At 33.4% G+C, this 144,179-nt stretch overlaps 8 protein-coding genes across 8 annotated transcripts in view; 6 read left to right on the plus strand and 2 right to left on the minus strand.

Moving 5' to 3' along the window:
• Positions 1-12,756: 12,756 nt before the first annotated feature.
• Positions 12,757-14,772, plus strand: LOC132726649 (complement C1q tumor necrosis factor-related protein 3-like). The gene is made up of 2 exons (XM_060711992.1): positions 12,757-13,198; positions 14,314-14,772. The coding sequence occupies exons 1-2, from the start codon at positions 12,805-12,807 to the stop codon at positions 14,754-14,756; spliced, it is 837 nt and encodes a 278-aa protein (XP_060567975.1). The 5' UTR covers positions 12,757-12,804; the 3' UTR covers positions 14,757-14,772.
• A 12,232-nt stretch (positions 14,773-27,004) lies between these two features.
• LOC132726647 (complement C1q tumor necrosis factor-related protein 3-like) lies at positions 27,005-28,283 on the plus strand. The gene is made up of 2 exons (XM_060711991.1): positions 27,005-27,435; positions 27,763-28,283. The coding sequence occupies exons 1-2, from the start codon at positions 27,033-27,035 to the stop codon at positions 28,191-28,193; spliced, it is 834 nt and encodes a 277-aa protein (XP_060567974.1). The 5' UTR covers positions 27,005-27,032; the 3' UTR covers positions 28,194-28,283.
• A 938-nt stretch (positions 28,284-29,221) lies between these two features.
• Positions 29,222-35,281, minus strand: LOC132726657 (monocarboxylate transporter 12-like). Its single transcript, XM_060712000.1, has 6 exons — positions 34,758-35,281; positions 33,551-33,694; positions 32,533-32,679; positions 30,992-32,146; positions 30,566-30,703; positions 29,222-30,008 (listed from the first exon to the last, which is right to left on the minus strand). Exons 1-6 carry the CDS (start codon positions 34,948-34,950, stop codon positions 29,860-29,862), a joined length of 1,926 nt encoding a protein of 641 aa, XP_060567983.1. The 5' UTR covers positions 34,951-35,281; the 3' UTR covers positions 29,222-29,859.
• A 2,279-nt stretch (positions 35,282-37,560) lies between these two features.
• Positions 37,561-71,716, minus strand: LOC132726651 (uncharacterized). Its single transcript, XM_060711994.1, has 15 exons — positions 71,363-71,716; positions 57,800-57,943; positions 56,643-56,789; positions 54,418-55,584; positions 53,749-53,886; positions 52,598-52,740; positions 50,335-50,368; positions 48,569-49,471; positions 47,973-48,086; positions 43,224-43,433; positions 42,181-42,324; positions 40,942-41,088; positions 39,171-40,328; positions 38,399-38,536; positions 37,561-37,778 (listed from the first exon to the last, which is right to left on the minus strand). The coding sequence occupies exons 1-15, from the start codon at positions 71,589-71,591 to the stop codon at positions 37,615-37,617; spliced, it is 4,980 nt and encodes a 1,659-aa protein (XP_060567977.1). The 5' UTR covers positions 71,592-71,716; the 3' UTR covers positions 37,561-37,614.
• Positions 71,717-85,414: 13,698 nt separating this feature from the next.
• Positions 85,415-90,155, plus strand: LOC132726658 (galectin-4-like). Its single transcript, XM_060712001.1, has 3 exons — positions 85,415-85,731; positions 88,469-88,664; positions 89,174-90,155. The coding sequence occupies exons 1-3, from the start codon at positions 85,529-85,531 to the stop codon at positions 89,303-89,305; spliced, it is 531 nt and encodes a 176-aa protein (XP_060567984.1). The 5' UTR covers positions 85,415-85,528; the 3' UTR covers positions 89,306-90,155.
• Positions 90,156-104,113: 13,958 nt separating this feature from the next.
• On the plus strand, positions 104,114-106,064 carry LOC132726646 (b(0,+)-type amino acid transporter 1-like). Its single transcript, XM_060711990.1, has one exon. It carries the CDS (start codon positions 104,393-104,395, stop codon positions 105,893-105,895), a length of 1,503 nt encoding a protein of 500 aa, XP_060567973.1. The 5' UTR covers positions 104,114-104,392; the 3' UTR covers positions 105,896-106,064.
• A 9,607-nt stretch (positions 106,065-115,671) lies between these two features.
• Positions 115,672-117,168, plus strand: LOC132726652 (b(0,+)-type amino acid transporter 1-like). Its single transcript, XM_060711996.1, has one exon. The coding sequence runs from the start codon at positions 115,672-115,674 to the stop codon at positions 117,166-117,168; it is 1,497 nt and encodes a 498-aa protein (XP_060567979.1).
• A 14,530-nt stretch (positions 117,169-131,698) lies between these two features.
• The window catches only part of LOC132726654 (translationally-controlled tumor protein homolog), an 18,758-nt gene continuing 6,277 nt past the window's right edge, over positions 131,699-144,179 (plus strand). Inside the window, exons 1-2 of the mRNA XM_060711998.1 lie at positions 131,699-131,852; positions 135,774-135,850. Coding sequence (XP_060567981.1) covers positions 131,825-131,852; positions 135,774-135,850 — 105 coding nt within the window. The 5' untranslated portion in view covers positions 131,699-131,824. The remainder of the gene's footprint in view (positions 131,853-135,773; positions 135,851-144,179) is intronic.

Below are 144,179 nucleotides of genomic sequence, written 5' to 3' on the forward strand. Positions count from 1 at the left end.
AATAAAAAATTACGATACGTTATTGTAATAATTCCTTCTGTTCGATAAGTCATCATACATGTGTTATATTAAAAATGTAAACTGATGTGAAATGAAAATATGTGAAATATAAGCTCACCGCACAAATGTCGTAGAGAGTAAGGAACCAGATTCAAAGCACTGAAATAAACGCTCTATTTTATCTATATGACATTGACATAAATAGAAAACTAGGCTAAATTGATCGGATTGGGTCCAATAATGATTTATATTTGGACATGACGTGGTGCAATTGCTGAAAGTGCATTGGTTACATTTTAGAAGGTATGAAATAATTGTTGCCAGTGAAGTCACTCTAGTTTTTTCCCCAGACTAATGAGTAAGATGACAATGACGACGCCAGCCGCGATGTATTAATAATCAATATTATAAAATTGACGGTAATTATGATGGTGATGAAAATGACGATGACAAACAGTAATGATGACGGTGATGATTATTTGAAGCTGACGATGACAACGATGTTGATATGTCTCTTCTATTGCTGTTTTTGATGATTTAATACTTTAATGGCTTATCTTATTCTAATTATTATTATTTTACTGATGATGACAGAAAAACAAAACAAATAAGGAAACGATAGAATGCTTCTATTAAACTCTAAGTGAGTACCTTTACAAGATTTCTTATCTAACTACAACGTTCTTCATATATATTGATTAAGTAATGTACTAAAATCAGTTGAATTGCAGACAGAATTCTTTGTCTGACAATGGCATTTTCTTCACTGGTGATAATACCATTGTTTTATCTTGTGACGTCATCGGTTGCTGACAATTCAGACAAGCCAGTAACAGAAAATCGTGACATTGCTAAAGAGTTTGACGATTTTAAAAAATATATTTCAACAAAACTTGAAGCTATGGCCGAAACCCATGCACGAGACATGCACAGACTCGATGCTATTATAAATGCGCAAGGAATGCAAATTCAACAGCTTGAATCTGACAATGCTATAAAGGATTCTGAAATACACAATCTGCAAGGAAAAATAGAAAAAATGACTGCAAAGAAAAAAGATGGCTTTAAAAGTGCTGGGAATTCACAAAGCGACGAAACTGTTAAAAAACGTTTTCCAAATCACAAGGATTCCTGCAGAAGAGAGGTAGACCTAAAATTTATGTTTCAATGAAATTATCTATTAGAAAATTTACTTTTTATTCATTTAAAAAGTAAATTACATGATTTTAAATAAAGCAACCATTAGAGTACAAAAGTCTATAAAAAGTGCATAATTGAATCGATGTAACACAGTTAAACCTGTGTTAAAGACCACTTTTAAATAAAGGCCACCAACCTTCAATTAAATAGAACATTATAACCCAAAATAAAGGCCACTTTACAGGTCATGTTTGGTTTTTCCTTTGGGTGGCAGGTGTGAGACACAAGTTCCCATATTGCATATTTTATATAGCAGATAATATATGGTTCTTGAACAGAATAATAGTATACGTACATGTTCATACTGTTTCATTTAGAACTTTATCAACATTCTTTTAAGCAATATTTTATAAGAAAATTAATTTGATACATTTCTATTGTTTATCAATATTTCAAAAACTTATGGAAAAAGTACCCATTGTAGACCTACATATTTTTATTTATAAAATGACTAAAATCTGGAGAAAAAAATCATAAGAGAATTCAAAAGTTCTACATTTCTTAGTTCATACAAATTCCTAGTGATAGAAAAAAATGCTTTATCTTTAAGGTCTAAATAAGATGGTCAGAACAAGAAGCGCCGAAAGCAAGGTTGCATTTTTTGCCTCAGTTACACCCACCCTTGAACATTTGGGTCAAGACCAAGATATCATATTTGACCACGCTGTTACAAATATTGGCAAAGGGTACATTCCACATCATGGAACATTTGTGGCTCCAGTCTCTGGAACGTATGTTTTCTTTATCACAGTAGATAAACTAGATAAACTAGACACAGCGTATACCTGGGGTCATTTTGTTGTTAATGGGTCAATTGTTGCGAAACTAGATTTGAATTACGGACAATCCTCTCAGACGGTAATTGTAAATCTGAGACGAGGAGAAGACGTTTCAGTGCAAAACACAGAGACAGACAGGACCATAAGAGGGGACCGCTACAGCACGTTTAGTGGATTTTTGTTGTATGAAGATTTCTCTGTTAACAGCTTTGTTGGCTAAATACAATTTGACTGGACATCCTAAATCAACTGATAATTTTTAAAACAGTTTCAAATTTTTGTAGTTTGTAATATACTTCTAACTTTTTTTGTTGTTGAAAGTAATATTTCTAAAGGCATAGAGTAATGAATGCCAAAAAGTTTGGTTAGATAAACTAAATTTTGTTGCATGTCAACTTATTTTCATTGCCAAAAATTCCCTATTAAACGTAATCCGTTTATTTGTTTAAATACCGGGGATAAAATAGGAATTGAAGGAAATTTCGGATTGGATACAATTCTATTTTTTGTTTTAGACCAAGATAGGACCAACTTATAGAAACTGCTAAATAAATTCAGTTTAAAATTTAATCTTCCTTTTGAAACAAAATCCTTCAGAAAATTTGGTTTGTAGCCACTCTTTTAACATGTTTTCTTTCCATTTAAACAACATTTCAAGTACCTTTAAAAAAAGTCCTTATCAATAACAAGACAATGGAATATGACATAAATAGATACATGAATATGTATCTCCTAACTGATAAATGTAGAGCCATTAATTCAATTATTTAAATTTTATTTTTTTTAAATGCATTCCACCAATGCCAAAACTCCTAAAAACATTAAATTCAAATTTCTTAAATATATCAAGTGAAAGCATTTAAAATGATAAATATGCAAAGGATTATTGAGAAATATTGTCAGAAGTAAACTGAAAATAAATATTCTTTGCGATTCGTAGCCCCTTTGAGCGCAAAGCGTTGCAAAGTCTTGTCATTTTTTAAAGATATTTTGCACAAAGTTCATGGTCTACAGATACATCAAATTGTACACACATTTTGAACAATATTTTCAGTCCGTCATAGAATCTCGAGCTCAATGGAGTCACTTTAAGATAAATGCTGCCGATTTCGTGCTAATGTATGTTAAGAGTATGTCTGTTGTCAATTTCTTCTGCTATTCAACGATTTTTCGATTGTACTGTTTGACAAAATTAGTATAAGAATAACATGAGATTTACTTGCATTTTTTTTTCAAACGATACGTGCGATAGAATACATACTCTGTTTTGTTTTGTACGAAATTTAACTTTAATTATTAAAGGACAATCCTTTCAATGCATTGATATTGAATTTTACATTTTAATGCATTGAAACCATTCATTGTAACTCTTAAAAGGATAGTGGTTATCAGTAAAATTCACAAGGACAAGGTCAAAATCAAAGGAAATGGTCTAATTCAAATTGCAAAATATAACCTTTTCTTTGATGTATGAAGTCTATGGCTTATAGAATAAAGACGTTATATGACCAAAATTAAAAATAAATGTCCACAGAGAGACAAACAGACACATTATTAATGCTTATATTTTATTTCTTAAAACATTTTTATTGTTGGGGTCCTGTTATAGTTAAACAAATACTCATTGACCATGTGCTTCTTCTGTTACTTTTGACTATTAGTATAGTTAAAGTAATTTAGTATTTTGTATGGAAATCGAAATACTACTTTGTTTACATTTTACTACTTTTATGACAAATATTGTCAAATACAGCACTCTTTTTTTAAGATGAAAAGTAACTAACATGCTTTGAAACCATTTAAAGCTCATGTTTCCCCTTTTCTGAGGACATATATGTTTTATATATATTTGCTTTTAAGCGGGGCGGTATTTAGTAATTCAATCTTAGCATGAAAAATTACCAAACTTGTATGGAAGGGAGATTAATGAATTTGATTATGTTTGAAAAATGGTTTAAATAAATGTCAGATCCTGAAGAAAGTAGTGGTAAATGTGAAATAATTTATCAGAAAAGTAGCAAAATGGTAACAAAGTAGTATTTTAACTAATACACAGAATACATATTCGCTATTACTGTACTAATTGCAAAAAGTAACAGATAAAAAAAAGATGGTTCAGATTATTGGCCATTTAATAAATGTTTGGATAATATAAAAGACATCAACATTAAAAAGCTTTTGAACATATAAAAATAAGTTTTTGTAATGGCTTAGGGCCTTTAATTGTTTTCTAAACTAAACTTAAAGAGAAATCTTTCAAATTGATACACGTACCTGAAAATGGCATTTACTGTACTTCCAACAATATTGTTTTATCTTGTGACTTCCTCGGTTGCTTACAATGCTGACAAGTCCCTTCCTTACAGTTTCTTGCGACATTGCTAAAGAATTTGAGGATTTTAAGATATACATTTCATCTATAATGGAAGCTATGGCCGAAAACTATGCGCGAGAAATAGGAAGGCTTGCGAATATCATACATTCTCAAGGGAAGCAAATTCAAAAACTTGAATCTGACGATGCATTGAAGACTTCCGAGATTAAGGTTCTACTTGGAAAATTAGAAGGAGCAGCGATGGCATTAAAAGTACCGAGAAATCAGAAAGCAAAATTACACTACGAAAACTTAAGGGAAAGTTGACAAAGCCACATACTTTTTTGAAGAAAAGGGTAGATATGACCAGTTATAATTCAGTAAACCTTTTGCTTTTAGAATGCCTAACGCATATTGTTGTATACTTATTAAGAAGCATTAATTTGTAATACCGTGATAAAGAATGGAATACAAAATAGTTATAAAATTTATATTTTACAGATATGCTGTTTTAGTTGTACAGACAAAAATGATTTTGTTTCCATGAAGCTATCTTTTAGAAAATTACTTTTATTCACATTCAAAAAGTGAATAAGTCTATTATGAAAGGGATATAATACAGTTTAACCTTTGTTAAAAACCACTTTCAAATAAAGGCCGTAATGCAAAAAAAGCAACTCTTCAGCAACCCTTCATTGATTAAATAGAACATGATAACGGCCGAATAAAGGCCAATTGTCTATAAAGGTCACGTTTGATCACTGATTTTGGTGGCAGGTATTTGATACTAGATCCCATGTTACATATGCTATAAACAGATAAAATATTGTTCTTGAACAGAATATTATAATAATTATACATCATGCATAAAAGTTCCTACTGATTCATTTATAACTTTATCATCATTTTAAGCAATATTTTATAAGAATTATAATTTTATATAATTCTATTGTTTTATCAATATTTGAAATACTGATGTAAAATGTCCCATTTTAGACTTACAGATTTTCATTTTATAAAATCTGAAGAAAAATCTTAAGAGAGTTCAAGTGTTTTACATTTCTTAATTAATACCAATGGCTAGTGCTAGAAAAATTGCTTTATGTTTAAGGTCAACATAATATGGTGAAAAGAACAAGCGCCGAAACCAAAGTTGCATTTTTTGCCTCAGTTACAACCGACCTTGAACATTTGGGTCAAGACCAAGATATCATATTTGACCACGCTGTTACAAATATTGGTAATGGTTATCTACCACACCACGGAACATTTGTGGCTCCAGTCCCTGGAACGTATGTTTTCTCTGTAACATTACATCACTGGGAAGCAGTGGATACCTGGGGTCATTTTGTTGTTAATGGGTCAATTGTTGCAAAATTATATTTGCATAACGGACAATCGTCTCAGACGGTAATTGTCTATCTGAGACGAGGAGAAAACGTTTCAGTACAAAACATACATACAGACATGACCATGGGAGGGGACCGCTACAGCACATTTAGTGGATTTCTTTTGTATGAAGATTTCTCTGTAAACAATTTTGTTGGCTAAATAAAAAAGATTGGACAGTCTTTTCTAAATTTTGAACATGATACCGTAATTATTATATTATCATATTTTCCTTGACTTTCAAATGTCGAATAAAATTTGTTCGTAGTTCTATAGTTTTCCACATATTTATATTTCCATATATATCATACTATATTTAATTTGATTATGAATATTGTTAAAGGTATCTTACTTTCATTTTAGACTGCAGACTGCTAAGAATAACTTATAGAAATGTCTTAGTATATCCAGCTTTGACCTTTTTTTGAAAGAAAACTACTTCAGTAAATTAAATTTTGCGACCACTCTTTTACATATTTTTTTCTACCAAACCTTAAAGTAAGAACTTCAAATAATGTTTTTATAAGTAACAAGATAATGTCATATGACATAGAAACCTACATGTAACTTTTCATCCAACCTAAATCATTGAAATATGCTATCTTTTAAGATAAATACAGCTGATGTCATGGTACATATATAAAGGTTTGTGGTCTATTTCTTAAGCTATTGTCTCGTTTTTACAATTGTATGGGGTGAAAAATGAGTTTACTTCATTCCGCCCTTAATGCTAAGAACAAACAAGTAGCAAATACTTAAATCATTGTATTGAGGTGGAAGACGGAATGGGAGTTTCATGCGAAGTTAAAACCCGAATACAAAAACTGAGACAATTTTTCGAAATAATCAAGCGACAATAAGTCATATAAGCCTGTAGGGAAAAATGATCAATTCACTTTTTTCTTATAAAATTTCTCCAATGCGAATTGAATGAAATATGATTTGAATAAAAGGTCGTGGAGTGTTGTCGAAAGGTGAAAACAAAACTTGTACAATTGAAATGCTCCTTTTTCCTGTTGTTATTGTTCATTATGAATGCATACTTTTCAAAATTTGACGATATGTGCGATAAAATACAGATTCTGATTTGTTTTGTGCTTGGAAGTTAACACTGAATCACTTGAAATCAACTGCATTTAAAGCCTGATTAATGCATTGATTTTTACTGTATTGAAACCAACCTTCGTGTATAAAAAGCCAATAGTAATCGGTAAAAATCACATTGACAATGTCAAAAACAAGTTTAACAAAACAAGGTCAAATTTTAGCTCAAAATATAAACGTTTCCTTGATGTATAAAATCTATAGCTTATAGAATTAAAACGTTATATGTTAACAGAAAGACAAGCTGGCAAATACTTCAATAATTTATCCCATACCCAATTGTTTAATCTTTTAAAGGAAGGGAGTCCAGTAATTTAATTCTTAGGAAAAAATATCACTATACTTGTGAGTCATATAGTCCAGTAATGACCATTTATTTTTAAATATAAAATAAATATTGGGTAGGTAGAGAATAGCACTTTATTCCTAAACACAATACAGTCATGACATTTAAATATTAAGGTTGACATAACATATATTTCTAACTATGAGTGACGTTTACTTTTTGTTTACTTTGGGTTTAAATTAATTTAAATTAAAAGATTTATTCATTTATTCATTTTCTCCGTTTGTTTTAAATAAAATTAATCAAATAAACGTCAAAAGGACAAGAGCAGCAGTCCTATTTATCATCCACGTCATCCTTTAAACATGTTAAATATTTATATGCAATCAGCGGAGTAAGTCAAATCTACAAGATATTTTTATGATTATACAATATCTTTATACTTGAAAGTCTGTGGCCAAGTTTGTCTTAACTATTGTAAAGACAGTGTCTATGTATTGTTGTATATATTATCTGAAGTGGGTGTTTAAGTCTTTGTGAGTCTACTAGCAGATGAAAATTATGATGATTTGTCTTGCAAAGATGCTATGGCGAACTATATACAGCATAAAAAATCTAAAGAGAGAAAACGAAATTTTGACAAACGTAAGTGATGATGCATATGACGACGATTAAACGATGATGATGACGCTGAAAATAGTATCGAAATGATATTTATGACAAAGATATTGAAATGAAGAGTCAACAATGTCAACGATGTTACGAAAATTATTATGGTCACGGCGGAGACGTCGAGCATGATCATAATAATGATCATGACGATAACGATGATGATGTGTATGCCTTATAAGAATAGTATTCTTATTTTTTAACATATTTCTATACGCAAGTAGTACCTTAGTAATGACCGTAGTGAAGTCCTTATCTAAAAAACCGCCAGGTTAATAAATACATGCTATGTTGTCAACATAAACCACTTACAACTGGACATTCTTTTAAAATTGGTAAACGTGTCGGAAAATGGCATTTACTTTACTGACAACACTTGTTTTACCTTGTGAGTTCATCGGTTGCTGACAATACTTACAAGTCGGTAACAGACACTTGCGATATAGCTAAAGAATTTGAGGATTTTGAGATATACGTCTCAACAAGAATGGAAGACACGAGAATATCATCAATTATCAAAGAAATGTTAAAGAATATTAAAGATATTAAAATATGTGTACCATATTTATTAGATAGAGGAATTAAGTTTTTATAGGTAACTTGGAATTATGTTGAAAAGAAAAAGAATTAATTTAAAATCATCGTAACTAGATTTATATTTTACTTTAATCGAAATTTATTTACATTAACTGTAATTGTGTTAATATTTAAATTAATATTTAAAATAAAGTCGAAGACAAACTAATATGATTTCATATGTCCTATATTGCTAAATTTATAAATATTCGTAGAAAATTGATTCATATTCAAGGTCAACAGAGTCAAGTTGAAAGAGCAAGCGCCGAAAACGAGGTTGACTTTTATTGCCTCAGCTACAACCAACCTTGTGCATTTGGGAAAAGACAAAGATATCATATTTGACAACGCTATAACAAATATTGTTCTCTGCTACTCTACATCATTAGTGAACATCATATTCATATGGACACTTGTTGTAAATGGGTCAATCGTTGCGGAATTGAATATCTCAAATATTGCACGGTCTCTTGTTTTCCCGATTACCGAACAGGCATTTTTATTTTGGGACCATGTAACGCTTTTCCTGGAATGACACTAATGTGTTTCAAAATTTTAACCAGTTTTGTTTAATGTTGAATTCTGCTTAAGCCGTTGCTAGGGGGCGTGGACGGTAACTTGCACTTTCTATTACCATCCATAAACAGGCTCAATCAAGCTAAGCCTGCAACATTTTCTATTTTGCCGTGTCGGGCTTTCTTTAGGTATTCTGTTTTTTCTCTATTTAAGGTTTTGAGATATAGAAGCTGTATTTGGAAACCTATGTAACACAGTTTAAATTCATGTAAAAAAACCTGAATCAAATACTTGGCTGATTTATAATTTTTCAAATATTTCTTAAGGGCATTAACCTTGATTGGAGTAACTAAAAAGTACCCACTTTGACGATTTGGGGTTGAAAGAATCACCTGATTGGGAGCGTGCATCACCCTACTTGCTTTGTGTCCGAGCTTTCATCTACCATTTCAATCGGGAGATTATTGTCCCTGGTATTCAACATTTTTTTTGTGTTTGACATAGCTACCTTAGTTCGTTTTTGTAAAATTATTCAGACCCGTTTGAGCAACAGGAACAGGTAAAATTTGTTTCTATCTCTTTCCTGATTGGTTTCACCTGGAAGAGATGTATTCTCTGTAAATATGTGTTACTTAATCCAGAAAACATGACCGAAATGTGTTTTAATACGAAATGTGTTATAAAAAAAGAGATTTTCTCAGAATGAAATAGAATTATAAATGTAATCCAGTAGACTTGACTTTAAACTAAAACGTGTATTCCGACTAAGCATTAAGTGAAAATAAATCATGTAAATATATACTGTTAGCTTATAAATGTTTTCAGCCAGAGGGACATGCGTTATCTAAATCACACTGACATGAACTGAAAACTAAGACATGAAGCTGTCAAAGTATGATATTTAAACTATAACATGCAATCATGTACTGTAAAACAGTCAAAGTATGATGTGTAAAATAAATTTCAAAAACATACATCCACGAGGTATGATCAAAAAGTGCTCGGCCCGATATACCTCTAGCCACTACACTGACATTTACTCACGATACCGATATCTTATTCAGGATTACTGTACGAGTTATACGCGGTTTTACACAGATTAAGTAACATAAAACACACTTTGATCAGTGGGGGGGGGGTCATTTAGACAAAATGGAGAAAGTTGAAATCAGAGCCGTCAACAAGTAAGGGATGTCCCCCAAGGACATCTATGATGACTTCATGGATACACTTAAGAAGAAGTCCCCTTCCTATAGCACTGTGAAAAAACGGACTGCTGAATTTAAAAGGGGCAGGGGAAGCAGTGGAGATGATGAGCAGTCTGGGCGGTCAAAAGAGGCAACCAACGATGAAACTGCCGAAGCTGTGCACGATCTGGTCATGTGCGACAGAAGGCGACACATTCGAAGCATTGCTAGGGAAGTGGGTATAAGCTTTGGTTCAGTTCAGGCAATCCTGGCTGAAGCCTATGACATTACAAAGGTTTCCGCTAGATGGGTCCCCAGACAGTTGACTGACGACCAGAAACGGACCAGGCTTGTCATTTCAAGATATATTTTGTCTCGCTGAGGATGAACCTGATTTTATCTACCGAATCGTAACTCAGGATGAAACATGGGTCCATCACTTCGATTCAGAATTCAACAAACAGAGCATGCAGTGGAAGCACCCTGGCTCACCCCCTCCGAAGAAATTCAAGAGGGTGTCATCAGCAGGGAAGATGATGGCTTCAATTTTTTGGGATAGTCAGGGGATAATCATGAATCACTAACTTGAGCAAGGTCGTACCATAAACGGTTCGTACTATGAAGACGAATTAAGAAATCTGCGTCAAGTTGCGATGGCTGCTGCAACTGACTGCGGCTTTGAAATTCTTCCACATCCCCTTTTTCTCCGGACTTGGCCCTCTCTGACTTCTACCTGTTTCCGAAACTGAAAACCAAGCTTCATGGTAGACGTTTTGGAAACAATGAAGGTGTCATGGAGGCGATCAATGAGTTCTATTTTGAAGGGTTAAACAAGTTGGAGCACAGGTGGGCCAAGTGCATTGATGTAAAGGGCGATTATATTGAAAAGTAAGACCATTAGTTGGGTTCTCTGACTACCGGATTACATCGGGCCAAGAACTTTTTTGATCAATCCTCGTACTGCAAACTAAGGCATGTTTTCAGACTGAGCATGGCGTGTTAACTAAATCACGCAAACGTGTACTTTATATATAAGACACATCATCAGACTGAACGTTACATGTTACTAAATCGCGTACACATGTATGTAAGTGCCATGATTTCAGCCTGTATGTGACATGCAAACTAAGTCATAAATTAACCAAGTAATCAGCATGAAAGTCAATATATTTTAGAGTGGGTCAATATTGTTCGCTTCCAATACTGATTTGATATATAATAATGGTCCAATCATAGCTGTGTAAAGATACAATTGCAATTGAATTTACCAAACTATTTGTTGATACATATTTGAGCAAATATCTAAACTATTGTCAATTGTAGATGGCTTTCCTTTCTGTTTTGTAAGATTTTGCGTACTCAAAATAGAGAAAAACAGAATCCCTTAAGAAAGTCCAACACGACAACAGGCTCGGTTTGATTGAGTCTGTTCATGGATGGTACTGGAAAGTGCAAGTTACCGTCCTCGCCCCTAGCACCGTCTGAAGCAGAATTCAACATTTAACTCACACATTTGGTCATACATTACTTATAATATAATTAAAATGACGCTGGACACATACAGGCACAAAACTTGTGCATTCTTGCACGCACGCACGTGAATTTACAACCTCTCCAGCTCAAGTGTTATAGCCAGGGCTACGCACCAGATTATTAGTGAGAAGAAAGTTTAAAATGTCCTCACCAAATAATAATCGCTTACATATAGAGAAGTGAATCCATAGGTTAAACATGAACAGCGATAAAGCGACAGTGAGTTAAGAGATAAAAGGAGGGTGCAAAATTTAGTACTTAACCTTCTCAATTAAATTACGAACTACAAATTACAACTGAATTTATTTATTTCATTACACACAATTGCACGCGCACGCTTGCGTGCATGAAAACTGTGCTAGTTTTGGCAAACAATAAACAATATGTAAGTCAAATCACCTTTATATTACCTCCTTTTACAACGTACTTTAGCACGCACATGCGCATTATTTCGCAAAGTGTTTAATAAAACCTGACGAAACATTATTTTAAAAATCACATTTGTTCGATAAGTCATTATACATGTGTTATATCTAAAAGGTAAACGTTTGTGAACTCCTCGCACCAATGCTGTAAGAGAGTAAGAAACTAGCTGCAAAAGTTCTGAAATGAACGCTCAATTTAATAAATATGTCTTTCACATTAATTGAAAACGAGACTGCATTGATCAAACTGGATCCTATAATGATTAATATTTGAACACTACATAGTGCAAATGATGGAAGACCATTGTTCACATTTAAAAAGGTGTGAACTAATTGAATATAAGGGTAAAATCCTTGACTATTAAGTTAGAGATTTTGGGGAGCTAACAGGATGATGAAATTGATTATGATTAAAATGAGTTAATGAGATAACAAACTTATGAAAAATTGCCCGAAATTATGATGATGACGACAAAACAAAAAATGATACGGTGATATTTTTGAAGCTGATATGAAAAGATTCGATATTTTTAAAAAGTACTATTTTTTTTTCGAAAAATTCAAAATTTTAATGGCATGTTTTTGACTTTCTTTAGGGATTCTTATTTTTCCTATATATCCTATTTTTAATAATTAATATTTTATTGATAATGACAGAAAAACAAACTAAATAAGTGGGACATAGAATGCTTCTTCTAATCTCTTAGTAAGTACCTTTACAATACTCCTTATCTTATATTCACGTTCTTCATATATATATTAAATTACTTATTTACCAAAATCAGTTTAATTTGGACCTTCTTGCTGACAGAAGACTTGTCTGAAAATGGCATTTACACCACCGGTGATAATAATATTGTTTTATCTTGTGACGTCATCAGTGGCTGACAATACTGACAAGCCAGTAACAGAAACTCGTGACATAGCTAAAGAATTTGACGATTTCAAAAAATATGTTTCAACAAAACTTGAAGCTATGGCCGAAACCCATGCACGAGACATGCACAAGCTCGAGGAAATTATAAATGCTCAAGGAATGCAAATTCAAAAGCTTGAATCTGACAATGCTATGAAGGATTCTGCAATACAGGATCTGCAAGGAAAAATAGAAAAATTGACTGCGAAGAAAAACAATGGTTTTCAAAGTGCTGGGAAATCACAAAGCGATGAATCTTTTAAAGAAACGTCTACCAAATCACAAGTCTCCCCCAAAAAGAGAGGTAGGCCTTAAATTTCTGTTTCAATGAAGCTATCTTTTACAATATTTACTCTTTATTCATATTCAGAATGTCACTTACATGATTTTAAATAAAGTAATCCTTAAAGTGGATAAATCTATAATGGAAGGGATATAATACATTTAAACCTGTGTTAAAGACCACCTTCAAATAAAGGCTTTAATGTAAAAAAGGCCAGTCTTCAGCAACCCTTCATTGATTAAATAGAACATTATAACCTCCAAATAAAGGCAACTTATCTATAAAGGTCAACTTTGGTCTCTCCTTTTGGTGGCCGGTGTGAAATATAAGATCCAATATTACATATTTTATATTATACAATTATTGACTAGTGAGCCATTGAATATGATGTGATATTCACCGGCAGATGACATATTGACCGAGGCGATAGTTTTATTATATGAATAGGCTAAGAAATTTAAAAAATCACAAAAGTGCAACCTTATAATTATACATGTACAAATTTTGCCTCGTTGAAGCGCGGGAAGAAAGATGCACGTGTTAGGTGTGCAACGACTACGCGAACGCTGCGCATACAAAAATAATTCAAGTTTAGACTCATTATTGTGGTGTAACCCTTAAGTATGATAGTAAAGTATTGATATTTAATCGAGAAATATGCCATAAAGAAAAAAAGCAACAATTATTTTTTGAATAACACTCGTAATTAACAGTCTACGGTGTATGATCATTGAATATGAGTCTCAATCTATTTTTAGACTGGGAAAATCCAATTCAGCCAGTGAATATGATACTAAACCCAGTAAATATGATTTTATAAAAAGTTCTGTTGACTACTGATTGGACCAATGAGATTGCAGCTATATTTAGATCATATAATAAAGCTGAATATATCTTGTTCTTGAACAGAATATTATTATTCGTTCATAATGATTACATTATCAAATTTTTTGACAAGCAGTATTTTTAAGAATATTCATATGATACATCATCAATATTTGCCATACTTATGGAAAATTTACCCATTGTATACATATCCACTTTAAGTCCAGATTTTTATTTTATAAAATATAGGGAAAAACAGAGATTTTAAATGCGTTACATTTCTTTGTTAGAAAAAGTGCTTTATCTTTAAGGTCAACAACATAAGATGGTGGGAAGAGCAAGCGTGGAAAGCAAGGTTGCATTTTTTGCCACAGTTACAACACAACTTGAACATTTGGGAAAAGACCAAGATATCATATTTGACCACGCTGTTACAAATGTTGGTAATGGTTACCTACCACATCATGGAACGTTTGTGGCTCCAGTCTCTGGTACGTATGTGTTCTCTGTCACACTTCTGCATGGGGAGGAAGAAACCACATATGGTCATTTTGTTGTAAATGGATCAATTGTTGCGAAATTATATTTGTATAGCCAACAAACCTCTCAGCTTATCATTGTTAATCTAAGAAAAGGAGATGATGTTTCTGTTCAAAACGCAGATCTTGATCGGACCTTTATCTGTAGTCAATACTGCACATTCAGTGGATTTTTGTTATATGAAGTTTCCTCTGTAGATCAAATTGTTGGCTAAATAAAATTTGTCTTTACTTATAGTTATTTATGTATTTGACCGTTTCTATTTTTGTAACATATTCTTGTTGTTTTATAGGGTGTCGGCCTAGTGAATTTTCGTACTCTTTGTTCTATAGTATATCAGTCACATTTGAGGCTTAACTCTCGACGAATTATATACTGTCTTCAACATTAAACATCAACACTATCTAAGTCAAATGAGGCCCAAAATATAATATGTTAGCCATATACTTTTTCAGAAATCTTCATTTTGTTGTAACATTGTTTAAATTCACCACTTTAAAAACTCCTGAATGCAGATTTTAATGGAGTGATATTTTTAACGAAATATCGGTAAGGTTCTTGTTTATAAATTTCGTTTTCTTAAAGTGTTTTTTTATTATTTCATACGAACAATGGATTAATCAAAATATTCTTTAAAAATCTGGAAACAAAGTGATCCCTTGGAAGCATTAATCACAATTAACTCGGTTTGTAGAGACGTACATGAACACTTTATTGTGCTGGCATCAATGATCCTGAAGGACCAGAAAAATTGAACAACACTGAAGTGAAGTACGAGGCAACTTTTTACAGCTGCCACACGGCACTTGAAACCTGCTGGTGTGAAGGATAAAAATCTGGAAACAAAGTGATCCCTCTAATATATTAAATAAATGATATTATTTTGGCATAATCATACGATATATCATTCTTAATCAAATTTGATTATAAAAAATATTTGATGTAGTCTTCCTTTAATATAATAAATCTTACAGTTTTTTTTGTGTTCATTTCAAGACACTTTTTAAAAAACTATGGCAAAGTTTGGTAAACTTAGTTAAGTATTTCTGTTTTAGATGATAAGACTAAAATCACTAGATCTAAAGGCAATTCCTTATAATCATTTTTGACCGTCCATTTGAAACTAAACTTTTAATAACCTTACTTAACCTTTTACAACGTCTGAGAATAATTCATTTACTTGCTAGCAATATTAACATCAAACCAAGTACTTTTAAAGCAATGCCCTTATCATTTCTAATTATTACCCCTCACTTTTTTCGTAATGCTAATTTCCCATAGGCCTCTGGGAGTTATTCTTACTGTTAATGCAAGTGTACCACGTGACTACGAATTTTGTACTGTTACATAGGTAACAGTATTTTTTAACAGTATAAAATCTGGTCACGTGGTCTATTTTCTAAATAAAATGAAATAAAATGGCCGCCATTTTTTCTCGATTCATTCTTATTTTCGACGATAGGGCATCGCCGAAGTAACTATTACTCTGATAAAATTTAGTTCTTTGCAACCTAGAGTCCCTTTCGCGTATTAAATATCTTTTTGTTGAATAGTCAACAGGAAACATCCGTTTTCAACGGAAATAATTGTTATGTAAATAATTTTGTGTGAAACTGGAACATGCAGACAATTAAAGCATGCAACAAAGGATAATTTAACATTTTAACCAGTGAAACGTTACAGATACAGTAGAGTTGGTGGACAGACATCTGTAGGATATCATCGTTATTTTCTAAATGCACTTTGTCAAAAACTATGCGAAGAATATTCTGGATGCAGAAGGATCAGATTTCACAGATCATGACCTTATAAATGGGTTAGTGTTTTGTTTTCTGAACAAAACACAGCTTATTTTATGTTTATGACTGGTAGATATCATCACTTGCCTAAGGAATAAAAGAAAAAAATCTTCTCAAGTAGGCCTACAGTGCACTTAAACTTGCAAGGTAAGGACAGTTTAGTTATTGCTTCTCTTGGCTTATTTTTGTTACAGTTAGATTTAGTTGAGAAATTCAGATTATCACAGTATTTGTTCGGGGTAATAAAATAAATAACACATGGGTTTGTGGGTAACAGTAAAAATATCATCCCTCGTATAAATACTGTTACCCTCGGCTACGCCTCGGGTAACAGTATTTTCCTCGGGATGATATTTTTACTGTTACCCACAAACCCATGTGTTATTTATATAATAGTATGCTACATGACATAGAAACCTGTCAACAACTATCACCTTTTTATACCTGTAGGCAAAGTAAGTCAAAAAATTGTGAAGACAGTGGTATTTTTCTGCTAAAAGTCCTGAATGCTAGATTATTAAATTGAAAATGTTGCAAGCTCGGTTTGATCTCGTATGTTCATTGACGGTACAGTCAAGTGCAAACTACTGTCAATGCGCCTCCCTCTCACCGGCTTAAGTAGAATTCAACATTTAAACATGAAAATGGTGAAACATTGAATTTAGAAGTGTTCATACGGCGGTCATCATGGAACCTTCAATGTGAAATATTCGTGCCATTTTATGAAAAGCGATGTATGACCCATGGCCCCCAAGTTAATGAAAGTGTGTGCCTTGATTGATGCCAACACTATAAAGCGTTGCGAATTGAGAACCGCTCAAGCCGGTGCTAGGAGGCGTGAGGGATGTTGCACTTATACATTATCCCTCATGTACAGTCTCAATCAAACCGAGTCTGCAATTCTTATGTTATTTTGTTGTGATTAATGCTTCCGAGGGATCACTTTGTTTCCAGAATTTTAAAAAAAACGTAGCCCCCGACACACCCCAGCTACCATAGCAGGGTACCTAGAAGGCACCATACCGGACCGGGAGAGGACAAAACTTTGTGACAAAGGGACGGACGCGCGGATGAAGATTAACAATGGTGTTCTTACATTTGTTTTAGGTGTTTTCCCCATTGTGCCTTTTATCCACATGCAACTGTTTGTTTCTTATGGCTGAGTGGTTGCCTTTACTGGTTGAAGCACCAGAATTGCAACCTCGGTTTAACACTGATTGACCGTACAAGGCGACTAAATGAGTTCAAATAAATTAAGTCTCTGCGTCTCTTAGCTCCAGCAGCTGTGGTGGTTTTGACCCTTGGTGTTTCTTTAGGTATGTAACATTTGACGACAGCAAAAGACATCATTTCTATTTCGGCGCCTCAGTAACTAAATGATGTTGGTGTGCCGTTAAACCAAAACAAACTAATAAATCCATATGAAACCCTTACATAATGAAAAACATCAATTAATTCAACTGTTATCTTATTTTGCCATAAACAAATAAGCTCTGATTTACGTAAACCAGGAGACATTCATCTATGGAACGTCGTGACTGTCTTATGTGATCAATTTTTTTGCTATCTTGTTTAAGCATGTGCAATTTACATAATGTCTTGTCAAACGATCATGATGACTTGTTCAAACAGCATTTTAATTTCTCAAATTATTCTGATGACATGTGCCGACAACTTGTTAACTTGTCAAAGTATCGTGATGACTTGTGCTAGTTATCAAGATACTTTGACAAGTTAACATGTTGTTTGAACAAGTCATCATAATACTTCTACAAGTAAACATGTTGTTTGCACATGTTATCACGATAATTCGAAAAGATAACATGCTACTTGCACATGTCATTACGATAATTTGACAAGTAAGCATGTCCTTTGCACATATCATCACGATAATTTGACAAGTTAGCATGTCCTTTGCACATATCATCACGATATTTTGACAAGTTAACATGTTATATGCACATGTCATCAAGATAATTTGACATATTAACATGTTATCTGCACATGTCACCATGATAATTTTACAAGGTAACATGCTATTTGAACAAATCAGCATAGTCCTTTGACAATACATGGTGAAAATTGCACGTGTTAACATGCTGCTTGAACTCCAAAATAATATCATGTCACAAGATGGCAAAAACATTGATCACATAAGACTACGGAAGCTTGTATGTACCCCGCTATGAAGACATGAAGTCATCTCCCTCGACTTATAGAACACAACAAGTCGTCATAATTACGACGACAAGTTTATATATACCATGTCATTTTGACAAAATATATGTCATCATGTCGCGATACGGTATCCCGACTTTCATACGTTAATATATTTGTCGACTAGAAATAGCATGGATGTCGACATACATGTTACTTCAAGTCGACAAATTTATTTATGCAAGAAAGTCGGGATGCCGTATCTCGACATGATGACATATATTTTGTCAAAATGACATGGTATATATAAATTTGTCGTCGTAATGTTGACGACTTGTTGTGTTCTATAAGTCGAGGGAGACGACTTCATGTCTTCATAGCGGGGGTACATACAAGCTTCCGTATGAGACAGTAATGGTGTTCCATATTCATCCTTTCCATGCGGCGTTTTCGCCGGGGTTGATAAGATAAAGCATGCAAAAATCTTGGTCGTTAGAGATTATACTATCTCCCTTAGGGGCAGATCAAACGAAATAACGACGAAGATGCATACTTATGTTTCTAGGACATATCTGTGTATAACCATTGAAATATCAACTCTATGTTGCACACTACTGTATACAGACACCAAATTGTATAATAGAAAAATTAAAACAATGAGAAACAAAACCTGAAAAAAAAACCATCTCGACGACACATATGAGTATATAATGTAAATGCGCAAAAAAGTATACCTGATACCAAAACGATAAAGATTTGATTGTGGTATCCCTAAAATGTACATTAGATTCTGCATTACACATACAGCCTGACTTGAACCTCGACTATGTTATAGTTTTCTATCCTTGCAATTTTAAACAGAGAAAAACGGAATCCCTAAAGAACGTCCAAAACGACAAAATTGTAACAATTTGCAGTCTCGGTCTGATTGAGCCTGTTCATGGAGTTCATGGGGTATTAGAAAGTACAAGTTAACTTCCACGCCTCCTCACACCGACTAAAGAGGAATTCAACATTTAAACACGAACTCTTACCTTTTTATTCCTTCAGCTTAATGATCTGATCATGCTTTTGAGTGAATTAAATTGAAAGGCATCTTCCAGCCTTAAACGATTCAGATATATTTGAGATAATGTCCACCATAGTTTAATATGTATAACACATCTTTAATTTCACAAATAAAGATGGAAGGTTTCTTAAGTAAATGTTTTATAGCTTGTTGTTTCGTGCTACTGGGCGTTAAATGCGATAAAACTTTGGCCCAAAATGTGAATGAAAAGAAAACAATTTCAACAAGCGAGGTCAAGGAATATGTCAAGAGTATTGTTTCTGATTTAATCCAAAAGCAGAATCGAGATATTGATCAACTTAAGAAGATGGTTGTCTCGCAGGAAATGAAAATAGCAAAACTAGAAAAGGAAACGCTTGCATATCAAACTGTTGTTTCAGAGTTAGAAACGACTTGCATTTCTAGAGTCGAACAGTGACGCAACGCGTTCCGAAAATGGAAATGTAACTAACAAAGATGGATCTGAAAAGGATGTTAAAACAAGTCAAATAAGAGATATAGCGACAGGTCAAAATGTAAAACCCGGTAGGCTATTAAAGCTTCTTCAACCATCGGCATTATTTCTATATTTTATCTGATCTGATCATATAAATAAAACAGCCTATAAAAATCGATGATGCCCGACTTATACTAATCAATGATTAAATAATTTCAATTAATGTAGTTCAATTCAATTTTAAAGTTGAAACGGCAATGGAATGTTCCATTAATTTGTTTAAATACAAATTAAAGATATGTACATGTAATATTTTATACCCCCGACAAACGAAATTTGTGGGTGTATACTGGAGTCAGCTATTGGTCGATCTGTCGGTTCGTTGCAGATTTCTTGTCCTGGACATAACTTAGAATCAACTTCAAATTTTGTAGGTATAAAGATCTCATTGAGAAGAAGGAAAATGCAAAAGAACCATAACTCTGCTTTCTAATTTTAAGGGTATTGTACTTTGTTTCTATTACACTTTGAACTTTGTCCGGAACATAAGCGGTATTGACAAGAAACTTTGTAGGTAGATAGATCTTATTGAGTTAAAGTGCAGTGCAAAAGAATTGTGACTCTATCTTGCTTAATTTTGGAGTAATTGCCCTTTGTTTATTTTTACACTTTGAACATTGTTCGGAACAAAACTTTAAAACCACATAGGATATAAAGAGGAAACTTTTTAGGTAGTTGAGTAGAAGTGCAGAGCAAACGAATCGTAACTATTATTTCCATAATTTGGATTTGTTGCCCTTTGTTCATTTTTTACACATAACATAACTCTGAAACCACAAGGTTATTAACAAGAAACTATGTAGGTAAGTAGATATCATAGAGTAGAAGTAAACTGAAAAGGAACCGTAACTCTGCCTTGCCTAATTCAAGAGTTATTTCACTTTGTTCATTTTGAACCTTGAACATTTTCCGAGGCATAACTCTGAAATCACAAGAGATATCAACTTCAAATGTATAGGTTGATTGATCTCATTAGATTACAGTGCAATGTAAAATAACCATCAATCTGCCTTCACTTATTTTGGAGTTCTTGCCCATTGTACATTTTTACACTTTTAACTTTGTCCGGGACATAAATTTGGAACTATTAAAGGTATCAACTTGAAACTTTATAGGTAGATACGTCTTAATGAGTAGAAGGGAAGAGCAGAAGAACCATAACCCCTTTCCCATTTGGAAAGTTTTGCCCCTTGTTCATTTTTTTCAATTTGTATTTGTCCTGGACATAACTTTAGAACTATACAAAAGGTATCAAATTGAAAGATTATAGATAGATAGATCTCACTGATTAAAAGTGCAGTGTAGAATAACAGTAATCTTACCAACCCTAATTTAAGAGTAATTGCCCTTTGTTGATTGTTACATATTGCACTTTGTCCAGAACATAACTCTGAAACTATAAGAGATATCAACAAGAAACTTTATAAGTAGATAGATCTCATTGGGTAGAGGTGCAGAAATCTCTGGCAGAAAGTATGTTTTTCCCTTGAAAGAAGTAATGAAAACTTCAATTCCAAACTTTAATTTCTCTTATTGATGTAGGACAAATAATTCAAAAACATTTTTTTTAAAAACTATAAACTACTGCATTCCCCCTATTTGCAAACTCATTTAATTTACTAAAACAATCGCGTGTCGGGGATATTTGGCATTTGTGACCATTTCTGCTTGTACATGCATCAGGCTACAATATGTAATCATAATTATGTTTACAACAATTGATTTTCTGATTCTGGAATTAAACCGCATCGGCAAACTTTATTTTAGAATTCCTATATCGAATAAGGAGGGCAACCGTTGAACCTGGAGTAGCGTTTTCCGCATCTATGAACGTAAGTTCGCTTGTTGTTGGTACAAAGCAAGATATAGTGGTCGACCATGTGATAACCAACGTCGGAAATGGATACAACAATCACCATGGTACTTTTTTAGCACCAGTGACTGGAACCTACGTATTTTATTTCTCCTTGCATAGCCCAGGTGCAAGAGCCGACCTAGTATGGAACGGATCTGTTGTAGCTAATATGTTTATCAAAGATGATCAGGCATCCCAATTGGTGATTCTGAATATTAAAAAATAGATAAATACAGAATTCCTAAAGAAAGCCCAACACGGCAAAATTGAAAATTTTGCAGGCTCGGTTTGATTGAGCCTGTTCATGGACGGTACTGGAAAGTGCAAGTTACCGTCCACGCCCCCTAGCACCGGCTTGAGCAGAATTCAACATTTAAACATGAAATAGTAAAATTTTGAATTTAGAAACATCCGCAGATGTGTTCATACGGTGGTTATCATGGAACCTTCAATGTGACACTTCCGTGCCATTCCACGAAAAGCGGCGTATGGTCCCCAAGTAATAAAAAGCGTGTGCCCTAAACGAAAAAGCCGGCGACGAAGTTTCAGTTCAAAATATGGTATCAGGTTACCAATACTGGGGAAGTGGTTACAGTAGATTTAGTGGCTTCCTTTTGTACGAAGGAACGGCTTCGACCCAGATAGTTGGTTAAGTTATATCAAAACCTGAACGTACTTCTTGTCGATTTATGTGCTGACCAGAACATGAATGTTTACATCAAAATTAAAGCAATACACAAAAATAGATGTCATTTCAAATATTTCCCCCACGAACGAGTGGATGTTCAATACTGAAATTATTCAACGTGTTTAATAAGTTAAGTAATGAAGCTATACGGATAAAATATTGTATTCATTACATAGTGTAACCAAAATAGTAACAGTAAAAAAGAATCATGCTTAACTGATGCGCTTATACTGTTACGGGAAAATTTTGTATGATTACTTTATGTCAGCATAACGTATCTGACGTCTCGTCTAAATATCATTCGTATCGGTTTTATGGAGCCGATATGCGGCATAAGTATGTGATAAACGCTTTGTGATGACATGTAATAAAAAAATGTGCATGTATGTCAACTATTCAAACGGACTATGTTAATAATAAATATATTTATATTTGTTATCTGCAATCATGTTTGTCACTTTTATAATCATACAAGGATCTTGCTTCAATAGTTGAACTTTTCAAATTACATGTTTATCACATACCAGTGCGCTTTTGCGACTCCGTAAAACTGGTATTGCATCGCCATGCATATTTTTTTTTACGTGACGTCCTTTGCGTTATGCAAACATAGTGTAAAACATGCTGAATGTTAGCGTTTCACTTTAATAGCGTCGATGATTCCTTTTACACTTTAAACGGTCTTTATTTTGGGTATGCGATAAACAGAAAATCATATCCTTGTAAGCTCATTCCTGAATTTTATTGAACATGTTGAATAAAATAAAATAATATCAAATTCGTTCAGTAATTCAGTATTGAACATACACTCATTTAATTTCCTATATATTACATATTTCGTTGAAAAAAATGCCTGTTAAGCGTATGTCATATTAGTAGTGTAGACATACCATAGATTTTTTAAATGAGTAAACATGTGAATTCATTTTATTTTAGTAATATAAACATACTTCAGATTCAATGATAAACCGTATGCATTCATACAATTTTTAACAAGGTTTACATACGATAAATAAAAGGACTTGTGACTTAGTGATGTAACATGCTTGCCGTTTGTACCAGTACCAATTTGATGATTTTATTCTTAATGAAAATGTAAAGAAATGCAATATTTCTAGTTATAATACAATTTTATTATTGTACCTTTATTAAAAAAAGAGTTGACCATGGGATGAGAAATTACGCATGTAAAACATCGGAACCTAACATGGTCAGTCCTTACTAACAGTCAACTCAATACAATTTGATATAAGGGACATCACTACATCATAATTGCTTCTTAGGTTATCTCAGCGTTTTGTTTTTTATAAAGTTGAATATATAGAAATGAAAATGATTAATAAATAAATAAATAAATAAATAATAAACAGGGAAAAGCCGGATCACTCGCTATGAATTAAACAATATGATGTTATTCAGTTACGACCGTCACTGATTTTTCCTTTACATGAGATTATTAGTTACAGCAAGAACATGTTCATAGTTTTATATAAACGTCAAAGTTCAACAACGTTTTTTGTGTTTTGTGTGTTGTTGTTGTTGTCGTTGTTGTTGTTGTTTTTTTAATTTGATAATGTGGTTTCATTGACAACAGAACAGCAGAAGACCTGCTTGGAAGATTTGTAATGATCGCGCCTTTAGTTTATGTGAGGGAACTGCATAAAATGCTTACTTGAGCTCGGCGTTTCGATTAAGCCTTAAAATGCTAGGATCAGTGCATCAAGGCTTATCCCACCATTATATATGGAAAGCCATTGTGCAAAATTAGCAGTCTAGTGTTGAACATAATGATACAATAAAGGGAACAGGTATTACTTCAATGAAATAAAACAAAATAATACGCAAACAATTTAGACCCGATCCTAAATTGAACTGTTTTAGTGAAAACATTGCTGATAATGTCTAATTATATCCCGTATAAAACATTTATTTGACTCTGTAACAAGCAATACTGTTATGACTTAATAATATTCCTGAAAGAAGCTTGCATTGGGCAGCACGTTATTGCCTAAAATACTTATAAAATAATAGAGGCAACGTTTTTAAAAGTCACTCCTAAAACTTATGTTTTTACAAAAATATTCACAGGAACCTTTAAAAGATAGTACGGAAAATTAAAACTATACAGATGCATGATAAGACAAAATAAGAACGTAATATTTCCAGTTTCAGAAATGAATGTAGATGATGAAAAAAAAAGAAACATAATCGGATTCAATAAATATTATAGCAAAAAGTGTTATATTCAATACTTGTAGAACTATACTTTCAGTCACACCTTTGACAAATTATTCGGCAATCTGATAACCAGCTGCCCAGATTTTCATTGCGTTTCCTTTTTTCCATTTATTCACAATTGGAATAATAAATGCAAGTACATCTGCAAGATATGCCAGTCCTTCTAATAGATGAAGAGAAGCTATGTAAGAGCCAGTTACATCACGAAGACCACCTGGAAATATATATATTTGAAAGTAATTGAGATGTTAAAGCAGCACATGACTTCAGATTCATGATTATCCTTTATGAAAATTATAATTTATTGAAAAATATAGTAAATTTTGTTTTGTTTTTCTGAAAAATAAGATATATCTTGTCAAAGGTACCAATTTCCCACAAAGACACCGATGAATAATTTGTCAGGCAATGTAGAAATGATTCTTACTCTGTTTGCAAAAGGGTAAAAATAGTGTTATTTATATACTTTAAAAACTAGTTTTCCATAATTTTGTTTTAAATTTGTATTAGCATCTTTAAAAAGGCAGCATTTACACCGACACAAATACGGACGTTTCACATGTATTTTACAGGTGATTACTTATAAAAAATGATTATGAAAACTTTTAAATGATTCACATAAATCTGTATCAGTAAAATCATAATAAAAAACTTCAGTTTTACTTGCTTTTTGTTTTGTACTAGAACTATAGTTAGCTGTCTCTTTGACGGCGCCATCTATATTTCCAGTTTTCTATATCATGTTGTGAGCATTGTTCATGACCTCATTTCTTTTCTCTCATATTTGCAACCCACTTTTACAAAATTCCAAATGTTGAGGTTAAAAACAACTTCAATGTTAAGTTTCTCCTCTTAGTGATCAGTAACAACCACCAAACACACCTAACAAACATATCAAAACTTTTTTCTAAGCACAAAAAATCCCCCCTTATCTGATTTCAGACAAAAGGTCATCTCAATATAGTAGATGCAAAACATGTTAGGTACGCGGAAGGTACGCATGTTCATATAGTCACATATATTATTAAATATCATCAAGTTAGTAACTAAATGGTATCAACTTTGAAATAAGAAAACACTTTCTCATATTATTTGTCTCAGAAACTCTGCACTTATTAGATAGTGTATTAGAAACAAGACCTTACAAACCGTGTCACCCCTTATGTTTCGTAGTGTTGTATGCCAATTAAACACAGAAATGTGTTATTTTGTTTTATTTCTGCTAATAGCAGAATAGCAATTCACCTTCTAAGTAAACTATTCCTGAGGTATAAAATTATATATCAGAAATCATACTTATGGAAATTTTACATGTACTGAATAATGGATGAAGAGTCAAAACAGGAAATATAACAATAATAGATATATCTGACCTTTTAGCGTCAATGTGAAAAGTTGAAACTTAAGTCCAACAGAAAAAAAAACCTATAACTGATGGTCAGAAATTTGGCTAACTTCTGTTGTCTCTCTGAGAGAAATCAGTTCATTACAAGGAATTTTTTTGAAAAATTGGATTGAAAAGCTGTACAATGCATAACATGGTGAGTACATGTTATCGTGTGCTATGGTGTTTGTTAAATAAGCTTAATTTAACACAGGTACAGCGTCCTTAATGAGTAATGGTAAGTTTATCTGATAAACATGCCTACAAAATATTCACTTACAGGGCAGGGTTATTTGCGGCTTCAAGATTAAGGAAATTACTAGGTAGATAGCATACCTTTGTTTCTAGGTAGGATATATCTATGTTTAACCAATTAATAGTCAAATTTATGTTACAAAATTTTGTATATAGACACCAACTTGTTAAATTTTGAAATAAAAATCAAAAGAATTAGAGCAGTTAGAAACGTAAACTGAAAGAAAAATATAAGTATATTATGTAAATGCGCATTTAATTTAGAAAATCCTTGATAATAATACTAAAAAACATATTGTGTCATCCCAAAAATGTACATTAGATATTACACTACACACACATATTGACAAGACACTTTACTGTGATAGTTTTCTACCATTGCAATTCAAAACTTTTACCTTTTTATTGCTTTGGCTTAATGATCTGATCACGGCTTTTGAGTAAATTATAATGAACGGCATCTTACAACCTTAAATGATTCAGATATATTTGAGATAATGTCCAATATAGCTTTAATATATATATATAACTAACTGTTATAACACAAAGATGGAAAGTTTCTTAAGTATATGTTTTACAGCTTGTTGCCTCGTGATACATGGCGTTAAATGTGGAGAAACTTTGGCACAAAATGTGAATGGAAAGGAAACAATTTTAACAAGCGAGGTCAAGGTATATATCAACAGTATTGTTTCTGATTACGTTCACAAGCAGAATGAAGACATTGACCAACTGAAAGCGATTGTTTTCTCACAAGGAATAAAAATAGCTGAACTAGAAAAGGAAACGCTTGCATATCAAAATGTTGTTTCAAAGTTAGAAACCAGGCTTGCATTTCTAGAAGCGAACAGTGACAATACGCAATCCGAAAACGAAAATGAGTTTTACGAAGACGGATCTGAAAAGGATGTTAAAATAAGAGATAAAGGGACAGATCGAAACGGAAAACCCAGTAGGTTATAATTACACTTATTCACGTATCGTCATGACTCTTAGATTTTACAGTAACTGTTCAGTTTCTTTAAATACAACGGCATATATTGGTCAATGACATTGCCATTTTTGTGCCCTTTGCTGCAATGATTTTTATAGATATTTCAATTTTAAAGCTTTAATGGAAATGATATCTTTCTATTACTTGTTTAAATACAAACAGGAAAATATTCAGGGTTTTTGTACATGCATCAGAATATAGTGTATAATCATACAAATTATTATGTTTCCAACATATAGTTAAGATATTCAATTATCAATACGTATATGCTAAACTTTATTTTAGAATTCCTTCGTCGAATAAGAAGAGCAACCGTTGAATCTGGGGTAGCGTTTTCCGCATCTATGACCGTAGATGAAAACAATGTTGGTGAAAAACAAGATATAGTATTCAATCATGTGATAACCAACGTCGGGAATGCATACAACAATCACCATGGTACTTTTATAGCACCAGTGACCGGAACCTACGTATTTTATTTCTCCTTGCATAGCCCAGGTGCAAGAGCAGATCTAGTATTGAACGGGTCTGCTGTAGCTAATCTTTATATAGGAAATGATCAGGCATCCCAGCTGGCAATTCTGAACGTTAACGCCGGCGACGATGTTTCAGTTCAAAATCTGGTAGCAGGTAAACAATATTGGGGAAGTGGCTACAGTACATTTAGCGGCTTCCTCTTGTACGAAGGAACGACTTCGACCCAGATAGTTGGTTAATCTGTATAAATACCTGATCGTACTTTCTGTAGAGTTGTGTGTTGACAAGAACATGTATGTTTACATCAAAATTAAAGAAATACAAACAAATGGATGTCTCGTTTCAAATATTTCCCCCACCGTATTGAACGAGTGCAGGTTCAATACTGAAATTTTTAAACTCGTTCAATAAGTTTAGTAATGAAGCTATACTGAAAAATATTGTATTAATTACATACCTATAGAGTTTAGAAATCCTGTTTTGCTGACGCGCTTATACTGCCATGTATGTTCACTTTATGTTTGCATAAAATATATAACGTCACGTCAAAATATTATTCCTATCGGTTTAACGGAGTCGATATGCGGCACTTGTATGTGATAAATAATGTGTGATGACATTTTATAAACAATTTGTTATTCAAATAATTTAATAGATAAACTTTTTAACAAAATGTACATGTATATCAGTTTTTTAAGTCAACTTTGTTCGATAAAAGAAAAACATTCTTGTTTGACACTTTTATAATCATACAAGGATCTTGCTTCATTAGTGGAACTCTTTGAACTACAGGTTAATCAAACACCCGTGCCGCTTTTGCGACTCCGTAAAAATGGTATTGCACCGCCGTGACCGCCGTGACCGCCGTGCATATATTTTGACGTGACGTCATTTGCATTATACAAACATAGTTTAAAAACATGCTAAATGTTAGCGATTCACTATAATCGCGTCAATGATTCCTTTTTTATTTTAAACCGTCTTTATTTTGGGTTTGTGATAAATAGAATATAATATATGTGTGAGCTCATTTAATGAATGATCGGTCAACTGAATATGATTTTTCTATCGCTTTCCCTTTTTCTGTCGTCACAATAAAAAATCCTCACAAAAAATTAGCCAATCAGTGGGCATGCCCAGGAGTGCGGGTAACGCATACCTTTCTCCAGGTAATGCACTCACTGTGCATGTATATTTTTTATCTTTAAAAAGTAAGATTTAGGTGTTAAATTAAACTTTAATGATTAAGATTGCCTTACATTTTGTATTATGTGTCAACAACTAATTCATAGGTCATTTTTCATCGCCTCTTGCTTAAAATCTGGTAGTTTTGAGTAAATTTTTGGAATAAAATGGAATAAAAAACAAGATGATGGTGAGGTTAGGTTGACGGACTTTTTCCGGCGAACATTTTTATCATGTGCATTATTATGAAATACGATTTCATTTCAAAACAGCTTATATTTAGTTTTTTTGACATATATGATAAGCATATGTGCTGTGATTGACAAATATACACTTAAGTTAGTTTTTAAGGCGTTCGGAGCTCCACAACTCAAGTGTCTGTGTTTTTACTAAAAACAATGCTAATAATGTCCCATTACATGTATTCCAATATAAAATATTTATTTTATTCTGTAACAAACAATAGTGTCATGAGTTAATGATTACAGAGGTATAATATTACAGAAAGAAGCTTTCATTGGGCAGCATGTTATTGGCTTAAATACTTATAAAAATAATAGAGGAAACGTTGTTAATAGCCACTCGATTTTCACACAAAAATAAGTATGTATTTTACAAAAAAAAATAAAAAAAATAATAATAACAGAAACCATTAAAAGATAAAAACCATACAAATATACATGTATGATAAGACAAATCTGATAAATGGCTGCTCATGTTTCAGGTTTTCTTTTCGACATCCGTCTCTTTACTCTTTTTCCATTTATTCACAATTGGAATAATAAACGCAAGCCCACCAGCAAAGTAGGCCAGTCCTCCTAATAGATGAAAAGAAGCCACATAAGACCCCGTTACATCACGGAGACCACCTGGAAATATACGAGTATATGTATTTGAAAGTTTCAAAGATGTTAAAGCAGCATATAATTTCAGAGTCATGATTGTCCTTTATGAAAATTATAATTTATTAAAAAAGAATGTAAATTTTGTTTGGCAGAAAAAACGTGAACCGCTTTCCATAAAGTCGACAAAGAATAATTTGTCACGCAATGTAGAAATGATACTGACTCTGTTTACAAAAAGGGTAAAAATAATGTGATAGTACGGTATATTCTGTCGAGTATTGTGAAAATGTATACCTTTAAAAACAAGTTTTCTATATTAGTTTAAATTTTATAAGCATTAAAAATACAAAATTTACAACAAAACAAATACGGACGTTTCACGTGTATTTTACATGTGATTTCTTATAAGAAATGACTATGAAAATTTTGAAATTATTTGACTATTTGAAATAGTTTTAAATTAAAGTAATGCCAAATGCTAAACTAAACCCCATGCAACACACTGCAGTCCGAAAAATCTTACTCTAATTCTAATTATCTGAAGCATAATAATAATTCAATGTATTGTAATTTTCGGCTACCTGCGACTGGGAAAAACACTGCTATAGATGTCCCATGTACCAGTGTTCCGAACCCTAGAGAACTTTTGAACTTCTCTGGACCTATCACTTCCATTAGAAGAACTGCATACATTGATAAATACTGTCCGCAACAAATACCTGTGTAATAATTTATAGACTGTAAATCTGGTTTATGAATTGAAAATCAAAATGTATATTGACTCAGAATTATGCTCTAAATATAGTTGATGAGAAATGAAATTTAAATATCGTCTTAAGAAGGATAAAGTAATACTTAGATGATTATCAGTATTTCCAAAATACATAAATAGGTTCATAGAACGAAGCCTCCGATATCGAACAAATGGACTATAAGAAAATCAAAACAAAACAGGTTTCGTCCCAGTTTCCCATTATAGATTTATTTAGAAACCTTTAGTTACCTACCGGCTATAACAACGAATACAACCATTGTGGTAAATGAATTCACAAAACGCATCAGATGTGACATCGTTCCTAGCGTGAACGCCACAATTACGAGAATTGTCGACCTTTTTATCCACTTTCTGTCTGCGATTACTCCCATTGTCAATTTTGACACTAGATCAATGGCGGCCATTATAGAAATTAAAAAACCTATCTTCTCATTACTAACACCAATATCTTTAGCATGGGTCGGCATATAAATTGGGACAAGTGCTACACCTGACATCATGGAAAATGCCATGAAGAGAAATGCTATAAATGCAGGATTTCGTAATAATCCTAAATCCAACACTGAGCTTACTATTGTAATAATACATGATTTCATATTTAAGCAACACGTAGCTTTGCCATCGCTGACATCTTTTTCCTTAATTTCTATTTCGTCTATTTCTGCATTATGTTTGAAATTTTCTTTTGATGATGGAATATTGACATCAACAAAGGAACCGCAAACTCCTTCAACGCTTGTGTATAGAGACATTTGAGAATGTGATATTGCATCAATTACTCCTTTTAACAGGTGTCTGTTATGGTGAATATTGTTTTCACTTCTATACTCTTTGTATCCTTCAGACAAAGTTCTCTGTCTAAGACCAAAAGACGGAGTCCTAACTCTCTGAAGCAAAGGTGAACCCAGCGATTGGTGATCAGCAATACTAGGGTCATGTGATTGCATTCGAGTAAAATTATCTGCATTTATGCGTGATCTATAAGACCGTGCTATCTCTGCTTCCCCCGGATTCACAACATTTGTATTTATACCGTTTTTCTCACTTTGTTTATGTTCCGTGTCGACATAATCGTCATTTCTGCCTAGCATCTTATCATTCAGAGAATGTTCAGCAATATTTACAATTTCTATTTTGCGCGGAGAGTAACTTTCTATTGGCCGCATTAATAAAGCACCGACCCAAATATTCATTAACAGTCCTGCCACTATCAGCAACGCTCCAGTATACCCGTACTCTTCAAATAATTTCACTACTACTGGTGCAAAGATAAGGCCACCAACGGAGCCCCCACCTGTGAAAATACTGTTTGCAAGGCCTCGGTGTTTGTTGAAGTATACACCGATAATTGCAAGCATTGGTGGAACAATCATGGCCATTCCTATACCTACAAAGTAAAGGTTATCAATAATTTGTGTAGCATAATAAAATCAGGAACAGTTACGATGTTCGAATAGCGTGCATGTTTGATGTGATCAACTTTAAAATTCACTTATTCATTATCGTTATGCAAAGGCTGTTCTTTTCGCAAATTACCGGACCATGTTCTTTATAATTCAGCAATTCAAGGAATCCTAAAAAGTTTTGATTATGTTCAATCAAACTGAGCCTGCAACCTCTTTTTCAATTTTGTTGTGTTGGGCTTTCTTTGGGGATTCTGTTTATTTTTCTTTTTTTCATTTGAATGATGAGTTTGACTCAATTAAACAAGAACGGAAAAAATCCATGTGAATTAAACGTATTCAAGTGAATTACAAGGATAACGGAACTTACCGCCAAGCACACCTTGTGCAAAGTAAAACACCCGTATATCCGTGCTATAAGCAGTGATAATGTATGAAATAACTGTTAATGTACCACCTGTTAGAACAGATGTACGACTGCTAAACCTCTTCAATCCAATAGTCATTACAAACAGAGCTGAAAAAAAACCCGCACAAATCAGAAAAGTTACTGCATCACAATTACTTTCAATATTTGAGCCGCGCCATGACAAAACCAAAGTAGTGCGTTTGCGACCAGCATGGATCCAGACCAGCCTGCGCATCCGCGCAGTCTGATCAGGATCCATGCTGTTCGCTTACAAACCCTATAACATATAAAGAAACTGATATCGAACAGCATTGATCCTGATCAGACTGCGCGGATGCGCAGGCTGGTCTGGATCCATGCTGGTCGCAAACGCATTTTGTTGGTTTTGTCATGACGCGGCTCATTTACTTTGCTTTACTTACAAAACAATTGAACGCTAACATGCATACATAGAATGTTACGTTATATATCGAATTAAACGCAAAAGTAATTTAGAAATAAGAAATACTTTGCACTCAGCAATATATTTCACATCAAATCAATCTATACAGCGTTAACGTGTAACGGCAAAATCTCGCTAAAATATGAGAGTACTCTACATTCGGCAATATGACTTATTTAAAGGCATGTTTGAAATTCGATCATATTGGATGTTTTCAAAGCAACTTTAAAGTGGAATAATCATTGTACTTCTTTCAAATACTCTTTTATTTCTTAAAAGTTGATATTTTACTTGAACAATCATTTGTTTTTCTCACACCGCTGTAAGTTCGAGTCGCGCCAGTTTCTCCGGATTCTTCATGTGAAAAGCTATCCAGCTAGCTAACGGAACGTCGGTGATTCTACCCATGTTCCCGTTTGTGCCTAAAATAATGTACGGAGGGACACCACCAGTAAAGTTGTAAAGTCGTCAAATGATCTTTACAGTGTTGGTGCGACGTCAAACCCAATAAAAAAATCAATCATCTTTAAAGCTTACCCGTTATGCTGAGGACAATATTCTGGATGAAACTCATAAACGCAGTATCTGCTGCATTGGACTTAAATCGCATTTGATACTGCAGGAAGAACACACCAAACGACTTCATAAGACCGCCATGAATAATGAACTCGAAGACACAACCTGTTAAAATAGATAGTATCCGAAACTCGACAAATAGAGGTTTTCCCCAGCTAATCCGAAGGTTCAAACACACTTTTACCGTTATAGCTTAACGATGCACTACCAGTCACAATAGATAAGTGAACATGTTGCGCTTAGTTTCGAAAATTTAACATTAAAAGTGTATTTGTCCTACGGATTAGCTGGAAAACACAAATATTCTTAATTCCAGAGTTAGTTTTCCTTTATAAACTTTACTCTGAAAGCACTATGCGCTTCTGATTAAGACATAATCACACTTACTTGAACTTGCAATTGCAATATATGAATTTCATTATTACTTTTATATAGCTCATGAATGACTTTAAAAATTCTGTTTGTTACCAGGTTTTCATTTTTGTCTTCGGGTTGATGTATGTACATTTCTCCTTAAAATAATTTCTCATAAATAGACATTTCAAATTTTTACGAAACAATTTGTGCATAACATAAACTTTTTACCATAACGAATTAATAGAATGGGATTTCCATTTATATAAAACCAATCATGTATATACTTCACCTCTTTACCTGTATCAGTAACAAGTCAAGTATTAGGACTATTATCGTCACTGAAGTGCAATTTAACTCCTATTAAATTTAATAGGAGATCACCAGTTACTGCACCAAGATGGTGGTATCAATCTAACGAAAGAGGAATTTAACGGTAACAATGTCTTAAGCGGTTATAGCAAATTATTCATCACAGTACATCTTCAAATGAATCATGCATATGTGTTTTTTTATTGCAACCGTATGAGTTGATTCAGGCAATTTCCTTTGAAACTATGATATTCATATCTTAATTTAATTGCTACTTGATATAAATTGTGTAAAGCTAACACTCATACCATTTATAAATCTTTGGATATTACACATTTATTATTTTTTTGCCCACAGATATATTGCAATTTACTAAATAATTCATACACATGTAGAGCGATTTGAAAACAACTTTTCGTTTTCGACAAAAGTCTAATCGGATTTAAATCTAAGTAAATTAACAAAATTATTATTGCGAAATAAATCGCAGAAAAAAAAACACCTGCTAAGACTACCCATGCCCATCCTCTGTCTATTGGTGGTCCTTCTGGGTCATCTATATAATCCTGTATTGCACCGTCGGTTTCGATTACTTCTAAATCAGTCTCGTCATCAACTGATTCTTGTTCGACTTCTCTCTCCATTTCAAATGTTTCCCCATCCACACCAAGATTAACCGACTCTAGCTTTGCCATTTAACTAGTGTCGGTATCATTTGAATTTTTGTAAACCTATTTCAAAACAATATGGTCTGCAATTTACGCGGTAAAGACGTTCCATACTTTATAATAATGAAAACAATAGTACACTGACACATTTCTCGTTCTTTACAAGTCATTTAACATTTAATTTTAACATTTCTCTGCCATTTTTTTCAATAATTATGACATTATGAGATCGTACACTATCCGGGTATTGTACCATAATTTAACATTATATATTATCTAGTTTTATCTTTAAGGGTATATGTGTAAGACAAATATGTACATATAAAGATAAACGCTCACGGACTGAGTTTAATATATAGCATATCCTATTAATAATTTCTGATTCTTTTTTTTTTTATAGAAACCCGGTTGTTTTATAACGATACATAAGGCACATAATGTCTCAGGAATCTTTTTTTTTTAATTCTGTAGAAAGGTGAGATATGTGTTAAATAATTTTTTAATAATTAAATTTACAGCATCTTAGATGTTAAACAACTACAAGAAGTGAAAATGGTGTTGAATGTGCTATAATTTGTTATAAGGTAGCAAAAGGTAAACAAAGAAGTATTTTGACTTCCATACAAAATACTTATCACTATAATTATACCAATTTCCAAAGAGCAAAGTAATCGAAAAATAGTTCATTCATAGAGCCAATGAGGTTTTATGTTTTTAGAATTTGTAATAAGATACAAAGAGTAAAAAGGTTTTAAAAAATAAAAATGATAGAAAATCGGAGGCTTATTGGGCTTAATTGGCCTTTAAACGGACATCAACTGTTAATTGTCTTCAGTATCAAATGTTTTACTAAGATGGAATCTGTTTTTATCTGCTGTTTATTGCCGAAATTCATATACAATGTTTTCATATTATACTTTATAATATTGCATGATGGCGGATTATTGCAGTGAAGATGTATCGAGTATTTGACCTTTGACCTTATATTTGCCCGGAAAAGAGGTAATAAAACAACAACATGCAACTTATCTTTAAAACAGCATGCCTACAGATTCATGCTAGTTTTTATGAAAATATATACATTTATATAAAATAAAACATAGGAAAGTTTTAAACTCATTGCATATGACACTTACAATGGCGTAAAATACCATAAAGATGTCAATACCCTGAAAAAAGAAGCCTTTCCTGCGTTAGTCACGCAGTATAAAAATGGTGACAGATACTGCAAAATCAATCATTTATCGCCCATAGCATATACATTTTAACTTGAATCTTTTCTTAAAATCTTAAGTCATTTTTTACAAGTTTGATTATTTTTTAATATATTTTGGCTCATCTAGAATCATGCAGCTTTAACACTTTAAAACAAAACAAAGGTCATTATATACATTGTTGCGCCACGAGACACTTGAATATCTCGAGTATGACATATTTTAAAATAGAAAAGAAATCTTCAAAGCTGTTATTAGGTTGCTTTAAGTTATAGGAAAATAGATAACCCAAATAAACATTAGATAATAAACTTCCTTATTTTGAAGTTATAAAAGAAAAGTGGGTTAACTAGTTTTAAAAGTCCTCATAATTTTGTTTTAAAAGCGATGTGACCAATATGATGTATATTAGTGTTATATACAGTATGTCAATTTGCATCGTGAATTTTTAGCACAGTTGGTTACACTGGAATTTTTTATCTGTCTTATACAAATGTACGAGTATTTGATTTAATGTTTTGAGAGGGTTATATGTAAGTTTTAGCTTTACTTCTTTCTCCAGCAATAGTTTGCCCTACACTCAGCACTAAGAACTAAATAGGTTTTACTCATTCATAGAAGATATTATTTTTTTGTGGGGATGGTGTGTGTGACAAAGTTCGACGTTAAAATGGCTAATGTCATTAAACGTAAAATCAAGTGTTTCACATACAGATTTCTGTGAGAAAAATTAGACGTTGTTTAATGTAAAGATAAAGCTTCAAAATTAGCATATCACTCATGGAGCTCTGACATCCATAGTTTAAACTTCAACGGCAACTGTTTTATATTGCAATAAAAAGGGAGCCTCGCTGACAACTGAATTTGGTTTACTCCTGTAATTACAGTAATGTGGATCTTTCAACCTTTAAGATAGCCCACCCCGAACAGGCTGGGTGGCAACGGCACGAAAATGCGTACATCAAAGTTCTTAAAGTACTTTTGGAAGGCACAATTCATTTTGCAAGATTGTCTTTTCACTACACAAATGCATATGTTTCAGTTCTCATTCGTAAAAAAGATCATTTAGATGGAAACGGGTTGTTTTTATCTTCTTGAATGACACCATACTATAAATTTGCGAGCAGGTAACTAGACTTTTGTCCTGCAGCTCATACAAGAGGGATGGGGGACGTCATTAAATTCGCCTTGTGAGATTGGGTCTATACTGTACGAGGCAGAAATTCATTTACTACCAGTATAAAACCAGACAAGGGTGCCCCTCAATATAGATTGATTTGTCTCTTTCAGTTGACTGAAGAACTCTGAATATTCACTATGGATAATATTCATAAAGTTATTGATCTACCAATTCTACATAGACGTTTGACAATTCAATTTAGAAAGTTTGGGTAAGGGCTCAAGAATGTCCGAATGACAACAATAAATCTTCTACAATATTTTTTCTATGTATAAATAATTAACAATATTTTACAATCTATGTTTTATTAGCTGGATCCTCTGTTAAAACTTTTTCTTTTTTACCATTCATCCATTTATTTACTATTGGAATAAGAAAAGCAAGGACGCCGCCAACATATGCAAGTCCACCAAGCAGATGGAATGAAGCGACGTAACTTCCGGTGACGTCACGAAGGAGACCTGGGGAAATAATAATAGAAATAGTTATAACCACTTTTAAATAATGCTGAAAGAAGAATTCCATTGATATAATAATGTCAATGAAGTATCAATGAAAGAAAATGATTGACCAATACATTTAATCATTCTAACACTGCCATACTGGAAATATTTTCCTATAAATAATTTAACTCTTTAAGTGATGATATATGTTATTAATAACAATCATCTTTGACTTAGGCACACAGAAATGATAGTACCTGTTGAACAATCAGAATTCATCAATGATTCATTGCATTAAACAAGTTATCAAAATGTTGTTAAGTTAAATAATCACGTACTAGTATGATCGTTAACATTTATAAAAAAAGAAGTTCTTCGGAAACGTAGAGAAACCAAATAAAATAATCCAGCCTAACCAATTGCGATATCGACAGACTAAGTTTACTTCCTGTCCGGCTATCTTACGTATTACTTTTGGAAGAAATTACATTGTATACTGTTGTTCTAATAAGGTTATTGCTCAGTAGAGGACCGCACTACAGAGGTTGCAATTTAATAACCATTCTTTTATCTAATTTAGTTTATGAGCTAATCAAAACCATTCGAAATTATTGGGATTTTATTGATCAGGCACATACCTGCAATTGGAAAGAACACTGCAATAGACGTGCCGTGTACAACAGTTACAAATCCTAAACAACTCTTGAACTTTTCTGGTCCAATAACTTCAATAAGTATCACAGAAAATACTGACATGTACTGGCCACAACAAATACCTGCAATTAAATTGATGATAAAAATAAATATTTATAAGAAACAATACAGAATATGTGAATAGATCTAATGAAGGATGATGTAGTTTCGCAAATAAATACAAGGTACATGAAGTATTTCAAAATCGAGTATGAACGCATATGCCAAATCAAAAAGAACAAACGTTTTATGCTATTTCTATAACTCAATTAGATATCACATTTTCTTGTCAGATACTTTTAATATTATGTCGTACAGGCAGATCTCTTTAATTTTCAAACGGGTAAAAGAAAACTGGAAAATAAATGAACTCGATAGATTGATCATGAAAATAATAATGTATTTTGAAATGTAATGTTGCAATACTGTTTATAAAGGTATAAGTTGAGAATTGCAGTCTCGGTTCTACTGTTTGTAAAAGTATAAGTTGACATTTGCAGTCTCGGTTTTACTAAGCCTGATTATGAAATACTCAGTCTTATTGAGGCTGGTCATGACAGATAATATAATGTACAACATCTCTCACCACCAACCCTAGCACCGGCTTAATTAATCCGTGACATTAAGATGATATAATATGAGAAATGACATTTAACATAGCAAACAATTTCAAAAAAAAATAAGTACAATGTATATCAGATTGATAAGACAATTTACCTGCTATAACAACAAATATAACCATGGTTTCGAATGAATTCACAAAACGCATCAGATGGATTGTCGTTCCTAAGATAAATGACAGAACGAGCATCATCGTCGACCTCCGGAACCACTTCCTGTCTGCTGCCACACCAAGAATAAGTTTTGAGACTAGGTCAATAACAGCCATTAGAGAAATCAACAGCCCAATCTTTTCATTACTGATGCCAATATCCTTTGAATGGGTTGGCATATAAACCGGTATTAACGCAACCCCTGATATCAAGGAAAATGACATGAACATAAATGTTATGAAAACAGGATCTTTTAGTAGCCCTACGTCAAATACAGTTCGCAAAACGTTTAAAACTAATGTGCAACATTTACTACTATCGTCGTTCTTTTCGTTAATTTCATCTGAATCACTTTTCGCTTCAACACCGTCAATCTTCGAAATCTCCTGCACTGAAGGAACGTTTAAACTTATAAATGAACCACAAATTCCCTCTCCGCTTGCATAAACATTAATTTGCGAGTGAGAAATTGCGTCAATAACTCCTTTCAAAGCATGTTTACTATGATGAACATCATTTTCACTCTTGTATCGTTGGCTATTTTCAGATATTGTCCTCTGACGAAGTCTTTGAGAATTCGTGCGCATGCGTTGTAGCAAAGGTGATGCTTGGTATTTCCTGTCAAGAATGCTTGGATCATATGATTGCATTCGAGTAAATTCGGTCGATTTTACGGCAGGGTGTTCTAGAAAATGTTCTTTTTCTTCATGTTCAGATTTTATAACCACAGTCTCCTCATTTATTTCCTCAAATGCCAACTTGTCTACTTTATTAGGATCTTCGTTACATGCTGACTGTACTGAAGGAGATTGCTCTTCAGGTTGTTCCGGGGTTTCAGCAGATTTTGTTTGCTTCTTTGTGTAGCTATCGATCGGGCGTAATAGGAGGGCGGACACCCAGATATTCATCAGAAGAGCGGATATTATTAAGAACGCCCCCGTATACTGGAATTCATCAAATAGTTTAACAGTGACAGGAGCAAATATAAGACCACCTACAGACGATCCTCCCATTAATATGCCGTTTGCTAGACCTCGATGCTTTTCAAAGTAAACACCTATTGTTGCCAGTATCGGAGGTACAATCAAAGCCATTCCAGCACCTGTGAATGGATGTATTGATAATCGCATCTGTTAATTGCCGTTTATTTTATTTGAGATAATTAATTTTCTCATTAATGATAACACTTATTATATAACAATAAAAGCGATAAGATTCGTCGATTATAGACAGATAATTGAATACTATTATCATAACAGTTATCATCATCAACATCGTCGTCGTCGTCGTCGTCTTCGGTGTTGTCGCCTTAGTCATCGCCATCATCATCATTATCATTATCATCGTTGTTGTTGTCGTCATCGTCATCATCACAATCATCATCAATATTGTTGTCGTCTGCGTTATTGTCGTCATAGTCATCGTCGTCATCATCACCATTATCATCGTCGTCGTCGTCGTCATCATCACCATTATCATCGTCGTCGTCGTCGTCATCATCATCATCATCAATAACAAAAACATCATCATTATCATCAATTCTGATTGTCGTCGTCGTCACCATCATCATCAACATCATCATTTCTGATTAAATCATTAAATATATAGTTTGAAATTACTTATACTGTACATTTTTATATACTAATTATTATAATTTTTATCTTTATATGTAAATTGCTTCAAAGTGAAATGATAAATAAATAAGAAAGTAATACCTCCAAGGCCACCTTGAGCAAAATAAAACACTCTGATATCGCTAGTGAAGGCAGTGATGAGATAGGCAGCTACCGTGAGAGTACCACCAATAAATACAGCTACACGTGTACTGAACTTCTTTAAACCTATGGTCATTACGAGTAGAGCTGGACAAAATAAAAGTAAGATTTTAATATATCAAATATCATTGAGTTCAGGAATAAGGAATCTGGATCCAAATATTGACGGACGATTTTAATTCACATTTCATAATGTTGATATTTTTCAAACAAGAATATGTTACAGCCTGAAATGAATTTGCACCACCACATTATATGATTTTAGTGTCTATTCTAGGATTCGAAAAACAGGGGGAGGGGTTATGGAACAGTCAGAATTTATTAAATTTGTTGATCTTTTTTCTTCTTTCTCTGTATTAAATTCCCCCCCCCCTGCGTCTTTAAAACATAGGGGGGGGTCTCAAAAATATGAGTGACCCCCCCCCCCCATAGAATCTTTCCTAGAATAGACACTGTGATTATAATTATGTCAAACATTACATTGTCATAGATAAGTTGTTTTTTAAAGTTTCATGCTATCATCATCTTATGATGATCATAAACAAGCTTATGGTTTGGTTTAAACATATTTATTTAAGCTCGATTGCGAAACAAGTTCTTACAACTTATATTAATCACTTTCGAGTCCGTTTCCTGGAACCAACTAGTACTGGTGTCGTATAAGGAAACATTCACAATCTTATGATGATCATTAACAAGCTTATGATGATCTTTAACAAGCTTTTGATATGATCATTTATGATCTTCTGATGATCATTAACAAGCTTTAACAATCTTATGATGATCATTAACAATCTCATGATGATCATTAACAATCTAATGATAATCATTAACAAGCTTATGGTGTGATCATTCACGATCTTATGATGGTCATTAAAAAGCTTTAACAATCTTATGATGATCATTAACAATCTTATGATGATCATTAACAATCTAATGATTATCATTAACAAGCTTATGGTATGATCATTCACGATCTTATGATGGTCATTAAAAAGCTTAAACAATCTTATGATGATCATTAACACTCTTATGATGATCATTAACAAGCTTCACAATCTTATGATGCTATTCATAAAAATTGTTTTATGTATTTAAATGATGCTTTCTCTTGTCGTTTAGAATTGGTAGTCTGTTTGTTCTTTTTTTTGTTAATAATCTTGCATTTGTACCACATACCTGTTATGCTAATTACAACGTTTTGAACGAGGCTCATCAGTGCTGTCTCTGAAGCATTAGAATTGAACCTCATCTGGTATTGCAGGAAAAATACGCCAAATGACTTGTTGAGACCACCGTAAATGAAAGTTTCAAGTACACAACCTGAAGCAAGAGAAATCACATAAATACTGTCGAACTTCGACAAAAGTTGAATGAATATTACGTTATATATAACGCATATCGAAAACATGTCATCTTTGAATTTAACCGCATATCGACAATAGTTGCAAATATAAGTGATTATCGAAAACAAGTGTATGCTTGTAAATAAGCACATATCGAAAATATGTGTAGATATAAACGACTACAAGAAACAGGTGTATGCACGTGTTTGCTATTGAAAGGTTACACCTCATTGGCCAACCGTATAAGATGACAAGACGACATAAGTCTACTTTTATATTATAATAATATTTAAACATATAAACAAAATAGATTAATTTATTAATTTCAAATGACCAATTTGAAAATCATCATTTAATTTACCATTTTCCTTCATGAATTGATGTTATAGTAGAGTAACTTTGAGTGTTTATCATATCAAATTTTTAATTTATTTTAGTAAGATTTTATCCTTTTTATCCATTTATATATTTTATATGTACCAGTGTACAACGCCATAGAAATTTTTTTATTGAAATAGGCGTTTAATCAAATAAAATGTTTCATGATTAATGTTTCACGTTTCATATCAAAAAGGTGTATCATTTAATTGTAAAATTCTACTTCAGTTGCGCAACAATTGAAATTGTAAAATATATTTTTTTCAGTAATTTTGTCTCAATTGCGATTAGTTTTTTTACTGGTGTATTGCATTATTAGAATGACGGTGTTTTCATCATCATCGTCATCATCCTCATCATTTCAACTTTTAATTATTTAATTATTAGATTATATTATTTCATTCATGTACCGAGTATTATTTTATGTATATAGACCTGATAAGAAATCTTAAACTCATGCACACACATATGTAACATTATTTCTTGTAAAAAATATACCTGCAAGTACGACCCATGCATATCCTCTGTCAATAGGAGGTCCACTTTGCCGAACTTTTACGTCAACTTTTGTTTCTTCTTTTTCAGCCCCGTCAACTTCATCTTCATCTTCATCCTTTGTTTTCATTTCCATTGTCTGTCCATCAGGTCCATTTACCTCACTTAAATTTGGTTTTGTCATGGCTTTTTCTATATCTAATTTGTTAAAAACTTAACCACTTCTCATTTCAGAGAAACATATATTTAAAATGAAAATTTTCCTTTTTAATACGAACTCTTTCCATTTATTGCGCAATCATTTAACAATTAAAAAAGTGTTTCCAAGTGTTACATCATCATTGACAAGTTATTTAGTAGACAGTGTATAAAATTGCACCATATTTACTTCAATTGCATAAAAGATGAACATTTAGACTCTATCTTAATTTATTTGTTTAAGTTATCGTTCATTTATCTTACGAAGATACGCCACATCCTTAAACCTTGGCCCAAAATCATTAAACGCACAAAATCAAACAAAACTTAGCTATCTGTTACAGCTAGCTGCATAAAGTGGCTATTTTTGTAACAAATCTAATGTACATGAAACATTAAAGGCTCTTTATGACTCAGAAATGAACATTTTTTCCTTCTCCAGAAAAGGCAAAAATGAGCTTCATTACATTTAAAAATTGGGTTTAGTAAATGTTAAATGTTTATCACCTGAGCAATGTAGTGCTGAAAGTGAACATATTTGTCATACATATAGCACAATGTAAACAAAGAAGTGTTTTGAATTCCATACAAAATACTAAATCACTATAACTATACTCATTGCTTAAACGCAAAAGAGGCGAATGATGTCTCAGTCATTTTGCCAATGGGTTACAATTTAGAAACTATATAACAGGCCTCCTAAAATAAGAAGCTTTTGATAAAAAACTATATCATTTCTCAGGCTTAATGGACCTTTGAGTATCAAAGAAATAATATGAAAACATTATAATACGGTATATATAATTAAAAGGAGTCGGAATCTTGCGCATGCTTAGCTTATGCGCATATCAAGATATATAAGTAAAATCATATTATTTTGAGAAGAAGTTCTTCCATATTTTAGACTTTTACTTATGGTTTATTTGTCATGAATTAAAAAGTAGCGTGTTAAAAGTGTAAATGATTTATCCTTCATGTGTGCTGTGTCCGATACCTGATCTTTAAAGGCAGATTTAGACCAACAACTTCATATTTTTGGTCCTTACAGTTTGCGTTTCAACTCAATTTAGCTGTAAGTTTAGTTAAAATGATGAAGTATTTTATATGGAACACAAAATACCACTTTGTTTACGTTTTGTTATGACTGCAAATACTTTTATATTTATTGGGGATGTCTTCAAGTTTAAGCATCCAACAGCTTTAAATCTACAACAAAATCATTATAAAACATACAATTGCCTTATTTCTGAATCATCAAATATATTTCAGAGGCTTCATAGGCCTTTAAGCATTACTGATTGTCATACAGTTTTTTTTTTTTCAGTTTTATTTATTTGCATAATCAGGCCTCCGGCCCATACACATATATATATATACAACATTATAATTTACATCTAAATATGAAGCATGAAGTCAAGGATTAACAATGACAAATTTCAGTTTATAATACCAATCTAACATAATATATATTGATATAAAAACACATAAATTCCTCTCAATAGGCTTACAATATCATCTGTTATTTAATAATGCTTGATACTTAAACAGAATCGAACTTTGCTTATAATGTATAATATCTAATGAACATTTGTACGCCTCCATAGAATATAAGAAATACATAAGCCTTCATTCTCAAAAAAAAAAAAAAAAAAAAAAAAAACAAAAAACAACCTGCAATGAGAGAACATGATAAACCAAATGGAAAATCAAAACACTGACAGAAAGTCTTCTCTTTTTTTAAAAGAGTAATTAATAAACATGGCTAAATTTCTTATAACATTTGTACTGTCACATGACATCAGCCTGTAATATGTATCCAAAGTAGGATTATTAATAAACATTGATGGTATGAATTTTCCCCTGATTTCAGAATAAAGAGGACATATAAGAACAAAATGAAACTCATCCTCGATAACAGTTTCACACTAAGGACAGAAACGGAAGTCTCTTGGAATATTCTTATGTCTACACTGTTCAATCATTAAATTATGACATGAACTACGAAATTTAGCCATACTAGATCTAAACTTTTCAACATCAAGTATTGCAATATATTTTTCTAGATTATAATTTTTGTTTAAAATGTATATAACTATATAATTTACTACTAGATCGGCACCGAGCAGTCCAATTTTGAATATACTGATCTTTCAACCTTTGTACATATTGCTTTTCAAAAAGCTTTTTGTTTATTACTTTTTGTTGTTCCCATGCATATCCAAACCCATTTGAATAAAGATTGTTTTTTACATCTGTTGCCCAATTTGTGTGCCCTACACTATCATAATGAACAAGCATTTCATAGCAAAGTTTTACATACCTATTTCTTGGTAAATCAAGCAAACGTAACCAATACTTAATACATCGTTTTGCTGAATAAATATGCATTGGGAATCTGCCTAAATCACCTAATATTGCATCATTAAATGCATTTGTTTGTACTTTTAAGACTCTTTTACAGGCATAATTTTGTACAATTTCTATACACTGTGGTTGTTTCATTCCCATAATTCTGCCCCATATAGCAGCACAGATGAAACCTTAGAGTCAAATATTTTGAAAAATGTATTTGTAGATAGACATGAAAAACTTTGAAATGAACTAAAATATATACATAAGGACTTTTTTGGCCTTAACTGACATAGCTTCAGCCATCTTAAACAAAGATAGCCTATTTGTAAAATAAATTCCAACATAATTAAAGCCATTAACTATCTCTAAATTATTGTTTGCATATGACCATCTCTCTCTTCTTGCCACACATCCACCCTTTTTGAATACAAGAACTTTTGTTTTTGATATATTAACAACTAACTTGCTTTCAATGCAAAATTCATGTAATAAATTTAATTGTCTTTGAAGACCTACAATAGTGTCCGAAAGGAGAGCGATGTCATCTGCAAACATTAGAAGAAATATTTCCATAGTATTTGGAAACAGTTGCAAACCTTTTACATTGTTATTACATAAAAGTGTATACAATTCATTGATAAACATGTCAAAAAGAATCGGACTTAAATTACAGCCTTGCCTTAATCCTATAGGACAGGAGAATACATCAGTACAACCATCATTAGTTCTAACACATGCTTTTACAGAGGTGTAAATAGCCTTTATTGACTTATATAAATGTCCTTTAACTCCATGATCCCTTAAAATATCAAATAACTTCCAACGATCCACAGAATCAAAGGCCTTTTGAAAATCAACAAAAGCAACATATACAGTTCTGCCCTTCATATTTAGATACTTATTTACAACTGAATATAAAACGAAAGCATTATCTATTGTTGAATAGCCAGCGCGAAAGCCTGCCTGAGATTCAGTTATTTTATTGAAAGCTTCTACATAAAAAGTAATACGCTTAGTAATAATTGAAATATATATTTTACTAAATACATCTAGCAAGGCTATACCTCTATAATTATTTGGGTCATTTAAACTTCCTTTCTTATGTATTGGAATAATTATAGATTTGGCCCATAAATCTGGAAATTCACCTTTTGAGAACAATCTGTTAAACAATTTACATATAAATGGTAGTAAAACATTTAAACCATAAACAAAGTGTTGTGGAACAAGAGTGCACCTGTTGCTTTATGTAAATTTAAAGCTTTTACGCTTTCAATGATTTCATCATATGTAATACAGGAGTTAAAAATAATATTTTCAATTTCATCAAAATTTTCATTTATGACAGTATCACTTCCTGGACTAATTTCACTGGAACTGGAAGAAGAGAACAATTGGTTAAAATGCTCATACCAGTCATGTAATGATACATTTGGAACTGATTTCGGCCTTTTAGACAAATTTTGCAACTCCCGCCAGAAGATTTTTGATTATTAATTGAATTTTCCATTTTTGTCAAAATATTTTTATTATAACACAATCTTTTGTTTTTACATAATGATTTGTAGTTCTGTTTACTAAGTAGATAATTGTTTAAGCTGTTAGCACATCGTTTTAATCTGAAATCATTCAATTTCTTTCTACAATATTTCTTGGCCTCTTTACAGTCTTGATCAAACCACTTTTTATCTTTATTAGCAAATTTCCTTTTAATATTATAAAATGATTGACTACTAAGACAAATTGCATTTTGTAATTCAAATAAAATATCATTTACATTAGACTCTTTATCATCTATCAATTTATCAGCTGTATCAAGGCACCCATTTAATACATTTTCAGTTATACATTGCAAATATTCATTACAGTTGTTTTCATTTAGTGAATAATAATAATGAATATAATCATTTCCTTCTTTATCATTTGATATATAATTATCTGTCAGTAGCCAAAGGCTTAACGGTAAATGACTACTTTCTACATTTGTCAAAATTTCAAATTTCTGTACTTTTTCTAAAATATTTTTAGAGACAATAAAATAATCAATTGTGCTACACCCATTTTGATTGACAAATGTGAAATCATCACCCCAAATCGCCCATTTACAATATAGCATGAATATACTTTGCAAAATTCAATCAACTCTTTTTCCAAGTCTATTAATTTTTGTGTCTTGAGAAAGCCTTTGCATGCCAATGTCACCATCAAGAATATCATTATATTCATTCAATTCTGGAATATTTGTATCCCCTAATGTATAATCAGCTATACAGCCTGTTCTGGCATTAAAATCTCCATTTATCAGTAACTCATAGTCTAAATAATGATATGTTACTATAAATTTCTTTCAAGTTGTTGCAAACCAGAGCTAAATATACAGAATAAAAAGGTGAATTCTCTGGGGGAACATACATACATACATATAAAACATCTTTACTAAGAGAAAAAAGAGACTTTTCAATCAATAGCACCACACCAAACTCAAAAAGTTCACATACACGTTTTATATAAGGTAATAAGTCATTTTTGAATGAATACTGAAACACGCCCATAGGTCTTCCTCCAGCACTTGATCTTTTTGCATTGCAACAAAATAAGGTATAGTCTTGAAATTCAGTTTTTTGATAGTCAGAATCTTGGTCCATGTTTTCTTGTAGTCCAAAAATATCAAAAGATGATAACATATCTTTTATTGTATAGTTACACATTTTAGATTTTAAAACTTTCTATGTTCCATGTTAGTAATTTAAGTGATTTACATGAATGTGCTGGGCTTTGACCTCCATCCTATCTCCTACTAAGATTAGGATCATTGCTGCTGATTTGCTGACTTTCAATAACACTAGGTCCTGTCTCCATGATATCTTGATCAGTTGGGCCTATGTCATTTTGATGGTCGACTTGACGAGAAGCTCGCTTGAAAACTCGAGTATTACCAGTGTATTCAGTACAAGATTGAGGCTTGTATGTATGCAATTTCCCATTTCTAAAATAACCTTGCAAACCACCCTGCTTTATCTCCTTCAATTGTTGGCGTTGTATGAATGACAAGTCATTGGAGATGCGAATTCCTCTACTACGCAGGACATCTCTATACTTTAATAACCTGAATTTATCTTCACTATTCGCAAAAGTCGTTATTACCATCCTGGCACTTTCATCCGATTTTTCCCCTATTCGTCTGGCAAACAATATTGTTTCAGAAGTTAGATTAACTTCATCACTTCTAAATACACTAAGAACTTCATCAACTATCAAACCTTTGAGTGATGTGTTATCTTCCTCAATCTCTTTCAGTCCAAAAATTCTCAGCGAACACTTCAGCCTTTCCGATTCAGTTATCATCAGCTGCTTTTCAATATTACTAAGCCTTTCCTCACGTTTTTCTTCCGCCATTGATAAGGAACTTATATCAGAATTCACTACATCTTGACTATATTTCAACATTTCATATCCATTTTCAATTTCTCTGACTTTTTCCTCTAGATATTGCTGATTTTCCTCAATTGTAGTAACTTTTGACCTGATCATGCTCATTTCAGTTTTCAAATATACTAATTCTGATTTCATACTTTTTAGCTCAAACTTAACATCTCGTATTTCATCTTTTGTTTCAGATATAGCTCTTAAAATTTTAAGTGTATTTTCATCTGTCATAGATTCTTGTCCATTTCCAGGTCCTGGATTTTCCTCAACATCGGCTGATAAAATTAATAAGCGTTCAGAATAACCTATGTATTTATTGTCATAATTATTGGTAAAGCAGTAGTATGTATGCCCGTTCGATGTGGCTAGGGAAGTACTTGTGAGGCCTATATATGTCTTCTCACAGGACACTTTATTATTAATATGTGGCAAAGCATATTTTTCTATCAAATAGCAGAATCCTTGTGATAAAAGACACCACATTGCCACAGTGCATAGCAGAACTGTACAGCATGCAACAGCTCGTAGATGGATGTCACTACCCATGGTGATTACCTTGTACTTTCTAGCTTTTATCCTTTTCTTTGTGTGTCTCAAGTTAATATTAAAAAGTCCAATTCTGGCTCTATATGAATTAATGTCAATCCCCATTGTTCCTATGTGTTCTGATGTGTGAAAATATCAAAGGCTTTTCCTAGTAATGACCATTCACAACCTACAAAAAGTCTTCAAAACATTTTCCCATTTTGAAATGTATTGTTATATATACTTTTACAGTTAGTTTTACAGTTTTACAGTTAGTGAATACTTGTCCACTTGATAAGATTAACCTGATTATGTAACTACACAGGTATACTGGTATACAGGTATACAGGTTATAACTCCACTATTGTTATGTCTGAATAAACTTGATGGTATTTATACTCTTCTATATGTTTATCCTGAACTTTTATCAATAAATTACAAAAAACCTATATAACACTCACTATCTTTTTATAGTCCATCACAAAGTCCATTTTATAAGTAACATCCACATATAAATTTCAACCACAAAAATGTCCAAATAGATTAATTACAAGTATTATTTGGCAGAGCCAACAAAGCATGTGTTATCACCTTGACTTCACACTTCATCTACAGGACTTGGTTAATCTAACAGTCATGTTGTTGTTCTGTTTTAAAGAAAAATGAAATACATATACATAGCATAGCAATTGTACTTTCTCCGGAAGTTACACAGCGATTGTATTTTTTTTCCGGAAGTTACATGTAAACTTTCTTGATTTACTTGAATATTGACCTTTCAGGAATAATTGATTTATATCTAATGTTATTTCATTGGTTATGGTTTGAAAATAATATCAAATCTGAATTTTAAGAGATGTCTGTTCACAATGATATAGACCGAATAAATTTGATCATTCCCGATCCTTTACAATGATTGGAAAGTTCGGAAATATCCGAAAGTTAGGACGTATAAATGCTATACTTATGTATTTAAGATTACCTAACGCCATTTTAGTAAATTGTGCCAGCTAACAAGCATGGCGTTAGTAAAATATATCGGTAAAATGAATTTCCTAAAACATAGTTTACATAACAAAAAAAGAAAAGAAAAAAAATGCATGCAATTATAATTATTAAATATACTGGAATCGCAAATCTGGACAAGCCAGGAAGGCTTGTTAGATATTGTGTTTTTTTCCCAAAATTGTGTAGAGTTTACATCGAGAAGAAACAAGAAGTATCTTTAAAAAAAAGTTACTCCGCCTGATTTAACTCGCATATGTTCTAAGTTTTCCAATCATATATAAATGTTAGCATAGCTTGCATAACAATGACATAATAATTTCTTGTAGGGTTATTAATCTTGAAAACTGGAATACTGTTAGATGTATTATGTTTCTAAATGAACTTGTCGTGCTTAGGTAAGTGAACACCAACATCTGCGCAGTCGGTAGGCAATTGTTGTTATAAATACTTGATTAATATGTAAAGATATATGAAAATTCTAAACATATAAAAATATATGAATTGAACACACCAATAATCATATAATATATTAGAAACTTATTGAGCATCATAAACCGAATGTACCTGATAAGTTTTGATATGATTCTCGTTATTTTGTGACGAAAATTTATTAATAAGAAAGGTCTTGTGTACAATAAATAAACTCTGTACATTCTCATGTAACAGTCGAAAATGTAATGAGATCTAAACGCATATATATGTACTGTGCTTTAAAAAAAAATGAAATTTGCTCGAGTATATATATATAAAGAGAAAGAAAGAAATCGCCGAAGCGGCAATGCCAATGACCAAAAGGCATATAGCTGCCAGGATTTTATGGGCTAGCACCATGTGTTTTATATAGCCGTAAAAAACCATTTCAAGTCCTTGCATGGATAACTTGCATTGCAATAAGAATAATGAGTAAGTCAGAGTGAATCGCGGAAAATGGTGCTTTAAAAGAAATTTTGTAGAGTTGATAGAACACTATCTCAATTTTAAGTGGCAAAGCCAATGCAATGCGGTCATCTGTCGGTCATGATTATTTTGCTAGCGCTTTGTCCTTTATATAGCAAAACTGTAGATATTCCATGCTTCTGCACTAATTAATTGTATTGAAATCTAATCACGGTGTGCTCATGGATAGTCGACTATTTTCATATTTAATGGACATTGTATAGATAAAGAACAAAACCACTTCAACCATAGAACACTATGTTTTTTTTGTAGATTTTAATCGCCAAAAAATCGATTGGAAGTGGCACTTTTAAGTTGTTGTTAAATACATACTCAAATGGTACTTTTATGTTTCTTTTCAAGGAGTTACACCAACATTACGTGTATATGTCTACTTCCCAGCCTTTTCTTTTTCAGACTTTTTACCGGCTGTTTGTTCCAATCCCGACAGGGACTTTGGATTCTTTTAAATGTGAGGATATTATCCAGCTAGCTTACAGAACATTGGTGGTTCTACTCAGGTGTCCGTTCATGCCTGAAATAATTCAAGGAAGGGCACCTGAGGTCTTCCTCTACCAGTTAAGCTACAACGTCACCATATGACCCATATGTGTCGGTGTGACTTCAAACCCAACCAAACAAAATTTTTTTTCAGACACACCATCTCGTTTGAGTAGAACCACCAACAGTATTCATGTTAAAAAAGAATCCAAAGAGACTGATGCCATTCTAAAATTGTATCTGCTAACATTTGATAAATATCGGTAGAAAAAAATGTTCTAAAACTAGGGTAACTATACATGTATATATTTTATTATCACAATCTATCTTTTTTAAATATCTGATCAACACATAATTTTCCAGTGTAAAAATATTTTGGAATTTCAGAGATTTATATTACGCATTTTTATATTATGAGACACATTTCAAACATCAACATGTTTAGTAATACTGTCCCTGCCTTTCCTTTTATTTACAATTGGAATAATGAAAGCCATTGCACCGGCTAGATACGTCAACGAACCTAATAAATGGTAAGACGCAACATATGATCCGGTGACGTCACGTAACAAACCTGAAATAAAATTTAAAAAAAAAATAAACTGAAATAGCTTCCAGTGGCCAAGGTTATAAAGAAATTCTCCAAGCTCAAACTCATGTCTAATGTATTTGATTGGTTAGAAAATGTCACATAATGTACATTGACCAATGAAAATCCTGAGATTTGAGACTGAACTCAGAAAAATGTTTTATAACCGCAAGGCCAGGATCTATGTCGATGTGGCAGGGGATGCGACAAAGGGTATTTAAGCTTAACGTGATCATTGCAAAAATGCAGCTTATATCTTCAAAAAGAAAGAAAACAAACACAAAATCAAACAAAAAAAAGAAAATAAATAGCAAACAAACCTGTCTGTACGGAAAGATACCAATTACCAGAAAAGAATATAATTATGATTAGAGCTACACAGGTTTTATTCCAGAAAGTCCTTAAATCTTAAGAATGACTTATATTGTTACTATCAGTAAAAAAAGTTAAGCATTTCTTGGAAATAAACAGTAATGACGCCATATGAGGACACATGGTCGTAACTCTAGTGCTATGAATGTGAGCCTTTAATACCTAACAGCAGTGTCAAACACCTTACAACAACTAAGAATGTGTTCCCTCACATTATTCCCCTCAGTTGACTTGCTAACCTTCTTATATTGAAAATGAGGAGAGGAAACATTTACAGTTAAAGGAACTCCACTAAGGTCAAAAAGCCTAAAACATAGAGATTGAAATTCTTGCATTCATCAATGCCTCACTTAAAACGAAAAAAAAACTTCATCAGATAATAAAAGATATAGCCAGATTTAAATGAAAAATCGATTTTTTTGCACGATTTTAAGCCTATTTTGCACAGTTAAAATGAGGATTATGGGAAATTGGAATTAGGGAATGACTTGAAATGTTGCGCACAAGTTATTAGACAAGACCAACATCAAATGGTGCTTAAGTCCTAAAAAAATGTCCTTTCATGTAAAAATACGCAGTGGAGTTCCTTTAATTCGACGCCAACGCCATTTGCATTGATACCTGTAACGGGAAAGAATATTGCAATAGTTGCTCCGTGTACGAGTTGCCCAAAGCCTAGAGAGCTTTTGAATTTTTCTGGTCCTATCACCTCCATTAATACCACCCCAAAAAGAGACATGTACTGGCCACAGCAAATACCTGCGGTTCAAATAAGAACTTGTTTTATAAAAAAAATATGAAATTAGTCAAATTATAACGACAATTAGAATTAATGTACGGAAATCGATTCATGTTAACCAGCGGCGACAACTCCTATAATGAAATCTTAAATACTATAAGCATTTAATTTATATATTTACTTGTGTTAAAAGGAAACTTTAGCATTTCAATGATATTTTAAATGTATCAGCATTGACTTTAACCACTGTAACTATTTATGTGTGACAACCACTGTAACTATTTATGTCTGACAATTTTTAAATTTATATGACATTTTAATACTTAAATACACTAAAATGCATATATAGGACGGCATACTAATACAACATGAATGTCTGTGATTTTTGTGTGTGTGTGTGTGTTTTGTTGTTATTGTTGTTGTGTTTATAGTTTTTGTTTAATGTTGTTGCTGTTATGTGCGTGCGTGCTTACGCGCGCGCCTGGCCTGTGTGTGTATTAAAAACTCTTGGTCTAGTGTCTTTTTATATATAAATGTATGAGATTTCTTACCTACAACAACAACAAATACCAGCAATGAAGAGAACGAATTAACGAAACGTAATAGATGTGACGTTGTCCCCATTACTATAGATACTATTACTAATATAGTCGGCGTTCTAACCAGTTTTCTATCCGCTATGACACCAACCAATATTTTTGATATCAAGTCAATTACCATCGTGAGAGATATCAAAAGTCCAATCTTTTCATTACTGATGCCAATGTCTTTTGCATGAGCCGGCATAAAGATCGGGACCAGGTGTAATCCTGCGTGTATGGAAAATGCCATTAAGAGATAAGTTATGAAAACTGGATTTCGTAATAATCCTAAATCAAACACAGTACACAAGACAGATATAAAACATGACTTTATATTTGAGCCGCAACCGACCGCTGCTTCAGTTGGTTCAATAATTTCTTTTTCTCCTTTATTATCATGATCTTTTGGATGATTACTTATATTTCCTGGTTGCATATCAACATCAATCACTGAGCCGTACATGCCGTTGCTGCTGGCGTATAGTGCCACCTGAGATCTTGATATAGCGTCAATCACTCCTTTGATTGGATTCTTTCTATGATGTAAATTATTTTCGCTATCATATCTTTGATTATGCTCGGAAAACGTCCTTTGTCTAATCCCGACAGAATAAGCTCGCACGCGTTGAAGCAAAGGTGACTCTTTAGACTGATGATCAATGAATTTTGGCTCGAGGGTCTGCAAATGGTTAGAATCATTTGATTTGGCTAAAGGATGATGTTTTTGGTTTAGTTTATTATCTGAAAGAAAGAGGCCTGCTTCTAACTTTATTCCATTTAGCTTTAATGCTTGCTTGTCAAAATTGTTTTTAGATTTATTACTGTCTTTTTGAAGAAGAAGTTTGTCCTGTTCGGTAATTTCTGTTGCTTCGTCGATAAATCTCTTCTTTTTGTGGTAAGTTTCTATGGGTCGCAGGACAAGAGCCGAAACGCAAATATTCATAAGTAGACCAGAAAATATTAGCATGGCACCGGTGAATTGATATTCCTCAAATATTTTCACAATGATAGGTGCAAATATAAGGCCTCCAACTGATCCACCTCCATTGAACACACTATTCGCAAGGCCCCTGTGTTTATAAAAGTAAACCCCAATAACTGCAAGCATGGGTGAGTGGATCATTGCCAAACCAATACCTTAAATAGAAAAAATATCATTTTTACTAACATTTTCAAAACGTAAGATTTTAAACAAATTTTAATGTATGTCTTCTCCCGAATATGTGAGACATTGTTGTGTAAACTTACATAGATTTCAATACATCAATTCTTAATGAAAATACTGTGATAATGTATATCTTTTTATATAGTCCTAAGATGAATTGGAGAATCTTTTCGCAGTTTTCAGATTTTTTGACACTTTTATTACGATAATGATATTATAACGATACTCCTTCTATAAGAGCAAAAAGCCAATTCAACAAAACCCTTGCACCTTGTAAGGTTTGAATAGCTGCCTAAAAACTTGTTATGTTAAATATGTTCACATCATATGATTATTGCTGTCCGTTAGAAAACATCTACTATTTAAATTGCGACTCTTCAGCTTTTAAAAGTTTTTAGCTTCTCACCTCCGTGCATTATTTCAGGCAGGAGCAGAAACCCGAGTAAAACCATCGCATTTTACTTAGTATATTTCACATTTTTTCACACATACACGTATAGTACACATATATAACATATTTTGGCAAGATCGCTTTTGAAAAGTGAATGTGGAATTACTCCATCCGACCTGATTTCGAAACAATAGAGCAAAACTATTTACAAATATACTATTAGTAATATAATAGCCTGATTCAGGCATTGATAGTTAGTGCCTATTCATACTCGTTCTATTTAATTTTCGAAAGAGCAACAATTGATAGACTGGGACCCAGGCTAGTATATCAAGTGATAATTACCAAATTTTATAAAATTTATTTCCTTTTCCAAAAGTAGCAGCCATTTTTTGGGGGGGAGGGGGGGGGGCTCTCAAAATCCTATATGATATAATTGATAAAATATGCAAAATAATCAATAAAAACAGCTGATTAAATTCTTTTTTTATACATATGAATTACCATAGCACCATTATGTTAAAGATTTTTTATCACTTTTCATGCAGATATTGGAAATGACCGAAAAGCCAGGGGAGGTAAAAATTGCTATGTGAAAAACATCTATACCATATTCTTAAAACGTATATAATCACTTACCACCGAGTACTCCTTGAGCAAAATAGAACACTCTGATGTCGGTAGCAAAGCCTGTTACCATGTAAGCAGCAACCGTAAAGCAGCCACCAATAAACACTGCAACACGGCTACTGAATTTCTTCAGTCCGACGGTCATTACGAAGATTACTAACAAAGATTAAAAAAAAGTAAATAAATACCATTGTTTTAACAAAACTTAAAAAGAGTTATCATATGTCTAAGAAAATGCAAAAATTTGTACATGAAATTGCAAACACATACCGGTATATAAAAAGGAGATGGTGTACACTGGAAGCATCAAGCTAGAGACAGGTTAGCCTGCGCATCCAGAAAGCAGGTTTTGTATTCGTATTGAAATGCCTTAAACGTAAAATGGTCCGTTCCAAATGTAATGCATGGCAAATCCGGCATGTAAAGAGTTAAATTAAAATTCAATTTAATGTTGCACAAACGGATGCAAATCGTAGAAAGTTTAAAGAAACTTCACTGAGGATTTACACATGACTGGACTAGAAATAATTGTTCGCAATTAATATTCAATTTGAGGTAAGTCTAGAAAACTTACTTGTATGCAAAATATTTATCTTTTTAATTGTGAAAAATGACCCAACACTGAAAGTGTTGCCAAGCTTTTTACTCAAATCGGACAAATACGATGTTCAATTCATTTCCGAGTTATTTCATAGTGGTGGTGATATTGGTAGTAATCACTCCGGATCACAGCAGTAAGCCACCTTGAATTTACCAGAGCACAGTTCAGCTGGGCAGGCTGTCAGGCAGTTTACCAGTACTAGTAGACTTCACTCTCGCACGAAACTGTTACTTCTGTACATGCCAGAGCAGTGGTACAGTGCGAATAACCGTAGAAAGGATTTCATGATCAATCACAACGGAAGTGACCGGCATCGTTCAGGAATCGAACCCGGGCAGTCCGATTCACAGTAAAACGTTCTACCTATTGAGTTAAGCGGACGGCGATAATATATTACTTAATTATCGTTTGCATATTTTATTGCTTTAAGTGTTCCAGCTGGTCTACATAAGAAATTCATTTTTTTTTGTTTTCAGGCTTTCGGACCTCAGTGGAGTTCCTTTAAACGATACAACTATATCGCATCAAGTCATGGAAGTACTTTTTATATCATAAGAGCTCGAACCTGTAACACTGAGGACGACATTCTGTATGAGACTCATTAGTGCTGTTTCCGAGGCATTGGAGTTGAACCTGGTCTGGTACTGAAGGAAGAAGACACCCAGAGATCGCAGTAGACCGCCGTATATTATAATCTCAAACACACATGCTGTAAGTAAAAGGGTATAAATAATTAAATAATTTTATCATGTTAAAGATCGTAATCTCAAACACGCATGTTCCTGTTTAAAAACAACACATGGTTATAAAACATATCTATAATACTTCAAAATATAAAGAAAAACGGTAATCTAAATTAAAACAAAAATTGTTTTAAAACTAAATCGAAATAATCAAAATTTTCTTTCTTTTATTTTCAATACATATAGTAAATAGGCCACAGACTAATACTTATATATGGCTCTTGTGGAGGTGTTGTATGAATGACCATAGAAAGGATTTCATGATCAATCACAACGAAAGTGACCTGCACATTCTGGGAGTCGAACCCGGATCGCCAGATTTACAGTCCAACGCTCTACCTATTGAGCTAACCGGACGGACTCATAAAATTAATTATTTAAATGGCTGATATGTAATATGTTGTTAAAAATCTTCGACTGCATGAATTTTCAGTGAAATTGTTATCTGTTAATATAAATATTTTAAAACTATTGCCTTTTTTTTTAAAAAATTTAGACTCCAGAGTATATGTAAATATAATTATAAGTATATATTATTATGTTATTATTAATATTATTTAGTATTATCTCTAATATACATGTAAAATACTTGTAATTATAATCTAGACAACATGCCATACAAATATGATATTTAAATTATTATTCATTTTACGGGATATACGGAATAATATAGCCTGATTGAGATAATATGTCTCAAGGCAGTTCCTGACGGTATATACGGCATCGTATACAAAGTTTTTAAGGCAATCAAATTCCGAGACATTTATTTACATTATTATAGATATTACTATATATTAAACTAGATTTAAGATAAGTCAATGATCTGATCGCAAACGAATAAAAATATTGACAGTAATGTTCTAAAATGATTTAACTGATTTCAACGAATACTGCAAAACAATAAAACTTCAACTTCATTCAGCAGACGACTTTTAAATTAATATCACGTGACCATAGAATCGGCACATGACTGCAAAACAGGGGCTACTAAAACTACGCCGTCTGAAACTGTTTTAAGTTGAGCAGAAACAAACGTTCGGGAAGAAATCGAATGAAACCAAACTTATTCAAACTGAATAAAATTTTTAAGGCAAAGGTTGCAAGCTTCCCTTAAAAAAATACTGTTACCTAGAGGCATAATAATATGCATATATTTTTAAGTTTCTTTGTCCAATTTAAGCAATTTATTAGCGAAAAGTAATCATTCAATAGCATATACAAGAGAATACATATCACAATCAAAATAATGATTCTGTATTACATTAAAAAATATATAAAAAAATACTTTAAGCAGCGAAGCAAAGGGGGCAACTGTTTAGGAGGTCGTCTGTAAAGGGGAAGAACTCTAAAGAGCTATAAAACGAATTGAATTAGGGGGAGTATTCGCGTGCACACTTGTAAAATGTTTTGATGTTTACTGAATATAAAAATAAATGGGAAATATATTCGTCATAAAGCATCAATTTATCTTGCTTTACTTTGTGTTGCAACAATGTATTATACATTATTTATGGAAAATAACACAGACACTTGGGATGTGGCGCTCGAAACGCATTTAAAATCCAAATAAAATGTATATTTGTCAATCCCATCAAATGTACTTATCGTAAAACATTAAAACTTAATATAAACTGTATTTAAATATGATTTTTTTTTTCAAAACAGCTTATATTAAGTTTTAATGTTATATAATAAATTATGATAAGTACATGTGCTGAGATTGACAAATATACATTTTATTGGGATTTTAAATGCGTTTTGAGCTCCTCACCCCAGGTGTCTCTGGAAACAAACTCGCCATTAATCGTGTTTTAGAACGCCGGGCATTGTTTTTATCATAAATCAATAAATGATAGTATATTTATATTTACACAGAAATAATCATTTTAAGCTATGATATTTATTGAGAGTTTTTTCTTCATTTCATTTTTAATGTTTGCTTTTTCATATATCTACATAATGTGATTACGCAATAAATGTTCATCTTATTAATAACATAGAAAATGGTGTGTTTTTCGTGCAAACTCTTTATCAAAACCTTATGTTAAACTCAAATATTTAAAACATAGGGTCAAGTGTATTCCAAATCAGTTTCAGCTGAACATTTTGTCATATTGCAAGCCCTGTCAATGTACGCGTTCATGGTGGCTGTAAACAAGGAAAAACATTTCCCCATGCTTTCAAAAATTAAGCTAGCATATTTCTACAGAATATATCATGTTAATTATTCCCTCAAAGCTATTATCATTAATGATTTGGAAATTTTCCAATATTTTACACTATCGTACGGTAGAACCTCAAAAATATAGACCACCTCAGGACCGGCCACATTTTTTTTTTTTTTTTTTTTTGGAATGTTGGTTATGCAGAGTTTCCATGATCACTTATGTTTATGGCCGATATTTCATGGATTTTTATGTTGACAGTCAGTAAATGGTGTTCATGGTATTTTTGTATCTTTGACTTTACATCTCTGACGTTGGTTTATATACACGTTATGGTGGATTATAGTCTTTCAACGTGGTCTACCAAATGCGTTTTATTTATTTAAATGTTTAATATCTGTAGAAAAGTTAATATCTGTAGAGAAGTTAAAACGACTAACTGCATCCCGACCAGGATGATTCTTGCTGCTGTGTTCGAAGTCGTTACCGAAGTTGAATAGAAAGAGCTGGAATATGCGGTTTTCCCTAAAATTTACTTCCTGTATTTCTATATAGATTGACAATGATAAAATTTGCCAAGTAAATAAGTGACAATGATCGTTGCAATGTTTCGTGATTGAACGGTTTTATGAAAGTTTTATAATACAATGTAATCAAGGCAATTTAGATCTGTCGCTTTATGCATCACTCACTATATGACGTAATGGATTCTATTCTTTTTTCTTTCTTTTTTAAATGTCGTCAGACTTATCATAATGCTGCACTGTTGCAAAGAAGTCAAAGGGGACTTGGGAAAATATTGTGAATTTAGAATGAGTACGACTATTTAAATGGCAAATGTCATAACTTCATATAAATATATTTTACGTTAAAAAAGCTGAAATACTTTAGAAGAGGCACAAATTACCTTTTTTCTTAATGTCAATGAACTATTTAAGTATGTAATATAAAGGAATAATACATGATTTCCTGATTTCCAATTGCGAAAGTATCACTGGCAAAATGTTGATAGTATGCGCAGTAGTTATGTCAAAAGTACTAAGCAGTCCTATTGAAATATTTGTAAATGCATATAATGACACGGATGATCTTAGGTTTCTGGCCGATTGCCTTGATAAAAAATCAAACAGAGTGGACTGCACGATTGGAAAAGTATGGTCACAATGATCAGGCGATGAATCGCCAACCCATTGGCAGATTGTGGAAAATTTGGGGTTTCATTTTCCCAGGGTTTAACAGTACATGTCATTTATGATTAACATTTACAATTTATTTAGACGATTACGGTCTATGCCTGTGCTATGATTATTTTCCTTCAGCCTCCTTTCAACATCAACTATTTTAATTGTCAAGATAAAGATAGTTTACAAAGCATTCTTAGATTGTTATCTTAATTAGCATTACGTTTCTGTACATCGTTCCAGTCTTTCAACTCACATCATAGGGTTTTATCTATACAACGAACGTCATGTCACATTTCTATGGTGGATGATTTGTGCTATGTCGTATTTTCGGCCCGCGAGGCGCCAGACAAAAACAAGAAAATACGACAAATTCAACACTTTTTCGTACTTTCGCTCCGCAGGTCGCCAGATAAAAACGCGAAAATTTGACAATAACAAAGTCACTAGATTGCTGTATCTTCACCCCGCTGGGGGCAAAGTGAAAACACAATGTTCGACAATGTCATCCTGTCTTCGCCTGGCACCCCGCGGAGCAAAAGTACGACGCAAAGCCATCACTTTGCCGTATTAACGCCTCGTGGAACAAAATATTACATGGCACAAATCAGACACCATAGATTTCAGATAAACGAACGATTTGATTACATACATTAACTAAATCTATAAGATGATAACAATAGTGGTTCGAAACAGCGTTTTGTGTTTGTGTAATTTTTAAATGTCTCATACATCAAACTGATTCTGCGATGACTTTTTTGTGGGCAAGCCTGTGGAGATGTTAAATACTTGATGCACATATTAAACTGAGTCGAGAAACATCAGTGAACAAATTGATATTTTTGAAGAAAACAGCATGTTTAATGATATCGTGGCGGTTAAGTAAAATGAATTAGTTTAATTATGATAATCATTCATAAAAAAATGTAACCATTTGAAGTGGCTCATTAGATATTTATCATATTTTTTTGGAGCATTCTTAATTTTTTTTGTAACTAATGGAAAAAAGATATATGTATAACTCGTACAATGTGCACTAAACCCTGTGACACTTTTGTCATATTTGATCCTTATTTCAGTTATGTGTGTAATTCTTGTACGTAAGTTTTTTAGTGGAAAATATTTAACTGCCCTCTAGTTATCAATGAAATCTTTTGGGTAGAAATTTATTTTGCTTTAACGAAAATAAATCAAAAGTAGTGTATATTCTTTTTTAAATTTTATTTCACATCTTTTAAAATATAAACAAAAAACTTTAAGCGTATAAACCGCGTGATGCCCCACTAGAATTTAACAATAATCAGATCGAAACCTATCAATTTAGCCTCGTTTCCATTTCCAGAGTAAAGAAATCCGTATCAAATGCATATCATACCCCATATAGCCTCGTTTTAATTTGCAGAGTCCAACATATCTATATCAAACCCACACACATCGTACTCTATGTACTTTATCTAGACCCATTTTTCAGCGTCCAATTTTTTTGTTTTCAATTCCTAAATATACTTGAACGAAAAAGTAAACAAACACTGAAATAAAGTGGTTATTAATTCTGTTTAAAACAAAATTGATTCTATTGAACTCGTACATAGCTGCAAAGCCTATTTATGACCTATATCAACTTTCGCCTCGTTCAATATAGGTGTCAAAATTCAGTATTGTACTCAACTATGTGTAATAACCTCATAATAGCATTTGTTCTTACACAAAGGATACTACTGTATATTAATATATGCCATTGACCTGACATCTATGCATTGCTCATTATTTTGTGTTTTTATGGTAGAACATAAAAAAGTACTTATATTTTAATTATACTTGATTCCAGTCAAAAGCAAAAGTTCCGTGTACATGTCTTTAAAAAAAACTAGGACGTAAAATTTTTAAGATAATAGTCAAACAATGACACTTCAATACTTGAAAGACAATGACCAACCTAGACTATTAAATGTCTATTTGCCAACCTATGAAAGTCCATGTTAGTAACGCGCGTGGCCTCTTAAGAAAATGTTTGCGAAATTAGGCCTATATAATTATAAGAACTATTAATTTCATAGATGCGTATACTGACACGGTTTCTGGTTTTAATACATTTAATTAAATATTCTTTTTTTAAATACATGGTATTCATTCAACAAGAAAATCGATATTTTAACGTCCTTTGTAATTCATTTACCATACACTATAAAATTAACATCATGAATAAATAATCCTAAAAACATTCTATAATTAATGCGGGTATATAAATATCAAAATACCTATTTTCGTTTGATTTAATCACGCTGGTGTAACATCTACAACAACAACAACAACAACAACAACAAAACATCAAATAAAAAGTCTGACTGGACGTCAAAAGTTATAATATTTTATATCTATATTTGTTTTATGGCATTTGATGTTCATTAAACATTTACAAAAACTCCTATTAAATCAACGCGTAACTGAAGGTCACAAAATACATTGTAAATCAGTGATGAATCCATTTCGTACGTATTAAACAGTGACCAAGTATTAATTAAAGTTTATACAAACAATATCATTTAATCAAACATATTCAAATTAGTTTACCCGCTAGAATGACCCAGGCCCAGCCCCCGTCTACTGGAGCCCCGCCTTTCACCTCTCCTGTTTCATTATTTATTTCCTGATTTGTTCCACCCTTTTCGAGCGACCCGGATTTTCTATTCCTCTTTTCTTTTTCCGCTTCCTTCTTTATACGAATGGTTTCATCGTTTAATCCATTCCCTATCATAGAATCCTTTCCGGTCATTTGTGATTTTTACTTGTTTATAATAAATGTGCATAATATATCAGACGATTTTCTCCCGTTTAACAAGCTCCGTATTTATAAATATACCACTTATCCTGAACATTCAATCAAACACAAATGGATGAGTGTATGTTGTGAAACACTGTATATACATGTAGATCTCACTTTGTAAGAGAGTTTACTATTGAAAATAACAACTGTTGTATTTGCCTATAGCCATTTTCCATACTTTTTTAATTACGATAAAAGCATATAATTCAGTGATGTATTATAATAAAAAGAAAATTACAATAGAAAAATATATGACCACGTGTTCTTGATATTAAAGTATACACAGTTGCCTAGGACATACGTTTATATTATTATGTTTCAGTTGCTATGTAAATATAATAAATTTCAAAATAAGTTTAACTTTATGAAATCAACATATTTTATTGCATTTTACATATTTATTGAATTTTGCATATTAAGCTTACCCTAAACCACATGAAAATCTTCACTGGACTTGCCCATCTTTGATTATGTAACAGTCCATTTAGAATTAAAGGGGTTTCAATATAAAATATCAAAATTAAGTCCACCAACAATAGAGAACACGACCATTCTTCGCGGCTTGCCTGGCTCTATAACAGTGACACAGGCTAACCACTTCCGGTTCCGGCAGATTAATGTTTGATAAAATTATTACATCTATTAAAAGTAGTCCTGTCCCACTTTCAGGACAGAACTACTTTTAGGACACGTACATATCCAAACTCCTCACAGTGATTACCTCCCTTGGCAGATTGTAGTAATAAGAGGAGATTGGTGCTACTGAAGGAAGTATTTTTTTGCAAAGTTCAATATGTAGGACGTTGCTTGTGTTATACCGATCATCTATGATCATCATGAGCATCAGTTTCAAGGTCATTGACCTCGGGTTGCGGATCAGTTATAGTGATGCGTTGGCACGTCGCATTTTCTGTTGTTGTTTTTTATGCTAGCTTATTTTTCTATACACTTAACAGTGGTAGCAACTAAGGCATTAACTAACTTGCACTCGACACTCAGTCATTTTACGCTACTTTTTGAAATCTTTTAATTAAATGCTCACATCGAAATCTCGGCACAGCGGTTTGCAACAATAATAATAAAAAACCCCGACATTTCCCTTCTGAAAGTTGTTATCAAATGGTTTGTAGGGTATATTTAAAAAGTATTAAGCATTCCGCTGCATGCATACATGTACTTTGTGACACGCAAATGCTCACTGCGACAAGGTAACAATATAAATAACAAATCCTAATACAAATTAAATAATTTACAATAATAAATTGAAGAATCCCGTCGTTAACTTTATTAAACCAGTACGAGTGTTCGGAACGTTTTAAAAAGCATGCATAACTCTTGACATTTAAATCAGTTGATTGGATATATTCTCGATAAAACGAACGAACAAACAAACTAAACACAGACAGACAGATAAACAAACAAACAAACAAACATACAAGAACATTCATTGTTAATGTAAAACCATGTATGAATTTTGCATGCAAATTAAAATAACATCTACATTCATTTTAATCCAGAATTCAAATTGTATATAGTATATAATATATAGTATATAGCCATGGCATGAATCGATCACCTTAGTTTATTGCCCAATACAATAACATGTTTGCGGGTATACATGCGTCCAAGTATATAAGTATATTTTAAACGGCAAGGTTGTACTAAAAACACAATAACTATGTTAATTATACGAACCACAAACTGTTCCAAAGTATTTGACTAAGGTTCAAGATTGCAATTAACCCACTGGACTGTAACAATTTTTTTGTACAGCGTTCTCATAAAAAAACTTGTTGATAGAAAAAAAATTTAGAAATATACTTGTAAAAGATCTGTAATTACTAACCAAGAAATTTTGGATAGGAAACTATGTTTTTCTGTCTGCGTGTAATAGAATGTCTGAGCCAATATTTTTTATTACAATGCCAATATAAGACGCTCAGGTCCAATACGAAATAAACAGTTTAAATACCGTAAAAAACTTTTACAGTCGTATCAGCATCAAAACTGTCCAACACGAATGTGACTAAGCCAATATTGGACTCCAATACGACGTGATACATATACGATTAGCTGGTTTGCATAAAATAAAATACGCTACTCCAATTGCAACGAAACTCATTTCTTTTTTATTTCTATTGAGTAAATGTGGTTGTTACATTGAGGAACGCATTTACTTCAAACGAATTGTTAACATAGATCAACTGGCAAACAACATCATTACAAGACGTGCATTAAGTGATCAATAAAGTTTTATTATTGTAACATATTTAAAAATTAAATCTATGTTACAAGAATAAATAAAAGAAAATATTTCAGAATGAAACAACGCCGATATTTCAGCAATGTACTTGTACTATCCATAGAAATGACTGCATAATGCAAGGTGCAATATATAGGTGCACATAAGTTTACAAAGTGTATACAAGTATCAAATTTCAGGTAGATCTAATGATTTTTTTGCAATGCCTTTACTACAAAAGATTATTTATAGGTTTAACACATATTATGACATAAGTTCATGGCTACAATTATGTCCAGTTATATCACTTTTTTGTTAAGTATTTTATAGAGTATATAAATGTTTTTTAATGGTCATCTAGTTAATGAATAAAAGTTGGTATACTGATTGAATTAAATCCTTTTTGTGATTATTACTCAACAAATATTAATGAAATGTTTTTTGCATCTTCAAATATTCTTATTTCGATTTAGACAGGACTTTGCTTATAACTAAGCTATTTTGCTCTAATAATCGTAGAACAGATTATTTGCTGAAAATTCTAATTTATATTCAGATCACGATATAAAGTCTTATTTTGCAAAATAAAAAGGAAAAATATGATAATTGAAATGTTACAAAAAACCCTATTTATTATTAAAGTCATGCCTCAATAGCCGACGTTTCAGTCAATAAAATCAATCACCGACGTTTCAGTCAATAAAATCAATCACCGACGTTTCAGTCAATAAAATCAATCACGCAACTAGAGCGTGCCTATTAAACGGCAACCAAGTACTAAAAGTACAACGTATAAAAGTAATGCGCATGTCAAACATATTCAAATTAGTTTACCCGCTAGAATGACCCAGGCCCATCCCCTGTCTACTGGAGCTCCGCCTTTCACCTCTTCTGTTTCAATACTTATTTCCTGATTTATTTCACAATTGTCAAGCAACTTCCTCTTTTCTTTTTCCGCTTCATTCTTTATACGATGTTTTTCTACATTTAATCCTATATTCAACTCTAATTCCTTTTCTGTCATTTCTTATTATTTTCAGGGTTTGTGAAAGATACAAAAATTAGTTATTCCTAGTTGTGTTTGTTGTTTTTTTTTCCTGTTTTGTTCTGTTTTCAGTTTAACTAATTCTGTATAAACATGTCAGGTATCTTCAACATTTAATCCAATATTGATGTATGTAAACCACCGTATTGCTTAGTGTAAGAGAGTTTACTATACGCGTGTAATACAATGTATATTATAAGGCTTATACTTTCCTCATTTATGAAAATGACATACTCACCAGCTGTTTTGTAATTGTATCATGTAAATTGTATTTGTGTGTTATAAAATGATACCCGTCTAGATGCACTGACTCTGTGCATTTTACAGTCTCTTGTAATTCTGAATAGAATGCCTATATACATGCCTTTGTGATATTTTTCATGTTGTAAAATATTTTTCATCATGTGTTTGGATGACAATTTGATAAATAAATACATTTATGCTGTTCATTATATTAAAAGACTACATGTGTACAAAAAAAGAGGCATATAAAATATGAACATAATAACTGCTATATATATAATTTCGTATCGAATTTGTTATCCAGGGGTGGGCGGTTTGATCCTCGCGCGAGACGAAATTTCCCCATAATAAATAACATCGGAAATTGAGTCTAATGGTTATTTGTTGTTATCTGCCGATTATGAAATCAGTCGAAAATTGGTAATAACTGGTTAGCTATCCAGGAAAGCCAGTTTGGTCGGCTGACCATCAAAATATGATTATCGGTGTAAAAATCTACCAAACGAACAAACATCCCAACGAGCTTTACAATTCAAGCATATCAAATCATGCTTTAAATTTATAAGTAGCCCTGTCCTACTTTCAGGACATCAGGTCATACACTCAGATTTGTTTAATTCAATCTACATGTACAGGGATTTGTTTAATTGATATCGATTATCTATACACATTCACAAATGATCATAAGCACCAGTTTCAAGGTCACTGGCCTCAGAAAGATAGGTAATCGATATTTGCTGAGTTGTTAAATAGAAATAGAAATTTCTTTTTTCATACCAGCTTATCATATAACGAAAACAATTATAGTAATTCGGCATTAACCGCATTAGTTTGACCTTTTTAGTATTTACCCTTAGTCGTTTTAATCTACTTTCTTAAACTTGTTTTTAATGTATTTGTTATTTGGTCAAAATATTGTACATTAAAGTGACAACTGCTATTCTTGTATAAAAACTGCGCACGGAGAAGAAAAATGCATTAACGGATAAAATCATGCAATCTCACGCCGTCGTTGCGTGTATTTTTATTCATTTTTTTCATATGCGTGACTCAGAACACAATTTTGCAATTTCGGGCCGGGTGATCGCACCAGCACGTGAAAAACACGCCAAAATTTAAACGAAAACAAATAGCAAAAAGCGGAATTACCGAATCAGCTGTTTAGTTATAGATAGCACACTATTTTGTCGTGCATTCACACCTGTAGAAGTACTCGGACTAATCAGATCACTTGCACTGCGTGCTCGGGTTTTAAATGTATCTTGTTGCTTTGCAGATTTGCATGCACGAAAAAAAAGGTTCATAGTTCCTTTATTATGAATTGATTTTCTTGCTGAGAGTAGTTACCGGTCATTCGTTTGAATACAATAATAATAAAGGCAAATTTAGTGAGTTCTTTTAAATAAAGTGTATACTTACATAATGTATTATAACATTATTTATTTTTCCCAATTTTAATTCATAGTTTAATGTTTGTTCCTTTCTTAAATTAGTTTCGTAATTTGATTGCACTTGCAGTGAAGAAAAGACAATATCAGGGTGGGTTATCACAGGTAACATTACGTCATCGCTAATGGCTCGACCATCACTGAAAATGCATTTGTTATGTCTTCGCTATATCTTTCAATATTGGAAAAACAAACATATACCATGTCCAAGTCAATTATTTGCCGATTCAAGCGGTATATAACTTTTTCAACAATCGCAAAGCATCGGCTTTTCCAGTATACTCCGGATAAGAGGCCACGAATACATACCAAGGCAAGTCGGTCGGGGTTGTAAAGGCAGTGTTCGTTCTTGAGAAAGTAACAATTGCCATACCCCTTAGTATTGGGAGTATGTCCTGTGCTAACTTATTCTTTATTTTAATTGACCCGAGTCACATTAATTGAAAACAAGAATTAATTACTTAATATTGAAATTTTAAAATTGACGTCATAAGAAAAAAACATAATGGCGGAATCATGTGACTGAAGTAGTTCTAATGTATCACCATAAATTACGAGGTCTATTGCGAAGTAAAATCGTCAAGATCAGATTGCTTTGCCGGCTTATGGATTTTAGAAATATGTGGTCAGTACAATACTGATTTATATTAGACGAGTACACATCTATCATGCCGATATTGGACGAAGCGTTAGCCGGGCCTGATATCGGTTTTGCAAGCTAAAAATAAGTACTGTAAATGTAAAATTACACCTTTATTTCACACTACCAATTTTTGATAGAACTTTAATACCCCGAGTACAATAGGGATATGAAATCCTTTTTGGACTCTGAAAATGAAAACGAGGCCAGAAGAAGTACAACAGTGATTTGTTTAGGATTTTGGGCTATGAAAAAGCGGCTTGGTAGAGTGCGATATTGATTTGACATGAATTATTTGAACAGGCAAAATAAGAAATGATGCTTAATTGATAGGAACGGTTCCAACGTTGATTTGTAATTGGAGATCACATGGTGCAGACAATAGAAGTTCATTTGTTACATTTTAGTGTGAAATAAATGAATATATATGTCTCAATCTTTTTAGATTGGTTTTTATAAATTTTTATACATGTACCTGGACCTATAAATGAATGCATGGTATGAATAAATGCACGGCTTACTAATTTAAGTTCAAAAAATAGGACACGATACATAGATAATATCTGTAACATCCGACAACATTTCATTGTATCAAATAAAAATTTATATGTGAGATGTTATGAATACTATATTTAGAAACAAACGTCTTTTTTTAGGAACGTTAGTCATGAAAATTTGGTACATCTGTTTACACTTATAACCTTAACCATCCGATGTTGTGTAATGGTGTCGCCCTGCTTTCATATCGTTAATTAAAGTCAGAGCATGATTTTCTCTCCTTTACTCATCCTACATACATGATGTATACATGTATAAGGTCAGATACAATTAGAATCAGTAGCACGATTTTAAAGAGATTAGGGTAAATAGCATGTACACAGTGTAAACGAGATGTTCTTTTTAATTTACATAATGCGGTTTTTAAAAGTTTCGTTTACGATTTTATAATTATTATTTCACCTCGAAATGAAAGCAGCTTATATGGAAATTTAAGAAGCCATGTGAGACGAGTTTTTGAAAATATTATCATGTCCACCCTTGTTGTAACATATTTTGTACAAAGTTGTTGTGTAATGATATTCAATCTACTTTGTTCATGTACTACAGTGGTGCTCATTTGAAAGTTCATTTGAATGTTCATTTGACAGTTCATTTGAAAGTTCATTTGACAGTTCATTAACCCGACACACTGCGCTATAATACTATTTACATTTCATATACATTAAATGCCAATTATACCTTAGAAATCTTTAAAATGAACATACATATGTTAAATAATATTTACATAATGGATTTAAAGCATATTGAATAATTCTCACTGACATTTTGTAGCGCTGAATGAGAAATAATTAATCATAAAAATAGCAGAACGATAACTGAGTCATATTTTGACTTCCATACAAAAAACTAAATCACTATAACTGTACTAATTACCAAACAGCAAATTAAGTAAAAGACGGTGCATTTTAATGCCCAACTGGTACTTTTTCGGATATTGGTACAGGGCAACTAGAATAAAAATAAAAAGTTTGGAGAAATGGAAGTTATAGTATTATTCGGTCTAAATGGGCCTTTAAACAAAGTCAGATTCTTTTACCTGCAAGGATGACCCACGCCCACCCCTTATCTACAGGAGCCCAACTCTTGTCCTCTGGAGCCCAACTTTCACATTCCTCAACATCTTCAGTTACATCATGTAGTGCATCTTCGTCGTTATCTTTATTTAGCATTGTGGAATCAGCACCAACTGACATTTGTTCAACTTTATCATTAGAATTGAACGTTTTCCCATTTAATTCATTCTTTATCTTTGATTCTCTTTCCATCTTCTAATTTTATTACCAATTTATTGAAAAAATATAAATAGATCTGACTTATTCCGAGTTTTTACTAATCCATATTATATTCATTTCCAATATCTATCCAACAGTCTAACATAACGTCTGAAGCATGTTCCATTGAAATTGATTTCATCCTTACATTCTTTATAGTAATGAATAAAACACTGGTTATACATGTAGATAGATATATGGGTCATTAAACTATATGTATGAAAAGAACGCTATGCATTCCTCATTAACTTAGAGTGGATTTAATCCGTATCAAATAATGTTTGGTAAGGATAACCTCACCTATAAGATAATGGATTTGAATATCTATAATTATACATTACTGTAAGCGAGATTAAAATTATACTCGTGTCACTGGATTATTTAATAACTATTTTATACAAAATTATTCAATCAAATTAAAGGGAGACAATTAACCTTTATCTCAAATATAACCCCACCCTTTGAGATTTAGACCCTAAACACTTGTTTTTGTTTAAGAAATGTCACTTTTTCAGCGCCGCCCCTATCAGAAAGATACATTAGGGGTGCTAAAGGGGGATCTGCCCCCGTCTGCTTAGAGGTTTGAAGGGGGACAGTAGCCCCCTCATTGCCAAGAAGAGTGTGGACTTGTGAGAGGCTAAAATTGACCTCAGGTCGATCAGAAGGTAACGATTAACTAACGCTGAAAATCATTTGACTTTATCTCAATCCATTGAAAAGTTGCAGCACTGCGAAATCAGTTTGGATGGAAAAATAAACGCAATATAGTGATTTTGGGCAATTTTGAGATGTCCCCTCATTGCCATGGTAACAGGAAATTAAAGATTGAGCCTGCCGTTATAATGGCTATGGTCCAGTCAACAGTTTGTGCCAAGTTTAATGAATATTGAAGCATCGTTAATAGTTTCATAGCAATTTGAACTTGTAACTAGAGGCTTTTCAATGGAAACAGCCATTTTTCACAAAATGCTCATACAGTAATGGGTTAAGGAGTCTATGCAAATCTCTTCTGCTGCATTTCTTTGTGATGACAATAACACATAAAGAAAATGTAATCACTAATCAAATGCATAAAGGCCCATTTTGCCTTAGAAATGTTTTTTTTTTTCTAATTCATTTATTTATTTCTCAAAAGATTTTTCTTTTTGATGTACTTTTCAAAAAACAACTCATTGCCCAATTACCTGAAGACTTTTTACTGTTGTTCTTTTGCAAGTAGTGATTTACTATTTCTGAATTATATCTCGTGGCCACGAGATAAGGATTTTATTCTTAGCTGCTTGACCCAAAGTGCGGTGTTACAAAGCATCATTTAATGAAAGGCCGTGGTTTTTTGGTAGGACACTTGTCAAAAGTAATTAGCCAATATATGCGTGTTTCAAAAATAGATAAATGTAAAATGCAAATAATTTGGTGGCGTTCAAACATTTGACTTAATCGTATTTTATGCGCTGTCATGAAGTGAATACAGGAAACCGGAATTTGATTTTTATGCGGTTGCAAAATTAATGATGCATTAGTGTTGCATGTAACATGTTCATGCTGTCAATTTCTAACTTTTTTTCGCCACAAAATCTTCAGATGCTTCATTTTAAGAAATGCAATTTTTGCATACTTGTTTTGAAAAAAATCTTTCCAAATTGCTAAATTAGAAACTTCAAAGATGCAATTCACGCATGAAATTCAGTAAATAGTCATGAATACAATTCAAATCAATGATGAAGTGCTTACAAGTAATAAGATTCATGACCTTTGTTTTGTTTCAAAAACACGATACAGTTTTACCTGTTAGAATGACCCATGCCCACCCTCGGTCTACTGGAGGTCCAGTTTGATCATCGTCAGTGTCATCATCCATTTCTTGAAGTGTGGTATTGTCTGTTTCCTTGCCTATCATCCCGCAATGTTCTTTCACTATTCCTTGTTCCACTTCCTTATTTACATCATTTGTTTCTTCATTCGATTCAGATTTTGTCTTAATCTGAACTTTACCGTCAACGATCTTCATCTTTTATAGGCTTATCAAAGATGCTTGAAATATTTGCTAAGAGCTTTCAGCTTAGATACGTGCGTACGCCGCAAGGCTTTGTGGTAGAATATGAATCTGATGAAAACTTTTGAATTTTATGCCATACGTTATGTGCTTACTTTGCTTACTTTGCAATTTTGGAAGGACGAGCCATGCTAAGCTGTCATGTTAATGACCGCGTATCGAACATTAACGTAATATAGAAATGGGTCATTGGTTCACGGGACCATTTTTCAAACCGACCGTATTGAACTAGTCTTTCTTCATCTGATATTGCCGTGATGTGTTCGTGAACAAAAAAAAAACAACATTCATTAAAATGTTCAGTAAGGTCACCATGACATTGTGCCTCAAATATAGTATAAAATGTAATGTGTTTTTTAAGTAACAGAATTAGAACGTGCCTTTGAAAGCAGTAGGGGGAAATCCGGGTGAAATAATTAGGTTAAAATCTGCATACAGCGGTCAAAGATGCATGTATCTTGTTCTAGTGCCCCTCAGTAATGTAAAATTTAAGTTCGTTTTAAAATTATGTCTATTGAATGGTAGATTTTCTAGCCTATGCATGCATACTAGATTTATCTCTTTTTTGTCTGTTTAATATTGTTTCTTTCTCTTTTTAATTAATTCATCTTTTTATTTATTTTATATTATTTTATTTATTTATTTATTTATTTATTTATTTATTTATTTATTTATTTATTTATTTATTTTTATTTATTTATTTATTTATTTATTTATTAACAAGCAAACATGTTTGTTTTAATTTAAAAAAAAAGAATACTTCCAAAATCCTTGTATGAAAGAAATATGGTAGTAAATTGCCTTAAAAGTGAATAAGGCATTACAAAGTCATTGTTAAACGGATAAAAACAAACTTAAAATAGGATTAGGTTTTTTTTTGGTCCCGCAACATTGTATTCTATTTACGTACAATATTCATGCGTGTTAAATAGCAGAGTAGCAGAGACATCACATTTTAAAAGTCTTTTGGAAATCGACCATAAAATTATGGAAGCAATATAATTTTACTATTGATAAATTTTATTCAAATATTTCATGACATATATAGCTTTATACCCTTTAACTAATCCAAATTATCAACCTAACCAAATTTTAGATCGAGGCGAAAGAGATTTTTAAAAAAATGAAACTGTTGTTAATTATGTAAACGTATGTGCATATTTAATCCTGATAGACACGTTTCGTATTTTTTGCGTATTTATTTTGATGACAATGCATACATGATAGTGTTAATTTGGATACTCAGACATCTTCCATGTAATAAAAAGAAAATTTTCAACACGTTGGCCCACTGTGAAATAACTTTTCTTAGACTGTACATTTCTACTACCTCTCTCGTCGTCCCCTACCGCCCAACCGCCAACCCCCCCCCCCCCCAAAAAAAAATAATAATTATAAGCCCTAGTTTAAAGAGACTATACTCAAGCGCTTGTCTTGTTTTTACACACGATTAAACTGAATTTTCTTTTCCAGATTTATGTTTCATGGTCGCTGTGAAGAGCCACTGTACGCTATGGAAGTCATTGGATGCTAGGGAAAGTCAATGGTTGCTACGGAAGTCATTTGTTGCTAAGGTGGTTCACTGGTTGGTATGGAAAGCCAGCGGTCGCTATGAAGAGGGGTTATAGCCGTTTTAGAAAGTCAGCAGTCGCTAGGGGATGTCAGTGGTTGCAGTGGGAAGTCATATAGTCACGGACAGTCACTGGGTGCTCAGGAAGTCTATGGTGGTCAAGGAAATCACTGCTTGCTATGCGAGACACTGATCGTTGTGGGGAGTCACACCAGTGTCTCGCATAGCAAGTAGTGACTTCCCATGGCCACCATAGACTTCTTAAGCACCCAGTGACTGTCCCTGACCATCAGTGACTTCCCACAGAAACCACTGACATCCCCTAGCGACCGCCTTCTTTCAACAACAGCCATGACCTCTCCATAGCGACCGCTGGCTTTCCATAGCAACTAGTAAACCACCTTAGCAACCTATGACTTCCATAGCAACCGCTGACTTTTCTTAGCAACCAATGACTTCCATAGCAACCAGTGACTCTTCATTACGACCACGGACAACCGTTGCAACAACTGACTCCCCACAGCAACCACTGTCTCACATAGCAAGCAGTGACTTTCCGTGGCCATCATAGACTTCTTAAGCACCCAGTGACTGTCCGTGACCATCAGTGACTTCCCACAGCAACAACTGACTTCCCCTAGCGACCGCCGACTTTCCACAACAGCCATAACCTCTCCATAGCGACCGCTGGCTTTCCATAGCAACCAGTAAACCAGCTTAGCAACAAATGACTTCAATAGCAACCGCTGACTTTTCCTAGCAACCAATGACTTCCATAGCAACCAGTGACTCTTCATAACGACAACGGACAACCGTTGCAACCACTGATTCCCCACAGCGACCAGTGTCTCGCATAGCAAGCAGTGACCTCCCATGGCCACCATAGACTTCTTAAGCACCCAGTGACTGTCCGTGACCATCAGTGACTTCCCACAGCAACCACTGACTTCCCCTAGCGACCGCCGACTTTCCACAACAGCCATAACCTCTCCACAGCGACCGCTGGCTTTCCATAGCACTTCGGGGTCAAACGCACCTTTAAATATGCTACATATCAACGCACTTTGGGTTCCAGAGTTCTGAAGGTGTCGATTGAGTTCTGCTTAAAGATCCTGTATGTTGTGATCAAAGTGGTATACCACACTAAGTGAAATTTTATATATTAACATAATTATGCAAATAAAACAATTTTCAAACATCGAAGACTATGTAAAATATGTACTGCAAATATTTGTGCATATATGTAATCATTAAATTATATGCATTCATTTCTCATTGTAAAAATTGACATAAACTTTATGGAAAATAAATGTTTTAATAACCACCCTTTATTTACATGAAATGTTAAATTCGGTAAAATCTTTATAGATAATGCTTTTTGGAACCTACAATATTGATAAATCTTATTTTGAGCATCATATTTATGATTTAAAATCATAAGAAAATTGTGTTACAGGATCTTTAAATACCGATTTCTGACTTACATTCCAGTTGCGACATTGGAATATTTTAGGTGGACTTTAAGACGACGGTCGACACTTATATGCATCATTGTGCGTTCTTACTAAGAGCCATTTACATTCTGATGTGTGCAATTCTTAAGTTTTACCACTTGAACTATCTAAACATAACTTGACCATATAATAAAATCCCAAAGTATGTGATGGCCGGTTGCGGCCATTTCCAACCCGCAAGAAACTTTATTGTTTTATCATAAGATGGCATCCATATTGGAAGCCATCTTAAATGTTTATTTTCCCCCAGTAATGACAGACTGACCCGGCCTGATTTTCTTTTCAATCTACATTATTCAACATACTGGAAAGAACTACGTGTATAACTAATTACAAATATAATTCAGGAATGTTACCTCCCTTTAAGGTAAATCTAAATTTTTAATGGATCCACAACAGATCCTATCGTATAAGGAACCGGTTTCTTATTAAATGGACATACGTGTGACATGCAATCTCTACAATTATTGGCACATAACTCTAGTTCATGAGTAAGACTTAAAAAATATGTAATCTAATGTATTATTACACTCAATACGCATCATACATAGAGGATATTAAATGAGTGTAGTGTAATACTAAATTTATTGAACGAGTTGAATAAGATCATATTATGAGAGCCTCTGGTGAGCATAACATTGTTTTATTCAACGAGTTCAATAAATTTAGTATTGAATCTACACAAATATAATATTCTTTTTATCACATATATAAAATAAGAACAGTCAAATGTTAAAATGAGTAATTTTCAATGACGAGCCTATAGTGTAACGCTAACATTAGCGCGCTTTAACGCTATGTTTCTATATAGCGCAAATGACGTCACGTCAAAGTGTTATTACACTAGTGTAATATCGTTTTTATTACTATGACTTTATTACACTCCTGCGCCACTGTTTATGTAATAAATACTTATACTGAGAGGCCACCATCCTATGAGAGAAGTAATTGAATATAAAACATATTTATGATGCATTTTAAATTGCAAAATAATATATCGTCTGCTATAGGCAGCCGGCTAAATACGTTTCTTTATTTATTTTTTAGTTCACAATTGCCATTTAGGTAGAACGCGACACTTTGCGAACTTTCGAGTAGCGTCTTGAAAATTGACATGATGCAGAAAGTTGACCATATTTCTGATTAGATTCCGTTGATTTTATTCCAATAGTTTCACACACGACGTCAAAGTTAAACATCACAGATTAAAACCAAACCAGGTTGTATCAAAAATGTCCCGAAATATGAAGAATACTGGGTGTCTGCCAAGCAGCTTGGTACCTGGCAAGACGCTGAGATACTATCACTTGGTGTTTGGTCTCGTTTTATGGCTGCTTTAATACAATGTACACCATTTTAAATATAGATTATAATAAAATAATCATTTGGATATTCTTTTGGAAATATTTCATGGGCAAAAAAAATATGATAAATTTATATATTATGATGATTTATATGACGAATAGTAAATATATTATCGAGGGAGAAAACATAACAGTCGATTAACAAGTAGTCACTAACCAGTGTTTATTGGCAAACACCAGTCTTTTTTCTTCTTTGTCTATAGTGTTATGTATGCAACATATTACATGTATATAATTTATATCTGACCAGTTGGTATTTCCAATATTATCATTGCTCTATTTTTAGAACATAAACTACATGTATGTACTAGAACGTTCTTAGCTGTTGTAGAAAACTCATGCATTATATTTAGATAGAAATTTCTGGAATGATCTTTATTGGTGAAGTTGCTAGATTATGATTACTGTAGTAAATGGAAGACTATTCTAGAAACTTCTTAGTTAATATATATAAGGAGACATTTTTCATTACTTTTACCTTTTAAGTCATCAGTGATCTTTTAAGTCATCAATATATTTGGAGTATTATTCAACTTGGAAATTAAGTGATTTATTGGAGCTTGGATTATTTTAAAATAGTTAAAATTATTCTTGTGGATTTTATTGTGGGAATTTATTCTAAAGTGTTCTTGGATTTAACTTGGATTAAACTGTGCTATTCAAAAAGGGATCATTCCAGGATCAGACTAGACATTCGAATTTTATATTTTATATTTGGACTTCAGGTATTTGTACACATAATTTGTTGTTTTAATTTTCTTTAATAATTTTTCTGTAATAAATTTGTTATTGTTACAAGTTTGTTGCTGGCTTTTCTTTCTCGTTACGCCTGGCTCGTAACAATAGTGACAAAATCACGAGGAGTTTTAGAATTCATAATATACACTGTCGATTTATGAAGAAATATCATCTTTTTATCTAAAATATGATGATTGCTGTATTATAAATTCGGTTTGAGTTTTATTTTGTACAAAAGTTAATACAGGGTCATACAACCTGTCAAAAATCTCTATAACTGATAATGTGCACGGCTGCTGTCAATTTACTTTTACGCTACAAAAAATGATGCTTGCTGTTATGTAAATTCGGCCGAACAACCGTTTATATCCTGTCAAAAGTTTTGAAACTAATATAAATGTATGTTATATCGGGCAATGTATCTCATACTAACAAACATTTATATATAATCCGTTTGTTGTTTGTTGTAATGTATAATACTTAATATTATCTGCATTATTATTTCTGGTATTACAGGTCTTCCATTATGTATCAATTCCCTTTAACGGCAAGCTACAACATTAATGCAAGGGAGATTAATATTTGATTGTTATAAAATGTAAACTTTACACGGTTATTTTCACTTATCTATAAACTAAAAGAGAGAAAATTTTGAACTTTTAAGTTGTTACATCGCAGAGCTTTGTACGATCAATATTCATTCTGAGTATGGTTACAGAACACTTCAGTAACTTATTTAAAGAGAAGCCATCGATGTTTTTTTTTAAATGACGAGACTAGAATATTTTTTGTCTTGAGAATTTTGTTCTCGGTTGATGTGGGTCTGGTGCAAAAATTCAAGATGACAATGATAATATTATTTCCCCCCAGATGAATGATTTCAATGTTATTTAAATTGAGCATAATACATGTATGTATGGTAAGTCAAAATGGAAAGAGTTTCGGGCTTGGATTCGCACAAAACTTAATTTTTAGGACATTTTTCATACATCATGTTTATAAGTCACAAGGAGCTCATTGTAATAATGTAGATGTTGGGACATATATAAACATTAAATAGATTTGTATGTATTTGTGACTCTGCAAAAAAAGGTTAGAAAAATTAAAAATCAAATCGGTCCATTAAGTAATGTTCACAGAATAATGCGTGTAAGAAAATTGACCCATTCTCCTACATCCTGCCCCCTACCCCCACCCCTTACAAACACACCCTCTCAAAAAAACCTCTAAAATATAAATCCCTATCGATTTGATCTCTTGGTGTCTTTTAATTTCTTTTTAATTTTAGTTGTTTTCACAGTAGTACTTAATTCTTTGTCTTTGACTTCTATGTGATCTTAATAGTTTCCTTTTTCTACTCTTTGAAATAAAAACATAGAATTCTAGAATTTCTAACTTATTTGTTAAAGTCAGAAGGCAAATTTCAGTTTTTATATTGGCCAAATTTTACATTTAAAAAATTATACTTGATTGTTATTTGTTTAGGAGAAGAATATTCACGAATGTTATTCAAGATCATTTTTCACTTATTTTAACAAATTTTAAGTATTTCAACTATTTATATTTTATCCTTTTCTCTTATCAACTTCTTTATTCTGGGTAGACAGCCATCTTAAGTCGATCAAAACAAAGAATTAATTTTCTTAAAACAAACTTGACTGATTAAACTTGTAACATATTTATTTTAGCTCGATTTAAGAAATAATATATCCCAAACAGTGATTTTATCGCTCAATAACATCACTGTTTCGAGTTCGGATGCGAGGAATTATATCACGAGGGCGTAGCCCGAGTGATATAATAATGCGCATCCGAACGACAAACAGTGATGTTATCAAGCGATAAAATCACTGATTTGGATATATTATTTCGATTCTAACACGAAATCAACAAATAAATGTTGCCGTACTTGATAGTTAATCAAAATTGCGCCTGATTTGTTTCCGTACTTATGCTATAGCAACTATTATGAATAAGGCAAAACCTCATTTTGCGAGTTTGACAGAATTTGTAATACATTCCACTTTTATGACCAATTTTATAAAAACCATCGGCGGGCACATTACTAGAGACTACAAATAACACATTTTCGTCCGTACAATTCACCCAACACTATTACACACTAATATTTACTGTAGAAATATGGCCATTTTATTTCAGACTTGTACAAAATACATCGTATTTATGATATCTTAATTGAATCCATACGTCGAAGACTATAACTTCACTTTAAATTGAATTTCGGGATTTATAATTCCATTCGGGATATCGTGAAACGGGAACATACAGGAAGTTGATATTGACTCGGCGTCTATTTCTATTTACTTAATATTTTATTAATAAGTTGAGTAAATGTAATTATTTTGAATGTAATTTACCAAAAGAAAAAAGTGAAGTATACATGAATCAGTCAAAATTTTACGTACTTTACACATATTTTAAATCACACTGCAAATACTATTCAGACAGTACTAAGAACAGTTTAACCTGTGTCAAAGACCATCTCCGAATAAAAATCACCCTGTTGATACTTGATAGTGATCAATCTTAGCAAATACTCGTTGAATATATAGTACAGAGGAACCTCAAAATAAAAACAACTAGTCTATGAAGGCCATGATCGGGCTTACTTTGCAGGTCCATTGTTCACGGGTTTGACTGTAATCACACACTGAGTATATCTTACACAGTAAATTTTATCTATTGAGATCACTACACACCGAAAACTACTCTACCAATGAACATTACTCGCCGATAACTAATCTATCAGTAAACACTACTCACTGAGAACTACTCTTCCTCTGAAAACTACTCACCAACAACTACTCTATAAATGAACACTTCTCTAATGGACTATTCTATCAGTGAACACTATTCACCGAGAACTACTATATAAATGAACACTTCTCACCGAGAACTACTCTACCAGTGAAAACTACTCTTCAAGTGAACACTACTCATCGAGAACTCATCTGCCACTGAATACTTCTCACCGAGAACTACTCTACCACTGAACACTACTCACCGAGAACTCATCTACCACTGAATACTTCTCACTGAGAACTACTCTACCACTGAACACTACTCACCGAGAACTAATCTGCGACTGAATACTTCTCAATGAGAACTACTCTACCACTGAACACTACTCACCGAGAACTAATATACCACTGAATACTTCTCACCGAGAACTTATCTACCACTGAACACTACTCACCGAGAACTCATCTACCACTGAATACTTCTCACCGAGAACTACTCTACCACTGAACACTTCTCACCGAGAACTACTCTACCAGTGACAACTACTCACTGAGAACTACACTACCACTGAACACTTCTCACCGATAACTACTCTACCAGTGACAACTACTCACTGAGAACTACTCTACCACTGAACACTTCTCACCGAGAACTACTCTACCAGTGACAACTACTCACTAAGAACTACTCTACCACTGAACACTTCTCATCGAGAACTACTCTACCAGTGTTATTTTATAAAGACACATCTTTAATTTGACTAAGTTGTCAGTTAATATGTTGTCATTACCTAAGTTGTCACATTTAAGCTATCTGAAAATTGAATCATGCAAGGAGCAGGACGTGAAGTAGTTGCATATGTGGTTCAAATTTGACAAAATGGCTATGGAGTCATGAATATTTACAACACTCGTATGTATTTTCTTCAGATAAATTGGTTTATATGTTATTTTGAAAATTTATAATATGTTCTTTCTTAAGGCAATGATTATGGCACACACAGCTTCTGATATGACAAAGTTATTGGAGATATAAACTGGCCATATTTTGAGAATCCGGGGCACTTTTTACACTCATTTATTTTCATTTGTATGTTTTGAAGATCATAAAACAAGAAAAAATATGTTTCTGTTCATATTGTGTAAATGTTTTAATTTGCCATGTCCAAGTAAAGGTGAAATACACACACATATCTTATTCAAAGGCATTTTATTTGAAAACTTGTAATTAAAGCGTTTACTGTAGCAAATTTATTATCATTTTAGTCAAATATAAAACTGCAAAAGGATTCAACGAAGATCATAATTATAAGTATTAGATATTTCCCTGACAATTCTATACAATTGTCTTATTTTACTTCCTTTAAAATGCTTCATATGACTTTGACATTTTTGGGGGTTTCTTTATTCAGTTTTCAATTGGTACGACCACGACATGTCTTGGCTTGGTTGCCCTCTAATGCATTTTGTTCGGTGCCCTACTGAGTGCCTTTGCGGTAGTCTAGTGTAGTGACTGGATTTTGCATTCTCTTAATGTCGCCTTCAAACGCATTGTATTGTTTTAAGCAAATATTTAGATCAATTCTTTCACAATAGAAGCTGCTTAATCTATGTTTTAGTACATAGTGTCACAGGAAATTACTAAAAGCTTTCCGTTTATTCCCGGATTTACATCTGCATTTCCTTTCATCAATTTGTATGACACTCTTTTTAATGTATTTTGGACACATATATAAGTAGAATGTGTGCATTAAATGAACTCTCTAGTTTTATAGACAGTTTCTTCATAAATAAATTATGTAAAAGTGTCAAAAATTAAATTAAAAAGAGTTGAAACACTTTGGAAAACAATTTTGGAATTAGTGTGCTGCTTGATTTTTTAATAAAATCAAGGTACAATCGTTTTGAAAATAAAAATACATTTAGTTTCTTTTTAATATTATAAGTTTATCGAGAAAAATGAATATTTTCGGGGCAGTATTTGTTCTATTTCAACTACACATACACGACATTGACGGACTTGTATATGCAGGATACAGTGCTGTAACCATACAGGAGGGTATAAGTTCGCTAGATAGGCACCGATGTGCTGAAACTTACGTCGGGTTCGAGTATATTGGGCACGTATTAACGCCGGACGGCGTGTGTACGGCAGTCCAGTATGGATGGTCAGGCGAAATGTCACCAGGCTCGGAATATTTAAAGAAAACCTGGAATTGCAATGAATTTGACACTCCGGTATGATATACACAATTATATACATACTTGTACTCTATTCGAGCTCATCTTCTTCAAGAATGAACAATTCATATCCGTAATAGTTTTTATGGCGAAAAGGTCGTCGTTTTCTGTAGCATATGCCCAAAATCAACATTTACAATTAATGTCCAAAAAATTTCACAATTTTATGCATGTTTTGTAACCTTGTTAAACTTCAGCTTTTCGTGAACTTTAACGGAGTCAATCAGAAGAAAGGCCCTTTCTTTATGGAACGACCAAGTAAGAAGGGACCAGATCATTACTTCAACTCTAATCATAATAGCACAACATTTTCATTATTAAAATAAAATCACGTAAGAAAAATGACCCAACTGATGTCAATAGATAGAATATCCTAAGAGAACATGTTTACATATTTTCATACTGCAATGATTAAACATTTTTACATGTTTTTATATTGCAATGTATGACAATAGATTGGATGTCGTTAAAGATCATGTTTACATTTTTCAGATTGCAATGTAAATTTGTATTACCAAACTCCTTACACACTGATTTGATTAGCCTTGCTTCACAAACTGCACGTTACCATAGGAAACGGCATGTGACTTCAAAACTGAGGCTGCTGAAACGACGCCACAAAGACTGTTTCAGTCGGAAATGTTCTTTTTTGTGACAAAACAAATATTATTACGGCTTTAATGGAAAGATTGAAACCTATTTTATTGATAAACAGAATAAAATTTTCGCCGCAATTTTAAACAGTTTACACATCATACTTCCATTTTAATAAGAGTTACAATCTAAAATGAACATTACCAAACTGATCCGCATAATAATATTTATATATTTTCTTATTTTCTTTATTCAATGTAAGTGTTGTGGTCAGCAAAAAGTTGAAATTCAATTACATTAACAAAAAAGGACATCATAAAAAAATTACTGTACTAAATTTTATTAAAATTTCAATGTCATTGGTCTGTGAAGCAAATCAGTGGGACCACGGAATTATGGGAATAGAAGTTTGATGTTTTACAAAATATTGGATCACTTACAATACCATGTTCATCGTTTTGTGAGATTTAGGTGTATAATTATTCAGACTTAATATTGTAAAAGGTCACGTTACATGTTTACAGATTGCTATGTACTAAAGAACATGTTAACATGCTTTTAGATTGCACTGTTTTACAAGTACATGTATAGCATTTCGAAAAATCCTAAGAATCGCCGTTCAGCCGAGTATTCGAACATAATGTACTCTTTCCTAATGATTATTATGTTTACAACCCAAGAGCCTAGAGCTTCGTATAGAGATAGTATTTTATTTCTATACATAGGTAACCCGCAAAAAAGTATTTTAATTCTATATATAGGTAACCCGCCAAAAACATGGCGGATGGCGTGCTTCGTAGGCAGTATGTATTTTATCGTCCATTTTGTTATCATGTACTCTTGAATTCTCCGTTTTTGATTGGCTTAGAGCAGGTGGTGTGCGAGTAAAAATGACCAAATTTTGTTAATTGTATATAACGGCGGCAATAATACTGTTTGTCTATGATAATATGAAACTGACGTTTCATTTTATGCGCCACCACCATCTTAAAATGCAAAACGGGTATAAATATCGAATATAACAGTCAGTTTGCCACGGAATGGTAAATATCACGATTGTTATATTAAATAATAGATTTGAATGCCGTAAACACTATGTTAACATGCTTTAGATGTAACAGATTGAATGTCGTAATAGACCATATTTACAAATTGTCTTGTATCTTAATATGTTTCCAGATTACATTGTTCAAAGTAAACAATAGCAATTATATAAGGTACGAGGCACCAATACCTGGTGAACTGGTGACCGGAAGTAGCATTGAGGTTGTATTTATACCCCAGGAGCCGTGGAATCAGTAAGCCATATTTACGTTTAAAATTCTCAAATTTTATTAAATATTTATTATGTTAATGTCAAACACCAGAAATGGTTCTTTTAGATATCCCATACTAAACAGATTAGAGAAAAGAATATCTATCGCTCTACCTATCTCTCCAACTACCTACCTGCTTTTTACACATCAGTTGTGATATCTTGCATATCAAACCTGTGTTTCCGTTCGGAAATTTCATTTAGGCATGAGGGGTGCCAGATGAGTCACGTGCTATACAATGGTATGCTAAGGATGACATAATTTGGCCGTTATGAATGAAGTTGTAATTATTACGCTGTTGCCAGAAAATAGTCATAAATTTTATAGGAATCTGTTTTTAAGGTAAAACGAATTTAAAATATGATGGAATATGGTAGTATATGCAAGAAAAATTATCTGCCATATATCTGCGGTTCGGATCAGAATATCCATCCCCCGTGACCTGCCAATCGCCCGTAACGTGGCAAGCCACCATTCGGAACTGCCTCGCCTATTATCTATAATCACCTCGGAAATAATACGGATTGAAAATAGTTCTACCACGTGGTTTCAGATGTAAACAGAAACAGAGATAATGTAAAACGAATGTATAAATTTGACATTCAAAAGAAAAGTAAAGTCTGTTTCGGTACTCTTATGATTGAAAAAATATGTCTAATAACAATTGTAATTTACATATGCCCACTAATGTACAATTTTAAACAAATCCGACTAAATGTCGACAGGTTAGTGTTTGGTACTTTCGGTTTCTACAACCATAATAATAAATAAAGGAATAATGTATTGTGTTCTTTTGTAGCTATGAATTCACTTATTTGTTTACATGATTATAGTTTCTTAGCGTAGCATAGACCAAAATACCACATCCGTTCTGTGTATTTATACTATTGTGTTCGAGATCCTTATCCGAAGACTGACGGAAAGGGCCGAGTAGTTGCGATTGGGCAAGCCTCGTTGCCGCCCAATGGGCGGGTTGTAACACCGCAAAACGTCCGTACCGCAAAACGTACGCGTTTGGAAGTTTTGCGTCGCATATCGTACACATGTTGACATTTTGCGGTGCATATCGTACTTGGTACGTTTTGCGACGAGAGTGGGTCTTTGCGTCGCATATCGTCCATATTTTCTGTATTAAAATATATTCATTATAAACGTTACTTTTATTGGTTCTGTCACTTTCATATTGTTTCATGTACAGATATGACGAAATAAACATTAAAGTGCAATATTTTTGTGATCCTATATAATTCTGACTTTTTTTTTTTTTTTTTTTCTTCTCAATTTTTATTTTAAAAAAAGAAATATACTTAAGCCGAGGATGTTTTTCGAATAGATTTTTTTTATGGAATGGAACCAAGCAGCAGCAGCAGCAGCAGCAGAGATATAAAAACGATGTTATTGAAATAAATGTAATATTATAGACATACAGAAAATGACGGCAATACGGACGGACAAACCGGGGATTATTAAGCTTTGCTTTTGACAATAGCTTTTCATATAATTGGATCAAGACGAGGGTATGAATTTTTGTCCCTTTGTTGACTATGGAGGTTTGGTCCTACCGTTCATTTTTACGGGTGATGGATGGGGGCTTTTGACAGCGTAGTCATATTTGAGCGAGAGAGCTATATTATCATGGTGATGGGGCCGTTAAGTCGCCTAGTCATAATTCAGTAAGAGAGTTTTTGTCGCGGAGGGGGGGGGGGGGGTGGAGATGGCTGTGCTTTTAGCCGCCTAGTCATATTTGAGAGAGAGAGAGAACTTGGCCAGAATCTGGGTAACTGATATCAGTACTCAATTCTACGTCTGAAATGGGCATCAATATCCAAATATCTGTAAATGACAAAGATTATGGTAATTTAAGCAAAATTCAATAGCGACCTTGAGGTCAAGGTCATTTCAAGGTCAATATTATAGTTTAACTATTCAAGATGTCCGTCCTGTCATAAATGTATGAATGACATCTGATCATTGATAACAAAGAAATGGCAGTTTTATCATAATTCAATAATTTGACTTTAAATATGTCTTTACTTATTAATCAAAGGCAAATAACTCTTGACATATTCAGCCGTTTTAGCTCATAAATGAACTTGATCGAGACCTTATTGTTATACATATTCTGTATATAAAAAAATTAAGAATGGAAAAAAACGAAAGCACTATCAAGGTGAAATATAGTGCGTTTATTTTTAATATTTATTTATTTTTTTTTTTTTTTTTTTTTTTTTTTTGTTAAATTTAGTCAACTTTGTTGAGATTTTATGGTCATAGATATTCTGTTGAAAATTGTCAAGATTGAAGAAGAAATGAAAGCGTTGGAGTGGTAACAATGTGAAATGTAATTCAATGGCAGATAACTCTGGACATATTGGATGCTAGAGTGGTAGCAAGCTAACTTTGGATGGACAGACAGACATGCACATACTCAGGTGAGCTAAAATTAACACATAATAACAACTGAAAATAACTGGTCAAAATTAACGAAGATGATATAAACTTTAAAATATGGACGTTATGCGGCAGGACCATGTCTTTTTTGCCGCAAAATGTGGACGATATGCGCCGCAAAACGTCCATATACGTACGTTTTTCGGTACGGACGTTTTGCGGTGTTACAGCAGGTCCCCTCGGAACTAATATTCCGATCTGAATCGCAACAAATGACATTATTCATCCTGAAATTGTTCTTACTAAACTATATCAAATTCATTTTTAGGATTGTTTTAAGTCTGTATGACGACAGTGGGTCAAATAATGTCCTACATACATCTTTTCGGAGTGACTTAGACTTGATCCACTTCAATTCTATAGTATCTGGACAATGGGCGGACATGAAACATGCTAATGGCGTCGAAATTAAGTCAGGCAGCGCTGCAAAGTTAACGGTGGAAATTCTTACGGATACATTAAAGGTGCGTTTTGCTCTTCTTCTATGCACGTGCTCTGATCTGTTTAATGAGTGTGCGCATGCGCATGATAACTCGCATTTTTTGGTTGAATTGCACTGAACATAATGTATTTCTTAAAGTTAAAGGTTGTGTTCTATATTTCTATATGGAAAGAATATCTCAAAACTGGTATCATTTTATCATAATATTGGCTGCCCATACTTTTTGTAATACAATTATAAATCTTTTACAAAATTCTAACAAAAGCTTCCTACACTATGGTTGTATGTATGTTGTATAAAAATATCAAACAAGAAAAGGGCACGCAGAAACTGCCGCTTGACCACAATACATTATCCGTTCTGTTCTGTGTATTCTTACTATTGTGTTCGAGGTTCTTACCCGAAATTTGACGGAAAGGTCCGAAAAGTTGCGATAGATTTTATGTTACAAAATCGTTACCAGTTTTCGGTTTAAGCAGACGATGTTGTTTTTACTCGCTTTACATAATTATTATTTCTTTCCTGTTTTAGGTGTCTGTGAACGGCAAAGAGAAATACAATTACCAAGCTGTACTAAGTCCTAGTGTGGCACGAAAAATACGTTTCTTTGCTGCTTTGGGGTCAAATTGTTTGTTAAAGAGCATTTGTTTTAAAGACTTGTAAATAAACGTTAGTCCAAAGAAAAAAAGACCGTCGCAACAATGTGCTTAAAATACTTAGAATAATACAATCATGTATATCAAAAACAAAACTGCAATTACACAAACGCTAGTGTTACTGACAAATTTTACATTGTTATATTTTGATTTCAATACCATGCATTTCTTGGCATGTTTGATGGATAAACTATATATTTAACAACATTTTGTTTCTCTCCAATATCATTTTATGAAATTTGAAATGTTTTAGCGTCTGGAGCTCGGATGTTAGTAAGATGTAAGTCAGGAAAGGTTATATTTAGTCGGGTAACATTTGTTTATTGTCAGATATGTTATTTTGTTCTTTCTCTCAGTATTGTTTTATGTTTTGGCACATTAAGCATTCGGAACTCCTCGGCTATAATTCATAATAACCTTGGAGTTAATATAGATTGAAAGTAGTTCTAGCTGTTAACAGGAACAGAGAGTGTAATCTTCGATTATGTAAATCGAATGTATATATTTGACATACAGAGGGAAATAAAGTCCTTTCGGAACAAATATGATTGAAAAGTCTATCAGCCATTTTTAATTTACAAATGCCAACAGATGTACAATTATAAACAAATTCGATTTAATATCAACAGGTTGGTATTTTGTACTGACGGTTTCTACAATCATAATATGTACTGTTTCGTATGACACCTGTACTCATTTTACTGCTGTTCCAGTACTGGTACTGGTTGGTTCCAGGAAGAGGACTCGAAAGTGATTAATATAAGTTGCTAGAACTTGTTTCGCAATAAATATGCTTAAATAAATATGTTTAAATCAACAGATGTTGAATGCTTAAAATTGAATTTCAATGTTTTACAAAATGGGTTGTTGTTGTTTTTTTTTCTTTTTTTCAGGTACAAGAAATTATTATGTTAGTGTTATGCAAGCATTGCTAACATTTCTATATGTATCATAAACTTAGATATCTCATATATATGCAAGTAAACCACTTTTACTTTGGCCGAGTATCTTTATTTAAAGATACTTCTTGATTCATACAGAGATCTCCTTGAAACCAGGTGATAGACTGTCTGTATCTTGAACTTTGACTTAGACTTACTAGATTGTATTCAGGTATGCAACATTATGTTTTATTTCTTTAATTTTTAAGTGTTTATATACGTTCAAAAATTATCTTGGTAAACATCAAAATTTTAAAAAAGAAATAATTTTGAAATCGTACGTGTGATCTACGATTTTAACGTCGACAAGATACTAAACATTTTCATCAGCTGTTAGGTGAATTTCTCCAAAGTGCTATAGAGGATGATGACCGGATAATGTGCACAAATATAAACTTTACGGAAACGTAAAAGGGTCTTCATTTAGTACGATCATGAGTTGTAAGATGACTGATTTATGTTCGATTTGATCAGATGTTTTAACACAAATATATTAATTTAATCACAGACTAGACCATTTCTTGTTATTCTTAGTCAATTTTCTCAATCTGATTAAAATCTAAATAACGCCCGCTTTCAGATCTGACCGTATCCAAATACGAAGTCATTTCTGGTGACCTTTCACACAGCTAATCAACGGCGAGCTTTCATAATTTTAATGGCGATGTGGTTTCTTATTTTAACCCTGGTAAAACCAATACTGTGTAGGTAATTTACATGATTTCGAGAACAAACATGGCGTTGTCCATAAAGCCGACAGGTAAACTGGCAAACAATATTGTCCATTAAAAATGGACTCTTTTTTGAAGTTAATTTGTTAAAAATAACTTCAAAACATTTTTTTTCTTACAAAAATCAACAATTTGTTTAACTTCCACGAAAAAAACAGGATATTTTGTATACTTCTTTTAATGCCGATTTGATTCCATGGCTAAAAAATAGCTTTCTCGGGAAATCCGAATTATAAAAAAGAAGACGAAACATATATGATCATCATCAGATCTACATTAAAGAAATCAGTAGTGAGTAGGTCTTAACTTTAGTCATATTGTCAGTTTTCTCAATTGCTTGCAGTGTTTTTTTTTGTTGTTGTTGTTGTTGTTTTTTTGTTCAGACGATTTTTATCAAAAAGATATTTGTTTCAACCAGACAAAAAATTAATATCGAGAAAAGATTGGGCGAAATAAACGTTTTTTTTTTTTTTTTTTTGGTTGTTTGTTTTGTTTTGTATTTTCGTTTGTTTTTGTTTTTGTTTTTTAGATTCTTGAATAAAATAAATTGATATGTTTGAAAACATCGAATTAAATCGAATAAAAACCAGCCAACATACACACCATGATCTCACTTTTTGACCCTTTAACGTTTCCGTAAAGTTTCGTCAAACTTTACATATTTTACAATAATATATATCGAGTTATTTATTAGCACAAATAACTTGAACTATATGCTAGTCACCTTGAATTTTAACTTCGGAAAAGAATGTCACACATATTTGAAGTAAACAAGATGTTCACTGTAAGCGTATGTTTAAGGCTGAATTTGATACTTTGATATGTATAATAAAAAGTAGTCGCACCATTTTGTCCCTATTGCGCTTAAATAACCACAAGCAAGACCAGGCACAGTATCAGTCACTACACCAGGCACGAGGAGACTCGAAGTTTAGTTACTTTGTTACAGATAGTCTGTGAGGTTTTTTTCCAAAGGTGTCTACTTTCAGACGGGTTCGCCGAGGAAAACAACTTATAACTGTCCGAGATTAAGCGAAAGAGAAAAATTGCTATCACATCGTCTTCATTACATCTGTAAGATGACACTTTTGAAGAAGGTATGATGGTTGTACCTTTTCAAGACTTATTATTTTTATCACCGTAACCTACTGCCGGCAACTGAATCTACCCATGCGACTAGTGCCAACCGAGAACAGCCGGCACATCCGTGACGTCTGCCCATGTAGCAACTCAGACAGTACTCATTTTGAAAATTGCCCTAAAATGATAAATGGTTTTGACCACATTGAAATGAAAAACGGCAAGTCCATTTCAAATATTTAACGTGGTAAGAGTCAAATAGTACATTTGTATATCGCAAAACAATGAGGGAATTATTCAATAAATACAAAAGAAATAACGCTAATTTTCTTGCCATTTGTAAACCCTTTATCCCCATCTTCAAAGGCACCGAATGGATACACCTACATTTGGACCAAATAGATCGCTAGTCAAAGCGACATTTATACATTGTATATAAAAATGGCGGTTTAAGATTTAACGGCGTTGTTTTTAAAGGAACACCACTAAAGTCCAAAAGCCTAAAAACATAAAATTTAAAGTTCTTACATAGATCAGCTGGGACACGTAAAACTGAAAGATATAAAAACTGTTATGAAGAAATATACCCCGGAAATAAATCGAAAGTCGTATTTTGTACTATTCTTAGCGCGCTTTGAGTGAAAAACGTTGCAACGCGTTTCAATTTGTGTCATTTTTTCACAATTACAATAATTATTCTGGAAAAAAACAGAGCGAACAAATTATCTGAAATTTTATACACAAGCTTTTTGTGTAGACCTACATAAAATGGAATTAATCACGAAAAGTCGTCAACCCGTCATGTCAAAAAAACGTAGATGGAGTCCCTTTAAGCCGCAAAGCGGAGTGTGTGGACAGCCGGAAGATGTTATCATGGTTCATTTTCTCACGAGCTCCTCTGAACATAAGTGCCACATATGACTGGACTAGATCAAATTATATTTACGTTATTGTTTAACGTCCTTGTGCTAAAAGTAAAGTAAACAACTTTTTGTCAACAAGCTTATGCTAATTCCGAACTAATTTTTGTTATCTTGAAAATTTAGGTTATATGAATGCATAAAAAACTTGTTTGAAAATTGACTGTCAATCTTTTTTCTGTTCGTTTTATGAGAACGCATATAAATAGTTGATATTTTAAAGTTACCCATCTTCTTAAGCATTAAATTCATTATTCAGTTGTCTATTTCAAACCATGTATTCATTAAAAACCTCAATACATAATTATCATTTAATCTAATCTTAAAATGACAAACTTTATCAACTGTATGTATTAAATAAATATATGTACAGTCATCTTACTTTAACTGTGGAAAAGTTTAGATAGAGAGAGGTACACATACGGGATATATGTATATTACACATACATGGGTTATTTCAGAAATAATATTGGTCTCATCGATGTTTTCACAGTCGTATTTTGTACTATTCTTATCCCGCTTTAATAAAAAAAAACGTTATATGTACAACGCGTTTCAATTTAGTGTCTTTTTCCACAATTACAATGTTCCTGTACTTTAACACCGGTTTAGAGTTTTGATCAAACGCCATGTAGGTCTGTTTTTTTGTTTGTTTTGTTTGTTTTGTTTTTGTTTTTTGTGTGTGCGTTTTTTATGGGGGTATTGTTATTTTTGTTTGTTTTTTTCCGCATCAAAACGGCAAACCGGTGTTAATATGCTGATAAACATCCTCCAGACAGTGACCGATATCATTTCAATCTAACAGGACAAATTAGGGAGACCACCAACGGAGAATGTATTCGCATCTGGGTGTTCTATTCCACACCCAACAACCGCTTAAGTAAAAATAAACGAGATCACAAGAAACAACAAACTTTTATATTTTAATTTTCAATGATCAATTTAACAATTTAAACTTACGTATCACACTATATAGTGTTAACATCGGTACTATATAATCAATCTTCATCCACATCCATGTTAGTTTTTATGACGTCATTCTGGCGCGATTTTATGAATGAGTTGCATTGGCTTTGTACGATTTCGACAGAAAATCTCGCGGATTTTTAAGTTGCCTGCGACATTTTATGATAAACAATAACATTTCTCGCGAGTTTGAATAAGAAAAAAAATAACCATTTAAACTATTGTTTTAAAAAATAATCGTTCAAACATTTCTATAGTATAAAAACAGTTATATCAAAAGATTGAACTGAAAGTCAGCCGGTTATAAAATTGCATTGATGATATTAATGGACTGTTAATGTACGTGGGAAACTGCTGAATTCTTTACAATAGTGTGCTATAGCCCATGGTCATAACATATTTATTTTGATCTTTTTACGTTGTTGTTTGTTCGTTCGTTTGGTTGATCGGATTTTACGTCACACCGACACAGCACAGGTCATATGGCGACGTTCCAGCTTTACTGGTGGAGGCAAACCTCAGGTGCCCTTCCGTGCATTATTTAAGGCACCGGAGTAGAACCACCGACGTTTCGTAAGCTATAGCTGGATAGCTTCCTCACATGAAAGAACCCAAAGTCCCTGTCGGGATTCGAACCCACAACTTTGATAGGAAAGTGGTTTGAAGTCAACGACCTTAACAACTCGGTCACGAACACCCCTTTACGTTTATGAAAACAAAATGAAAAACGTTAGAAAATGAAATATGTTAGAGATTTAGTGGGCGACTATATATGCGCAATCATAAGAACAGCAAAAAGGTTAACACTTACTGTCTCGAACAACATTAAAACAAATTAAGAGGAAACTTAATATAGAAAATCTCCCAGTCCACGCCCGGCCAAGCCCTTCGTAGGCAATATTTGGTACATGCCGGGCGATTTACCACTGCATGAAACACTCAAGTACACCCTATCACAACAGGAGTACGAAACTTATGAAAAACGTGCATGTGATGGAGTTAATACAAATGTATAAAGTCGGCGTATCCGTCATGTTTCAAGTCACGTTATTAACGTGATATAACTGACTTTTTTGTGCTGTGTTCAATACAACAGACAGACATACGGATAGACACGTTTTTAAAGCTGTGTCCCTTGAAGTGGTAACACTCTGCGAATTGAAATCTGTGAAGTTACATGTTCTCCGTTCAGAGAGTATGCAAGTTTATTACGTTTATACGATTTTTTTTATTTGATTTGGTTGTTTTTACAGTATTAAATATTAAAGTGTAAATCCAATATTAATCATGTAACACATTAATGTTAGACAGCGTGTCGTGAAGTGAAAGAAGCTTGTATGACCATAGGACTTTGGAGTTTTATCCAAACAGGGTATTTCTATTTGAAAGACTCTAATTAAAAAAGGGTAAATATGAGGAATGCAACGCCTTTCCCAAACCCATTTCGCATTGTACAGAATTTTACGAATAGAACAATAACTGTTTATAAACTAGTAAATCTTTGAATATATGCAATACAAAAACACATGAGCATACACTTAGCCAACATCCATATCTGATTTGCTTCATTGTATGTACGTAATGTTTTACTTAGTTAAACTTTACAAATACATACATAGAGAAAATAAATGAATCTATTCAATGTACAAAACCGGTTAAAGTTAACTTTATATAAGTTTTTTTCGTATAAAATTATTTAGAAACCTTTCAAAAGCATGTGGTATGACAAATGAGAAAGTATAATTTTGTTGCTTGTCATCTAAAATTCACACAAATGATCATTTGAAGACGTTTCACATCCGTGATAATTTTATAAAAAAATCTAAATTGAGAAATATCATTTTAACACTAAATAATCAGTACAAATCCTCCTAACAAGACATTCATCATCAACCGCCTCATCCCAACCCTTTCAAACTAAAGATGATATCGTAAACGTGTTAATATCACAACATTTTAAGAAATATTTCCGCACGCAAAATGTTTACTTTTGAATAACAATATTTACCGCACAAAATTGCATGCAAAGACTGGTAGTACCGGTAGGACTGAGGTATAGGGCAGTTTCTTCGTTTCCTTAAAGCTGCATGCCTCAAGATGAGCCAAAATATTTCGAGAAAAATCATATACATGTATAATGATCATATAGATAAAGTGCAACATCTTAAAAAATAAAGATCACGATATTGAAAAAAGGCGTGGGATGATCTAAGAAAGTGCTACTGATGTATTTCTGACGGTTTTCATGTTCGTACCATTCTTAGTTTTCTTTAGGCTGCTAGGCCGTCAACTTCAGGCTGTTAGGCTGCCAGCTTCACAAACATGAAAAATCAACCTTGTGGAAAAATGTACTAAGAATTTAAGAAAAGTAAAAATATATTCATAAGTTTTACAGCTTTACTGGAGTTAGAAGAAGTCAGTTGCCTCGTCTTGCTTTATTATTTTATACACCAGAAGCGTTTTGAAATGTAGAAGCATTGATCTTCCTTAAGCTAGCCGGATAGCTTCCTCAAATAAAAAAGACATGTTTCGTATGTTTGAACCAAAAGTTTGAGAAGGGCATACTTATTGAGTGAGTTGGAGCACCACACTAAATGCCGTATTCTATATATACCGGACAAGACGGTCTTAAATCCCGCAGAAAAAACACTTTAAGACGCCAATACATCTGTTCTCACCAATTTATGTACGACAATGATTGAACAATAAAATATTCGTAAAAAACGATATCTTTCTATTTTATGCTCGTGATCCAACACTGTTAAGTGAGTTACATCCATTCTTATATTCATGCTAATTCGTGTATTGTAGGATACTTTCATTATAACTAGGTATGAATGCCTCGACCAATTATCATACAAGCCAAATTAATTATTTATCTATTGCCTTTGTGGGAATGTCTTCATCTAATCTGATGTTAATATTATCCGACAATATAATTAATCTAATGACACACGTTCGTGACAAGGTTTTAATAATATTAAGTAAGTTGTGATAAAATGTGTTTGTTTTTTTCTGGCGCATTAAAAACCTTTCTTTCCTTTATGTAGTAATGCATCATAAGTTCGCAGATTTTCGGCAAGTTTCGTCACTTTCCTATTCACGGGTGTGGAACCCCATATGTATCTAAAAAATGAGCATCGGTAAAAAAATATATGTGAATTTCCGCTGCACCAGATGTAAAGCAATAATACCAGATGTGAGCGTAAAAATAGGTCAATCGCAGGGTATGTTTTCATATTTTTAAACATTTATTCAAAATTGAATCCTTTTTTTAAGAAAATCGAAATGTGATTCTACCCTCCTGACTCTCCTCTATATTACCCATTTTTGTTTTGGATTTCTATGCAGTCTTCATCGAGATATTCTTTCCGTCGTGGGTTCTGGTGTGTCCAAAACATGCAATGTGAATGAAGAAAATGTCAATAAACGGACTAAAAAACAGAGATTTTACAAAATCTTACTACAGACCGATGCTTAACATCCACACAAATCCTGATTTAAACATTTAGTGAGTTTTGGCTTCAAACGAAGGAATCGCTGCTCAAAATTGCATTTGAGAGCTCCATATATGTGCTAAAGAGATCCAAAAGTGATGTAGAAAACCATCTACAAAACTACGGGCCACTTCTATACAATTATAAGTAGCCAATGTATAGAAATAATTAAAGTTTCGTAGCTTTAGCTGAAAGTTCAATTGTAACATTAATGTGTTTGATCACCACAATGACAGTGATCACTAGCTTATGCTAGCATTAAAAATACCAAAAGGCCCGAGTACATGAAAATGTTGACGCAGAGCGGTTAGTACTCGTATGATAAACAACTCACTAATAAAGGATATGTAACTTGGACAAAATTAAACTGAAAGTATTGAACTTTGTAACGCTATTGTTGCCATATAATCAATAAATATTGTGTTTCTACAATAAGGTTTACATAAAAAAGATCTATCACTTTAATATTCCACAAGTTATAGTTATAGCGACAGACTGTTATTTGGAAATATCATGGCCTGGTGCACATCGAAGGTTTTTCTTTATGGGCCGAGAACATTGTATGTAAAGAAAACAGAAAACCCGAGATGAGGGAGCGCAGATCCGCAGATGTGTTCATATGGCGGTTATCATGGTACCTTCAATGTGACACGTTAGTGCCATTCCATGAAAAGCGGCATATGGTCCCCAAGTAAAAAAATGCTTTTGCCCTAAACGAGAAAACAATGGGTGGAACTAAATGAAATGGAATTTTGAATGGGGATCAGAGGCTATACCACAATGATATTAAACAAGGAAAAAGTTTAAACACATACTCTTTTCCTTCCTTTATTACAATTATGTCAATTAATAATAACATAATATATTATAAGGTCTGGTAAAACATTTTTGTTCGTTCTTAACATAGTGTCAATAAAATGCTGCAGTAGAAAAAAGTACTTGCAAATAAAATGAGAGGATATGCAATGAATATTTTATGTGAAATTATCCTTCTTAAATATTTCTATGAAATTTCAATGAATTAAGATTAAATATTTAGATACATCTGCTTCAATTGCATCATAACTGAATACGGTTTTGATCTCGCCGTCTGGTGTATGCGAAACTTATTTTGAAAAGGATAATATTGCTTTTTTTGTCACGAAACGTATCAATCATACATATAATCATATATCATACTTTAAATTTTAACACTTTATGCACAAATTCATTATATATAAGTGATTTAGCACATAAAAACTCTAATAACATTTGTAAATGTTACTGTGTTATTGATATAATTTTACTATTTATATGTTCCGCTACTTCAATTTTAACTATCTTTGAATTTGTAAACTAAAATGATATTTTGTCAGAAACATCTTCCTTGAAGTCAACGAAAATATAACAAGATCTTTGCCAAACGTTTTATTCATAATTAATGCATGAATGCAGTTATTTGTTACTTTTTAAATACCATAAAACATTAAACTATCCAAGAAAAGCATTGAAATTTTATATATACCAATTTATATAAGGTAAATTCATTAGTCACTTTAGAGGCATAAGAGTTTCCTGTAGACGTCGGTACCATGTTTTGTCTAAGGTTCTGAATGACCGGGTCAAAACAACACAACGACAAAAAACCTCAGTATTACGACCAGCGTTCTGCAGTGAGTGATCTTATAGAAAGGTTTTGATATTTTCACTTAGTATTATCTCTCAATCTTTCAATTTCTGAATTAGCCACGATGCAAGCCGACGTTGTATTGACCGTCGTGGGTGGCAGGTAAAACCAGTAACATATAACTAAAATGCAGAAAACTACCTTTGAAAGAAATAAGAGAGAATATTGACATAGACTATCCATAAATTAAAAATTCTCAGCCCCGGAGTTCAACGCCCAGACTATGGTACGCCATTCATCATTAATGCACAATGATGCTGTATAAATTATGGAAATAGAGATCAGTGTGCTTGTTTGAGAAATTTCACCGGGTATTTACATCTTATATTTGAAGGTACATGAATGATTAAATAAAAGGTCAATGGGTCAATGAAATATGTATTTTAAATATTCAATACCAGTTCTGTAAACACAAGTGTTAAGCAAATATTATCTTTATTTGACAGACAAGGTTATATTGTTAGTGCTGAATATGTATATATATTTTTAAAACTATCACGAGTTACCTTCACCACGTTCAAAGAAACAAACCTTAAAAACATAAAAGTTGAAGTTATTATAAAGATCAACCGGGGCACTGTTACGAATATAACTCAAACGTACTTCTAGTGCAACGAATATAAAATGTAGCTCCCAACAAAAGGGGAGTTGCATGTGTACATCAATATTCCCCATTTTGCCGGATAAAGCTCTCTCTCTCTCTATATATATGTAATGTCAATGGTAAAGTTTAATCATCATCCTTAGAAACCTTATCATCATATTTTAAGTACAAACATCCTCTTCTTCTTCAATACTTCATCCCCATCATTAGGTTCAGCAGTAAGTACATCATCATTATAGGAACATCATGATGATGAGGGTATCCTTGTAATAAACGTCATCATCATCACCATTAATATATCATAGTCATCATAAGAACATCACCAACAACAACATAATCTTTACATCATCATCATCGGTACCACAATGATTATCGTCCGCAGAATACCTTAATCATAATAAGAAGTAGCAGCAGCATTTATTCAAAATCCAGACAGGCCTGCCTTCCTTTGACCTTATATTCCAACAATACATGTATATGTTTCAATGTGATGATGATGATGATGATGATGATAGACGTGATGATGATAGACGTGATGATGATTTGATGATGTTGAACGTTATAAAGATTTAAATAATGGTGATGTCAATGATTATGGTGGCGAAAATTGTTCTGAGTTTGGAGCAGATAATGGTGGTGAATTTCTTATCATTGACCAGCATCAAGACGAGGATATCTATTCGTCAAAGCGAGGCAATTTTAATTCAATGCATGTTGTAAAGCTCTTGAGGAAATATATGCGTTACAGCACAATGAATAAAGATCCCCAGAGAACACCGGAACACCTCACAACCTTTGAGAACACGTTGACGACCTTTTAATTACATTGTTCAAAAGCACAAATATACTTAATATTGATTTAAAAGGCTGCATTACTATTTCCATTAATAACCCATTTAATTTGCATATGAAGTTATTTTTAACAAAATAGCCATCAAATTACGTATTCATGAATGTATTCTATATTTTCTATTATAAATATACTTAATATCGAGTTTAACCGTCGAGTCCAAACGTCAATATCACATTCGTTTATGACAAGTAGGATCTTACACATATTTTTGTTTGCTTACTTATATTAACATAATTCTGAAATCTAGTTTTGATAAGTCCATCACAAAATACATCAGTTTGTCAAAGTTTAACTTTTTGGCTGGTTGTCAATTAATCAGATTTCTCTGTAATACTTTTCCGTTGTAACCATGAAACGTTATAATATTCATCTGTAGAAATCATGTGTAAAACTCATCTGTAAAGCACATTAGAACTACTCATCTGTAGAACTCATGTATAATAGTTATCTCCAGAAGAACTTATCTGTAATATTCATCTGTAGAATTTATGCATAATACTCATCTATAGAACTCCTGTGTAATACTTATTTGTAGAACTCATGTATAATACATGTATTCATCTGTAGAACCCATTTATAATACTCATCTGTAGAACTTATCTCTACAGCTCATGTGTAATACGGATTTCTAATACTGCTTCCCATTACAAGCCACGAGGTAGACTTTTTTAATCCGTTTAAACTGTGAGATGATTATTAATTCCTGGCGAGGTCTTCCTGGCTATTTTTTCCTGTAGAATTCATCTGTAAAACTCATCACTATTATTCATAATAATCTGTAGCAGTTATCTGTAATAATTATCTATGGATAACGGACGTTTTTTAGGTTAATTGTCAAAACGTATAATTAAAAAAATAGATCAAACGAAACGTTGTTTTATACATTTAAAGTTTATTGAAAAAGTCAACGCACAGGCGCATCTAATGGAAACATGATTTTTTTTTTATTTAAGAAAAAAAAAAGAGAATGGCAAAACCAGATAAGAAAATCATTAAAAGTGTTTCGGCGTTGAGAAAATTGAACAACAATAAAACTTGAAATTTATTTGAGATTTAATACTGTACACATGAGCCGCGTCACGACAAAACCAACATAACTACTTGCGTCTGCGACCAGCATGGATCCAGACCAGCCTACCAACTCTATTACAAGTAGAGAAACTGATAGCGAACAGCATGGATCCTGATCAGACTGCGCGGATGCGCAGGCTGGTCTGGATCCATGCTGGTCGCAAACCCATTATGTTGGTTTTGTCGTGACGCGGCTCATATCATATCAGAATTTCTATGAAACACAAAACACCTTGACGAAACCACCTAACATTTTAAAATTTGATAACACAATTTATAGTAACTTTTAGGATCACATGTTTATATTTAAGAACAAATTTGAGCTAAGCACCGATTTGTATTTAAATTCTAAATAAAGATTGCGGTTATCTGTTAATGAATGTTTATAGCAAATATTTTTATGCTCCATTGACTGTATCCGAACAGATAACCACTTATTAAGTTCCTACTTAAAATAGTTGAAGATTATTCTGATGTAACCTGGCAAGTACTTATTCATAAAGGTGCCTTTTTGTCATTATAAGTTTTCGTTACCTTTGTAAGTTGTAAAATTCATCTATACCATTCAACCGTTGAGATGATGACACTGGCGATCTGTGTCAATGACATTTTCTTCAACTTAATTTTCATTTTGAACTTTAATGGGACTTGGTCATCCACATCTATTAAAGCAACTCTTCGAGACCGTTTTATTTTATTTTCATTTTTTTTCTCTTCTTTTTTTTTAAATTTGTGTGTGTGTGTTTTTTTGTTGTTGTTGTTGTTGTTGTTGTTGTTGTTGTAGTTTGTTTGAAGTTTGTGTGTGTTTTGTTGTTGGTGTTTTTTCGTGTTTTTTTGTGTTTTTTTGTGTGTGTTGTGCGTGTGCGTGTATGCGTATGTGCGTGTTTTTTTTGTTGTTTTTTTTTTTGTTTGTTTTAAGAAATACTCGTAGAATTACGTATAAAATCATGCTTTCATATTTTTATGACTTCATTTTTCCTAACAACAAGTATTCGAGTTAAATACTACATTACTGTCTCATACCTGAATATTTCTTATTTCTTTAAGCATCGCTCTCGTTAATTTTTGAATACACGCTTTCCTTGATTCAAATCTGTTATCTATGCATCATTGCTTATGTTTGTTTTAATTCTATTATTCATATTGTGACCATTATATGCTGTTTATATATCACGTTTTAAATTTGAAGGAAATAAAGAAATATACATTTTCTATATCAATTATTAATATTTGATGTGCGATTTAGAAAGTTGAACATTGCGGTCTTCCCCTTCGAGCGAAAGCTTTATTTCGCATTCCGCTTATAGCATAAAATGGTTGTTGCAATGACCATTAATTCAAGAGTGCGTACCTTCACAGAAGGAAATCTAAATGATCAATTTGAATAAGGTTTAAACGATTTTTAACCATGGAACGGTTTGTGGACAGCTATTACAAATGAACGACCATTGCTTTGGCAATTATTTATAAAACTGGACTATTAAAAATCCTTTTCGTGTGAAAGCATTTACACCATATTTTGAGTTTGTAAAGATTTTACAGGTTATTAGGATAAGTACAATATAGATGTGTGGTCGAAGGTTATATAACAGAACGTTAGTGTCCAATTGCACAATAAACCTATCAAACGACCATTTAGCCTGTCAAAATCCATATTAACTATTTATTCTTCACGACCATTTATTTAGCTTGTCAAAAGTCTTATTACCAATTTATTATGATGCATTCTTTGTTTAAAAAAAAGAAATTAATTAATATTTTTAAAGAAGTGCATACCGATAATAGAAATGTTTTAATTACCAAATGAAAATTGACTTTCTGTAGAAATGAACAGTATTGTAAATATTATTAGAAAAATTATCTTTGTAATTACCGAAGAACGGAAAAGTACCGAAATCTCTGGTACTTGTTCAAAAATTATATCAACTTATAAAATAAGCCCCGCTCTTCATTACAAAGACTCAATTATAGTTTTCCAATTCATCTTAAACGATCACATCTTTTATATGATAGGCAACACTCGTTGTATTGAATATTGCTGTAGATTTCAAAAAATGAACGTTTTAATGCAAAGTAAAAAAGATGTCCTCCTATGGTTCAAAAATTGGTTTAAAAAGCGTCAAAGTTCGGTAACTAAAGATAAATCTGAAATATTGAAAACAGTTTTTAAACCACCATCAAAACGGGAGAAAAACTTAAACTTTAGATTTCTATTGGCCTTAAAATGTCATGTGACATAAATACATAATATATGAGCCGCGTCACGACAAAACCAACATAATGCGTTTGCGACCAGCATGGATCCAGACCAGCCTGAGCATCCGCATTCATGCTGTTCACTTACCAACTCTATTACAAGTTGAGAAACTGATAGCGAACAGCATGGATCCTGATCAGACTGCGCGGATGCGCAGGCTGGTCTGGATCCATGCTGGTCGCAAACGCACTATGTTGGTTTTGTCGTGACACGGCTTATATATGTAAAACAGAAGACATGACAAGCAATCATAAATCGAAGTAAGTAAGCTGACAGGTACAAAATAAAATAAGTTTAAGCGTGGTTTTTAGCTACAGAAGTACTGGATTAAACATCGTTTATTAAGAAATGGAGCAAATAGTGATGCTTGTTTAAGCTGTTGACCTGAACATGGTTTAATTTATTACTAATAAGCCAGAAAATAACAGCCTTTTATAAAAGGTCAGGACTTAATAGTGATATTGTTGTTTTACTTTATATTATAAACGTGTTTATAATTGTGAGAAATATGGATGAAAACAACGTTGTGGACAGAAAGACGGTAAAAAGTACTGATGGAAACACAATAGTATTAGAAACAGACCGCATCCGAGTGAAAGAAAGAATAGGACTGTGGGGAGGAATTGCGTTTATCATGGGAGCGGTGATTGGATCGGGAATTTTCATCTCTCCAAGGGGGGCGCTTAAAAATTCAGGATCTGTTGGGATGAGTCTTGTTATCTGGGCTTTATGTGGATTTTTGTCGATGGTAATTGGGCTTGTCTATGCTGAACTCGGCGTCCTTCTGCCAAAATCTGGTGGAGATTACACTATTATTAAAACGGGCATCGGAGGTATTCCTGCTTTCCTTGTCTCTTGGACACAGTGCACTGTAACACATAGTGGAAGCCGTGCTGTTCTGGCTCTCGTATTTGCAGACTACGTCTGTGCTCCAATATTTGGAAAGTGCGAAGCGCCGGACAGCATACGAAAATCAATAGCCGCCGTAGAGCTTTTGCTTCTTGCCATTACGAACACAATTAGCGTTCGTCTCGTCTCTTCTATGCAAGGATTATTCACGTGTCTTAAGATTTTGGCTCTGATCGTTATAACCGTCGGAGGATTTGTTTACCTTTTCCAAGGTAAAACAGAGAACTTCAATGATTCTTTTCATGGTACAACAGATGATGTTACATTAATAACATTAGCAATATACAGCTGTATGTGGGCATACGGTGGATACATAAACTTGAATGAATTTGCTGAAGAAATCATTCAACCGAAGAAAAATATTCCAAAAGCAATCATCATTTCAATGACATTAGTCACTATTATTTACATCACAACAAATGTGTCGTACTTTGTAATGTTGGAAAAATCAGAGTTTCTAACTGTCCCAGCTGTTGCATTCACGTGGGGCGAACGTGTCTTAGGATCTGCAGCCATACTTATACCGATAAGCGTTATGTGCTCCGTACATGGGGCCTCCAATGGTGGTTTTTTCAGCGATGTCAGGGTACGATTTGCAGCTGCGCGCGCAGGTCATTTACCGGAAGTTCTTTCATTTTTACATCACAAATCTCGAATACCCTTGGCGTCTCTTTTCTTAAATACCGTGGTGTCCTTGATTCTGTTGATTCCAGGTGATATAGGAGAACTAATTAACTTGGTCAGTTTTGTTGGATTTTTAACGAATGGTCTTGCAATAATCTCTTTTCTGCGAATACGTTATCTACGTCGAAATGATGTTAGGAACAAGAACGACTTCAGAATTCCATTATTCATTGCTGTACTGGCTTTGGCAATATGTGCATTTATGGTTATAGCGCCGTTCATATCCAATCCGAAAATAGAATTTATGTATGGCGTCGGCTTTGTTTTGTCTGGACTCATTTTGTATATTCCTTTTGTTTATTTTGAATGGCGTTTACCTGGTTGTGATAAAATGACTTGTTTGATGCAATTGCTTATGGACATATGTCCCACTGTGCTTGATAAAGATTTGGATCCTTGGATGGAGGAAAGCAAGTGATGTCATAAAAGGAGTTTGTATTACAATTCTTTGACAGACAAACATTCTTTCGCCGTTATTTTTTATACAGACATGGTATTTGTAAATAAATGAACATTTTCTAAACAAATTAATTATGTACATGATGGTAATGATAATAAAACATTATTTCAAATGTAACGCTTGTTTATCAGTTGTTCTTGTTTGTAGATTATTAAACATCAGAAATTTCCTAAAGTAAAGTTAAGGTAGACCACCCATAATGCATTACCCCCACTTTGAAGAGTATTAATTAAATAGGCTAGAATCATTTGTCAACTGCATTGAAACTGAGGAGCGTGGGTTCTAACTCCAGAAGGGGCGACCACTGGAGTAAAAAAGTTTCTTGCTGTTTCAAACAACTGTTATAAAATATCGAGGTGTATACGTTCCCCGCAACATTTTGTACGATTTCGGAAAAAAATCTCACGGGTTTGTAAGTTGCCCGCGACGACGTTTCATGATAAAACAATAAAATTTCTCGAGGTTTGAAATGGCTGCAGCCGGCCACCATAGATTTGCAATTGTTTTGAAATTATTCATTACACACATTTTCAGGTGATAATTTGGAAATCTGTCGTATATTATCGTGGGAGGTCTGTACAACAAGAATTACAAAATAGAACGCGTTGCAAAGCCTTTCGCTTAAATCAGGCCAAGAAAAACACAACAATGTGTTTTTCAATTCATTTCTGAATATATTGCTTTACAATCTTTTGCATATTTTTCTGTTTTAAGTGCCCAAACTTATCTTTGTTAGAAATTCGAAATTTATGTGTTATGTGTTTGAACCTCAGAGGAGTTTCTTTAAAAACATTGTACCCAACTGCATGTACATGGAAATCTCTATTGGTGTTGTATAAGTACTTCTAAATATATCTGTCTGTTAAGGCCTTACCCTTTGTGAGAAACTTGACTTTATAAACAGGCTTGTTAGGTCAGAAACATGACAAATCATCAGGAGGGCATATGTTTACATCACAAGTACGAATCATATTGAGTTATTTTGTATATATTCTGTATCTATATGTTTAATTTTACGAATAACTTTCTTGGTTTATACAGAATTTATTTTAGTTCGATTGTATAGGAAGCTATAAGCTTATAGACACACTTTCGAATCCGTTCCTGGAACCAACCAGTACTGAGCAATGAGTGTAAAGTTTCTTGCTCAAGGAACTTTCTTATTATTTATGTATCTATTTTTTATATTATCAAGAAATACATGCAAACAAAAACAAAACAATACAAAAATTTCCCTTTCTTCAGATAGTAGTTTTATACACGTCTGTTACAATATCGACTTATAATGTTATATGCACCTGGTCGTACGCCAGTCCTTCCATCTGTATCTTTTCAACCTAAAGAAGAAAGTTGAACCCACTAAGCGAAAATGTCACCAGAATAGGACGCTGAACTGATCACATATTCTCAATACCAAAGTCATACTTATTTAGTTTATATGAATTTCAAAATTGTATGTCGTCTATGTATTTTCGGACAGATGAAAGGAAATTTAAACCATTCTACATTGTAATAATGTTACTTATAATGAGGAGCAAAACGCAGGTTTGACCTTCCTTTGATCAGGGTAAAAGTTAAATTTAATGTTTATTTTATATATCGAAGGGAGAATACTCTGTAAAGACTACTATGAAGGATTTATAAAAGGAAAATTCTTTGTCATTACTTTTTTGAGAATAAATTGCTAGTCCATACAATAGAGTATTCTTCTACATTTCACCAACTATCGCCAGTCATTCGGCAAGCGCTTAAAGTGTTTAAAGGGACTTCACTGAGGTTTTTTGACATGATGGGACTGAAAATATTTTTTCCAGATAAATGTACCATTTGATGTAGGTTTAGACCACGAATCTTTGTGCAAACTTTCAGATCATTCGCGCACTTGTTTTTTTTTCCATAATAATTATTAAAATTGCAAAAAAATGACCCAAAATGAAAAGCGTTTAAACGCTTTTCACTCAAATTAGGCTAAGAAAAGCATAAAACTACGATTTTCGATTCATTTTAAAGTATATTTCTTAACTATCTTTTGCATATATTTCTGTTTAAAGCGCCCCAGTTCATTTATGTAAGAAATTCTAATGTTATGTTTTTAGGCTATTAAACGTCAGTGGAGTCCCTTCAATATATATATATGTATATTTCGATTTTTTTTCATTTCCAAGGTCCTGAAATCTGTATCACATCACTATTGTACTCCCAGTAATAAAAATTTGTCAGCATGCCAAAAAATGGTGGTGTGAAATAAAGAGGTCATTATACAATGTGGAGTACAAATACTGTTTCTTTTAGACTGGTACACAGCTGCGAAAACCTGTATTAAAGTAGTCACCCACCTTGTCTAATTAATATAGATTTGGGAACTGTGTACTCGCCCAATATAAATCTGTTTTGTAATCAAATATGTGTAGTAATGATAACAATACATCTTTATAATTCTGTAAAATCTTGTCTTAAAGAAAATACTTTGTTTTGTGTAACATAATTTGCGGTTATAAGACATTGTTGAGTTAAAAAATAAAACTGTTTTAGTTGAATTTTTGTGGGCATTTTAGCTTTTTTATAAGACAGATACGGAAAATTTAAACAAGAGTTAACTTAGCATGATGAAAGACTCTTGTGTTTGAAACAAATTAATGAAAAATATTGGGGTCACCATCCTATTTTTTTGTTATCTGCTACTCGAACTAAGATATTGATTTGTTTCAATCATAATTCCTTTCATCGTGCAAAATTCAAGAAAATTATCTGCGCTACTTTAAATCCATTGTAAAAATACTAAATTGTCCAAATTTATTGCCCTTTTACTTTACATGATAATTCGATTTTGTCCACATTCAATCTGGTCAAAATCGTATGGTTATATACATTCTTCACAAGTAATATATTAATTATGTTTTTTTTCTGTAGATTGCAAATGACAATATAACATCGGCGTACGAAGGCCAGAATAAAAAAATCCAAACAAATTTATTTACATAAATTTATATGCGTTTAGTCATGTGATAAAAATAAAATCACTAATGTTCCCATAGCATATCAAAATATTTGTACATTGTATATATAATGCGAGCCTTTGGCGAGTTTAAATACTATTGACTTTAATTCAGTATGCAACATTTTATATTGTATGATAACGAATATGAGATCATGTATACATTGGGAATGTCGCAAACTGTAATATAAAAATGTGAAATGCAGATTTTTTCTATCGTTTTAAGGGCCCGTTATACTAGAATTTTTTTTTTCGCATGGCGGAAAATCAAACTTGGTATCATATGGTACTGATAAAAGTTTGTTTTGTTTTTGTAAAGATCTAAAAGTTCCAGATTTCGCATAATATGAAATATCTCAGATTTTGTCGGTCAACAGTCAAAAAGTCTTGGCATAATGATGAATTTAGCCCAGAATAAAAATTGCTAAAAACTGCTTCATACCAAATCATAACATTTCAAGATTCACTCAAATCATAAATGTCTAGAAAAAAGTAATCCTTCGGAAGAATAAAAAACAGATCAAAATTACATGAAAATTGCAGCCTCGGTTTGATTGAGTATGTACATGGGGGTATAGAAAAAGTGAAACATTTCTCATGCCCCCTAGCACCGGCTTGAACGGTACTCAATTCTCAACACTTAAAAGCGCTGGAATCAATGATCCCGAAGGACCAGACTAAAACAAAACAACATTTCTGTTCCGATCAGAGTATTGTGAACGTAATTTAAGTTCAAAAAGTTAAATGCAAGTCTTGTACAACTTTATGTACCTCCGATTTTAGCAATAAAATGACATAAATTGAGAATGCTTTACACCAAATTACCATTTGAAATTTTCATTTGAAATTCTGCATCTCCTCAGAACCACGATTCGAATGTTTGAATGAAGTGCGCCTTTGAGCTTGAAACCATGGCAGTGGAGAAATGAGAACAATGCTGTTCACTTTCAGTTTCTCTACGTGTTATAGGGTTTGTAAGCGAACAACATGGATCCTGATCAGACTGCGCGGATGCGCAGGCTGGTCTGGATCCATGCTGGTCGCAAACCCATTATGTTGGTTTTGTCGTGACGCGGCTCAAATATTAAATTGCTCGTTTTGCACTGCTTCTTTTCTTTCGTTTTTAAACTTTTTGAAATGAGAGAATTAGCTATGAAAATATGAATTGGTATTTGTTTGTTTATATACCATTAAACTTAACATATCATTCTAATGTCACAAGTCAACTGGGATGGCCAAATTGCTGCATGCCAGGTATAAACACAATCATTAAAAACCTTTAAAAGTTATCATGTGGAACAAATAAATTATAACTAACAGAAAATTTGCTTAAAATTGAAGCATAACTTCATCAATTATAGTTGACTGCAGAGAAAATCGATCTTAACTTGTGTTTGGATATTACATACGTACATGCAAAGTATACACAATCATTGGAATCCTTAAAAAGATATTCTGAAGAAAACCAATAATATCTATAATAATTCTGTCTATAATAAGTTTATTGCAACGATCATCGAATTTGGTCTGTGATATAACATACTTACATGCCAAAGTTACACAATCATTTAAATTCTTTAGAAACCAATACTTTCATAAGAAATGGGGTAAAAAGGGGGCATTTCTCTAACAAAATACGTTGATGCAGTGAAAATCGAATCCTGATATAAAATCCTTACATGCCAAATTTAAACACAAACATTAGAATCCTTCAAAAGTTATCCTGTGGAAACCAATTTTTTTGCAACGTCATACAGTATGGTATGGTGGCTGATTTGGTACGCTTTTGTGCGTCACGTTGGCGCTAGCGACAGCACGACAAAGCGCAAAACATCGCGTTGTCGCGCTGTCGTCTTGTCTAGCGCGGCACGCAAAACGACGCGTTGTCGTGCGGCGTGTTGTCGCGATGTCACATTGTCGCTCAGTTCAAATTGAAGGATTGAGTTATAAGCCAAGCGACAGGGCGACATTGCGACAACGCGCCGCACGACAACGCGCCGTTTAGCGTGCCGCGGTAGCGACAAGATGACAAGACGAAAGTCCAACAACGCGCGCCAACTAGACACACAGAAGCGTACCAATTACCAATTACTGCAGGAACATTTTGTGAAAAATGGCTGTTTTCATTGAAAAGTCTCCCTTACAAGGTTCAAATTGCTATAAAACTATAAAACTGTTTCAATACTTGGCACAAATGTTGACTGGACGATTATCTTTGTAACGACATGCTCAGTCTTAAATTTCCTGTTACCATGGCAACAAGGGAACATTTCAAAATTGCCAAAAGTCACTATTTTGCGTTGAATTTTTTCCATCAAAATTGATTTCACAGTGCTGCAACTTCTCAATGGATTGAGATAGAGTCAAAGGCTTTTCAGCGTTGGTTACACGTTAACTTATAATCGACCTGAGGTCATTTTAGCCTCTCATAAGTCCAAAATTTTCTTGGAGATGAGGGGGGGCTGCTGCCCCCTTCAAATCCCAAACAGAAGGGAGCACATACCCGTCTAGTACCCTTCTAATGTACATTTTGGATAGGGATGGCGCCGAAAAAGTGATCACTTATTTCAACAACTTTTCTCAAACAAAAACAGGTGTTGGGGGCCTAAATAAAGCATTTTTTCACCATTGAGACAACAAAAAGTGGAGTGAAAAGGCGTAGAAAGGCGTGTATTGGGTTTAACAGAAAATGATGAAAGTACTTGAAATTACCCAAAATCGAGTTATTCATGTTAAAAATGGCATAACATAATTTTAAAGAAAAAAATGATAATTGAAGATTTTTTTTTTCAGTAATGAAAACATTGCAAGAACTGAACAAATGAAATATTAAAGTAAAATAACATCGCATAGTCATATATACGTATGTGACTTAAACGAGTTCGAAGTCACGTGATTAATATTTTTGTTCATAAATATTCACCACGATTTAATTAATGAAGGTTACGAAGCGAACAAAATCTCACAGAGTATTAGAAAGGAATTAATATTTTAGACACGGAGTGTGTTTGGGGGGTGAGTGGTCACGAGATGGAGGGCACGATATATGTAAGCCATACATCTGACACATTTTCAACAGAAAGGTCCCCAAACTATGATACAATATTGATTGTATCATAGTTTGAGGCTTTTTCTGTTGAAATTGTTTGAGAGTTAAATCGTATGCACATACATCACGCCCGTTTAACTCACAACGAGTGAAAAATGTCCATCGGTAAAAATGTTGTGAGCAACTTCCGTTCCTCGTTGTGAGCACCCATCTTTGACGTGTGACACGATAAACAGGGTGAGTTTTTCATAATTTTTGAAGATTACAGACATTTATGTAAAAATATCGGAATGCAGTTAGCTAGCGATGTGTTTTCCGAGTATGCACATGTAAAGATATTGCCTGTTGGTGGACAATTTGATGGAAATATCGTGCGACGCAGTCACTCGGGGTAGCTGGAAAACTGGAGACAACTTCTCTTTGGACCTAATTTAACATTGAAAACGTCGATTCTGGTGACGTTTTGTGCATTCCAACCTAAAACAGATGCCCACAAGTCTTCAGCGTAAATTATTTTCTGAAAGTCTTCATAGAAACGAAGATATACCCTTTTTTGCTTTAATCCTCGTTGTGAGCACCATAACCTCGTTGTGAGCAAGACAAGCGCAGTGCGTGTATGGTTTTAATATGTAATTGAGATGGTGAAAATATAATTTTCAATCTACCACAGCAATTTAAACGTTTTTGCACAGCAGCATTTTTTGCAAGACGTTGTGCATACCCCAAAGGGTGGCATATTAGTTTTGAACTATCCGTATGTCAGTCCGTCAATCTGTCTGAAAACTTTAACATTGGCAATAACTTCCTTATTAGTAAACGGATTTGATTCATAATTGAACACAACATCCCTTAGCACCTTCCAACGGACCTGTATTTTTTACCTTGACCCCTGAATGGCCTTTACCTTGAAGGTCAAATTGTCCAAAAACATTTAAGATTGGCCATAATGTCCTGGCATAATGTTTAGGCACAACACATCTTTGGACAAGGCCTTTCAACTATCCTATAATCTTTTGACCTTGACCTCTGAATGACCTTCACCTTGAAAGTCAAATTGTCCAAAAACTTAAAAATTGGTCATAACTTCCTTATTAGTATACGGATTCTACTCATATTTTGAAACAACACCCCTTTAGGCAAGACCTTCAAACTGATCTGTATTTTTTTACCTTGTACCGTGAATGACCTTCTAGAACATCCACAAACTTTAACATTGGTCATATCTTCTTTATAAGTAAGTGGAATTAATTCATATTTGGACACAATGCCCCTTTGGACAAGACCTTCCAACTGACCTATATTTATTTCACCTTGACCTTGAATTACCTTCACATTGAAGATCTAATTGTCCAAAAACAAATAATCTATCTGGTCATTAAATCAAAGGACAAAGCGCCACTTCAGGGGCATTGTCAACTTACCGTGATAGTTCTTGTTTTACATAACTTGGCCAGTCTTCAGCTCAGGATAAACACATGTATGTGTGCACATTGTTGAAATGTTCATAAACACCCCGTGATGTTCACTCGTGCCACACTAGAGTATACGAAATTAAATACATTGTACCTGATTTACCTCCACTGATTAGTTCTTCTGTTAATCTGATGACTTTGAATATGAATAATAATTTTCAAAAAAAAAGAAAAAGAAGAACTATTGCAAAGAAAAACTATTGTACAAAAACGTTTTGATTGCTTTTGGTAGATTGAAAATTGTATTCTTGCCATTTGAATTACATATTAAAACAAGACAAGCACTGCGCTTGTCTTGCTCACAACGAGGCTATGGTGCTCACAACGAGGATTAAAGCAAAAAAGAGTATATCTTCGTTTCTACGAAGACTTTCAGATAATAATTTACGCTGAAGACTTGTGGGCATCTGTTTTAGGTTAGAATGCACAAAACGTCACCAGAATCGACGTTTTCAATGTTAAATTAGGTCCAAAGAGAAGTTGTCTCCAGTTTTCCAGCTACCCCGAGTGACTACGTCGCACGATATTTCCATCATATTGTCCACCAACAGGTAATATCTTTACATGTGCATACACGGAAAACACATCGCTAGCTAACTGCATTCCGATATTTTTACATAAATGTCTGTAATCTTCAAAAATTATGAAAAACTCACCTTGTTTATCGTGTCACTTGTCATAGATGGGTACTCACAACGAGGAACGGAAGTTGCTCACAACATTTTTACCGATGGACATTTTTCACTCGTTGTGAGTTAAACGGGCGTGTACATGCACAGTGCGTTTAACTGGAGTGCAGGTATTAGTTACCCGCACTCCAGAAGTTGATTGGCTCATATTTGCTGGGGTTTATTATTATGACCACACCCGTTTAACTCACAACGAGTGTAAAATGTCCATCGGTAAAAATGTTGTGAGCAACTTCCGTTCTTCGTTGTGAGCACCCATCTAGGACGTGTGACACGATAAACAAGGTGAGTTTTTCATAATTTTTGAAGATTACAGACATTTATGTGAAAATATCGGAATGCAGTTAGCTAGCGATGTGTTTTCCGTGTATGCACATGTAAAGATATTGCCTGTTGGTCGACCATTTGATGGAAATACCGTGCGACGCAGTCACTCGGGGTAGCTGGAAAACTGGAGACAACTTCTCTCCGGACCAAATTTAACATTGAAAACGTCGATTCTGGTGAAGTTTTGTGCATTCTAACCTAAAACAGATGCCCACAAGTCTTCAGCGTAAATTATTACCTGAAAGTCTTCATAGAAACGAAGATATACCCTTTTTTGCTTTAATCCTCGTTGTGAGCACCATAACCTCGTTGTGAGCAAGACAAGCGCAGTGCATGTCTGGTTTTAATATGTAATTCAGATGGTGAAAATATAATTTTCAATCTATCAAAAGCAATCAAATCGTTTATCACATTCAATGATTGGTAATAGTTTGTTCAAAGGACGGGTTCAAAATTGATATAACTTTTCACATAATCGAACCACAATATATATTGTTCAATTTTAACAAATTTGCATTTGGGCGACTATTTCTCCGCAAAGGCGGCGTTCTTAACAGATATGTCACCCCCTACACTCTCAAAAAATAAAATAAACAGAAATATGTCACAAAAAAATAGTGTAATAAATAGTCATTGTTTTTTTATAATTACATTGTATCAGAAGTATTTTACAGAAAAGATCACAATAAGATTACATAAAAACCTACCTGATCATGTTACACTAATTTCTCTTTTCATCATTCTTCGGTAAAGAACGACAAATGCAAATGAAAAAGTGGCTTTTGGTTTAAATTTCAAAAGCTGAATGATTTTTATAGTTTCCTCAATTTATCAACCATCGACCTTTTTTTTAAATAGTAAAATAATTTTCTTTCAAGATGAATTTACTGCATTTTACCATTTTTACATATAAAGGCATATCTTTACCCAAACTGTGCACAAATAATAATATTCTGTATGGCCTAAATGCCACGTGACAGAAATATATTATACGTAATATATGTAAAAATGACATGACCAGATCATCATTAACGGATAGGACAGTAAAAAATACACAAAATAAAGCGCTGCTGAGTTTTAGCCAAAGGTGTTTGGAAGCACAGGACAATAATCAAATAGACAATTGAAGTCGTTGATTAAAGACAAGCGCTTTACGATTAAATCATTATCTTTGGCTAAACGTGTTTCAAATTTTGAGAATAATGGATCAGAGCGAAAAGGCGGTGACAAGCATCGATGGAAATAAAATTGAAGTTACTGTAGAAACAGACCGCATCCGAGTGAAAGAAAGAATAGGGCTATTTGGAGGTATTGCGTTTATCATGGGAGCGGTGATTGGATCGGGAATTTTCATCTCTCCAAGGGGAGCATTAAAGAATTCTGGCTCTATTGGGATGAGTTTGGTCATCTGGGCTTTATGTGGATTTTTGTCAATGGTAATTGGACTTGTCTATGCTGAACTCGGTGTTCTTCTTCCGAAATCTGGTGGAGATTACACTATCATCAAAACAGGCATCGGAGGTATTCCTGCGTTTCTTATATCTTGGACACAGTTTACTGTAACACAAAGTGGAGGTCGTGCTGTGCTGGCTCTTGTTTTTGCGGACTATTTCTGTGCTCCAATATTTGGAAAGTGCGAAGCGCCGGACAGCATACGAAAGTCAATAGCTGCCGTAGAGATTTTGCTTCTTGCTATTACGAACACAATTAGCGTTCGTCTCGTTTCTTCTATGCAGGGATTATTCACGTGTTTTAAGGTTTTGGCACTTATCGTTATAACCGTCGGAGGATTTGTTTATCTTTTCCAAGGTAAAACAGAGAATTTCAATGATTCTTTCCACGGTACAACAGATGATATATCAATAATAACATTAGCAATATACAGCTGTATGTGGGCGTACGATGGATATACAAACTTAAATGACTTTGCTGAAGAAATCATTCAACCGAAGAAAAATATTCCAAAGGCAATCATTATTTCAATGACATTAATCACAATCATCTACATCACGACAAATGTTTCATACTTTGTAATGTTAGAAAAATCAGAATTTCTAGCAGTCCCAGCTGTTGCATTCACGTGGGGCGAACGTGTCTTAGGACCTGCTGCCATACTCATACCGATAAGCGTTATGTGCTCCGTACATGGTACCTCCAACGGCGGCTTTTTCAGCAATGTCAGAGTACGATTTGCAGCTGCGCGCGCAGGTCATTTACCTGAAGTTCTTTCATTTTTACATCACAAATCTCGAATACCCTTGGCGTCTCTCTTCTTAAACACTGTTTTCTCCTTGGTTATGCTGATTCCTGGTGATATAGGAGAACTAATCAACTTAGTAAGTTTTGTTGGTTTTTTAACAAACGTGCTTACGATAATCTCTTTTCTGCGAATACGTTATCAACGTCGAAATGATGAAAGGAACGAAGACGACTTTAGAATTCCATTATTTATAGCTGTACTGGCTTTGGCAATATGTTCATTTATGGTCATAGCGCCATTCATATCCAATCCAAAAATAGAATTCATCTATGGCGCTGGCTTTGTTTTGTCCGGAATTGTGTTGTATATTCCTTTTGTTTATTTTGAATGGCGTTTGCCTTGTTGTGATAACATAACTTGTTTCGTGCAACTGCTTATGGGCATATGTCCCACTGTGCTTGATCAAGATTTGGATCCTCGGGAGGATAAAAGCATGTGATGTTTTGACAATATTTGAATAAACGAGTATTCTTCCTTAAACACCACAACTGTCGGTTTTATGATAATAAACCAATGTTTAAGATAATGCGCTTGTTTGTCAATTATTCTTATAGAAGAAACGTTTTGTCATTTATATAAACTTAATGCCATTTAAGTAATGAAACTGATTCCATTATTGAATAGATTTAATACAAATGTATAAATAGTGCCTGTTATATTCTGTTACCTTAAAAAACAAAAATCACGCGACATATCAACACATTTTATGCATAACTAATTCAAAACTGAAATAAATCAGTTTACGTTGCAAATGCCTTCTACAAGAGATACATGTCTACAGATAGCTCGCAATTACGTGGTTTATCAGTAGACATATTAATCATTCCGAGTTGTATCGTAATTTCTTTCAGTCATACCCGCAGACAAATACATTAAAGTCCTAACTCACTTCCTACAAAAACCAAAGAAACAAACAACACTGTTGTGCTTTTGTGAGGAAAGCTTTGCTGTTTGTGTTATTACCATATGCACGAGTACAATACATGTATATCTATAGTACATCTAATGTACATTTTATGTAAACATGATAAAAAATAAGTCTTTAAAGTATAAAGAAATGGTAAAGAAATACACAAACTGACGTGATTTAAAACATAATCGGATTGTGATTATCATTTTAAAGATATAATCAAACTGTTATTACTTTTTATTGGATTATGATCATATTTTAACAACAATATTCTGATCAAGTTTATACATAACAGAATCACTGCAATCTGTTCGTTCATCCGTCTTCGGAATAACAACCGCCCAAACACAACTTAACCTAGTAGGAGCGATTACAAAAAACTAGACCTGAGTTCGTTGCAACATTGCGCGATCAAACTAAATGCATTACAATGCGGCGCACATGTATGTTATTTTTTTTACTTTTATTTCTGTAAATTTACTTAATTAAGGTCGAGTTTTACACGATGTAATTTACTGAAGTAAACTACTTCTGTGTAAGCACATAACTCCTAATCTGAGGTTTGTCGGAAAGAAACGAAAAGTTGCAATTGATATTTAAATAAAAATCTAATCAAAGATAAAATACAACAAAGAATTTCCCTTACAGTCCTTACACAACTAGACGAAGAATCAACAGAATATGTACCGATTTTAATTCTATATATGTATCAATGAAAGGTTCGTTCTATGAACGGGTTGTGTTAGAATTTCATCGCCAATATTCGTTGGTGTTCGCTATCAGAAAAAATAGTTTGAGCATGTACAAATCATTTGTCAAATGATTCGGAATATGTTCCATTATGAATCACTAACGGGCAGGTAGACGCACAGTTGTCTGATAGTCCTTTCGCTTTGGTACCAGTTATAATTCGTGGCGAGTCCTTGTTTGCTTACTCGTCGTGAATGCTTGTTTGGACTATTCGTCGATCGCGAGTGTTCCGAAGCACTACCAATCCCATTCCGATGAAGGTTCGTTAATCAATCTGTCCGGAAAGGCCAACAAACCGTTAACAAAATATGACACTACTGCGTTGTTATCACTGCTGTTCTGTGTCATCCGCATCTAATGAGCTACATAACAATTTCCCCAACGTTCCAAAGAGCTTTCCATAGATAAATTATGTACATTGGTGATTGTTCCATACTCCTTGCACATCGATAATTATATACAATTAACATTGCTTATTACAAGTAATTAAATTGATGTGCATCACCTCTCAGTTGGACAAAGGCAGCAGCTGATTTTAACCCACCAACACGAAAATGAAGAAGCTTTAGAGGGACCACCCTTTTCCCGAGTTTTATACTAGTACTTCACAACAACAGGACTGGTGTCAAGTGCCGTGTGGCAGCTGTAAAACGTTGCCCCATACTTCACTTCAGTGTTGTTATATGTTTTGGTTATTCCGGATCATTAATTCCAGCACATTAAGTATTGCTAAAGCCGGTGCTAGGGGGCGTGACGGATGTCCCTTATTACAGACTCATTCAAACCGAATCTGCAATTTTCATGCAAACTTGCTGTTTTTATTGCTTTGAGCTGACCATCCTTTTTCAGAGATTTGTATAAGCAATAGCTGCTGTTGAAGTTATAGAAATAGACTAGATGGTTGTACAACACTAGATCTGCCCTTGGATAGAGCATAGAATTGAATATACGTCAAAACAATAGCGAGGCGTATGTCAAAAGTCATATGCCATGAGTATTTGCATAACTAGGGGCATAGAATCACTAAACAACATATACTATACAGACCTCCATGGAAACAGGTTTTTCCTTGCTTCGTCGGGCCCTTGTGGTGATTTTTTGTTGCTCTGTCTTCCTTAAAGCCATTGAAACTTTTGTTATATTCATTGGGTTTGCTTTTATATGTTTCTACATGATCATTTCTGTGTTTTACTCATTTCACTTGTTGTAACCGTTGCAACTGTTAGAATTTCACTTGGTGGGGATTCATTTTATTTACAATGTCTCGTTTTAAAGGAACATGTTGGGGCTAAGAGTAGGGTTTGGTGCACCATTAACCGGTTTAAACTCCCCAGTGGTGCTTATGCTGCTGACCGTTCCAAGGCAGGCCCCCTCTGTGAACCTCAGATGTATGTCTAATGTTTCATACTATTATGGTGACACTTTTGTGCCCCTTGTTCTTTTCTCGACTACGGTAAGTATCTTCCCTTTGCCCCTAGTTTTTAACCAGGTTTTCAACGAAAACCGGGTTATTGTAATGCCGGGCGTCAACTTTTGGTTTCCGCTCAATAACTTTAGTTTGCTTTGGCCTATTGACACCAAACTTGCTGTGTATGTACCTGTGTATCAAGAGGCAGCTTGAGTTTGCTACACAGGTGTCTGTGATCAAGGTCAAGGTCACAATTACTAAAAATAGAAATACAGTTACCGCTCAATAACTTGAGTTTGCTTTGGCCTATTGACACCAAACTTGGTGTATGGATAGCTTATATCAAGAGGCAGCTTGGGATTGCTACCAAGGTGTCTGTGATCAAGGTCAAGGTCACTGTTACTAAAACAGAAATTCAGTTTCCGCTTAATAACTTAAGTTTGCTTTAGCCTATTGACACCAAACTTGGTGTATGTATAGCTTATATCAAAAGGCAGTTTGGGATTGCTACCCAGGTGTTTGTGATCAAGGTCAAGGTCACTGTTACTAAAAATAGAAATTCAGTTTCCGCTTAATAACTTGAGTTTGCTTTGGCCTATTGACGCCTAATTTCATCTGTAGGTAGCTTATATCAAGAGGCAGCTTGAAATTGCTATACAGTGGTATGTGATCAAGGTCAAGGTCACTGTTACTAAAAATAGAAATTCAGTTTCCACTCAAAAACTTGAATTTGCTTTGGCCTTTTGACGTCTTATTGATCTGTAGGTAACTTATACATGTATCAAGAGGCAGCTTGGGATTGCTACCCAGGTGTTTGTGATCAAGGTCAAGGTCACCGTTACTAAAAATAGAAATTCAGTTTCAGCTTAAATTGACCTATTGACACCAAACTTGGTGTATGGATAGTTTATATCAAGAGGTAGCTTGGGATTGCTACCCAGGTATCTGTGATCAAGGTCAAGGTCACTGTTACTAAAAGAGAAATTCAGTTTCAGCTCAATTACTTGAGTTTGCTTTGGCCTATTGACACCAAACTTGGTGTACAGGTAGGTTATATCAAGAGGCAGCTTGGGATTGCGACCCAGGTGTTTGTGATCAAGGTCAAGGTCACTGTTACTAAAACAGAAATTCAGTGTCCGCTTAATAACTTAAGTTTGCTTTAGCCTATTGACACCAAACTTGGTGTATGTATAGCTTATATCAAGAGGCAGTTTGGGATTGCTACCCAGGTGTTTGTGATCAAGGTCAAGGTCACTGTTACTAAAAATAGAAATTCAGTTTCCGCTTAATAACTTGAGTTTGCTTTGGCCTATTGACGCCTAATTTCATCTGTAGGTAGCTTATATCAAGAGGCAGCTTGAAATTGCTATCCAGTGGTATGTGATCAAGGTCAAGGTCACTGTTACTAAAAATAGAAATTCAGTTTCCACTCAAAAACTTGAATTTGCTTTGGCCTTTTGACGTCTTATTGATCTGTAGGTAACTTATACATGTATCAAGAGGCAGCTTGGGATTGCTACCCAGGTGTTTGTGATCAAGGTCAAGGTCACCGTTACTAAAAATAGAAATTCAGTTTCAGCTTAAATTGACCTATTGACACCAAACTTGGTGTATGGATAGTTTATATCAAGAGGTAGCTTGGGATTGCCACCCAGGTATCTGTGATCAAGGTCAAGGTCACTGTTACTAAAAGAGAAATTCAGTTTCAGCTCAATTACTTGAGTTTGCTTTGGCCTATTGACACCAAACTTGGTGTACAGGTAGGTTATATCAAGAGGCAGCTTGGGATTGCGACCCAGGTGTCAGTGGTCAAGGTCACTGATACTGAAAATAGAAATTCCGTTTCTGCTCAATAAATTTAGTTTGCTTTGGCCTATTGACACCAAACTTGATGAATGGGTAGCTTATATCAAGAGAGAGCTTTGGATTGCTACCCAGTTGTCTGTGATCAAGGTTAATGTATTCAGTTTCACGTAATAACTTGAATTTGACCTTTAGACACCAAACTTGCTGTGTGGCAGCTTTTGATTGCCACTTAGATATCTGGGAGCAAGGTCAAAATCATTTGCTTACAATAGAATTTTCAGCTTCTACTCAATAACTACAGTGCACTTTGACCTATTGATAGCTGACGCATCAAAACTTGGTCGTTAAAAAAAACTGGTTTTCGTCGCATTGCGGCGCTTCTTGTATTTTGTTTTAATTCCCCCTCACCGACCTTCTAGTCCCCTTCCCCAACACCCTTTTACGTTTGTAGGCCTATTAGTTAATCGTCCCTTTAGTATCCTTGTCGGTTTCTATTATTTCCTATTGTGTATTATTATGGTGATCTTCCCGTCCGTGCTTTGCTTTGTGCCCTGTCATGGGCTTTACGCCGGTAGTCTCGTGTTGCTGGGTTGTGTGCGGGAACGCCGCCCTTCCTTGTTGATCTGGTTTTTCATAATTAAAATTATATATTTAATACATGTATATTGACAGAAAGCCAGTCATAGAAGTGTACCGTTGCCATGATGGTACTATAAATAACCTCCACCATAACCTCTGGTTGTTGACAGTGTACTTTTGTCGGAGATGATGCACTTACATTTCGTTCTAGCATGGCAAACCGATGCCTGTATTACGACTAACGGACGAATGGTGTTATGCATCGCCAAATGACCTTGCTGAGAATGCAGAACGTTACTTTGTATCGGGTGTCTGGAGGGGAGGTCAAAAGCCACGAACACTGTGGCGCTCCAAACGACTTAAAATCAAAATAAAATGTATACTTGTCAATCTTAGCATATATACTTATCATATACATGTATACAAAAAAATTTACTATAAACTGGTTTGATTTTTTTTTTAATTTCAACGACTATTATAGAGCTTCACATCCCAAATGTCTTTGTCAAAACCTAGACTATACAATCTTTGTGTCTGTGCCAAGCGCAGCTATTAAGGAAACCAAAAGATAAAACTATTTATTACGCCATTGGATCAGCTCGGACGAAGGAGCCTTGCCATGGCAAAAAAGTATGATATACACAATTTTTTAAATTAACTGTATTTGTTTTAAATTTATAATCATTTATAAGTTTAATTTTTCAATTAAATTTGAATTTTGAAAACTATCTCATATATTAAACGATTATTCTTGATAGTATAATTATTTTGATTTTTAAAGCTGAAATTTGTTTCTTTTTGTTGCCTCGAAACGAATCTTAATTGATGGCACACAAAAATGAAACAAGATCCGTCCGCGAACAGCGCGTCCCACTTTTTTAGCTAGATAGTTGAAAAAGGGCAACATAGAAAAGGGAAGGGGCAAAATTCTGCAGAGAAAATGGCAAATATTGCAAGTACAAAGAGAAATAATTAAGCGTAAAAAATGACTTGGCTTTCAGGGATTATCTGCCCCTTAGAGATGCACGTATCATACTACATTATTAATATCTAAATCTACACAAGATTAACTCCTTCCTACATTTCAGATATTCTAGTGTTCTCGAAAAATGACACGTATACACTTGGAACAACTGCTAATAGAAACATATATAGGATACATGTAAGGCCTAATACAAAATATGCTATAAACTATAATTTTGATAGTGGAAAAAAATATTATTATTTTATCGGTTGTTTTGTATTTGGTATTGATACTGGCACCTCTGGCTCAAATCGCCGTGTAAAGCGAAAATAAGATCGGGTCTACGAAATTAAGATTTATTTTTATATAATGTATAAAAACGTATTTTGTTGTTATAAAATGATTTGTATGAATGAAAGAATGAAATGTTTTGTTATTAAATATTAGATGTTTGTGCACGACACGACTTACCGGAATCGGCCGAATTACCGGAATCGACCGGAATCGGCGGTGAATTACCGGAATCGACCTGTAACTTTGTAATAATTAAACTTTTTAAGTTTTTTTTTCTTGCAATTTTATAAAATATAAACAATATCAATGATTTATGAAAAGATTTTTATAAATAAAATCGCTTTTGATTAATTTATCAAGAGATCTAATATCGGCGAGCTACTGCCAAACTGCCTGTGACCGGAATCGGCCTGTTATTTCGTTGTTTATGCAACTTTTAATGTTCCTTTTGCATGTTTTTTATAAAACCTAAATATTATCATTAATCTTCCTAGAGATTGTGAAAAAATCGCTTTTAAATAATGATAATAATAAACAAATATTTATGATCAGCGAAAACGGGCAAACTGCCGGAATCGGCAAAGGATTACCGAAATCGGCCTGTAATTTGCTTATCTATATACTTTAAACAAAATGTTTGCACCCTTGATTATAAATAAACAATATCAATGATATGTAATCAGAGTATTGTCAATAAAATCACTTTTTATTAATTAAACAAGATATTTAATATCGGCGAGTTACTGCCATACTGTCGGAATCGGCGAAGGATTACCGGAATCGACGTATAATTTAGTCTAGATATTGTACTTTTTAACGTTTTTGTTGCATTGTTAATATTCATCTCATAAAATATAAATATTATGAAAGATATTTAAAAGTTTCTTTCTTTCTTTTATTTTGTAAATTTCAATTCGCCTTTGGTTAATAAAGCAAGAGATCGAAGATCGGCGAGTTACATATACTGTCATACAGCCGAAATAGGCGAATGATTACCGGAATCGGCCTGTATTATTGTAATTTATGGACTTTGCAAGAAAAAATGCAAACAATATAATAGATGTCTTAAAAGATTTCTGTAAATGAAGAATCCTTATTAAATAATAAGCTAGAGATCTAAGGTCGGCGAATTACTGCCATATCGCATAATTATATGCAGTGCCAGCCGCCAGGGCTATCGGACAATTACCGGAATCGGTCTGTTTTTTTCCCCACCCAATATTTCAACGTTTAAAAAATAACCTTGAATTATTTTATTAAAAACAAACAATATAAACGATTTTTATAATGTTTATTGAAATCGGTATCAAATAAGAAGCAAAAGATTTATGAAAAATCGCTGTTGTATAATAATAAAAAGATTAATATTGAAGATCGGCAAAAAACGGGAAACCTGTCGGAATAGGCGATGGATTACCGGAATCGACCTGTAATTTGGTTATTTGTGAACTTTTTAAATATTTCTTTTGCATGTTTTTATAAGATATAAACATTTTCAACGATATTCATTTTTGTAAGTAAATTTGCTTTTGATTAATAAAACAAGAGACCTAAGATCGGCGAATTACTGTCATTCTGCCGATATAGGGGAAGGATGGGCGGGATCAGCCTGTATACTATAGTTATTTTTATGTTATTTTATTAAATGCAAATAATATCATTGATATAAAAAGATTTTTTGAGAAATAAAGGTCACTTCTTATTATAAACTGGATGTCTAAGATAGACTAATTACTATCATAGTGCCTGAATTAACAGGGAAATACCGGAATTAGTCTGTTATTTTGTTATATTTCAGCGTTTTAAAAATATCTTGCCATATTTTATTAAATACAAACAATTCAAATGATATTTAATAATATTTATTGTAATCGCTATTACATAATAAACAAGGTGATCTATGATTTCTTCCATACCACCGAATCGACGAGCGATTACCGGAATCGGCTTCACTTCATCTAGGATTACTGGAATCGGTTCTAATTTTGGTATGAATGTGAACTTAATATAATTATTATCATTTATTTTTGCATGTATTTACAAACATAATCATTGATCTATTATGGAATAATGCAATATCGTCTTTACATTATATTTTTCAAGGACATTGCTAACAGAGGATTGTTTGAAATGACGGATAACAATAGGTCGGTTTAGTCTTTCTTTATGTTTGCATAACTCAATTCTTGATTTCACAAAGTAGTCGATTTATAATTACATGCAATAATTTTTATTTGAATCTTTATTTAAACAATACAAACCTCATAAAATATTCACATGAAATCAATGTTTTACCAGGCAGTTAAATCGTACTTACTTGACAGTTCAATGTCATTCTGGAGTATCAAATCAATTGTCGTCATTTGCGTTACTGGTGCACCATTAAAAATATTACAAAGGTTGCGAATAAGTCAATCGTTGAAACATAGATTATTTAGTCTTAAAAAGTAAACAAATCATATATACCCGTAACGTATAAAACAGTGAGATATGGATGTTAACTATATACGCACAGATGATACTGTCACTTTATTGGAAGTAAACGAGCTGTATATCGGGAGCTGTGTATTGGGAAGTGTGATGTACTACAAAACAGTGGGGTGCCAATATACGGTATGCTGATATATTTCATAGTGGGAGGGTCTGTCTGTTAGAGAAAGCGTGTTGTTAAGCAAGCTGTAGCTGGAATCGGGGAATGATTACCGGAATCGGCCTGTAATTTTGTTATTTATGAACTTTTAAAAAAAAATCTTGCATCTTTTATAAAATATAAACAATATTAATGACATGTAAAAATATTTTTATAAATAAAAATCGCTTAAGATTAATTAAGCAACATACTTAAGATCAGCTAGTTACTGTCATACTGCCGGAATCGAGGAATGATTACCGGAATCGGCCTGTAATTTTGATGAAAAAGCACATTTGATTCATTAAACAAGAGATTTAATTATGATCAGCAAGTTACTGTCATCTGGGACATACGATATATCGTATGTTCCAGCTGCCATACTGCTGGAATCGGGGAATTATTACCAGAATCGGCAATTAAATAATTTTATTCATGAACTTTTTAAGAATTGACATGTACAAAGATTTTTATAAACAAAATCACGCTTTATTAATTAAACTAGATAAGCAAGTTACTGTCATACTGTCGGAAGGATTGTTATTCGGGTAGTTTGACAGTAGCTCGCCGATATTAGATCTCTTGTTAAATTAATCAAAAGCGATTTTATTTACATTTTTTTACATTTCATTGATATTGTATAAAGATGCAAGAACCTTTTTTTTAAATCTTTATTAATAACAAAATTATACGCCGATTTCGGTAATCTTTCGCCGATTCCGACAGTATGGCAGTAACTCGCCGATATTAAATATCTTGTTTAATTAATCATTTATCAATGAGATTTTATTTACAAAAATCTGATTACATATCATTGATATTGTTTATATTTAATCAAAGATGAAAAAATATATATACATCACATTATTTAACTATTGTGTGTTTATTTGGGATGTTCTACAAGTAACTACATGTATATATCATAGTCCTTTACTTAAAGGATCTTCTTCCATTTTTAATTAACAATTAAATGGGTCAAACGGTTAGAAATTATGCTAAACTTTGAAAAGAATCTTAAGATCTATACAGGGTGTTTATATTGTTGTTTAGTTTTTACATTGACTAAATCTTAAGTCTTTAAAAATTATGAAGTTCAATAAATCCTATGACTTAATTCATCTACAGCTTGCCTAACAACAGGCATTCTCTAACAGATAGTCTCTCCCACTATGAAATATATCAGCATACCGTATATTGGCACCCCACTGTTTTGTAGTATATCACACTTCCCAATACACAGCTCCCAATATACAGCTCGTTTACTTCCAATAAAGTGACAGTATCATCTGTGCGTGTATAGTTAACATCCATATCTCACTGTTTTATACGTTACGGGTATATATGATTTGTTTACTATTTAAGACTAAAGAATCTATGTTTCAACGATTGACTTATTTGCAATCTTTGTAATATTTTTATGGTGCACCAATAACGCAAATGACGACAATTGATTTGATACTCCAGAATGACCATGAACTGTCAAGTAAGTTGGATTTAACTGCCTGGTAAAACATTGATTTCATGTGAACATTTCATGAGGTTTGTATTGTTTAAATAAAGATTCAAATAAAAATTATTGCATGTAATTATAAATCGACTACTTTATGAAATCAAGAATTGAGTTATGCAAACATAAAGAAAGACTAAACTGACCTATTGTTATCCGTCATTTCAAACAATCCTCTGTTAGCAATGTCCTGAAAAAATATAATGTAAAGACGATATTGCATTATTCCATAAAAGATCAATGATAATGTTTGTAAATACATGCAAAAATAAATGATAATAATAATATTGAGTTCACATTCATAACAAAATTAGAACCGATTCCAGTAATCCTAGACGAAGTGAAGCCGATTCCGGTAATCGCTCGTCGATTCGGTGGTATGGAAGAAATCATAGACCACCTTGTTTATTATGTAATAGCGATTACAATAAATATTATTAAATATCATTTGAATTGTTTGTATTTAATAAAATATGGCAAGATATTTTTAAAACGCTGAAATATAACAAAATAACAGACTAATTCCTGTATTTACCTGTTAATTCAGGCACTATGATAGTAATTAGTCTATCTTAGATATCTAGTTTATAGTAAAAAAGTGATCTTTATTTCTCAAAAAATCTTTTTATATCAATGATATTATTTTCATTCAATAAAATAACATAAAAATAACTATATTACAGGCTGATTCCGCCCATCCTTCCCCTATATCGGCAGAATGACAGTAATTCGCCGATCTTAGGTCTCTTGTTTTATTAATCAAAAGCAAATTTACTTACAAAAATGAATATCGTTGAAAATACTTATATCTTATATAAAACATTCAAAAGAAATATTCAAAAAGTTCACAAATAACCAAATTACAGGTCGATTCCGGTAATCTATCGCCTATTCCGACAGGTTTCCCGTTTTTGCCGATCTTCAATATTAATCTTTTTATTATTTATAACAGTAATTTTTCATAAATCTTTTGCTTCTTTTCAATAAACATTATAAAAATCGTTTGTATTTAATAAAATAAGTCAAGGTTATTTTTCAAACGTTGAAATATTGGTGGGGAAAAACAGACCGATTCCGGTAATTGTCCGATAGCCCTGGCACTGCATATAATTATGCGATATGGCAGTAATTCGCCGACCTTAGATCTCTAGCTTATTATTTAATAAGGATTCTTCATTTACAGAAATCTTTTTAGATATCTATTATATTGTTTGCATTTTTTTCTTGCAAAGTCCATAAATTACAATAATACAGGCCGATTCCGGTAATCATTCGCCTATTTCGGCTGTATGACAGTATATGTAACTCGCCGATCTTCGATCTCTTGCTTTATTAACCAAAGGCGAATTGAAATTTACAAAATAAAAGAAAGAAAGAAACTTTTAAATATCTTTCATAATATTTATATTTTATAAGATGAATATTAACAATGCAACGAAAACGTTAAAAAGTACAATAGACTAAATTATACGTCGACTCCGGTAATCCTTCGCCGATTCCGACAGTATGGCAGTAACTCGCCGATATTAAATATCTTGTTTAATTAATAAAAAGTTATTTTATTGACAATACTCTGATTACATATCATTGCTATTGTTTATTTATAATCAAGGGTGCAAACATTTTGTTTAAAGTATATAGATAAGCAAATTACTGGCCGATTTCGGTAATCCTTTGCCGATTCCGGCAGTTTGCCCGTTTTCGCTGATCATAAATATTTGTTTATTATTATCATTATTTAAAAGCGATTTTTTCACAATCTCTAGGAAGATTAATGATAATATTTAGGTTTTATAAAAACATGCAAAAGGAACATTAAAAGTTGCATAAACAACGAAATAACAGGCCGATTCCGGTCACGGGCAGTTTGTCAGTAGCTCGCCGATATTAGATCTCTTGTTAAATTAATCAAAAGCGATTTTATTTATAAAAATCTTTTCATAAATCATTGATATTGTTTATATTTTATAAAATTGCAAGAAAAAAAAACTTAAAAAGTTTAATTATTACAAAGTTACAGGTCGATTCCGGTAATTCACCGCCGATTCCGGTCGATTCCGGTAATTCGGCCGATTCCGGTAAGTCGTGTAACCCCGATAAATATGGCAAATATCCCAAATAGTAGCCTGGGCTATGTAGAAAGAACGCACGCGAAAGTAACCCAAGATGGCGACTACGAAATATAAGATTTACATAGTTCATAACTATTCTGTTATACACGTGTCTGATGAATCTGAAGAATGCATGCGTCTGTCGATTTAAATGTTTGTATTTATATTTGATGTGTGTGTGTACAGTAGATAGATCTGTGCTTCTTTACCTTGTTTGATTTAAGGTCAGTTTGTTAATTGTATTTCTTTAAATGTTACCTTCATGAAATAAAGTGTTTTTCTTGCATGTCAGACAGGATTATCTACCGTTTACAGCGGTGCTAGAAAACCCTGTCTTACACCCCCCATGTAAGACAAGTCGCGTGCTTTAAATGACGTCATTGCTGCGCGCCTTTTATGAATGAATTTCGTTCTTAGGATGACGTCACTTAACCGTTATGAATGAAGTTGTAAGTTCATACGCTACTATGAGAAAAAAGTACGTAATGAAAATATCAGTATTCGTTAATTCTGTTCTGAAAATAATTGGTATGTAATATGCAAGAAAAAGAATCAAACACCGACTGTCGGTACAGACGGGAATATCTAGATCTCGGGTAACTGTTTAAGCGGAAACTCGGCAGAGCCTCGTTACCGCCGTAAACAGTTACCCTCGAGCTAGATATTCCGGTCTGTACCGGCAGCCAGTGTAAGATTCTTATAATCATTCCGGATTTTTCTGAGAACCTAAAACTCCAAATTTATCCGAACTTTAACCGAGGCTTGGCTTCCAGCTTTTACATTATTAACCTGTCTAAGCTGGACTCAAAAAATTATTTGACCAATCAAATTTAAATTTACATAGCGGTTTAAAACGCCATTTTTAAAAATGCAGTAAGAATTGCTTTGAACGCAAAGATATGATCATGTAGAAATAAACAAATATTAGTGAATGTTAATCAATCATATTTACGCTGACGTTTAATTTACTTTATTTCACCAGTCTTCTCTAAAGTAAGCTTTCGTTTGGTTATTTAACATAAGGGTTCATCTGATTGTGCATTTTTTCTCTTTTTTTTACATTTATTTTCGGGTCATTTTATCCTTTCTGTATTGAATAAATTCACTCTCCGATGTGGAGGATCCTGTGGTTTTTCCCCGTGAAGAAGATCAGACTATTGTATTGATTTTCCCATAGACTGACATTATGAGAAATGGTCCCTTATTCCACTTTAAAATTGAGTTATCATGCTAAAGAGGTGATTATTTCTATGAATAAAATGGTTTACACATAAAAATGATCTTGTTATATAGATCTAAGGGTAGCCAACCAATTTTCTTTGCAAAATGACTTCAGAGGATTTTACCTCAAACATTCTACAGTGCTTACATACAATAATTGTAAACAAGTTGTTTACGGCAGTCTGCAAGTGAAGATAACACTATTTGGAGGATAATGCCGCTTCACTATAATGCATTTTATACAAACCATGCAAATTGAAGTTTACATGATGTAATTTATGGGGGGACCCTATACTTTTGGCCTGGCCTACCCAATGGAGTACGTGATTTAAATAGACTTGTATAGGACTCATTCCAATACTTATTAACCTGTTACAATTAAACTTCATTTTCGGAGTCACCTTGATGAGTTCTAGTAACCTGCCACATACATTTCATGTCAAAAGGTCAAGGTCTCTGAGACTTGATATATCAAAAATTCAACGTACCATAAAGGGAAAGTGCGCATACATTGGGACATGATTCGTTCTGTGTGGATACATCTTGATATATCTAGTCCTCATGTCACTGGCCCCTTTATAATGAATGTAATTTGTTCCTCTTTGTAATTTTATAATTATCCAAGTTGTTGTAAAACTGAGAGAGAACTGTCAATTTGACATTTAAACACGCCCAATGAAATAGAAATGACAAAGCGAGCCGTTACTAGATTTTTAAAAAACTAACCTTGATATTATTTAAAGTGGGTCCAATACTTTTCTCTTTTTATTTCACTATTAGTGGTGTGAACCCAACACGAATTGCCTGAAATGTGAATTTCGCATGCGCAACCGATAACTTCCTTTTCCGGTTCGTTCTTACGAAATTCGCTGAAATTGATTTCAGTTGGGTTAAAATCTAACATAATCCGATCAAAATGATTCTTTACAAGGACTTAATGACAGGTCAGAAATTCTTTATATATTTGTTTATCATTCTATAAACCTTTCTTTTCGTATAGATATTTCAAACAAGCGTATTTTCTTTTCTTTTTTTTTAATATTCGACTAGATATAAAGTTTAGAAAAACTACGTCAAATTAATGCGATTTTCTGACAGGTTGATATAATCATGCCTGTTTTCACAGTCATTTCATTTCCTGACTCATAAACAAATGTTATGGATTTATTTCGATTTCAAAATGAAGGAATTGTTACAGATTTTTATTAATAAAAAACATAAAATAAATTATAATTTTGCCGTTGACGATTTGATAAATGTCAGCAACACGAACGATTCCGGGTCAGCTCGGCCCTAAAACGTACTCGGCCCCCGAGTCAGCTCGGCCCTATACCAACTCGGCACGGGTCAACTCGGCCCACTTTTCAATTATTTATATTTAGGTTTGTGTAATCACTATTTTTTGTAATATTTGTAATTATGTATAATACACGGACTTAATTTTCAGCTTTTGACAATTACAAACAAATTAAATGAAATTGGTTAAAGACATTAAAGGGACTCTTATTGTCACAGGCTATTATTATCAATCAGTGTGTTCGTAAGGATACCGATTAATTAGGTGATAATTATGATTGACGCATTCATTTAAAATTGATTATTGACCACCTGCAATTAATTAGAAGCTTAATTATGATATTAAGTAAACATGTTTTTGTTTGATATTTTTTTAAATATTACTACGTTAAATATATTTTTTTAAAGTGGGCCGAGTTGACCCGTGCCGAGTTGGTATAGGGCCGAGTTGACTCTTTTCCACACGAACGACAAGTTTGTGTCGCCTCTACAGAGTAGTGGCGATTAAAAAAGTCTGTCTGCCCGTCACAAATCTTGATAGACGTAAATGTCTCCTCAAAAATTAGATCATTACCTTGGCTTAAGGGGAACGGTGGGCTAGTGGTTAAGGTGTCGGCCTCAGTCTCAACCCAGAGAACATGAGATCGAGTCCTACTTGGGTCAGGCCATCCTAAAAAAAATGTTTGTTTGCAGTAACGCGACCGACTCACAAAATTTGCCCCTACTCAAAAATTTTTTTCATGGTCTGGATAAAAAATTTATTTTTTTGGAATCAGAAAATTATGCCTTGTGCTTTGTTTTCGTTCTTTTAAAGGTTAATAGAAGAAATAAAATGTAGGTCTTATTAAATTAGAATTCAGTTATCAATTTATTAATTGTTACCAGATTATCAAAGCATATATTGTCCAGCATTTTGAAGTTCCATGTTTATTTGGGAGTATAGTTCAATAATAAAAAAAAAATCGACCTACCTACCCACCTTGAAAAATCTGGGTCGGGTTACTGCAAACAAACATTTTTTTATGGATGGCCTCACGACCATGTTTCTACATTTGACAGCAGTACTGGTTGGTTCCAGGAAGTGGACTCGAAAGTGAATAATAATATGAAATTAGGCAAAGCCTATAAACGGGAAAGTTGTTAAAAACTCCTTTCATTCTTTCCGTTTTAAACTAAAGGTGTCATTCGATATTACATACACCGCTTCCATTTTCACTCTGAACACTGGACGATTATTACTAATCCGAAAAGTTGAGATTTGTTCCGTTATCGGTATACCCCGCCTATTGATATGAAATTAGGCAAAGCCGAGAAACGGGAAGTCGTTAAAAAATCCTTTCATTCTTTCCGTTTTAAAGGTGTCATTCGATATTACATACACCGCTTCCGTTTTCACTCGGAACACTCAACGATTATTACTAATCCAAAAAGTTGAGATTTGTTCCGTTATCGGAATACCCTGCCTATTATCATTGACATACATTGTAAATGGCGGCGCCCGACTAGAACTGACACTGAAAATTTTATTTATAGGTATAGAATTCTATATATTTTTTAAATGTTTTTTATTTGATTTTCTTTTAAATATTCACGTGTAGTCTATAGCCCGGCAAGCCAAAGCCCGGACCCGCTTCGCGGGCCCGGTCTTTGACTTCCCCGTATAAGTAATTAAGTTGTGTCAAGGTTCAGAACTGTTCACTTTATAGGGGAGAAGATATATACCGGTATGTAAGCGGCTTGATAGCTGAGTCGGTTGAGCCGCAGTACGTTATTCCGAGGGTCCAGGTTAGAGTCCCGGTCAGGCTGCACATTTTTCTCACCCTGTGACAGTTGCAACAACTTGTTTCGCAATCAAGCTTAAACCAAAAACTAGATCTACTGATCCAGTGCAATTCCATCCAACTTTTCAGAAAAATCCAACATTATGATCAGTTCCAAGTCTAGTGCATATAGTTGGCATTTTCCACTTCAAATGTAGTGACCCTTAAATGATTTTTAATTCTAAAGTTTGTGCGGACCACAGACACTTCGGATAAACAACACAACATGCGAAATAACTGCTCTCAGCTTTTAATGGATCTAAATAATAGAATATAATTGTTTGAAGGGTCTTCATAGATCAGGGCTCTAGCAACTGGGCGATTTCGGCGACTTAGTCGCCTAAACTTAGTCGCCTAAAGTGTCAGAACTTCGCCGAGTTTGAACATCAAAGCGAAAACGATTTCGCCGCATTTTTTTACTGACCACATGTACATATAAATCATACAGTGCATGTTAATTAAGTTAATCCTCGCCTCCAGGCATAAATCAAACTGAATTGGTGACGCACATGCAGTTACTGCCGATAATTGACATCAATTAACACATTTAAGTGACATGATATGCAGATGCATCGGAAATTCGCCGATGTAAACATCACATTTTTTAGGCATAATTTTACGACAGCTGCCAATATCTTATCAGCGAGTGTAAAAAGATTACACCCAGAATTGCTTTTACCATATTTGACAGTTAAATTACACGCAACCTCACACAGACCGTGTAAATTTACTTGCATATAAATTAATACACACAGAAGCACAAGTAAATGGTTTGATACCTGTTTGATAGTAAAAATGAAATTTGTTAAAGAACTTAAAAAACATTGACCCACATTAGACCAAGTTGTCATAAACGTCGGTAAATTAAGCGGTAAACTACAAATTTGAAAATTTTGTTTTACAATGCCTGTTGCAATAGCGGATGAATAACAATCTAAAAATAATCATTGAATATTCAATTAAATATAATCAAAATCAACAACAACTAGAATTGTAAGTGTTTCTGCAGGAAACAGACAAATTTTCATTTGTCACATATTTTCGCGATGCCGATTTTTACGATGAAAATTATAGTTACCAAAAGGAAAAATTGTTTTGTTAAAATGTGTCCAATAGCACTTAAAATGTAGTTTATTAATGAAAATTCCTTAAGGTATCGTTTACATCAATTTTCATTGAGAATTTTGCCAGTATGTGTTGTACAATGAATATTTTCTTAAGGGAGGGGGGTGTGTGGAGTTAATCAGGAAGAAAACATTATAATGGTCTGATGATAGAGGGTTTTAGAACTTATACTTCAAATATCACTATCAATAAATAGGTAAAACTCCTTTTTATAGATCAAATCAATGTACTAAGCACTTTTTCACTTCTCCTTATGTCGTCAAACTTCTCCCTGATAGGAGCTGAGGGAGAAGTCACTTCTCCCTAAAATTTTGGTCTAGCTAGAGCCCTGATAGATTAACCATTTGATCAAATGATTTCCTGTATATTGCTACGCTGTCTACAGTCTAGGGATAATTGTTCCATTAAAGGAGATTATTTCAGATTTTATTTTTACCAGGATATAAATGATTTAATCTTATCTTGCCACACGTCCTGACAGTCCCCTTATTTCTAGAAAAGTCTTAGACCTCTGGGAGGATATGGCATGTATGGTAAGTGAAATAGACCAACTTATCCACACAAAAGAACCTGGAATGCCCAAGGATTAAACTGTGGATGAAATTTTTTACTTTTTATTTTCAGGGGATGAAATGTTCACAGATGCATTCCCCATGCATTATGAGGGTGAAGATGATTTCCTTGTATGTGTTGAAGGAAAGGTATGAATCAGTTTAGCTAATTACTAATACAAGGAATCTAAAATGACATAGCTAAAGATGTTATCTAGAACTCTGCAAATGTTTTTTTTTTGGGGGGGGGGGGGGGTCTTAAATCTTATTTTGGACTTTTTTATTTAGCTACATAGAATGACTTATTTGTTTTCTTGTGTGTGCAGTGCTGAGAATTAGATATTTAGCATGTATGAAAAAAGATTTAATTGAACTTGACCACGAAACTTGGGGGTCAAATTAGTGAATTTATGTCCAGAATATGCCCTGTCCTGCTGTTTGTATCATACTTATAGGTAGTTAGGATAAAAATGTTGTAAAATCAATAGAATGGATATCTATGTGGAAAAAACATTCAAAGTTTTGAAAAAAAGGAATTATCATCAAAATACAGCAAAGAAAAATGCAGGTGTAAATGTTGCAGTGAAAACTTAAAGACCCAAAATCTCAATTTATCTAGTCGAGCACTGATGAATGGCTCTAAATTGCTAGGATACAAATACTGAAAGTAGTGATGACGGCCAAGAATTTACAAAATAGTTCGGTAGTTGCTTTAAGCTTATAAATCTTGGTTGATGCAATTTTTGTGTCGCCTCTACGGAGTAGTGGCGACATATAGTGATCACTTCTCCGTCGTCTGTCTGTCCGTCCGTCACAAAACTTGTCCGGACTACTCCTCATAAAGTACTGGTGCATTTGCATCCAAACTTTACAGGAATGATCAGTACCAAGTCTAGTTGTGCATATTGTCAGCATTTTCCGGTTCAATGATTTTTGTCAGTTATGACCCTTTAATAATTTTTAGTTTTAAAGTTTGTCCGGACTACTTCTCTTATACCACTAATGCAATTTCAATGAAACTTTACAGGATTGATCTGTAGCATAAGTCCTTGCGCATATTGCACAGGTTTTCTGGTTGAATGATTTTTGGCCGAGTTATGGCCCTTTGATTAAAATGTTGTTTTTTTTCTGTGTGTTGCCAGATACACAAAAGCTTGGCCGGACTACTCCTCATAAACTACTGGTGCAATTTTATCCAGGAATGATTAGTACCAAGTTTTGTTGTGCACTGTCTGTCTGTCACAAAACTTGTCCTAACATGAAATTGGCCATCATGAGGCGACACATGTGATCATTGATCACTCTTGTGTGAAATATATTATTACATTGGGCCATCCTTAAAAAATTGTTTGTTTGTAGTGCTCCGACCCTATGTTCAAGAGGTGGGTAGGTAGGTAGGGGATTTTTTTTTTTTTTTTTAATTTTTTTTTAGCTCACCTGAGCATGCTCAGGGTGAGCTTTTAGGATCGATGATTGTCCGTCGTCCGTCCGTCCGTCGTCCGTTCACATTTAGTTGTTAACACTCTAGCGGTCACATTTTTGCCTCAATCATCATCAAACTTGGTCAGGATGCTTATCTAGTTGATAGCTCGGATGAGTTCGAACATGGGTCATCTCGGATGAGAAACTAGGTCACAAGAGCTAAAAATAGAAAAACCTTGTTAACACTCTAGAGGTCACATTTTTGCCTCAATCATCATCAAACTTGGTCAGGATGTTTGTCTAGGTGATAGCTCGGATGAGTTCGAACATGGGTCATCTCGGATGAAAAAGTAGGTCACCGGAGCTAAAAATAGAAAAACCTTGTTAACACTCTAGCGGTCACATTTTTGCATCAATCATCATCAAACTTGGTCAAGATGCTTGTCTAGGTGATAGCTCAGATGAGTTCGAACATGGGTCATCTCGGATGAAAAACTAGGTCACCGGAGCTAAAAATAGAAAAACCTTGTTAACACTCTAGAGGTCACATTTTTGCCTCAATCATCATCAAACTTGGTCAGGATGTTTGTCTAGGTGATAGCTCGGATGAGTTCGAACATGGGTCATCTCGGATGAAAAAGTAGGTCACCGGAGCTAAAAATAGAAAAACCTTGTTAACACTCTAGCGGTCACATTTTTGCATCAATCATCATCAAACTTGGTCAAGATGCTTGTCTAGGTGATAGCTCGGATGAGTTCGAACATGGGTCATCTCGGATGAAAAAGTAGGTCACCGGAGCTAAAAATAGAAAAACCTTGTTAACACTCTAGCGGTCACATTTTTGCATCAATCATCATCAAACTTGGTCAAGATGCTTGTCTAGGTGATAGCTCGGATGAGTTCGGACATGGGTCATCTCGGATGAAAAAGTAGGTCACCGGAGCTAAAAATAGAAAAACCTTGTTAACACTCTAGCAGTCACATTTTTGCATCAATCATCATCAAACTTGGTCAGGATGCTTATCTAGTTGATAGCTCGGATGAGTTGAACATGGGTCATCTCGGATGAAAAAGTAGGTCACCGGAGCTAAAAATAGAAAAACCTTGTTAACACTCTAGTGGTCACATTTTTGCATCAATCATCATCAAACTTGATCAAGATGCTTGTCTAGGTGATAGCTCGGATGAGTTCGAACATGGGTCATCTCGGATGAAAAAGTAGGTCACCGGAGCTAAAAATAGAAAAACCTTGTTAACACTCTAGTGGTCACAATTTTGACTCAATTGTCATCAAACTTGGTCAGGAAACTTGTCTAGGTCATTGCTGGGAAGAAATTGAACATGGGTCATCTCGGATGAAAAAGTAGGTCACCGGAGCTAAAAATAGAAAAATCTTTTTAACACTCTAGTGGCTACTGTTGCAGGCTTTCTACTGGTCCCTACTTTTCCTACTTTTCCCTACTTTTTTCTTTTGATCCCTACTTTGCCCTACTTTTTTCTGAAATAGCCCTATTATCCCTACTTTTTCATTTTGAAATGAAATGAAAAAAAGAAGATATTTAAAAATGGTCAGGGCTCTCAGTAGGGTCAGAATTTCACGAGTCAAAGACTCTTTGGCTAAAATTTACATGAGTCAAATAATTTTTTTCTAGTGTCATTTGACTACATGAGTCATTTTTATGTTACAAAAATAACTGTATTGGAGGTCACTTTTGGAGATTCCAAAGTCTAAATTGACAGAAAAAAATGCCTAATTATAAATGTCTATACCCCCTCCACCTAAAAACAAAACAAAAAACAAATAAAACAAAAACATGAATTGCTGTGAAAGAATTTCTGATTAAATGTATGAAATATAAAAAAAATATCTGTACTGGTATGCTATATCATATTAATTTTAAATACCAAAATGTACCAGGTATATTTATAACAAATGCACAGGTACTCCAAGTAAATCAAAGACGTATTATAAACCTTTAAAAGCAATCAATAATTGACACCTCAAGTATGTAATTCTTATCAGTTGTGTAGAGCTATTTTTAGCGCTGTCAAATTGCAGCCACTGAATTGTCGCGCTTCAGTGCACAGGGTATAAACCCGTGTGTAAAGCATTTTATACACGGCTTATACTGCCTGTTGACATTTTTAGCTCACCTGAGCTTGCTCAGGGTGAGCTTTTAGGATCGGTGAATGTCCGTCGTCCGTCGTCCGTCTGGCCGTCCACAATTACTTGTGAACACTCTAGCGGTCGCATTTTTGCCTCAATCATCATCAAACTTGGTCAGGATGCTTATCTAGTTGAAAGCTCGGATGAGTTCGAACATGGGTCATCTCGGATGAAAAACTAGGTCACAAGAGCTAAAAATAGAAAAACCTTGTGAACACTCTAGAGGTCACATTTTTGACCCAATCATCATCAAACTTGGTCAGGATGTTTGTCTAGGTGATAGCTTGGATGAGTTCGAACATGGGTCATCTCGGATGAAAAAGTAGGTCACAGGAGCTATAAATAGAAAAACCTTGTGAACACTCTAGTGGTCACATTTTTGAACCAATCATCATCAAACTTGGTCAGAATGCTTGTCTAGTCAATTGCTTGGATGAGTTCGAACATGGGTCATCTCTGATGAAAAACTAGGTCACAGGAGCTAAAAATAGAAAAAACCTTGTGAACACTCTAGTGGTCACATTTTTGACCCAATCATCATCAAACTTTGTCAGGATGCTTGTTTAGATAATAGCTCGGATGAGTTCGAATATGGGTCATCTCGGATGAAAAACTAGGTCACCGGAGCTATAAATAGAAAAACCTTGTGAACACTCTAGTGGTCACATTTTTGCATCAATCATCATCAAACTTGGTCAGGATGCTTATCTAGTTGATAGCTTGGATGAGTTCGAACATGGGTCATCTCGGATGAAAAAGTAGGTCACCAGAGCTAAAAATAGAAAAACCTTGTTAACACTTTAGCGGTCACATTTTTGCATCAATCATCATCAAACTTGATCAAGATGCTTGTCTAGGTGATAGCTCGGATGAGTTCGAACATGGGTCATCTCGGATGAAAAACTAGGTCACAGGAGCTAAAAATAGAAAAACCTTGTTAACACTCTAGTGGTCACAATTTTGACTCAATTGTCATCAAACTTGGTCAGGAAACTTGTCTAGGTCATTGCTGGGAATAAATCGAACATGGGACATTTCGGATGAAAAACTAGGTCACAGGAGCTAAAAATAGAAAAAATCTTGTTAACACTCTAGTGGCTACTGTTGTGATCCAAATATTCTGTTAATTGGTCTGAAAGTTTGTTTTGATGATTTCTAAGTCAAGATCGAACATGGGTCATCTTGGATGAAAAACTAGGTCACACCGCCCAAATATGGAAAAACCTTGTTAACATTCTAGTGGTCACATTTTCGACTCAATTATCATCAAACTTGGTCAGGATGTTTGTCTAGGTAATTGCTTGGATGAGTTCGAAATCGCATGTGAAACTAGGTCACCGGAGCTAAAAATAGAAAAATCTTGTTAACACTCTAGTTGCTACTGTTTTGATCCAAGTATCCTGGAAATTGGTCTGAAAGTTTGTTTTGATGATTTCTAGGTCAAGTTTGAATATGTGTCACCTGGGTAAAAAACTAGGTCGCACTGCTCAAATATGGATAATCCTTGTTAACACTGTAGTGGTCACATTTTTGACTCACCTGTCATGAGACTTGGTCAGAATGCTTGTCTAGGTAATTGTTTGGATGAGTTTGATAATTCAGGTGAGCGATCTAGGGCCATCATGGCCCTCTTGTTTATGAGAGTGATTTGAACACATGTAGGATTTGATAATTAGGGGTGGATTTAAGGTAATTATTATTGCATAGCTGAAAATCCCATGTGGCAAATTGACTCTTGAGCAGATTTTATCACGTGTCAAATATGTGCATTTCCCGATTTTCACGAGTCAAAACCCGGATCCCCGTGTCAATCGAGAGCCCTGATGGTATTTCAGTTGTATTTTCAGTTGCAATTGATGAGTAGTTAAGGTGTGTTAGTGTCTCCTTGTGATGTCCATCCTTGAAAAACTCATGGTCAGAGCTGCATTACTGGCACTGGTACTGCAGTATCTTGAGCAATTTTGCAAGTACTGGTACTGATACTGAATTACTCTTACAAAATTTTGCTACTACTCGGGTACTGGTACTGCATTACTGTCTTAAAAAAGTGGTACTGCTACTGCATTACTAGGCATTATTTTTGGTTTTGATAAAAATGTCATTATTTTTACTCATAAAGTAAAGCTGTAAATTCCATGTATTATTTTATTTTTGTGAAAAAGTAAGTTATCAAATCTATAAATAATTTGCTGCAATATTCCTTCAAATGTTAACATAATATTCATCATAAAAAAGCACCAAAGACTTAAAGTAAAATTAAATTGAGATAAACAGAGTCAATAACTCTTTACTGGTAAAATATCCTTATTGCAATCTTATTACTTTGTATTTACTAGTAAAAAAGAGCAAAATAAACACTAATTAATTACTTCTATTCTAAATAATCATATTTCAAGTGATATTGTTAGCACCATAAAAAAGTTATTTACTTTGGTATAAATTGAACAGAGGTGTGAAGGTGTAAAAGGCAACAAAAAGACTGGTGGGTTTAAAATGTAAGATTATTGCATTGTATTACAGTTGACTGGTTACAAAACAATAACATATGACATGAATATATGATGATTATTGTTTGTAAAAAGTATGTTTGTTCATTTTAGTTGTAAAAATGTAATGTCAACTTTAAAGTAAATGATTTTATTTCTTTGTTGAATAATGTTTGCAATTATTTTGAATGACACTGTGTATTTATTCAAACTTTGATGAATATATAAAAGTATTAGTACTGGTACTTAATTACTTCCCCCAAAAAAGTACTGGTACTGCAGTACCAAGCTAAAATCAAGTACTAGTACTGGAAATGGTACTGCAAAACTTGGCAAGTACTGGTACTGGTACTTAAGTACTACACCCTTAGTACTGATGCAGCTCTGCTCATGGTGCCTTGGCAAAACATTCAGCAATATTCTGCCTATGAGGTGCCTGTCTTTCAAGCATGGACTGAACTGAAGATACACACAGCCTGATGTGGTCTTGGTGATTGTATGTTTTGCTAATTCTTAACTAAAACGGTAAGAAATTCCTACTTTATCCCTAGTTTTTAACATTAGAAATCCCTACTTTGCCCTACTTTTTGGTAAAAAAATGCCCTACTTTTTCCCTAGTTTTTTTGGTAGAGGCAGTAGAAAGCCTGCTGTTGTGATCCAAATATTCTGTTAATTGGTCTGAAAGTTTGTTTTGATGATTTCTAAGTCAAGTTCGAACATTGGTCATCTTGGATGAAAAAAACTAGGTCACACCGCCCAAATATGGAAAAACCTTGTTAACATTCTAGTGGTCACATTTTCGACTCAATTATCATCAAACTTGGTCAGGATGCTTGTATAGGTAATTGCTTGGATGAGTTCGAAATCGCATGTGGAACTAGGTCACCGGAGCTAAAAATAGAAAAATCTTGTTAACACTCTAGTTGCTACTGTTTTGATCCAAGTATCCTTGAAATTGGTCAAAAAGTTTGTTTTGATGATTTCTAGGTAAAGTTTGAATATGTGTCACCTGGGTAAAAAACTAGGTCGCACTGCTCAAATATGGATAATCCTTGTTAACACTGTAGTGGTCACATTTTTGACTCACCTGTCATGAGACTTGGTCAGAATGCTTGTCTAGGTAATGTTTGGATGAGTTTGATAAATCAGGTGAGCGATCTAGGGCCATCATGGCCCTCTTGTTTGAAATTGTAAATAAAGTATAGCAATACACAGTATATTGTCTCCCATGATATACTGTGCATTGTATTTAGACAAATTAAAATATGTAGGCAAATGTATTCTGTTGATATTTTCTTTGTTTAATATTTCAAATGATAACAGACATACAATGTAACACTTTTGTTGTTGTTTATTTTACATTTATTTCATCTTTAAACAAAATAATTGAACTTGTTCCTTATTTACTGAAATTAACAATGTCTGGAAAAAGGTGACAATACCTTTAATAAAACAAGTGGTCTGAGAAAAATATATACTGTGCAATATGATTACTTGACAGATCTAGCTCTTTGAGAAAATAGAACAAAATTAGTCTCAATACCAGTATTTCAATGTTATTTGAAAATGCAATTTACACTGCAAGTATAGGTGTTATATTTGTAAAATCAATGATTACCAACTTTTTTGATGACCACCTAAGATTTCATTTACTGGTCCTGACTTGTCAGATTCTAAATGCACAAAGAGGGGAGGGGTGTAGCAAATCCATTTCTCATTACTATTGAATAAAAGGAATTATCCTGCAAATAATATTAATCTGGTTAGAATATAAATATTTGAAATTAAATGACTAACAGCAGAATTTTTAGCTTTGGTTTTTTGTTATTGTTTGTTTTTTTTTTGTTTTTTTTTTCTTTTTTGTTTGTTTGTTTTTTGTTAAATTTTAGGGGTACACTTGAAAATTTAGATTACCTTGCCACTTGACCAACAAACCATACTGTATTAACCCAGTTAATTAACTCCATTCACTAGCCAGCATAATAATAGATCATTATGTTACACCTGTCACACAGTCGTGTGTACTTACCATATATGGCAGTGTAGTACGTAGAAAAATCTACGTCACCTGCTGTATACATGTATAGTGTGTAATCAACAGGTCCTGGAGCCTGGAGTTTGTTTTGAAAGTTGGATTAAAGAGAGCAACAATTAATAAACTCATTTGGGTGTTTAAAAGGGAATATAGCACGGACAATTACAAAGGAGAAAAAAGGAACAAAAACAAAAGAAAAAATAAACAGTGATTGTTTGCATCAAAGATTAAATAATATGGCTATTAAATTACAATTTAGGAAAAGGTAAAATTAATGAATAATTATCATTCTTATAAAGAAAACACAGGTATAACTTATTTAAAAGTATCGGGAAAAGACCCATAATATTAATCTCCAGCGATTTTCC

Source organism: Ruditapes philippinarum, unplaced genomic scaffold (genome assembly GCF_026571515.1).
Source record: "Ruditapes philippinarum isolate M1 unplaced genomic scaffold, ASM2657151v2 ctg2284_1_1_1_1, whole genome shotgun sequence".
Lineage (NCBI taxonomy): Eukaryota > Metazoa > Mollusca > Bivalvia > Venerida > Veneridae > Ruditapes > Ruditapes philippinarum.

What these genes read in the sequence shown, in the direction of transcription:
- LOC132726649 (XM_060711992.1), top strand. Translation starts at nt 12,805, where the DNA reads ATGGCATTTACACCACCGGTGATAATAATATTGTTTTATCTTGTGACG. An exon ending in AGTCTCCCCCAAAAAGAGAG is followed by an intron (nt 13,199 to 14,313) that starts GTAGGCCTTAAA and finishes TTTATCTTTAAG; the next exon opens with GTCAACAACATAAGATGGTG.
- LOC132726647 (XM_060711991.1), top strand. Translation starts at nt 27,033, where the DNA reads ATGGAAAGTTTCTTAAGTATATGTTTTACAGCTTGTTGCCTCGTGATA. An exon ending in AGATCGAAACGGAAAACCCA is followed by an intron (nt 27,436 to 27,762) that starts GTAGGTTATAAT and finishes ACTTTATTTTAG; the next exon opens with AATTCCTTCGTCGAATAAGA.
- LOC132726657 (XM_060712000.1), bottom strand. Translation starts at nt 34,950, where the DNA reads ATGGCAAAGCTAGAGTCGGTTAATCTTGGTGTGGATGGGGAAACATTT. An exon ending in TGCACAAGGTGTGCTTGGCG is followed by an intron (nt 32,147 to 32,532) that starts GTAAGTTCCGTT and finishes TTTACTTTGTAG; the next exon opens with GTATAGGAATGGCCATGATT. An exon ending in AGTGTTTTTCCCAGTCGCAG is followed by an intron (nt 30,009 to 30,565) that starts GTAGCCGAAAAT and finishes GTATATTTCCAG; the next exon opens with GTGGTCTCCGTGATGTAACG.
- LOC132726651 (XM_060711994.1), bottom strand. Translation starts at nt 71,591, where the DNA reads ATGGAAAGAGAATCAAAGATAAAGAATGAATTAAATGGGAAAACGTTC. An exon ending in AATATTCTTTCCCGTTACAG is followed by an intron (nt 52,741 to 53,748) that starts GTATCAATGCAA and finishes ATTTTATTTCAG; the next exon opens with GTTTGTTACGTGACGTCACC. An exon ending in TGCTCAAGGTGGCCTTGGAG is followed by an intron (nt 40,329 to 40,941) that starts GTATTACTTTCT and finishes ATCCATTCACAG; the next exon opens with GTGCTGGAATGGCTTTGATT.
- LOC132726658 (XM_060712001.1), top strand. Translation starts at nt 85,529, where the DNA reads ATGTTAACATGCTTTAGATGTAACAGATTGAATGTCGTAATAGACCAT. An exon ending in CCCCAGGAGCCGTGGAATCA is followed by an intron (nt 85,732 to 88,468) that starts GTAAGCCATATT and finishes ATTCATTTTTAG; the next exon opens with GATTGTTTTAAGTCTGTATG. An exon ending in TTCTTACGGATACATTAAAG is followed by an intron (nt 88,665 to 89,173) that starts GTGCGTTTTGCT and finishes TTCCTGTTTTAG; the next exon opens with GTGTCTGTGAACGGCAAAGA.
- LOC132726646 (XM_060711990.1), top strand. Translation starts at nt 104,393, where the DNA reads ATGGATGAAAACAACGTTGTGGACAGAAAGACGGTAAAAAGTACTGAT.
- LOC132726652 (XM_060711996.1), top strand. Translation starts at nt 115,672, where the DNA reads ATGGATCAGAGCGAAAAGGCGGTGACAAGCATCGATGGAAATAAAATT.